General features: G+C 41.5%; 6 protein-coding genes and 4 long non-coding RNA genes across 16 annotated transcripts in view; 8 read left to right on the plus strand and 2 right to left on the minus strand.

Annotated features, from left to right (window-relative positions):
- The window catches only part of LOC117560873 (polymeric immunoglobulin receptor-like), a 36,107-nt gene extending 12,946 nt beyond the window's left edge, over positions 1–23,161 (plus strand). Inside the window, exons 1-13 of one of the 6 annotated variants that reach the window (XM_034237974.1) lie at positions 14,120–14,168; positions 14,379–14,699; positions 19,439–19,735; positions 19,897–19,984; positions 20,074–20,171; positions 20,309–20,343; positions 20,627–20,680; positions 20,839–20,904; positions 21,083–21,157; positions 21,357–21,413; positions 21,574–21,639; positions 21,811–21,885; positions 22,409–23,161. In XM_034237974.1, the coding sequence (XP_034093865.1) occupies positions 14,123–14,168; positions 14,379–14,699; positions 19,439–19,735; positions 19,897–19,984; positions 20,074–20,171; positions 20,309–20,343; positions 20,627–20,680; positions 20,839–20,904; positions 21,083–21,157; positions 21,357–21,413; positions 21,574–21,639; positions 21,811–21,885; positions 22,409–22,453 (1,323 nt within the window). In that variant the 5' untranslated portion in view covers positions 14,120–14,122 and the 3' untranslated portion in view covers positions 22,454–23,161. Of the gene's footprint in view, positions 1–14,119; positions 14,169–14,378; positions 14,700–19,438; positions 19,736–19,896; positions 19,985–20,073; positions 20,172–20,308; positions 20,344–20,626; positions 20,681–20,838; positions 20,905–21,082; positions 21,158–21,356; positions 21,414–21,538; positions 21,640–21,810; positions 21,886–22,408 lie in introns of those variants that run through there. The other 5 variants (XR_004571248.1, XM_034237973.1, XM_034237975.1 and 2 more) reach the window with 5 other exon arrangements.
- On the plus strand, positions 4,465–5,631 carry LOC117560881. Its single transcript, XR_004571251.1, has 3 exons — positions 4,465–4,522; positions 4,821–4,895; positions 5,035–5,631. It is a non-coding gene; the product is annotated as an uncharacterized LOC117560881 (long non-coding RNA).
- LOC117560883 lies at positions 12,475–13,735 on the plus strand. Its single transcript, XR_004571253.1, has 3 exons — positions 12,475–12,579; positions 12,663–12,720; positions 13,141–13,735. It is a non-coding gene; the product is annotated as an uncharacterized LOC117560883 (long non-coding RNA).
- A 2,775-nt stretch (positions 23,162–25,936) lies between the features above and the next one.
- On the plus strand, positions 25,937–26,833 carry LOC117560885. The gene is made up of 3 exons (XR_004571255.1): positions 25,937–26,076; positions 26,331–26,372; positions 26,613–26,833. It is a non-coding gene; the product is annotated as an uncharacterized LOC117560885 (long non-coding RNA).
- Positions 26,834–33,991: 7,158 nt separating this feature from the next.
- On the plus strand, positions 33,992–59,110 carry LOC117560805. Its single transcript, XM_034237857.1, has 9 exons — positions 33,992–34,037; positions 34,236–34,559; positions 34,751–35,051; positions 35,145–35,242; positions 35,382–35,416; positions 35,982–36,047; positions 36,228–36,302; positions 58,573–58,816; positions 59,019–59,110. The coding sequence occupies exons 1-9, from the start codon at positions 33,992–33,994 to the stop codon at positions 59,108–59,110; spliced, it is 1,281 nt and encodes a 426-aa protein (XP_034093748.1).
- A 4,823-nt stretch (positions 59,111–63,933) lies between these two features.
- On the plus strand, positions 63,934–67,910 carry LOC117560875 (polymeric immunoglobulin receptor-like). 2 transcript variants are annotated; one of them, XM_034237980.1, is made up of 10 exons: positions 63,934–64,018; positions 64,220–64,570; positions 64,689–64,988; positions 65,154–65,283; positions 65,378–65,475; positions 65,614–65,648; positions 66,257–66,322; positions 66,497–66,571; positions 67,095–67,129; positions 67,291–67,910. In XM_034237980.1, exons 1-9 carry the CDS (start codon positions 63,940–63,942, stop codon positions 67,122–67,124), a joined length of 1,164 nt encoding a protein of 387 aa, XP_034093871.1. In that variant the 5' UTR covers positions 63,934–63,939; the 3' UTR covers positions 67,125–67,129; positions 67,291–67,910. The 2 variants fall into 2 exon arrangements, with proteins under 2 accessions (XP_034093871.1, XP_034093870.1); XM_034237979.1 differs by having other exon boundaries at positions 67,095–67,910.
- A 2,122-nt stretch (positions 67,911–70,032) lies between these two features.
- LOC117560882 lies at positions 70,033–70,693 on the plus strand. Its single transcript, XR_004571252.1, has 3 exons — positions 70,033–70,171; positions 70,294–70,335; positions 70,571–70,693. It is a non-coding gene; the product is annotated as an uncharacterized LOC117560882 (long non-coding RNA).
- A 7,544-nt stretch (positions 70,694–78,237) lies between these two features.
- On the plus strand, positions 78,238–88,749 carry vdac2 (voltage-dependent anion channel 2). Its single transcript, XM_034237988.1, has 9 exons — positions 78,238–78,411; positions 79,602–79,673; positions 80,933–80,982; positions 84,208–84,360; positions 84,480–84,532; positions 86,872–87,099; positions 87,277–87,427; positions 87,518–87,575; positions 87,802–88,749. The coding sequence occupies exons 2-9, from the start codon at positions 79,607–79,609 to the stop codon at positions 87,891–87,893; spliced, it is 852 nt and encodes a 283-aa protein (XP_034093879.1). The 5' UTR covers positions 78,238–78,411; positions 79,602–79,606; the 3' UTR covers positions 87,894–88,749.
- A 1,633-nt stretch (positions 88,750–90,382) lies between these two features.
- On the minus strand, positions 90,383–100,912 carry LOC117560732 (microtubule-associated protein futsch-like). The gene is made up of 3 exons (XM_034237685.1): positions 99,919–100,912; positions 99,704–99,828; positions 90,383–97,984 (listed from the first exon to the last, which is right to left on the minus strand). The coding sequence occupies exons 1-3, from the start codon at positions 100,828–100,830 to the stop codon at positions 90,757–90,759; spliced, it is 8,265 nt and encodes a 2,754-aa protein (XP_034093576.1). The 5' UTR covers positions 100,831–100,912; the 3' UTR covers positions 90,383–90,756.
- Positions 100,913–102,156: 1,244 nt separating this feature from the next.
- On the minus strand, positions 102,157–105,095 carry comtd1 (catechol-O-methyltransferase domain containing 1). Its single transcript, XM_034237956.1, has 7 exons — positions 104,835–105,095; positions 104,617–104,735; positions 103,851–103,956; positions 103,105–103,223; positions 102,706–102,760; positions 102,488–102,621; positions 102,157–102,377 (listed from the first exon to the last, which is right to left on the minus strand). The coding sequence occupies exons 1-7, from the start codon at positions 104,887–104,889 to the stop codon at positions 102,225–102,227; spliced, it is 741 nt and encodes a 246-aa protein (XP_034093847.1). The 5' UTR covers positions 104,890–105,095; the 3' UTR covers positions 102,157–102,224.
- Positions 105,096–144,179: the final 39,084 nt, after the last annotated feature.

The raw sequence follows: 144,179 nt of genomic DNA on the forward strand, positions 1-144,179 counted from the left end.
CTTTGTTTTGTAACTGACACCGAAGTGTACGGTGGCCTTCCGCCACGCCTGACTTCGCAGGCTATATATATATATATATATATATATATCTTTACTCTTTCTTTATTTCCTTTGTTTTGTAACTGATACCGGAGTGTACGGTGGCCCGAGTCCACGCGGACTGCAGGAAATACATTTTACACTGATGCGTTTGAGCAAGGCCTGGGAATGAAATACCTGTGTGCCGGAGATGAAGCCCATTACCTGTAGTTGCGGCGTGAGACGAGACATTATTCCCTGTGGGCGGGGCCCGCGGAATTAGGACAGGAATGCAGTTTTGAATATCGGGAACCTTAGTGAGACATGTATACTTGTGAATGTGTTTGAGCCACCACCAGTTATATGTATAACTACCATAGTTAGGGTCTGAGAGATCTTTGGGAAGCCCGTACGGCGCTGATGTCCGGACGAATGAAGGTTGTGAAGGCGGAGGAGGACCACCGTCCTAGTTGTTGTAGGGATGAGGTAGAGAGACCTTGATTAGCAGCAGAGGTGGCTGCACCTATCCTGAAGGAATGCCCGGGTATGATATGGGTGATAGGCTGGATTTAGTGAGAACTTGCTTGGGTAGAAATTGACGGGGCCATGACCCTGCGAACCACTCTCCCTGGAAGAAACCCCCCAAAACCCATGGATGGGCGGCATCCGTGAAGACCTCATTGAGTCAGAGGAACGCACGAGGCCATCGTAAATAAAGTAATTCCGTTCCAGTGGGCGAGCAGGAGGGACCAGAACCGAAGGTCTGAACGGCAGCCTTCGTCTAAGAAAACGCAGTCATGGAGGTTGTCGACCGCTGATGCTGCGTCCAGGAGGCGGGAGATGAACGAGCGCCCCTGGGGGATGACGTGCATGGCGAAGTTGAGGTGTCCGAGAAGGGAGAGCAACTGTTGTTTTGTGATAACTTGTTGCTCGCAGTATGACTTGGTGATGTCCTGGATGCGCTGCGATTTGTCGGAGGGGAGAGACGCCTTCATGTCTATGGAGTCGAGGATGATGCCTAAGAACTCTAAGCGTGTGACGGGACCTAACGTTTTCTCTTTGGAGAGAGGGACACCTCACTCCTGAAGCAGTGTTTAAGCTTGGCCAGTGAGATCCCTGAGCTGTCCTGTGGCGGGTTTATGGGGAGGAAGTCGTCCGGTAGGTGAAGGACGGAGGGGATTCTGACGATGTTCAGCAGGATCCAATGGAGCGCTTCCGAGAAGGAATTGAAGATGCAGGGGCTGCTTCTGCACCCGAAGGTCGTGCGAACGCGAAGATAGAGTTTGGACTCCCACTTAATACCGAACAAGTTCCACTGAGACGGATGAATGGGGATGATTTGAAGGCATCGGTAATGTCCGCTTTGGAGAGCCGAGCTCCGTGCCCTGTGAACTTGATCATCTTTATTGCATTATCCACTGAGGCATGGTGAAGGGAGAACTGATCTGGAGGGATGATGCTATTGACGCTGCAGAATGGGCCGGAGCAGGGAGCGGACAGATCGAAAATCAGCCTTTTATTTACGTGTGGCTATTCCGATGGGATTTGAACGGAACACTGAGAAGGGGGGAGGAGCTAAAAGGACCGATTATATATCCTTTGAGAAGTTCTTTGTCGATGAGCTGGGAAACTATGTTGGGTTCTTTAGCGGCTGTAAGTTTCTTGCTACGAAAGTCACTGTGGGAGATGGGAGGACTCCTACCCTGAAGCCTTGGGAGAGCCCTGACGGGAGATAGTCAACGAACACGGAATCTGTAGATAGCGCAGCTGCTAGCTGAGGGATGTTAATGGGAGTGGAGGGGTGATATTCCAGAATGTTTTTTTTTTTTTTTTTTTGATTTGTTTCTGGCGCAGAGCCACTGTGACGGCCCGTCCACACGGTGGCGTGCGTTACAGATTCCGACGCTTCTGCCCATTCACTTTGAATGGGGTGACGTCACTTTTAGTAGAACTGTATTTTGGGAAGCAACGTGGAGCGTTTGCTGGCGTTGCTCGCTTCAAAAAGTTGAGCAATGTTCAACTTTTGGCGCCTCGGCAGAAGCGTCAGCCAATGAAGTCCCGTTTATGCAAATCTGCCGGTACAAGCGCTAGCCAATCAGACCGCGTGTATGTTGGGAGAGACTACGCAGGTAATTCCTCATATTCCAAAAATGTGAGGGAAAATTCATTATAGCGGTAGTGAATCACCCGGTGCTGTATGATCAGTCTCTGTTCATCTACCGGGATACAAACCAGAGGAGCGAGGCATGGAGGGAGGAGGCAGAGACAGTGGGTGAAACTGGTAGGTTTTCGCCTGTTGGGGATTTTTTTTTCCTTTCCAGTTTACTTAGTTTTAACATTGCTATTGCTTTGTGTGTCGGGGGCAAGAGATTCATGTGATTGGTTGTTGCTGCTGTGCGGACCGTAGCGTAGGCAGAAATTTACTTTAGGGTGGGCCTGTAAAAATATAGGGTGGGCCAGATTTTCTTCTGCGCATCGGAAACTAACCACGATCCCGCCGGTACCGGTGGCAGATTACTTTTAGAATACTTCCTTTCCTCTTCTTTTTCTTCTTTCCTCCTCTTCTTTTTATCTTTTCCTCTTCTTTCTATCTTTTCCTTTCTTCTTTCTCTTTAGAATACTTTCTTTTCCATAACAGATGGGTATGTTTTGGTGAACGGGAGACACGTATTTTACTGTTTTAATGGCTTATGAAGAGCACGAACACGACATTTTAGTGTCATTCTTGACAGCTCTCTCATCTGCACCGTACATAAAAAGAAAAACTCACCCAGACTGCATTCTTTGTACTGTCTTAAAACCTTTCCTTGGAAAAGTGTATGCATTGTAAGGTGTCCTTGGGTGCTTTGAAAGGCGCCCCTAAATAGAATACATTATCGTTATTTATTATCTGAAACGATGTAATCACTTTTAAAACTTTTCCCAGTTACTTGCCCCATGCATTCGGCAGCAGCAGGCCATTCAGTTAGATTTGATCCCGTTATGAATGTCATAATTTCGACAATACATAAATGCTACATAAACGTTATCTTCCACGTTTTATCTAAACATCTCCGTTTCTACCTTCCAATATGTTTTGAAAGAGAACTCTCTCTCTCTCATCTGCGTGCGGGGCGGGGCCTCACGGACACGCTACATCTCTCGCTCGCAGATACGCTGCATCGCTGTGCACACGGTTCTGCCGGTAATGAATATTACATTGTGAGGAAACTTTCCACCAATAATTCCAATAAGTATTCACTTCAGGTTTACGAAAGTAACTGCACTCAGTTTACTCGTTTTTTCAAATGTAACGCCAGCTGAATATACTGATTTTTTATTTTTTTTCCCTTCCGATTACGTAACACCGTTACATGTATTCCGTTACAACCCAGCCCTGTGTAAGGGTCGAGTGCAAACGTTTTCGTTAAAACTAGTACCTGAGTGCAACGGAAGTTGAAGCTCCTGTGGCGGAGTCTTCCAGAGCCTGGAGGCGAGCATCGATAGCTATCATGGAGCTAGCCAGGGATTGCAGGGAGCCGGCCGCGCTACTCTCCATAGGGGTGTGTGACGCTCCCGGACTGGCGAGCCTGAGAAGGGGTGGATTTTTTTGGAGGGGGACGGGATCCTGGAGGGCTCGACTTCCTGCCCTTTTTTTACCTCCGCGGCTGCGTCCTCGTCCTGCTCTCTGGGAAGCTGGCTGGAGCTGCTGCCCCGGACTGGGGAGCTACGCTGGAGACCTGGTCCGAGAGCTATCGCCGCTGAGAGAGAGTGAGGCCTGGGGCTGTGGGAAAGCCCTGCTGCAGGAGCCGGGCGATGAGGAAGTCTGCCTCTGTTGATAAGCCGCTGTGGGGAGCCGAACCGGGATCGGAGACTTCCAGAGAAGGTTCGTGTTCCGAATTGTCCGAGTTGGACATCTTGAGCTAGTTGTTTCTTACGGTTTTTTCTCACGAGAAGCAGTATTGTATTGCAACTACCATTGCGTGTGATCATCTGCAATGACAACTGACAGGGAGGAAGAGCAGGTATTTAAGGCATTTAGCATGTGCAGCGATTGGCTGCTGAGGCGTGACGCCCTCATATTTAATGAGGGGGGAAGGGAGCCATAGAGTGACGTGTGAGTGACTCGAGTTAGGTCTTCCTTATTGAACTTGCGCTAAAGCTTTCATTAGTCAATTGTGGTTAAAATGCAATGTAAAGTCTTCAGAGAACATACTTTACCTTTGCACAAATTCAGTGGGCGGACCTTTTACAATTGCAGATACACAATTAATATGTTTATGAGATTAAATACAGAATATTATAACCATTTTAAAAGATCTAACTCAACAGTATCCTAATTAGGGTAATCATTCTTATCATGACTTTTATTTTTACTTTAATGTACCGAGATTTTAGTTAATTTGGTTGAAATTGCATTTCTGAACATTTCATGTGAAGTCTTTTTTCCCCCTCTCCTTTAACACAGGCCGAAGAGGAAATAACATACAGTACTGTTACGCACAAGAGAAACACTTCAAGCCAGGTAATCCATCACTGCAGAATATTAAGATGTTACATTTTCATATAATGTACTATCACTTTCTTTAACTGTACTGCATATTCTACAGGGCATACAGGTATTTGATATTCATAATCATGTTGAGCATCTCTATGATCCAACCAGTGCGTCAAGTAAAATACTAAAAGGCTCATTGATACACTTGGTACATCTATCTTACTTTACCATTCCCAACTAAAAACAAATAAAATAATTTGTGATTAATCAAAAACGTAAGTTGCACACTCCTATCTTTTATAACTGTGTCACCTTCCTCACACAGAGTTCACCTGCGGAGAGTGCGGTGGACGTGGTATATAGTTCTGTGATCCCCATGAAGCAGCAACATGTACCAATGGTAACTATTAAGAACATTTCACACTGACTGTCACTGTTTTTATTAATTTATTTAATTGTTAGTCTCACTGGATTTATGGCACTTTTCTAATTTAGAAAAACATCCTTTTCTGTTTTTCTTTCATTCTTTTTTTCAACAGGTTGAAGCGAATGATGAGAACGTCACATACAGCACATTGGCTTAGCTCCAGCACAGCTTAGCATATTCAACCACTGCTTGTCTATTTATCTTGTAAACTAGTCTGGTTATTGGTATTATTTGGAGATAACATTACTAAGAAGCATTTCCCTGTGTTTGACGAAACTGTTGTCAACATGTTAACAGTATTATTTGTTAGGCCTAATGCACACGTAAGTCGTCTTGACTCAAAGTGCATTTACAAACATTTGTAATTATATTTCATAACATGTAATCTCCTGTCCTTGTTTCAAATTTCAATGTGTAAATGTTTCTAACTGTACTATATTAATAATATTCATTATTATATTGTCATAATATTCAATATCATATTGTCTTGAAACACCAACCACTGCTTATGTGCTGCCATCAGACATCCTGATGGTATAAAACCACTGGAAATGTTAAAATAGCACAATACTGCTACCTAAAGTGTCAAATCAGTTCATATCTTGTAATGTTCAAAGCTTCCCTTTTATAGAGTTGCTTTTCAGTTTACAAGTCAGTTTGTATTGTAAGGTAAAATGAATAATGGCTGAATTAAATTGAGCTGCTTCAGTTTCAGAGTCCTGGTATTGTTCATGCTACCTCACTGTAACACAGGCATGGCCTTTTGGATACATGAAAATAACCTTTACTAATGTTACAATCTGCACTTTTCAAGTCAAAATACACGGACACTTTACAATGGGAGATAGAATAACTAAGTAATAATAATCATAATAATCACACAGACAACAGGTTGAAAAACAGGTTGCTGGGTACTGCATTTTAGCTGGGGCCGAAAATGGCTGCTTTGAAAAAAGACAGTTTCCAATTCATCCATTTTAATTCTCACAAACCGTTTCCAGGCTTTAGTTTGCAAGACATGTTGTGTCAGAGGAAATGGGTTTTACTCATCTTCTAATTGAAGAATATCTTCATCAATGGACACCATGTAGAGCATAATAATGCTTTACAGACACCTTATGTGAGGAACTCACTTAAAAAGAAGAACGATTGTAACAAAGTTGCATATAAAATAGAAGGAAAATATAAATGCTTGTCGCTGCCTTGGGTCCTCTGTGTGTTGTCTGAATACTCACCGACATGGCTGTTCACCTCAGACTTCTTCTCATCCTCGCTGGACTCACCGGTCAGTAACTGATCATTTTAAAAATGGTTGAGCCAATTCACATGTCAGTAGATGACACAAAAAGGCAGGCGTTTGTTGGGTTACAATGTTTTATTTCATACAAATACAATTTAGTATGTCAAAACTGAATGTGAATGCGTATATATCAGTTAAAAGGCTGTATGTATTCTTGTTGCAGGAATTCACACCATTACTCAATCAGTGAAGTGTCAGTGAAAGCCAGAGATTCCATCACTATCCCATGTCTCTATGACCTGCAACATAGAAATCAAGTTAAATATTGATGTAAAGGAGGACCTTGGTTGTCTTGCTGTACTAAAGTCCGGACTGATTCACAACGTAGCTCAAGAAAGTTTTCAATCTCTGATGATAAAATCCTAAAATGTTTTACTGCGACCATAAATGATCTGAAAAATAAGGATATTGATTATTACTGGTGTGTTGTGGAGATTGATGGAGATTGATGGAGATTGATGGAGGGGCAGATGTTGGGGACACATTTCACCTGTCAGTCACAGGTAAGAGACCTTAAAGCATCTTTCAGCACATTTTAAATCCTTAATCCTGATATTTTACAATGAGATGGATAAAAGAGATTGCTTTTCTTTATTGTTAATCTCAACGCTTAAGTCCTTCGATCTTTATCCTCCTGAACAATCAGGATATTGAACGTGTGCATGAGCTCTCAAAGTCAATTATGGTAGAAAATCCCTAAGAAGGGTCGTAATTCAGCAACAACAATGTTTTATTAAAAGTAGTGAGATACAATCATAATACCTTGTTCTCTACCAGATGTAACTTCTGTAGATGCAACACATGTCAATCTACAAATCTATTGTATATAAAGTAATTAGGCTACCTATCAATCTATATTGAATGTGGCTGGTATTTGTGCGTTAAAGGAGATTTACAGATGCCGGTGCATGTCACAGTTACTGACAGACCCACTAGTAAGTATACAATGTATGCCAAGTACAGCCATTTGCAAATGTCGAACCCTAACCCTATCCTTAGAAGGATACGTATACTGCATATTACTTTACGAATCATTGTTCTGTCATGAATTATAGCCACACTTCCAACAACAAGACTTCCAACCACTCTCAATCACAGCCACCCAGACAAAGCTATTACCACAGTCAAGAATGAACAGTACGGGTCAGTCTTTGCATTTACATGCAGTATTCAAAAAGCAATGGCCATTTTATGGTCAAATTAAACTCATTGTAAGCACTCTTTGCCTTTTTAAATACATTATTTATATCTGAGACCAATATGTTGAAACTAAAACAGGGTATAATACTGTATTTCAAATAATTGGTGTTGTGTGCGCTTACATGTATTCCGTAGGGCTTCATTTGACATAGAGAGCCTCATCGTCAGTCTGATTGTGGCATTGCTTATCTGGTTCATGTTGAAAAAACACAGTAAGTCAAAGTCTGAAGAACATCCTATTCTTGACAAATACTTTTCTATTTTTAAAATATATTTCCTTTGAGTATCGATTGAAGTGCACTGTTCATTTGTCATCATTCTGTTTCACTTTTAGAATGGAATAAAGCAGAATCATCATATGCAACACCAGTAAGATATACATATCCTTCTCAATGAATGCATGGTATTTGTATCTTATGTATTTATTTCAAATGGCTCCTGTGGGTATTGTCTTATATAATAATGTAATGTAAAGCGCTAAATAAATACCATGAATTATTATGTATTAGGCTATAAAGATTTACAGCGTAGAGATAAAAGTGCATTAACGGTCATTTTTGCTTCAGTGATTTCAATATAATTGTAAAAGTAAACCAGTTCGTAACATTTTTAAAAGAAAATACTGTTCTCATTCATAACACTCCGTTCGATGTCTCACTATGGGATGCGCCTCATCGCGGAGCAAACAGAAGCATCAATCTCATTACGCCAATCCTGATTGGCTGGTGATCTTGACGTCAGCGTCAGGGAATTCAACCCCTATAAGTAGCTTGCGCCACGACGCATGCGTCATTCAAACACCTCTTCTCGCTTCAGAGCACATCTCTATAGTAGCCGGACAAGCTTAACGGTCCACAGACTGAACCCAAATATAACCATTTCGGTCGACGGGCGCTCGCCGGCTACTCCTTCTGCTTCGCAAGAAGACGGTAATACTAACACCAGTTAGTATTAAAATCGACCTCGCCGTTTCTTTCCCCGGAAAGTAAGGTAAGGTTTTGATTTTTCTCAAGCTAGCTACGCACCTGTTGCTAGCTAGCTTCCCCTTACTACCGACACCACGGTAGCGAGGACGCTTGTCAGGCCGGGACCCGGTGGCGGCAAGAGACGCGGGAACGGAGCCCCACGCCTCACCAGGCGGGAGCTCCCGGCGAGACCTCACCATGGTCTCGCCCGCAGAGGCTCGGCCTGCTCCGCATACCGCCGATGGAACTGCTGGTGGCAGCCCACCTCCTACCGAGGATGGGCCCGTTACCAAGCAGGAACCCCACGCTGCCAGCGAAGGTGGACCGTTTCCAGTCGACCATGACTGAACGGTCCTACAGAGCCGCAGCGTTGTCCGCCAGGGCTCTGAACGTTTCCTCACTGCTAACCGCATACCAAGCGGAGCTCTGTGAGGATATGTTGAGTAATCCTGGACAGGCCGTTCTGGATGAGTTGGCCGCGGTCACAGACATTTGTCTCCGTGTCCAACGCTGCGCCGTCCAGGCCACGGGCAAAACAATGGGGATCATGGTGGTGCAGGAAAGAGCTAGATGGCTCAACCTCACCAACCTCCCAGACCGGGAAAAGGAGGATGTGCTTGACATGCCCATCGTTCCCGAGGGGATTTTCGGCTCCGCTCTTGCCTCCATGCAGAGGAGATGCGAGTCGAAAAAGAAGGAGGACGAGGCCCTCCACCTCTGCCTCCCTCGAAGGGCCCAGCTGCTGCCTTCGTAGCGGCAGCCCTTCGTCCAAGCTGCTCCGAACCCTGCTCGGTTCAAAATACCGAAAACGCAGAGGTCGCAGTCCGCCCCGAGTTCCCAGCCCAGGCAGGGGACGAGGGCGAGCTGGCCTAGAAAATCTCCGGTTCCGGCTGCAGCCCAGGCGCAGCCAACCCAGAATTTCGGCCAGCAGTCGAGGAAGAAGAAGCGAGCGGCGTGACAGCCCCTCCTTCTCCCCTCTGTGACAGAGCTGGAAGTCTACGGTTCCCCAGCTCTAAATGTGTTCCCGCCGCCTCGAGAGATGCCTCAACACCATCCTCAAGTCCGCGTAAACACATGTCACACACTTATTGATTTTTCTGTCATAAAACATTTTCCGCTGACGCATCCAGGCTTCAAGCCAAGGGCGCAGCTCCAATTTTTTTTAAAGAAAAACAATAAACAGTCCGTCAACTGTTCCCCTTCTGAGAGCAGCTACGGCCTCTCTCAAAGGGCGGACAATTGACGGGTCTGTGAAGGCACCACCGTCACGCGCATGCGCATTGCCGGCTGGGGCTGTAAAGGCACCGCCGTCACGCACATGCGCAGTGCTGGCTGGGGTCGTGAAGGCACCGCCGTCACGCACATGCGCAGTGCCGGCTGGAGCTGTAAAGGCACCGCCGTCACGCACATGCGCAGTGCCGGCTGGGGCTGTAAAGGCACCACCGTCACGCACATGTGCAGTGCCGGCTGGAGCCGATATAAGTTCAGAATGCTCACTCACACATCTCTGCTGCGGCTCGTGCGACAAGACGACTGGTTTACATCAGTCGACCTGAAATATGCGTATTTTCACATCCCAGTATATTACCCACACAGGAAATATCTGAGATTCGCATTTCAGGGGATCTGTTATGAATACAGAGTACTCCCCTTCGGTCTGTCTCTCAGTCCAAGGGTGTTTGTACGATGTACGGAAGCCGCGATAGCCCCGTTAAGACAACAGGGTATTCGCCTGGCGACCTACCTGGACGACTGGCTGCTTCTCGCACAGTCGGAGCAGGAGGCTGTTACGCAGACAAATGTCCTCGTAAAGCACCTGCTCAACCTGGGTTTCATAATAAACACAGAGAAGAGCATGTTGTGCCCCGCGCAGAATATACTCTTCCTGGGTTTACGCCTGAACTCAGTGCCCTTTTCAGCTCGCTTGTCAGCGGAAAGAGTGAAAGCTTTCAGAGCTTGTCTCGCTCTTTTCCAGCTGCGCAAACATGTTCTCTTCAGATCATGCCTGCGATTGCTGGGGCTCATGGCGTCAGCCATCCTGGTCGTACGACTGGGACGCTTACACATGAGGGAGTTTCAGTGCTGGGCGGAAAACTAAAACTAAACCCCGCGCCATGGCGCGCGGAGAGTTATGGTTACTGTGAAACGCGTAATGGCACTGCGCCACTGGCTGCACCCGACTTTTCTAGTACGAGGTGTGCCTATGGGTGCTGTCCTTTCACGGAAAGTGGTCACCACGGACGCATGTCTGACAGGTTTTGGAGGTATTTATGAAGGTCGCCCGGTGAGGGGTCTCTGGAGCAGAGACCTCCAGCGGGCGCACATAAATTACCTGGAGCTTTTAGCGGTGTTTCTCACCCTAAAACGCTTTCTGCCTTTCCTCAGGGGACATCACGTCCTCGTGAGGACAGACAATACGACCACAATATCGTATATTAACCGCCAAGGGGGTTTGCGTTGTCTCCAGTTACACACACTGGCGCGCAAACTGATCCTATGGAGCGGTAGACCATAGGAGCGGAACCTCGGGGCAGATCTACTGTCCAGAGGTATACCACTTTATGCAGACTGGACTCTACATCCAAGGATTGTGAGCCAGCTGTGGGTGCGTTACGGCAGAGCCGCGGTGGATCTGTTCGCATCGAAAGACAACGCTCAGTGTCAGCTGTTCTTTTCGATGCGCGATCTAAATGCACCGTTAGGCGTGGATGCACTCGCGCACGATTGGCCCCCGGGCCTTCTGTACGCGTTCCCACCCCTGGCTCTGATACCCCCAACTCTGGCCAGAGTGAGAGAGCAATGCCACACACTTATCCTGATAGCTCCGCACTGGCCAGCTATGTACTGGCTAGCGGAGATATATCAGCTGCTGTGCGGGCAGCCATGGCAGCTCCCACTACGCAGGGACATACTGTCCCAAGCGGGGGGGGCGATCTTTCACCCACACCCAGAGCGCTTGGCTCTATGGGCCTGGCGCGTGAGTGGTACAATCTGAATACAGTGTGACATGAAGCTGACCCTGGCAGCTGCCAAGCGAGCCAGTGGCACTCATGCACTATCTGTACAGTCTTCATGCACTCAGTTCGCCCCAGGGCAAACAGAGTGTGGTTGAAGCCTGACCCTGCCTTTATCTTAAGGCGGTTGGTTCAGGTACCACATTTGACATTGAGGCATCCTCCCCGCCACTGTATTCCTCCGGGGAACAGCGGCCGGATTTGCCGTGTCCAGCCCGTGCTTTACGCACGTACAGGGACAGATCAAGGGTGCTTCGTCATAATGACCAACCCCTTGTGTCCTGGGCTAACCCTTATAAGGGCAAGCCTGTTACTAAGCAACGGCTCTCCCACTGGTTTGTGGAAGCAATTGCTTTGGGGCTCATACGAGTCAGAGTTCGCAGGCACCCTCGGGTCCGCGAGCTCTTTCGACTCAGGGTCTGGCTGCATCCTGGGCTCTGTCCAGGATGTCTCCCATCCAAGACATTGGTGCAGCGGCGAGCTGGTCCTCGCCGCTCACTTTTGTCCGCCTCTTAACAGGCTGGACGTTCTGCTCCCAGTGTGACTCAAGCAGTGCTGGGCACCTGGTTGAGTCAGAGCTCTACCTGTTTAGTTCTGGTTGGTTTGGTGATTTTCGAGATAAGCTCGTCTGACAATACGGGAGCTACAATTTCCCATAGTGAGACATCGAACGGAGTGTTATGAATGAGAACTATAGGTTACTTACGTAACCCCAGTTCTCAGAGTAACAAGAAGTGAGATGTCTCACCAGACGGCCCTCCTTGCTATGGTGAAGCGAGAAGAGGTGCTTATTTTGAATGACGCATGCGTCGTGGCGCAAGCTACTTATAGGGGGTGAATTCCCTGACGCTGACGTCAAGATCACCAGCCAATCAGGATTGGCGTAATGAGATTGATGCTTCTGTTTGCTCCGCGATGAGGCGCATCCCATAGTGAGACATCTCACTTCATGTTACTCTGAGAACTGGGGTTACGTAAGTAACCTATAGTTACTTTTGAGTGCACTGCAACTGCATGTTGTAGCAGATTCTAATTTAATAAACTGGAGATATGTTTTATTTTATGCTTTTTGAAACTGTATAGAGCAGGATTTGAGAACGTCCTTTTCTCCTCCAACACAGGCTGAGGAGGAAATCATCTACTGCAATGTTAGGCCCAAGAGAAAGTCTTCAAGCCAGGTAATATCTCACACAATGCAGTACATTTCCAGAAGAGTCTTTGAGAGTATAGGTTTTGAAAGACACTTCCTTCTTCAAAACAGGCTGAAGAGGACGTAACATATTTGTAATGTTGGAATCGTGACGAAAACATCAAGCCAGGTAACACCAACACTAAACATTATGCCATTACAATAATTTCATTTTAATAGTGTAAAAAGAGGGTGCCATGTCGTTTTGTTGTGATTTGTTTGGCCCTTAAACCATGACAAGTGCAGATTAAAAAAAGAATAGTTGATGGAAAGTGTTTTATTTATTGTTTAATAGCTGTCCCCTATCCAGAGGTCATATGCTAGTGATGTGGACGTGACGTACAGCTCCGTGATTCCCATAAAGCAACAGAATGTAAACACTTTCTTCCCTTTTTATATATATAAAAAAACGTTTCTCACTTCTCTTTTAGTCATTTCCATCCATTTTGTTCGAACATTTCAAAATGGTTATTTGTCAAATTTTAACACTTTCAACTTGTCTGGTTGACTGTTCTGAATTTCTAATCGTAATGTTGCTTCTGTTCTCCAGGTTGAAGCAGAAGATAATGATGTTACGTACAGCACGTTGGCTCAGCACTAACAGAAAATGAAAATGTTTGTCCGTCTGTTCATCTTTTTATCTCTCTGCGAGCAGACAGCTATTCTTACTAGACGAGAGTGTTACACGTCATCGTCTGCTTTTATCATTTGGTTGTGCAGAAACTTCTTCTCCTTTGCATCACTAGTTGTCTCACCTTTCTTTAACCCTCCCTTTCATACACAAACATTGACAACTATGCAGATATTTTACTATATTTGTATTCATGCGTTAATCTCAGAACATTTAGTTATATTTAGCTTTTCGAGAAACCACCTGTTAGAATCTAACTCAATACAGCTAAATGAATCGTCTCTTATGTCACATGTCATTTCTACGGAGGAATCTGCGGTTTTCTAGCCTTGTGGTTGCTCAAAAGGGTTCATTTTTTACTCAGTCAGACATCCACTTTCTTGCACCACAAGGCTATAAAACCACAGATATGTAAAGTATAAAAAGGTTGAATATGTAAGTGCTCTGGTGAGCTTGCTGTTTTGTATACTTATAACTCTAAAAGGACCAAGGTGCATATCATTTCTTAGGATTTTTCAACAGCTTTTACCAATTAGTTTTTTACATACTGTGTGTTTCTGTCCTTCACTTTGGATAGAAGGAAACAATAAGCATACTTATTTGTTCATGATATTTCTGATACTCAACTCAGTTACGTTAAACAAATGCAAATCGTATTAATCATTTGATGTTGTTACTAACATGCTTTAAGTAAATCCAACTGGAGTGCTGATTTGTTGTATTCATGACGCTACACTGAGGCTATTATTGCTTTAGATATTGTTTAACTGCATATATATAACAATTAACCAATCACAGCCAACGTCTTCACTGTAGGAGGTACCCAGATTTGAACGTTTTCATATTTAGAAAATAAGGAAGTAGACCATCATCATTTTTCTTTTTTAGCTCACACACGGACATGGCTGTTCACCTCAGCTTCCTTCTCATTTTGACTGGACTTACAGGTCAGTGACAGAAAGCATTTTAAATGTGTGAAAATGGCATCATATCCTTTTAACGGTCAGAAGATGATGATTAAGAAAAATGTCAATTAAACTAACATTCTCCACTTTTGTCTTTCATTTATAATTACGACAAACGTGACCTAATATTTAAAACTGCTATTATCTAAAATATGCAGAGAAAACATTTAAAATCATTTGCTCTTGTTGCAGGAAGTCACGGCATAACTACCGTCAGTAAAGTGTCAGTGAGAGCTGGAGGTTCGATCACCATTCCATGTCTCTACGAGTCACAATACATAAACCATGTGAAATACTTGTGTAAAGGATCTACTTGGAACTTCTGCTCTGACGCGATTAAAACAAACCAACACAATACAGGGAAGTTTTCCATCTCTGATGACAAACAACGAAAAATCTTCACTGTGACTATAAATGACCTGACTGATAAGGACACTGAATATTACTGGTGTGCTGTGGAGATTAAAGATGGAGCAGATCTCAAAGAGTATTTCCACCTGTCAGTCACTGGAGGTAAGAGCCCAATTACGCCTTTTCAAATCTTTTGTGAAATATCAACACTTTAATATTACAATGACCTCATTTTCTCAAATAACGTATCCACCAGATGTAAATATATGCCAAACATATTTGAAACATCAGCAGCATGTACTAACCACGCTGCTCACAAGTTTCAATGAATGATGTTCTCCATCAAGGTTCACCCAGTCTCTACGTGGCTCAGCAAGAGATGACAGGATTTAAAGGAGATAACATAAACATCAAGTATCACTGTCAAAACTCTGGAGAAAGGAAGTGGTGCAGGCTCGGCGGCTCCTGTGTGACACGGTCTGGATCAATAGATGGAGCAAGAGTCGAGATCAGTGCACTCAGCCCTGGTGTTCTCACTGACTCTGAGCGGACTGAGGACAGAGAGCAGCGGCTGGTATTGGTGCGTTAAAGGAGATTTACAGATGCCAGTGCACATAACTGTTACTGAGAAACCTAGAACTAGTAAGTACTAAAAGTAATTATAAAATTGTAAATATTAAGTAAATTAATGTTAGAATGTTTAATTCAATCTAGATTAAATATTAGCATTTATTATTGTGTTTTTGCTCCAGTAGTTATATCCACATATAATTATATTTACAGTTGCAGCAACAAGCCAAATAACCACCTTGACACCCACCTCCAAACCTGTGAATCACACCTCTAGTACTGCAGAACAAAGACTTTCCACTGTTGAGGTTGAGCAGCAAAGGTGAGAAGCCTATACATTTTCATGCAACGACATTTTTGGACTGTTGGCAAACTGTCATTTGCATTGTGTTTTCTTTGATTTATTTATATCTGCTGCAGTGTTTCAGTAAACTTGATAGTCTTTATCATCCCGTTGGGCTCGCTGATCTTCATTGTAACGGTTGCCTCGTTCATCTGCTTAATGTTCAAAAGACACAGTAAGTATATGCCGAAATTACAATTGTTTGTAAAACATCAATATATTAACGATCATGCAGACTATTTGTGTGTTATTGTCATTAAAAATTGTTTATAATTGATTCACTTTTAGAGCAGACCACAGGAGATTCACCGGCCACAATAATGGTGAGATATGATCATTCATTTCCCAATACATTGTTTTACAAGGAGATGTGTTATCATAGCCATTTTTCTAATATTAACTGCAGTAATTCCAAATAATATGAAACTTTACTTTACTTTCAATTTGCAGCTGCAGGAGTTCAATATATACATTAAAGAGTGTTTTTCTTAACAAGACAATAGGTCAGAAACACAGAAATAGGTTAAATAAATAAACCAATTAAAGCTTTTGGTTCATATTCACCGTTCATGTTCTGTTCTCTGCTCCTTCATGGTAAAGAGGAAGTAACATACAGTACTGTTAAGCAAAGGAGAAAGACTTCAGGCCAGGTAAGACACTGTGTGGAAATTACTGCCGATAAATATTTTTATTTTTATTTCAAAACAAGACCATCCACAGAATTAACACAGTATATGTGTTTTTATTATACAATTAGGTTGTATTACACTCTTATGGTGATTCCATTGATCCTCTGTTTGCCCTAAAAAGGGAGAATAGTTGTGAAATGTTTCCTGATTTCTAAAAAAATGTGTTCATGTTGATGGTTTGCAGCTTCATCGCGCTGAAGAGGAAGTAACATACAGCGATGTTAAACAAAGAGAACCTACAGACAAGGTGACCCTTGACCCCAAAAGGCCCAACTTGTGTTCCATCATAACTTGTATTCCATCGTCATTTAACTATAAAAAGTTAAATGTTTCAAGTGATCTCATCATGGCAGCCTCTTCTTCCTTCCACAGTGGACGGATGCTAATAGAGATGTGGATGAGATGTACTCTGATGTGATGTACTCATCTGGTTACTATAGACTAGAGCATCAAACTGGACAAAAGGTACATTTTAAGGGATTCAAACCCAGACCTTAACTTTTTCTAACATACTTACCGCTTTTTCCCCACATTTCACCGTGAAAGCTAATAGCCCTCAATCTCAGAGCCTCAGTCTCTGTGATAGTGCTATTTGGCAACTTTTTAGCATGTTAGCAGGTAAACATTCCTGATAATAATTTGTAATTTAGCTTTCTCATTGTGCACATTGTTAGGATTTAGCTCAGAGCTCCATGTAAAACCTGACAGAGCTGTTAGTAATGCATAAGTTGATCGTAGCTTCGATGTTTCCTCCCTCATGCTATTTTCTTCTTCACTTGTGCAACAGATTCAAGCGGAAGAACATGATGTAATATACAGCAGGTTGGCTTAGCACCAGAAAAACCTGCGAATGTTACCCCTACCCTACATCTATACCCATCACTGGAGTCTTTTTTTAGACAATTTGCAACTTGCTGTCATTTGTTTTTTCTTTCTTTTTGAAGGTATTCTTCTCCACACTGCTGCAAAACATTTCAAACAAGTACTGACACGGGCGTAGTTTCCCATAAGCATCTTAAAGTCAACAAGCTAACAAAACCCATCTTATGAACCTTCTTAAGCTCAATATGGGGTTTCCCAAATGCATTGACAAAAGTTTAAAAATCTTAAAAATGACCAAAAGTCAGAAGTTGAAGGAAGAACCAAAACATTTTATATCTAAATATATACTTTTATCGTGATGTTTGTTGTCTGATTTTTTTATGTAAAATGAATAATTCTATGTAAATTGCAAAAAAGTAATAACAACTGTTCAAACACAATAAATCACTAATGGATCGGCCTGTTTCTGTTGTCAGAAACAGGCCATACTGTAAGGTGCGTGCTTTACACACACTTAAAAAAAAAAGTTTGCATTTATTTCCAATGCATTGTTTTAAGAAATGAACATGTTTCAGTCCTTAATCCTAAAGTGCTGGTCTTCTGTTAAAAATATGTGTATCCACCGGACCTTACCCTAAATTATACAGTAAAGTATATCGTAACTCAGCACAAATCAAATTGTATTGTAGCTAAGGACCGACAAAACATTTAAATCTGTTAATCTCGTTATCTCTCTGTTAGCAGACAGCTTTTTTTGGTCGTGCTGTAACTTCTTTCTTCTCCTTTTTCATCTGCAGTCATCTCGTCTTTTTTTTAACCCTGTGCTGCATACATAAACAACAACATTGATAACTTTTATGTTTTTCAACTGTATTACTTACATGTTATTCTCACTTTAATTAATTAGTTCTTAATTCCATCTTTAAGATGATCAGAAACTCATATTTAACCTTAATTAGTTTGATATGCTAACACTTGTTATACTTTAAAATGTCATATATAAATATATGACATGTTCTGGAAGGACAATAAATGATGACAGTTGACTTTACTGTACAGTACAATCACTTTTATTTAGCTTTTCGAGGAACACAATTGTATAATGTAACTGAAAACAGCCAAATGTATCGGTCTCATCTGTGGTTACTCAAACAGGGTTTGTGTTACTCCATCAGACATCCTCTTTGTTAAACCATAAGGCTATACAACCACAGATATGTAAAGAATAAACAGGGTGATTGTGTGAAGTTGTTTAAGGGAACTGGTTAGCTTGGTGTCACACATATATAACTTGAAAAGGACTTGTACTTTATCTGTTTTTCAGGCTTACTGCCCATAAAAAGTACCCATAATAAATATTGTTTGTCTCTGTATCTTTGGAAATTCCTATTATCTATGTCTGATTTCAATTGTTAAAATGACAGGTACATGATATTTCCGACTCACATGGGTTAAACAAATGTTTTTAATGTTTTTAATCATTTCATGTTATTACTGTCATGCTTTAAATAAATTAACACAATTCAGTCCATAAACCTGAAGTGCTGTTTTTTTCTTTTGAAATGTTGTGTTCATGTTTTCTACATCGAAGCTATTATGTAAGAGAATAGGGTACTCTCCAACTGCACTAATAATTATATATATATATATATATATATATTTACACAATTAACCAATGAAACGCAACTTCCTTATAGGAGGGACCCATATTTGAAGTTGTGCATTTTATATTTAGGAAAAAGGAAGTAGAGCATCAGTTCGTACATGTTGTTTGGTCCGCTCACACTCTGACATGGCTGTTCATCTCGGCTTCCTTCTCATTTTGATCGGACTCACAGGTCAGTGACAGAATAATTGTATCATTGTGAATATTTGTATTGTATGCTTCACATGGTAATGTCAGAAGGTAACATGGATAATTATTATTGAATATGGCTTTTAAAATGTGGGGTTTGCTCTTGTTGCAGGAATTCAAAGCATAACTACAGTCAGTAAAGTGTCAGTGAGATCTGGAGGTTCGATCACTATCCCATGTCTGTATGAGTCAGAGTACACACACCATGTGAAATACTTGTGTAAAGGATATAGTTGGTCCTCTTGCTCATATGAGGTTAAAACAAACAAACCAAGCAGTTCAGGAAAGTTTTCGATCTCTGATGACAAAAAAACAAAGAGTCTTCACTGTGACTATAAATGATCTGACTGGAGAGGATACTGGTTATTACTGGTGTGTTGTGGAGATTGATAATGGAGCAGATGCGGGAACACGTTTCCACCTTTCAGTCACAGGAGGTAAGAGCCCAATTAAGCTTTTTCAAATATTTTGTGACATATCAACACTTTAATATTACAGTTACCTATTTTTTTCAAATAACGTATCCACCAGATGTAAATATATGCCAAACATATTTGAAACATCAGCAGCATGTACTAACCACGCTGCTCACGAGTTTCAATGAACGATGTTCTCCATCAAGGTTCACCCAGTCTCTACGTGGCTCAGCAAGAGATTACAGGATTTAAAGGAGATAACATAAACATCAAGTGTCACTATCGAAACTCTAGAGAAAGGAAGTGGTGCAGGCTCGGCGGCTCCTGTGTGACACGGTCTGGATCAATAGATGGAGCAAGAGTCGAGATCAGTGCAAGCAACTCTGGTGTTCTCACTGTGACTCTGAGCGGACTGAGGACAGAGAGCAGTGGCTGGTATTGGTGCGGTAAAGGAGACTTACAGATGCCAGTGCACATAACTGTTACTGAGAAACCTACAACTAGTAAGTGTTATAAGTCATTCTAAATAAAAAAATATAACATTTTTAATATTTGTTAGGTAAACACATTTCTTATTTATTTAATAAAAATGAAATCTTAGCAATTATGAATGTCATGATACTCTAATAGCTATATCCACATGTCATTACATTCACCTTTGCAGCAAAAAGTCCTTCCACCCCTGAGCCTGTGAAGCAAACCACTAGTTCTGCAGACCAAACACTTTCCACTGTTGATGGCGAACAGCAAAGGTGAGAGACCTTCTCATAATCATGCACATTTTGACTGTTTATACAAGTCTGTCATTTGCATTGTGTGTTTTTATTTATTCCTGCCGCAGTTTTTCAGGGAACTTAAAGAGCTTTATCATCCCTTTGAGTTTGCTGATCTTCATTGTTATGGTGGCCATGTTTATTTGGTTTATGTTCAAAAAGCACAGTAAGTCTATGCCGAATTATGCTCAATCCAAATAATATCATTTATTATTGTGCGTTAATCATAAATATATTTAGTATTAATGCAGATAACTGTGCATTATTGCCACTAACAATACTTTTTGATTGCTTGACTTTTAGGACAGACCAAAGAAGAATCCCCAGCCACAATAATTGTAAGACATAATCATTAATTTACAAGAAAGGAAATTAATTAATTTCACACTGCAGTAATTCCAGATAGAATATGACTTTACTGTACTGTCCCTTTGAAGCTACAATGAATCACTGTTTAAAGCACATTCATACTTATTACATATGATGTATATTGTTATAATTACTAATACCCTTAATCTTATTCTTATTCATACTATTTTTTCTTTGCAAAAGGACAATTGAACATTAGGCTTTTGGTTCATATTTGCCGTTCAAATGCTGTCCTTTGCTCTTTTAACACAGTCTAATGCGGAAGTAACATACAGTACTGTCAAGAAAAAGAGAAAGACAGGTCAGGTAAGACACTGTGTAAAAACGATTGGCACAGAACATTACAAATTTGAATAAAAAATCTATTTAGAATTAGGTTTTGGGTAAACTCTTATGGTGATTCAAATGATCAGCTGTTTACCCTAAAAGGAAGAATTGTTCATGTTCATGTTGATGGTTTGCAGCTTGGTCTCGCTGAAGAGGAAGTAACATACAGCGATGTTAAACACATGAGAAGAGCTTCAGAAAAGGTAACCCTTAACCAATAAAAACACAACTTACATTTCACAACAGGATTACAGAATTAGAAAGATAAGTTCTCTCAGGCAGCATTTATTATTTCATCATAAACATTTGTTTTTATGAAGCAAATCAAAAGTTAAATTGTTAAATTGATCTGATTGTGTCCATCTCTTCGTTGTTCCACAGTGGTCAGAAGCTAATAGAGATGTGGACGTGATGTACTCCTCTGTGGTCGCTGAAGAACGTCAAACTAAACAAAGGGTACATTTTCATTTGAATGTTGTATTCTATGGTAATAGTTAAGCTTTTTTACCCCACATTTTGAAGGCAAAATAGAAGCATGTCTATATATGGGTGGCCATTGTTGTTTGTTCTGTTGGATGGATCATTAAACAATTGAACACTAGGCTTTTGGTTCATATTTGCCATTCAAATTCTGTCCTTTGCTCTTTTAACACAGTCTAATGCGGATGTAACATACAGTACTGTCAATAAAAAGAGAAAGACTTCAGGTCAGGTAAGACACTGTGTAAAAACGATTGGCACAGAACATTATACATTTGAATACAAAAAACTATTTAGAGGTAGGTTTTGGTTAAACTCTTATGGTGATTGAAATGATCATCTGTTTGCCCTAAAAAGGAAGAATTGTTCATGTTCATGTTGATGGTTTGCAGCTTGGTCTCGCTGAAGAGGAAGTAACATACAGCGATGTTAAACACATGAGAAGAGCTTCAGAAAAGGTAACCCTTAAGCAATAAAACCACAACTTTTATTTCACAACAGGATTACAGAATTAGATAAGTTCTCTCAGGCAGCATTTATTATTTCATCATAAAATATTGTTTTTATGAAGCAAAATCAAAAGTTAAATTGATTGATCTGATTGTGTCCGTCTCTTCGTTCTTCCACAGTGGTCAGAAGCTAATAGAGATGTGGACGTGATGTACTCCTCTGTGGTCGCTGTAGAACGTCAAACTAAACAAAGGGTACATTTTCATTTAAATGTTGTATTCTATGGTAATAGTGAAGCTGTTACCCCACATTTTGAAGGCAAAATAGAAGCGTGTCTATATATTGATACCGATTTCTGTCTGTTCTGTTGGATGGATCATTAAACTATTTGGTACAGATGGTCCTGGTGTCCAAATAATGTATCCTTATGAATTTGGTGATCCCTTACATTTTCATATAGCGCCATAATCAGGTCAGAAATGTAGTTTGTTGATAATGACCAAATACTATGAAAGCTAATTTCCCCCATCCTCGGTTATCCTTTTGGATTTGTGTTAGCAAATGTTGGCATTGATACTGGCTAAACTAAGATTATGAACATGGTAAACAGTCCTGCTAAACATTAGTACTTCAGCCTTTGTTGACATTGTTAGGACAATGTTACGTTAGCATTTAGCTCAAAGCATTGTGTCCAGCCTGTTAGAGCTGTTAGGCAAAAGTACGTTTTTTCTTTGATCTTTCCTCCCTAATGTCGTTTTTTCTTCACTTATGCAACAGATTCAAGCGGAAGAAGATGATGTAACATACAGCAGTTTGGCTTAGCACCAGAGAAACCTGTGAATGTTACCCCTACTCTACATCTATGCTCATCGATGGAGGCTTTTTTAGATGACAGTCTTGCAACTTGCCGACATCTGATCTTTGGTTTTGCAGAAACCGCTTTCTTTTTTTCTTATTTCTCCCCTTCCCCTTTCTTCATATCCTTAAGCTCAAGACATTTTATGCATTGACAAAAGCTTTCTACTCTCTTACAAAAGGACTAAACTCCTGAACATTCAGGAGGAACCAAACAAATCTTACAGGTTGTTTAATTATGTTTGTTCATTTACATATTGTATTATGTGTGTTTTGTTGTTTGATGTTTGATGGAACATGAATTATAATGTTTAAAGTACAAAATAAGTCAACTAAAATAAACATTAAAATGCAATAAATCACGAGTTGATATTTCAGTTTCTGCCATCCTCCTTGTCTTCTTCTTCTTATATATTTAACTGTTCGAAACATCAACTTTCTGATGGCTCATAAAGTAATATTATCTCTCCATTTTTTATGCACTGTGCGTGTTTGACACATACTTCAAATGGTTGTCGTGGTTTAATGTTTTAAATAAATGAACAAGGTTTAGTCCATATGCCTGAAGTGCTATTCTTTTGTTTAGAAATATGGAACTTGTCCCAAAGTCTACAGTAAATGATATTGTAAAATTGCACTGTAGAGGCATTGTTAGTGAACTCTAATTTCTCTGATCCGGCCTTACAAATAAAGTATTCATAAAATGTTTTGCTTGTACTATATTAATATTAATAAAGATGACCATGCATTAAATCTCATCAGATCTGATCTATTACACATCGTTTTTATTTAAAAAGACGTTTGGTTTGAATCTTCCTCTGACTGAAGAGGACGCCAAACACAGCAATGTTAGGCATGTGGGGAAAACTAAGCAAATAACAAACTATGTTATAGATAATATAAAAAGACACATAAGTATTCTAGCTTTTATTATTTCACCGTACCCATTTGTAACTGAATAAAAAAAATCGGTTCAATTCATCTGTTTGATGTGTGTATATGTCAGATGCTAAGAGTGATGTGTGCTCTGTTGTAGCAAAACAAACTGCATAAAGAGTATATATCACAAACAAAACATAGATAGATTCAACTTATTGTCATTACACAGTACAGGTACCATGTAACGAAACGGTTTCTCTGCATTTGACCCATCCTAGTGTTAGGAGCAGTGGGCTGCCATTAAGTACGGCGCCCGGGGAGCAGTGTGGGGAACGGTGCCTTGCTCAGGGACACCTCGGTAGCACTTGGTCTTTCCGGGACTTGAACTGGTGACCTTCCAGTTGCCAAGCCAAGTCCCTATGGACTTCGCCACCACTGCCCATAGTTTACTACTGTAATTGGGTCTGTCTTACAGATGGAGGAGGAGAAGTAGAGTTATTACATGTAGCAAAAAAGGAAATAAAGAATCAGTCTGCCAGTGTTTGGGTTCAAGTGGTTTTCTGCCCATTTGCCAACATGACTGTTCAACTGAGCTTTCTTCTCCTCTTCGCTGGACTAACAGGTTGGTCACAAGACTCAGGTTTTATTTGTATTTGTATGCAGTATCCAACATGTCAGCTAAGTAAGTTATACCCTCCAGTTAAGCTATTATGGCCTTATGTGGAAAACAACATTATGAACTTCTACAATATGCAGGTCAACTGAAGGAGTATCTGAACAATCTGAAAAAGCACTATCATGTTTTTTACGTGTTCATCTCGGCTTCCTTCTCATTTTGAGCGGACTCACAGGTCAATGACAGAAAACGTTTTATATTTGTGAATATGTTATTGTATGCTTCACATGGTAATGTCAGAAGGTAATATGGATAATTATTATTGAATATGACTTTAACATTTTTGTATTTGCTCTTGTTGCAGGAATTCACAGCATAACTACAGTCAGTAAAGTGTCAGTGAGAGCTTGAGGTTCGATCACTATCCCTTGTCTCTATGAGTCAAAGTACACAAACCATGTGAAATACTTGGGATATAGTTGGTCCTCTTGCTCATATGAGGTGAAAACAAATAAACCAAGCAGTTCAGGAAAGTTTTCGATCTCTGATGATAAAAGACAAAGAGTCTTCACTGTGACTATAAATGATCTGACTGGAGAGGACACTGGTTATTACTGGTGTGTTGTGGAGATTGATGATGGAGCAGATCTCAAAGTGTCAAGTTTTTCTGGGTTTTGGCCTGTTTTCAGTCTTATGCCCAAACTTGAGAGGCTGGAGGGCAACAGAGGACGCTTGGACAACTCGAATTCTTTCTTTTTGTCTTTATTTTCTGCTCAGCTGTTATTTATATGACACTTTTCGTCAGAATCTCATCAGCTTTGCATCAGGTTGAAAACCTTCAAACACAGAGGACAAACAAATGTTAGCACACATGCAAACAAAATCACAAACATTTTGTATGCCTCATTGCCTTATTTCTAATAATAATAATAATAATAATAATAATTCAGTCACTTTCCATTTTCAGGGTATTATAATTAAATTGATAAATTGTGAGTTATATTATTATTTTTCTTTCAATATTGACTTTCGTCTCGACACAAAGAGTATTTCCACGTGTCAGTCACTGGAGGTAAGAGCCCAATTAAGCCTTTTCAAATATTTTGTGACATATAAACACTTTAATATTACAGTTACCTATTTTTTTCAAATAACGTATCCACCAGATGTAAATATATGTCAAACATATTTGAAACATCAGCAGCATGTACTAACCACGCTGCTCACGAGTTTCAATGAACGATGTTCTCCATCAAGGTTCACCCAGTCTCTACGTGGCTCAGCAAGAGATGACAGGATTTAAAGGAGATAACATAAACATCAAGTGTCACTATCGAAACTCTAGAGAAAGGAAGTGGTGCAGGCTCGGCGGCTCCTGTGTAACACAGTCTGGATCAATAGATGGAGCAAGAGTCGAGATCAGTGCACGTAGCCCTGGTGTTCTCACTGTGACTCTGAGCGGACTCAGGACAGAGAGCAGTGGCTGGTATTGGTGCGGTAAAGGAGACTTACAGATGCCAGTGCACATAACTGTTACTGAGAAACCTACAACTAGTAAGTGTTATAAGTCATTCTTAATTAAAAATATAACATTTGTTGGGTAAAGTAATTTGCAATTTATTTATTTAATAACATTTAAATCTTATCAATTATTAATGTAATTTTACTCTAATAGCTATATCCACATGTCATTACATTCACTTTTACAGCAACAAGTCCTGCTACCCCTGAGCCTGTGAAGCATACCTCTAGTTCTGCAGACCAACCACTTTCCACTGTCGAGGGTAAACAGCAAAGGTGAGAGACTTTCTCATTATCATGCAAATTTGGACAGTTTATACAAATGTGTCATTTTCATTGTGTGTTTTTATTTATTTATTCCTGCTGCAGTGTTTCAGGGAACTTAAAGATCTTCATCATCCGTTAGAGTTTGCTAATCATTTTTGCGATGGTGAACTTGTTAATCTGGTTTATAAACAAACGACAAGGTAAATATATCGTGAACTCTTCCTTCTGAAATACAGGTGTGTAACTAACAGGTGCTTTTATGTCTCTTTTAGAGCAGACAATAGTAGAATCATCAGCCACAACAACGGTAAAATATTTGATTTATTTTCCTAATATAACTTTTCACAGCAAAGACATTACATTTAGAGGTAGAGAGGACATCATTGTAATTGATTTATTTTATTCTTTATATTTATTGTTGTTAAGAAGGTACAGTAAAACAATTTGAACTAACATAAGTATGTCCTTACAAACCTATAATAAAGTACTTTAACACTTGCCTTGTTAATTAAATCTAACAATAGCTCATCTGTAAATGACATTCTTTTTTCTCCAACACAGGCTGAAGGGGAAGTAAGATATGTGAGAACATCTTCAGACGAGGTAACCCTTAACCATTAAAACCATAACTTGTACAGCACTAAATAAGTGCACTAAAATGCTCAGAGGTTAATGTATTATCATTTTAATTATAAAATATACACAAGTAATTCAACAAACCATTTTAAATTAATTATCTTTCAATATAATCTACTTTTAAATGTTCAGCTGCTAGTATTGAATAAATAGGCTTATGTTTGATATTTCTTCAGGTATTAAATGTTGTATTCTGTTCTGCAACAGGTTGAAGCAGAAGATGAGGATGTAACAAACAGCAACATGCCTTAGTTTCAGAGAAACCTGTGAATGTGTTACCACTACCCTACATCTGTATCACTGGAGTTTTGTTTTGTAATGATGTTGTTGCAATTTGCTATCATCTGCTCTTTGGTTTTGCAGAAACCTCATACTTCTTTTTTTGAGGGTTTGCACCTTCTGCTTTTAGTTATCTCCTCCTCTACATAGCTGCAACATATTTTTAAAAAGTACTGTCTTGGGCCTAGTTTCCCACGATCACCTTAAATTCAAGAGTCAGGTTTGTTTTTCTAAAATCCATCTAACAAACCTCTCTTGAGCATGTAACCTTCAAGAAATGAGGTTTCAGAACCCAACAACATTACCATTTAATTTGTCATTGTTGTCTTTACCATAATGTTTTTTTATGTGATGTTTGGTGTAAAATTAATGATATTAAATAGCAAAAATAAACATACTCCAACAATAATTAAACAATTGATCTGCCAGTTGACTTCCTCCTCTTCTCCCTCTTCTAGACTAATAATTTCTTCTGAATGAAATGTCACTTTCATGAGGGTAATGCAGTTTTCTAAATCTTTCCATTTTGTATTAATTGTGCGGGTTTGACAGAAGCTTGAAGTTCCATATAGAAAAAAAGACATACAGGAATAGGTAACTTGCACATTCAAAAGATTATAAGAACGACCACTGCTCTGTTTTGTGTTGAACATGCTTGAGGGTGATTTTTTTAATTTTACCTTTATTTAACCAGGATAGGTCTCATTGAGATTAAAAATATCTTTTTCAAGAGAGTCCTGGCCCAAGAATGGTAACAGCACAGTTTCAGACAGTTTTACAGTTACAGACAATTAAAAAACAAAACACACAATCACAACACAGTCATACACCAAGTTTAGCCAAAGCATTTACAGACACAGCGGCCTCCTTCAAGGTCAGTTAAAGTTGCTTTGAGTGTTTCTAATGAGACCAGCTCTCTGAGTTTCAGCTCAGTTTGAAGCAGGTTCCAAGCTTGAGGGGCAGCGTAACTGAACGCCCTTTTCCCCAGTTCAGTACGGACCTTTGGTACAGTGAAATAGAAAAAGTTCTCGGAGCGAAGCCGATAGGATCCTGTGCATTTTCTATTTATGTACATCCTTAGATAAGGGGGAAGAGCACCAAGAATAGCCTTATATATAAGGATGTGCCAATGTTTCAGTCTACGCGTGGTCAGGGAAGACCATCCAACACGAGTGTATAGATTGCAGTGGTGCGTCAAGGATCTGAGGTTTGTGATGAATCTCAGTGCACCGTGGTAGACGGTGTCCAGCGAGTGAAGGCACTGAGAAGATGCATTCATATAAACCACATCTCCATAATCCAGCACAGACAGAAAGGTTGCAGACACTAGTCTCTATTTGGCCTCATAGGAAAAACAAGACTTGTTTCTAAAGAAAAAAGCTAATTGTATTCTTAATTTTTTCAAGAGCTCCACAATGTGTGGTTTAAAAGAAAGTGAATTGTCAATTATAATTCCAAGATACTTATACTGCAACACAGATTAAATCTCCGTCCCCTGCAAGGTGGTGATAGGAGGAAGGTTCAAGACCTTGGGTTTTGCTTTCGAGAACATCATTTCAAACCGGAGAGACGTGATGTAAGAATTACATATTTATTGTTTACACGTCATATGAATGAAATGATTGCCATGATAATACAACAGGAGAATGTAATGGTGTTTGGCGATTAGGCCCCGGTTTGCAGGATAATCATTCAGGAGGGAAAGCACCGCTCCGATGAAATCCCCAAAACCAGTGAAGTATGAATACTGAGATGAACTGAGTTGCTTACCTTGTGGGGTGACTGGTGATCTGGGAAGGAGAGATAATAGATTAACACGTATATGAGCGACACTGTGCCGGAATCACTGCCGGAGCTTACTGGTCATGCTGAGACTCTGACTGCCGAAATCAGTGCCGGTCTTACCTGAAAACGACCTGCGGGTCGCATGCCTGGCCAGCAGGGCTTGACTACGCCGAGGAGCGAGCGGTTTCGTTTTGTAACGGTGGCCCAACGTCCACGACACCGAAGTGTACGGTAGCCTTCCGCTACGACACCGAAGTGTACGGTGGCCTTCCGCCACGCCTGACTTCGCAGGCTATATATATATATCTTTTTCTTTCTCTTTCCTTTGTTTTGTAACTGACACCGAAGTGTACGGTGGCCTTCCGCCACGCCTGACTTCGCAGGCTATATATATATATATATATATCTTTTTCTTTCTCTTTCCTTTGTTTTGTAACTGACACCGAAGTGTACGGTGGCCTTCCGCCACGCCTGACTTCGCAGGCTATATATATATATATATATATATATATATATATCTATCTTTTTCTTTACTCCTTCTTTATTTCCTTTGTTTTGTAACTGACACCGGAGTGTACGGTGGCCCGAGTCCACGCGGACTGCAGGAAATACATTTTACACTGATACGTTTGAGCAAGGCCTGGGAATGAAATACCTGTGTGCCGGAGATGAAGCCTGTTACATGTGGTTGCAGCGTGAGACGAGACATTATTCCCTGTGGGCGGGGCCCGCGGAATTAGGACAGGAATGCAGTTTTGAATATCAGGAACCTTAGTGAGACATGTATACTTGTGAATGTGTTTGAGCCACCACCAGTTATATGTATAACTACCATAGTTAGGGTCTGAGAGATCTTTGGGAAGCCCGTACGGCGCTGATGTCCGGACGAATGAAGGTTGTGAAGGCGGAGGAGGACCACCGTCCTAGTTGTTGTAGGGATGAGGTAGAGAGACCTTGATTAGCAGCAGAGGTGGCTGCACCTATCCTGAAGGAATGCCCCGGGTATGATATGGGTGATAGGCTGGATTTAGTGAGAACTTGCTTGAGGTAGAAATTGACGGGGCCATGACCCTGCGAACCACTCTCCCTGGAAGAAACCCCCCAAAACCCATGGATGGGCGGCATCCGTGAAGACCTCATTGAGTCAGAGGAACGCACGAGGCCATCGTAAAATAAAGTAATTCCGTTCCAGTGGGCGAGCAGGAGGGACCAGAACCGAAGGTCTGAGCGGCAGCCTTCGTCTAAGAAAACGCAGTCATGGAGGTTGTCGACCGCTGATGCTGCGTCCAGGAGGCGGGAGATGAACGAGCGCCCCTGGGGGATGATGTGCATGGCGAAGTTGAGGTGTACGAGAAGGGAGAGCGACTGTTGTTTTGTGATAACTTGTTGCTCGCGGTATGACTTGGTGATGTCCTGGATGCGCTGCGATTTGTCTGAGGGGAGAGACGCCTTCATGTCTATGGAGTCGAGGATGATGCCTAAGAACTCTAAGCGTGTGACGGGACCTAACGTTTTCTCTTTGGAGAGAGGGACACCTCACTCCTGAAGCAGTGTTTAAGCTTGGCCAGTGAGATCCCTGAGCTGTCCTGTGCGGGTTTATGGGGAGGAAGTCGTCCGGTAGGTGAAGGACGGAGGGGATTCTGACGATGTTCAGCAGGATCCAATAGAGCGCTTCCGAGAAGGAATTGAAGATGCAGGGGCTGCTTCTGCACCCGAAGGTCAGGCGAACGCGAAGATAGAGTTTGGACTCCCACTTAATACCGAACAAGTTCCACTGAGACGGATGAATGGGGATGATTTGAAGGCATCGGTAATGTCCGCTTTGGAGAGCCGAGCTCCGTGCCCAGTGAACTTGATCATCTTTATTGCATTATCCACTGAGGCATGGTGAAGGGAGAACTGATCTGGAGGGATGATGCTATTGACGCTGCAGAATGGGCCGGAGCAGGGAGCGGACAGATCGAAAATCAGCCTTTTATTTACGTGTGGCTATTCCGATGGGATTTGAACGGAACACTGAGAAGGGGGAGGAGCTAAAAGGACCGATTATATGTCCTTTGAGAAGTTCTTTGTCGATGAGCTGGGAAACTATGTTGGGTTCTTTAGCGGCTGACTGTAAGTTTCTTGCTACGAAAGTCACTGTGGGAGATGGGAGGACCCCTACCCTGAAGCCTTGGGAGAGCCCTGACGGGAGATAGTCAACAAACACGGAATCTGTAGATAGCGCAGCTGCTAGCTGAGGGATGTTAATGGGAGTGGAGGGGTGATATTCCAGAATGTTTTATTTTATTTTTTAGTTATTTATTTATTTGTTGATGTTTCTGGCGCAGAGCCACTGTGACGGCCCGTCCACACGGTGGCGTGCGTTACAGCTTCCAAACGCTTCTGCCCATTCACTTTGAATGGGGTGACGTCACTTTTAGTAGAACTGTATTTTGGGAAGCGACGTGGAGCGTTTGCTGGCGTTGCTCGCTTCAAAAAGTTGAGCAATGTTCAACTTTTGGCGCCTCGGCAGAAGCGTCAGCCAATGAAATCCCGTTTATGCAAATCTGCCGGTACAAGCGCTAGCCAATCAGACCGCGTGTATGTTGGGAGAGACTACGCAGGTAATTCCTCATATTCCAAAAATGTGAGGGAAAACTCATTATGGCGGTAATGAATCACCCGGTGCTGTATGATCAGTCTCTGTTCATCTACCGGGATACAAACCAGAGGAGCGAGGCATGGAGGGAGGAGGCAGAGACAGTGGGTGAAACTGGTAGGTTTTAGCCTGTTGGGGATTTTTTTTTTTTTTCCAGTTTACTTAGTTTTAACATTGCTATTGCTTTGTGTGTCGGGGGCAAGAGATTCATGTGATTGGTTGTTGCTGCTGTGCGGACCAGTAGCGTAGGCAGAAATTTACTTTAGGGTGGGCCTGTAAAAATATAGGGTGGGCCAGATTTTTCTTCTGCGCATCGGAAACTAACCACGATCCCGCCGGTACCGGTGGCAGATTACTTTTAGAATACTTCCTTTCCTCTTCTTTTTCTTCCTCCCTCCTCTTCTTTTATCTTTTCTTTTCTCCTCTTCTTTCTCTTTAGAATACTTTCTTTTCCATAACAGATGGGTATGTTTTGGTGAACGGGAGACACGTATTTTACTGTTTTAATGGCTTATGAAGAGCACGAACACAACATTTTAGTGTCATTCTTGACAGCTCTCTCATCTGCACCGCACATAAAAAGAAAAACTCACCCAGACTGCATTCTTTGTACTGTCTTAAAACCTTTCCTTGGAAAAGTTTATGCATTGTAAGGTGTTCTTGGGTGCTTTGAAAGGCACCCCTAAATAGAATACATTATCATTATTATTTATTATCTGAAACGATGTAATCACTTTTAAAACTTTTCCCAGTTACTTGCCCCATGCATTCGGCAGCAGCAGGCCATTCAGTTAGATTTGATCCCGTTATGAATGTCATCATTTCGACAATAAATAAATGCTACATAAACGTTATCTTCCACGTTTTATCTAAACATCTCCGTTTCTACCTTCCAATATGTTTTGAAAGAGAACTCTCTCTCTCTCTCTCTCTCTCTCTCTCTCTCATCTGCGTGCGGGGCGGGGCCTCACGGACACGCTGCATCTCTCGCTCGCAGATACGCTGCAGCGCTGTGCACACGGTTCTGCCGGTAATGAATATTACATTGTGAGGAAACTTTCCACCAATAATTCCAATAAGTATTCACTTCAGGTTTACGAAAGTAACTGCACTCAGTTTACTCGTTTTTCAAATGTAACGCCAGCTGAATATACTGATTTTTATTTTTTTTTCTTTCTTTTTCTTCCGATTACGTAACACCGTTACATGTATTCCGTTACAACCCAACCCTGTGTAAGGGTCGAGTGCAAACGTTTTCGTTAAAACTAGTACCTGAGTGCAACGGAAGTTGAAGCTCCTGTGGCGGAGTCTTCCAGAGCCTGGAGGCGAGCATCGATAGCTATCATGGAGCTAGCCAGGGATTGCAGGGAGCCGGCCGCGCTACTCTCCATAGGGGTGTGTGACGCTCCCGGACTGGCGAGCCTGAGAAGGGGTGGATTTTTTGGAGGGGGACGGGATCCTGGAGGGCTCGACTTCCTGCCCTTTTTTACCTCCGCGGCTGCGTCCTCGTCCTGCTCTTTGGGAAGCTGGCTGGAGCTGCTGCCCCGGACTGGGGAGCTACGCTGGAGACCTGGTCCGAGAGCTATCGCCGCTGAGAGAGAGTGAGGCCTGGGGCTGTGGGAAAGCCCTGCTGCAGGAGCCGGGCGATGAGGAAGTCTTCCTCTGTTGATAAGCCGCTGTGGGGAGCCGAACCGGGATCGGAGACTTCCAGAGAAGGTTCGTGTTCCGAATTGTCCGAGTTGGACATCTTGAGCTAGTTGTTTCTTACGGTTTTTCTCACGAGAAGCAGTATTGTATTGCAACTACCATTGCGTGTGATCATCTGCAATGACAACTGACAGGGAGGAAGAGCAGGCATTTAAGGCATTTAGCATGTGCAGCGATTGGCTGCTGAGGGGTGACGCCCTCGTATTTAATGAGGGGGGAAGGGAGCCATAGAGTGACGTGTGAGTGACTCGAGTTAGGTCTTCCTTATTGAACTTGCGCTAAAGCTTTCATTATGATGATGTGATGTCTGCTTTAAGCAGCAGGTACATCTAGGAAAGTTGACATTCTTAAGTTTGCATGTGTCTACACTTTGGTTACTGAAACACAGGTTTTTAAATGAAAGAATAATGTGTTTTATGTAGACATGTACATAACAACCTATATGTGAAGCTTTATTATTTCTAATTGAATATACAATGGCTTAAAGTTTGCAATTACTTGTAGTGTAATGTTTTCATTATTAAACATGTTTTAGTCAGTGATGGTCTTTTGTTTAAAACATGTTTAACCTCTGGACCTTCCCCCATAGTCTACAGTACATTTTACTGTAAAGCGCACTAGCTGCATAGATATTAATAAACCTTCATGGTAATTCCTCTGATCGTCTACGCCTTACAAGGGAAGTATTTATAGGAAGTGGTTCATGCTTTTCTATATTAGCAAAGAAGGCTATGGTATCTAATCAGATCTGGTTTACTGCATCTATTTTATAAAAAATATATAGCAATGTTAAGTTAAGCACGTGAAAAAACTACAGAGGGGGGAGCTATAAACCAACGATCTATGTAAAGTACACAAAAAGACACGTACACTTCAAGAGCATTTATTTACCATATGCATTTGTAATTTAATTAAGAAAAACTGTTAAATTGAGCTGTGGTAAAACAACAAACTCTATATAGGGTATATACAGTAATTGGGACATGGGACTTAGAGGAGGAGGAGGAGGAGGAGGAGGAGGAGGAGGAGGAGGAGGAGGAGGAGGAGGAGGAGGAGGAGGAGGAGGAGGAGGAGGAGGAGGAGGAGATATTAAGAGTTGCAAAAAAGGAACGAAAGACTCAGTCTGTCAGTGATAGGGTTCATGTGGTTTAGCTTGACTCACTCACTCCCCGATATGACGGTTCAACTGAGCTTTCTTCTCATCTTCACTGGACTTACAGGTCAGGCACAAGAATCAAGGCTTAAAAACATATTTTTTGTGTATAATAGAATGAATTTCTAATATTTTGAATGCTTAATGACGTAATTGTTTAAACATGAGCTAATATGAACATCAACATTATGTAGGCCATCTAAAGGAAGAGTATTGATCATTTTTTATTTAACTTTTTATAATGTTGGGTTTGCTTTTATTGCAGGAATTCACAGCATAACTACAGTCAGTAAAGTGTCAGTGAGAGCTGAAGGTTCGATCACCATCCCGTGTCTCTATGAATCACAATACATAAACAATGTGAAATACTTGTGTAAAGGATATCTTTGGAACTTCTGTTCTGATAAAGTTAACACAAACAAACCAAGCAGTTCAGGAAAGTTTTCGATCTCTGATGACAAAAAACAAAGAGTCTTCACTGTGACTATAAATGACCTGACTGAAGAGGACACTGGTTATTACTGGTGTGGTGTGGAGATTAATGGAGGATATGATTCGGGAACAGATTTCCACCTGTCAGTCACAGGAGGTAAGAGTCTATTTATTAACTTTTCAAATATTTTGTAACATTTCAAAACTTCGATTTTACAATAACTTCATCGTTCTTATTTTTAAATAATGCTTTTACGAGATGTAATTTTATTAAATATATATTTAAACCAGGAGCATGTACCAAATAGGCTGCTTACAAGTTCCCATTGAATTATGTTTTCCTTTAAGGCACACCATATCTGTATGTGGATGAACAGAAGAGGACAGGATTCAGAGGAGAAGAAATAACCATCAATTATCACTATCATAACGTTGGAGATATAAAGTGGTGCAGGCTGGGCAGCTCCTGTGTGACATGGCCGAATGGATCGTTAGATAACTCAACAGTCACCATCAAAATCATTGATTACCAAGTTCTCACTGTGACTATGAGCGGACTGAGGACAGAGAGCAGTGTCTGGTATTGGTGTGTTAAAGGAGACTTACAGATGCCGGTGCACATAACTGTTACTGAGAAACAGCAGCAAAGGTGAGAGACTTTGTCGTTATCATGCAAATGTTGAAGTTTATACAAGTCTGTCATTCACATTGTATGTTTTTTATTTATGTATTCCTGCCGCAGTGTTTCAGGGAACTTAAAGAACTTCATCATCCCTTTGAGTTTGCTGATCTTCATTGTTATGGTGGCCATATTTATTTGGTTCATTTTCAAAAAGCACAGTAAGTCTATGCCGAATTATGCTCAATCCAAATAATAGCATTTTAATTATTGTGCGTTAATCATAAATATATTTACTATTAATGCAGATAACTGTGCATTATTGTCACTAAAAATACTTTTTTATTGCTTCACTTTTAGGACAGACCAAAGAAGAATCCCCAGCCACAATAATTGTAAGATATGATCATTCATTTCCAAATACATTTATTTACAAGAAAGGAAATTAATTAATTGTAAGAATTATAAAATTCAATATTTTACAAGAAAGGAAATTAGTATTAACTTAATTTCACACTACAGCAATTCTAAATCAAATAATACTTTACTGTACTGTCCCTTTGAAGCTACAATGAATCACTGTAGACAGCACATTAATACTTATTACACATGATGTATATTGTCATAATTACTAATACCCTTACCCTTATTCATACTATTTTCTTCTTTGTAAAAGGACAGTTAAACATTAGGCTTTTGGTTCATATCTGTCGTTCAAATTATGTCATATTTTAACACAGTCTAATGCGGAAGTAACATACAGTGCTGTCAAGAAAAAGAGAGACAGGTCAGGTAAGACAATGTGTGAAAACGATTGGCACAGAACATAACAAATTCGAATAAAAAAACAATTTAGTATTAGGTTTTGGGTAAACTCTTATGGTGATTTAAATGTTGATGCTGATTTAAATCAGCTGTTTACCCTAAAAAGGAAGAATTGTTCATGTTGATGGTTTGCAGCTTGGTCTCGCTGAAGAGGAAGTAACGTACAGCGATGTTAAACACATGAGAAGAGCTTCAGAAAAGGTAACCCTTAACCAATAAAAACACAACTTTTATTTCACAACAGGATTACAGAATTAGAAAGATAAGTTCTCTCAGGCAGCATTTATTATTTCATCATAAACCATTTGTTTTTTTGAAGCAAAATCTAAAGTGAAATTGTAAAATAGATCTGATTGTGTCCGTCTCTTCTTTCTTCCACAGTGGTCAGAAGCTAATAGAGATGTGGACGTGATGTACTCCTCTGTGGTCGCTGTAGAACGTCAAACTAAACAAAGGGTACATTTTCATTTAAATGTTGTTTTCTATGGTAATAGTTAAGCTTTTTCCCCACATTTCAATGTCAAAATAACAGTGTGTCTATGGGTGGCCATTGTTGTCTGTTCTGTTGGATGGATCATTAAACAATTTGGTACAGATGGTCTTGGTGTCCAAATAATGTATCCTTATGAATTTGGTGATCCCTTACATTTTCATATAGCGCCATAATCAGGTCAGAAATGTAGTTTGTTGACAATGACCAAATACTATGAAAGCATAACTAGGAAAGGGTGGGTCTCGGGGGTCTGGAGGACGGGTCTCGGGCAGACGGCCCAGGAGCAAGGCAGAGTCCATGGTGGGGAATCGGGCGGACGTCCCGGGGGCAAGGCAGAGACCATGGAGGGGCGAAGGCCACAGCAGGCGAACTCAGGGGGCCGAGCATGAGGGCGAAGGCAGCGGCAGGAAGAGTCAGGGGGCCGGGCCCGAGGGCAAAGACCACGGCACTCAGGGGGCCGGGCTCGAGGGCGAAGACCGCGGCTCTCAGGGGGCCGGGCTCGAGGGCGAAGACCAGACAGCTCCGGAGGCCGGGCAGATCCCGGTGTCGGCCGAACAGGAACCGGAGCCAGTGGGACAGGCTTCGGCAGGATCCCCCACGGAAGAAGACCAGGAGTTGGCAGGACCTCCGGCGAGACAGGTGATGGCGGGGCCTCCCACGGAACAGGACAAGGGGTAGGCAGGACCCCCGGCAGAAGAGTTGTCGGCGGGACCCCCAGAGGGACAGGACATAGGATTGGCAGGACCCCCGGCAGAAGAGTAGTCGGCGGGACCTCCAACGGGACTGGACGTAGGGTTGGCAGGACCCCCGGCAGAAGAGCAGTCGGCGGGATCTCCGACGGCACAGGACATAGGGTTGGCAGGACCCCCGGCAGAAGAGTAGTCGGCGGGACCCCCAACAGGACAGGACACAGGGTTGGCAGGACCCCTGGCAGGCAGAGATGTTCACAAGTCTTTTTTTGCAAGTCCAAGTCAAGTCTCAAGTCTTTGGTCACGAGTCCAAGTCAAGTCTCAAGTCTTTGTGGGGTGAGACTTGATCAAGTCTCAAGTCTTTGGTCACGAGTCCAAGTCAAGTCTCAAGTCTCTAAAAAATAAAAGTCTCATCTGGTTGTAATAAGCCTTCTATTGTCTGCTGCTATCCAGTCTGTTAAGAATACTGCACAGCTATATCTAAGAAATTCAAAGCATTTACTGTATTATTATCACTCCTATATCTATTAGCATACAGTATCAGTACTGATTAGTTGTTTGTTATATGATCACTTTAAACAGGCTATTGCAATGCAATATGAGGAAAAACATCACAGTTTAGCTAAATGCAAACAACTTATAAGCAAAACACTTCAGAATCAGAAATCAGTATCACAAATACTTTATTAATCCCCCGCAGGGAAACTGTGTTAAAAGTACTTAAAAGTAAACATTTGTTCTTTGCAACTAAAAAAGTATTGCTGCAATATTATCTGAAATATACTGAACTGGTGATATTAAAACATGACCTGTTCCAAAAGAGATATCTACCATTAACACCATTTACCAGCCAAATGCTGGTAAATCATGCAAGTGGCTGGTACTGTATGTTGCACACACCAGCCAAAAATAACAATGGCAATCTATTGAGTGGCTGGTAACATTTCAACATTCACTAGGCTAGCCATTTGGCCAGTGGACAAAAATGTTAAAATGTGACCTCTGCAACCGTATTGTTTAATTACACTGGGTCTCTAATTACATCTTTTAAGTCTACTATAAATAAACATATTCCTCTATCCTCTCACTCAAACCCAGTGTAATGGTAACCTGATAAACCTGTAACATTAACGTTACGTGGTCAACAATAAACCTGTAACCTGCCTATAAACCGACAGATGTATTTATGTATGTAACTATGTATTTTTCTACGTTTAACGTTAGCCAGTAGATGGTGGCAGCGGAACGTAATGATTAACGTTACCGACCTTTTTTATGTCATGTCAAGAGTTGGATGTCAACGCCACTCAACGCAAACAAGTGTGACAAGCAAACATTCACTCATCTTTTCAAATATTCAGTTACAAAGCTAGTAGCAAGCTAAGTTAACATTACATAGCTGATGCTGAGCTAAACATGTTTGCTAACCGTCCATATGCGTTAATGTGACTGACCTCTCCGGGTGAGTTTTCAAGTGCCTGATGAAATGTGACGTTGTTGCACCAGCATCCTTGATTTTAATATTGCAGACTTTGCAGTGTGCGCTCCTTTTGTTGGTGCCGCCGGCGTTTTGTTCGAAGTTTTTATAGTTGAACCTAATTACAAGCGGTACAGCTGCAGGTGTGCCGCCGGTCGCCATGGTGTTACCATGATGTTAATGTTAATGTTAAAGGTGGGGTAGGTAACTTTGAGAAACCGGCTCGAGATACACTTGTTGTTATATTCCATGGAATGCTCTTAACATCCCGATAGCCGGCCCGGCTAAAGTAACTGGATGGCCTACCTGCCTGTCAGCCTTCCATCGGGGCACAAACTTATCTCGTGCCCTCATTGGTCATGTGCGCGTTCGTGTGTGTTGGAGGAGGGGCTCTGTGAGGAAGTGGCAGATTTTCTCCGGTTGTGTATTTTCAAATTCTAGCGATCTCGAGCCGGTTTCTCAAACTTACCTACCCCACCTTTAATACGCCAAAAATAGAAAACACAATGATTGTTCACGAGTCCAAGTCGAGTCCGAAGTCTTTTGAGCAGGAGTCCAAGTCAAGTCTGAAGTCTCTGTGTGTGCGACTTAAGTGCGACTCGAGTCCGAGTCACAGACTCGAGTCCCCATCTCTGCTGGCAGGAGAGTAGTCGGCGGGACCTCCAACCGCACAGGACATAGGGTTGGCAGGACCCCCGACAGAAGAGTAGTCGGCGGGACCTCCAACGGCGCAGGACATGGAGTTGGCAGAACCCCCGGCAGGAGAGCAGTCGGCGGGATCCCCAACGGGACAGGACATGGAGTTGGCAGAACCCCCGGCAGGAGAGCAGTCGGCGGGATCCCCAACGGGACAGGATATGGAGTTGGCAGGACCCCCAGCGGAACCTCCAACGGCACTTGGGAGAGGGAACTCGAGAGGAGACTTGAGAGTTGACTTGAGAGGTAACTCGAGAGGGGACTCGATAGGGAACTCGATAGGAGACTCGAGAGAGGGCTCGAGAGGGAACTCGAGAGAGAACTCGAGAGGAGACTCGAGAGGGAACTCTCGAGAGGGCTCAAGAGGGAACTCGAGAGGTGACTTGAGAGAGAACTCGAGAGGTGACTGGAGAGGTGACTGGAGAGGTGACTCGAGAGGTGACTTGAGATGGGACTCCAGAAGAGACTCGAAAGGGGACCTGAGAAGGAACTTGAGAGGGGACTCGAGAGGGGACTCGAGAGGAGACTAGAGAGGAAACTTGAGAGGGGACTCGGGTAGGAACTTGAGAGGAGACTTGAAAGGGGACTTGAGAGAGGACTCAAGAAGAGACTCGAGATGAGACTTGAGAGGGGACTTGAGAGGGAACTCGAGAGAGGACTTGAGAGGGGACTTGAGAGGGGACTTGTGTCGGTCGGTACACCGACAGGACACGGGGAGCTGGCGTCGGCTCGAGAGCCGACAGGACACGGGGAGCTGGCGTCAGCTGGAGAGCCGACAGGACACGGGGAGCTGGCGTCGGCTGGAGAGCCAACAAGAGACAAGGTGCTGGAGTCGGCCGGTATGCCGACAGGACTCGGGGAGCTGGCGTTGGCCGGTACGCCGACAGGACTCGGGGAGCTGGCGTCGGCTGGAGAGCCAACAGGAGACGAGGTGCTGGAGTCGGCCGGTACGCCGACAGGACTCGGGGAGCTGGCGTCGGCCGGTAAGCCAGTCCTGGAGCCGAAACTGGAGTCCGGACCATGGCTACTGGGGCCGGTACTGAAGCCGGAACCATGGCTGCTGGGGCCGGTACTGAAGCCGGGACCATGGTTGCTGGGGCCAGGACTGGGGCTGGAACCATGGCTGTGTGGGACGGTTCTGTAGCCGGAACCATGGCTACTGGGCACGGAACCGGAACACGGAACCATGGCTGTGTGGGATGGTATTGGAGCACGGAACCATGGCTGTGGGGGCCGGCACTGGAGCATGGAACCATGGCTGCTGGGGCCGGAACCAGGGCCGGAACAATGGCCGCTGGGGCCAGAACTGGGGCCGGACCCGCTGGAGTACGGGCTGGAATCCTGGCCTTGCATCTTCCAGAGACCTTTTGGAAGCTCCGTGGACCTCCAAACGCCAGACGGGTTCCTGAGAAAAGGTCTGAGGCTGGAGCTGGAGCCGCTGGAACCGGAACAGAGGCCTGGACCATGGCTGTGTGGGCCAGGTAATCGAGCAAGGAATCATAGCTCTGCGGACCGGTACTGGTGCATGGATCCAGGGATGTGGAAACCGGAACTGAAGCCGGGATCATGGCTGTTGGAGCACGGGCTGGAATCCTGGCCCTGCGTCTCCTAGAGGCTTTTTGGAGACTCCGTGGACCTCCAACAGGACCGTAGTCGGATCCGAGGAAAGGGTTAGAAGCTTCGGACCAATCCTCAGGACAACTTGTGAAAAGTTGTAACCACTCAGGCAACGAACTCTTCAACCAAGTCATTTCGGCCACCTCCATTCGTGCCTTCTTGAGGCAACCCGGTATCACGGCAAGACGTGAACATGTGACGATTTACCATGCTGGGAGACGTGAAGATGTCACGATTTCGTCCCCTTCAAACGTGACAGCTACACGGTATTGTTAACCCATGTTAACCAGTGGAGAAATAACCGGAAATACCAAGCAAATGCTACCCCGACGTAATGATTTATTTTTTAATAGTCACACTCGATTACGGCGATTTTCTTGTTGCCCCAGCTGGTCGACACCTCTTTTAGCAGAAACAAAGGCTACATTAATGTATTAAATCAATGTTAATCCGTGCGTGTGGATGTGGAATTAACGGACGTGACGTTGTGCGATTGAGTTGCCAAGCAACAGCTTCGGTTCATGTTAATTTACAAACGATTCAACTACAACCGTAGTTATATTTAAAAACATGTTAGAAGGCCTCACAAAATACTTTAATGCACATTAAAATGTAAATGTGAAGGAATGTGTGTATAACAAAATACATCGGTCATTAAACGAAACCGGAAACAGACGAAGGCAAGATCCTCAGCTCGATGATTGGATGGTTATCCGCAATGCATGCTGGGATTTGGTGTTTATGTGATGTGAAATCTGAAAACATTTTTTAAAAATACAATAATACTTTATTCCGAGTGTGCTTGCTTTTCTCTTTGAAAGTCATCACATAACGGCATTGTAATACACGGTTCGGCTGCATTAAATATTACATACAGGGTCGGCGTCATGGGGGGTCATTCGCGGGCCATGCCCCCCCAAATGAGTCACTGTGCCCCCCCAACGCAGGGTTGGCAAGCCTTGCCACTTTGCGGTTTTTTTCTTTTTTTAATCATTTCAGTGAAAACGTTTCTACTAAAGGTTTTTTTTGTGAAATACATCAGAAATAAAGAATACAAATATAAAACACAGCCTGAGCTGTGCTCACTGCTGCTCTCTGATTGGTGTGTTGCTTGACCAATGACCCCCGACCTTTTGTTTGTTATCATTACGTGGCTGTGTGTTTAGATGAAAGCCCAGTGGCGATCTGTTCATCTGTTATACTGATTATACAGTAAAGCCATCGAAAATAATATGATATACAGTACAGTACAAGTACATGGGTCTCTGTGTTTCATTCAAGCTCGGCTCTGTGTGGCACGAGCACATTTTGTGAGTGCGCGAGTGGTAACGTGGAATGTTGTTAGCATCTGGTTAGCTAGCTATGCTAACGGATATAAAGGGCTGTTTCTACACCAAGGTGGAGGAGAGTCCTCTCCTGTCAGACTGAGAGGATCTTATAACGTCAGCTCAGTGAGGTAAGGACTCTCTCAGTGTTTAGATAGTTCACTTTAGTGTAAGTTATCTCAGTGGGTCTCAAACGGTTTGGTCACCATTTATGTAAGTATTTTCGAGGAATACCTTTATATGATCATTATAGTTGTTAAAGAGAGAATAAATGAAAAACGGGTATGAAATACTATAGGACAGTAACACAAGAATACAGTTTAAAAGGGGAATGATTAGTAAAATATCCATAAAGAAAAAGTAAATCTGTGTACAGTTCTGTTTCATATGGATGCTGAGAGATGTAGGCTATCCATAGATCTCTTCATTTTTCTCTCAAAGTGCACCAGATTGATGCATTTAACTTCAATATTTTAAAAATAATCTTCCCGGGGGAGCATGCCCCCAGACCCTCCGAGAGGAGGTTAGGTCCACTCCCACCTAAAACATGTTCACATGGATAGGATACTAAATACATTTGCACACTTTTTATATGGTGGCCTATGTCCATATCAAATCAAATCAAGTTTGATTTATATAGCACATTTTTCAACGATTTTTGGTCGAGCCAAAGTGCTGTACATATAATAAAAAATAACCTACAGTAAAGACACTTTACAACAAATACAACAGCACAGTTTGTGCAGAATATCAGTATGAGAAAACGACACCCTCTGTCCTTATATGTTTCTGTTTTGGTGGTTGTGCCACAACCGTGCATGTATGCACAAGTCATAGGTGCGCTATACAATAGCACTACACCCTGCAATGTGTGTGAAAGACAATAGACTTTTCAGCATGTTTTTTTAAATTGAAGTTGCGTTGGTGTTTGTGTGTTGGTTGTTGACGGCAGTGTGTGCCCCCCCTTGGTAAATGATTGCCCCCCCATTTGATTTGTTCTAGAGCCGACCCTGATTACATATCTGCCGTAATTCTCTATTTATAGAGCCCTGCTGAGAAGACTTCTAGACAAACAGGAGAACTGCCGCCAAAACTGAAGATGTGACGTGGATCATAAATATATAAGCAATTATACAACATCTTACATTTCTTTTCACACAATGCGTCTCCTTGCAGTATCAACACTAATTCGGCTGACTTTTATATTTGATCCAATTGGTAGATAGGCTGTATTTACACCATAACGGTGCAGAGCTGATAGAAAGGCACATCTGGTGGTTAAAGCACGTTATTGAATTTTATTATTTTATTATTAGATATTAATAGGATCCCTATAAAGTATATTCATTACTCATTATTCTCTACTAATAGTTCATTAAAGACTGTATATAATGACTAGTTTGCACATCCCTTTCAAGATTTCAAGATTTTCTAAGCTAAAGTTTATTGACATATCATATACACAACTACTGTGTAGTTATGCAATGAATGAAAAACTTGGGTCGCAGGTTCCTCAACAGTGCATTACAAGACATCTATCAATATGTGTGTATACTCCACCATTAAACTGTCATTCTGCACATTTCTTATACTATCTACATACATCTTATAAGAGTATAATACATATGTATAATATCAGTTTAATAATAAACAAATAATAAACAAATAAGTGCTTAAACATAGTTAACATTGCAGGAAAGCAATATATTAGACGTTAAGTACTTTGTCAGGCTTAATATTTATCTGTAGATACAAATGTCACTGTGTGTGCTGTGTGCTCTGCATGTGTGTGACCATTAAAGAATCAGAATCAGAATACCTTTATTAGATAACAACCTGTCCTTCACTGCAAACATCGCTGCTACAACCCGTTGCTGCAGATACACGCTTTACAACATCAGGAAGATACGTCCCCAGCTGACACAGAAAGCGACTCAGGTTCTGGTCCAGGCTCTCGTCATCTCCCGCCTAGACTACTGCAACTCCCTCCTGGCTGGTCTACCTGCATGTGCCATCCGACCTCTGCAGCTCATCCAGAATGCAGCGGCTCGTCTGGTCTTCAACCTTCCTAAATGTTCCCACACTACTCCGCTCCTCCGCTCCCTCCACTGGCTTCCGGTAACTGCTAGAATCCACTTCAAGACACTGGTACTTGCTTACCATGCTGCGAATGGATCTGGCCCTTCGTACATCCAGGACATGGTTAAACCGTACACCCCAGCGCGTGCACTACGCTCTGCATCAGCCAAACGACTCGCTGCGCCCTCGCTGCGAGGGGGACCCAAGTTCCCATCGGCGAAAACACGTGGGTTTGCTGTCCTGGCTCCAGGATGGTGGAATGAGCTCCCCATTGACATCAGGGCGGCAGATAGCTTGCACATCTTCCGGTGCAAACTGAAAACTCATCTCTTTCGACTCCACTTCGAGCGATAGAACTATTAACGAAGCACTTTTATACTAATAAAGGACTGGCTTATCTAAAGCCAGTTGAGTAGCACTTGAAATGTTTTTGCTCTATGAAGCCTGATGTACTTATATGATTCTGTTTTCTTCAAGTTGTATTTTGTTGGTCGAACGCACTTATTGTAAGTCGCTTTGGATAAAAGCGTTAGCTAAATGCAATGTAATGTAATTAGTTCCACAGAGGGGAAATGTGCAGCGTTACAGCAGGAAAGAGCCACAGACAGCTTAGTGTTGCATATCTTACATGCGTAAAAAAAGTACTAAGTTATAATATAATAAACAATATGCTAAAAAAAAGATAAAAAGTTACATAATTTTCAAAAATACAGATCAAAAACAAAACGGCATATATATTGATTTAGTGGCCAGGTATAAATTACACAGTTATTAATGGCATATATATATTGCACATATAGCACATATTGCACAAAGTTGGTTTGTATTTAGCAGCAAGGGGTGTTATAGTCTGTGTTGTGGTGTGTGTAGGAGGGTCTACTAGGGGCAGTGCTGGTTGTAAAGTCTGACCGCTGCAGGAAGGAAGGACCTGCGGTTTCAAGAGGGTTTCATCCCTCCATATTCTTCTTATTCAAAAGAAGACCTTAACCTAAAGTACTCTTTAATGTTTAAATTAAGCCTTATTAGTTTGTCTGTTTTGCACATCCTCTTATTAATATCTAATAATAAAATAATACAATTCAATAACGTGCTTTGACCACCAGGTGTCCCTTTCTATCAGCTGTGCACGGTTATGGTTTAAATACAGCCTATCTACCAATTGGATCAAATATAAAAGTCAGCCGAAATAGTGTTAATACTGCAAGGAGACGTATTGCTTCACTTTTAGGACAGACCAAAGAAGAATCCCCAGCCACAATAATTGTAAGATATGATCATTATTTTCCAAATACATTTATTTACAAGAAATGAAATTAATTAATTTCACACTGCAGTAATTCGAGATAGAATAAGACTTTACTGTACTGTCCATTTGAAGCTACAATAAATAACTGTACACAGCACATTAATACTTATTACATATGATGTTTATTGTCATAATTACTATTACTCTTATTCATACTATTTCTTTCTTTAAAAAGGACAATTGAACATTAGGCTTTTGGTTCATATTTGTCGTTCAAATTCTGTCCTTTGCTCTTTTAACACAGTCTAATGTGGATGTAACATACAGTACTGTCAAGAAAAAGAGAGATAAGGTCAGGTAAGACACTGTGTAAAAATGATTGGCACCGAACATTACAAATTTGAATAAATAAACTATTTAGAGTTAGGTTTTGGGTAAACTCTTATGGTGATTCAAATGATCAGCTGTTTACCCTAAAATGGAAGAATTGTTCATGTTCATGTTGATGGTTTGCAGCTTGGTCTCGCTGAAGAGGAAGTAACATACAGCGATGTTAAACACATGAGAAGAGCTTCAGAAAAGGTCATCCTTAAGCCAGGGGCGCCCAACCAGTCGATCGCGATCGACCGGTCGATCGCGGGGAGATTCCCAGTCGATCGCGAGATGTGTCTAAAAATAGAACAACAATATTCGGTTTTATCGTTAATGTCCTATAACATAATCTTCCTGTGCCAGAAAAATGCACTTGAACGCATCAAAGTTTTTTGATTGGCCGGCGTGACCCCATGTGTCGGGGCGTGGCTGGTGGGCAGTGCACTAGTTCTCATTCATAACACTCCGTTCGATGTCTCACTATGGGATGCGCCTCATCGCGGAGCAAACAGAAGCATCAATCTCATTACGCCAATCCTGATTGGCTGGAGATCTTGACGTCAGCGTCAGGGAAATCACCCCCTATAAGTAGCTTGCGCCACAACGCATGCGCCATTCAAACACCTCTTCTCGCTTCAGAGCACATCTCTATAGTAGCCGGACAAGCTTAACGGTCCACAGACTGAACCCAAATATAACCATTTCGGTCGACGGGCGCTCGCCGGCTACTCCTTCTGCTTCGCAAGAAGACGGTAATACTAATGCCAGTTAGTATTAAAATCGACCTCGCCGTTCTTTCCCCGGAAAGTAAGGTAAGGTTTTGATTTTTCTCAAGCTAGCTACGCACCCGTTGCTAGCTAACTTCCCCTTACTACCGACACCACGGTAGCGAGGACGCTTTTCTTTTTCTCTCTCACGGGAAGAAAAGGATTAGAAGTATATTGACACACCAGTCAATATTATTTGAGAACAAGGGACCCACACCGTCCCCTTTTTCTCCAGATTAAGGACGGGTTGGTAACACTTTTTCTCTCAACGACGTACCTGTTACGAGCGGGTCCTCTCCACGCCACGAGGCGAACAAGATGGACGCCTCTCCCCCTCACACCAGAGGAGTCAGGGACTCGAAGGCTCGGTCATGCGGCTGCGGGTTGAAGATAGCAGGCACAGACTCACACCAGGTCTGCCCGTCCTGCCTCGGGCTGAAACACGCCCAGGAGGCTATCGACAACCCCGGCTCGTGCGGGCATTGTGCCCTTTTCACCCGAAAAAGCCTCCACCAACGGCTAGCACACCAAGCTAGCTTGTTGGAACAGGACTCCCTCATGTCCACTGATTCGCCGTTTGGCAATCAAGACACGGGGGCGTCTGCTGCAGAGACTGAGCCCCTCACTATGTCGGTCTGGGGCTCACTAACAGCGGCAGCTGCGGAACCGGGATCCCACGCCGTGTCAGGCCGGGACCCGGTGGCGGCAAGAGACGCGGGAACGGAGCCCCACGCCTCACCAGGCGGGAGCTCCCGGCGAGACCTCACCATGGTCTCACCCGCGGGGAATGTCCTGGAATTAGACTACATGGGGGACAAAGAGGACGCCTCTGAGTCCCTCCTGTCTGATTCGGATGAGCAAGAAGAATATATCTTCATGTCATCGGCTCAAACGGCAAAGCCGGGAGCGATGGCTGCTCTCCCGGGCGATAGCACACCAGCTTCGCCCTGTCTGAGCAGGGACCTGCAGGCCGCGTGTGAGCGCGCTGCGTCCAGGCTAGACATCCCGTGGCCCGAAGGGGCCAAGGAGACCGCCAGGTCCCGTTACGAGGGGAAACATTCTCCCCAAGCAACAAGGACAAGGAGGCAACTCCTCCCGGTCTTCCCGGAGATGTTGGATGAGGTGTCGGTCTCGTGGAGGGACCGACCCTTTACCAACAAGGCCCCAATCCAGGGTGCCTCCTCCCTAGACTGCGACGGTATGGAGAGGCTCGGCCTGCTCCGCATACCGCCGATGGAACTGCTGGTGGCAACCCACCTCCTACCGAGGATGGGGCCATCACCAGGCAGGAACCCAACGCTGCCCGCGAAGGTGGATCGTTTCCAGTCAACCATGACGGAACGGTCCTACAGAGCAGCAGCGTTGTCCGCCAGGGCTCTGAACGTTTCCTCACTGCTAACCGCATACTAAGCGGAGCTCTGTGAGGATATGTCGAGTAATCCTGGACCGGCCGTTCTGGACGAGTTGGCCGCGGTCACAGACATTTGTCTCCGTGTCCAACGCTGCGCCGTCCAGGCCACGGGCAAAACAATGGGGATCATGGTGGTGCAGGAAAGAGCTAGATGGCTCAACCTCACCAATCTCCCAGACCGGGAAAAAGAGGATGTGCTTGACATGCCCATCGTTCCCGAGGAGATTTTCGGCTCCGCTCTTGCCTCCATGCAAAGCAGATGCGAGTCGAAAAAGAAGGAGGACGAGGCCCTCCACCTCTGCCTCCCTCGAAGGGCCCAGCCGCTGCCTTCGCAGCGGCAGCCCTTCGTCCAAGCTGCGAACCCTGCTCGGTTAAAAATACCGAAAGCGCAGAGGTCGCAGTCCGCCCAGAGTCCCCAGCCCAGGCAGGGGACGAGGGCGAGCTGGCCTAGAAAATCTCCGGTTCCGGCTGCAGCCCAGGCGCAGCCAACCCAGAATTTCGGCCAGCAGTCGAGGAAGAAGAAGCGAGCGGCGCGACAGCCCCTCCTTCTCCCCTCTGTGACAGAGCTGGAAGTCTACGGTTCCCCAGCTCTAAATGTGTTCCCGCCGCCTCGAGAGATGCCTCAACACCATCCTCAAGTCCGCATAAACACATGTCACACACTTATTGATTTTTCTGTCACAAATCATTTTCCGCTGACGCATCCAGGCTTCGAGCCAAGGGCGCAGCTCTAAAAAATGAAAAGAAAAACAATAAACAGCCCGTCAACTGTTCCCCTTCTGAGAGCAGCTACGGCATCTCTCAAAAGGCGGATTACAGGCGGGTCTGTGAAGGCACCACCGTCACGCGCATGCGCAGTGCCGGCTGGGGTTTTTAAAAGCACCACCGCCACGCGCATGCGCAGTGCCGGCTGGGGTTGTGAAGGCACCACCGTCATGCGCATGCGCAGTGTCGGTGGGGATTGTCGAAAGGGGGCACCACTGTGTTCAGACACTAGAGGGCCCCATAACACAACAAATAGAGACTCAGAGGGGAAGAGATGTGACATCTCCACTGGCTCTAAGGAGCATGCAGTGGAAGATGCTCACATCATCTGCTTGGGTTTTCAAGACAGTAACACGGGGCTACAGACTCCAATTCGCTGTCACCCCCCCTCGCTTCTCGGGCATTCTGCATTCGCAGGCCCGAGGAGAGTCATCCCATATTCTGGAGAAAGAGATTCTCTCTCTCCTAGAAAAGAGGGCTATATCTATTGTACCCGCCGAGCAGAGTCAGGGCGGCTTATATTCCAAGTACTTCCTCGTTCCCAAACGGGGAGGGAACGGAATTCGGCCAATACTTGATTTGAGGGCTCTGAACAAATATCTAAGAAGATATAAGTTCAGAATGCTCACTCACACATCTCTGCTGCGGCTCGTGCGACAAGACGACTGGTTCACATCAGTCGACCTGAAAGATGCGTATTTTCACATCCCAGTATATTACCCACACAGGAAATATCTGAGATTCGCATTTCAGGGGATCTGTTATGAATACAGAGTACTCCCCTTCGGTCTGTCTCTCAGTCCAAGGGTGTTTGTACGATGTACGGAAGCCGCGATAGCCCCGTTAAGACAACAGGGTATTCGCCTGGCGACCTACCTGGACGACTGGCTGCTTCTCGCACAGTCGGAGCAGGAGGCTGTTACGCAGACGAATGTCCTCGTAAAGCACCTGCTCAACCTGGGTTTCATAATAAACACAGAGAAGAGCATGTTGTGCCCCGCGCAGACTATACTCTTCCTGGGTTTACACCTGAACTCGGTGCCCTTTTCAGCTCGCTTGTCAGCGGAAAGAGTGAAAGCTTTCAGAGCTTGTCTCGCTCTTTTCCAGCTGCGCAAACATGTTCTCTTCAGATCATGCCTGCGATTGCTGGGGCTCATGGCGTCAGCCATCCTGGTCGTACGACTGGGACGCTTACACATGAGGGAGTTTCAGCGCTGGGTGGCCGCCCTAAAACTAAACGGTTACTGTGAAATGCGTAATGGCACTGCGCCACTGGCTGCACCCGACTTTTCTAGTACGAGGTGTGCCTATGGGTGCTGTCCTTTCACGGAAAGTGGTCACCACGGACGCATGTCTGACAGGTTGGGGAGGTATTTATGAAGGTCGCCCGGTGAGGGGTCTCTGGAGCAGAGACCTCCAGCGGGCACATATAAATTACCTGGAGCTTTTAGCGGTGTTTCTCACCCTAAAACGCTTTCTGCCTTTCCTCAGGGGACATCACGTCCTCGTGAGGACAGACAATACGACCACAATATCGTATATTAACCGCCAAGGGGGTTTGCGTTCTCACCAGTTACACACACTGGCGCGCAAACTTATCCTATGGAGCGGTAGGCGTCTCCTCTCTCTGAGAGCGACGCACGTACCGGGAGTGAGGAACCTCGGGGCAGATCTACTGTCCAGAGGTATACCACTTTATGCAGACTGGACTCTACATCCAAGGATTGTGAGCCAGCTGTGGGTGCGTTACGGCAGAGCCGCGGTGGATCTGTTCGCATCGAAAGACAACGCTCAGTGTCAGCTGTTCTTTTCGATGCGCGATCTAAATGCACCGTTAGGCGTGGATGCACTCGCGCACAATTGGCCCCCGGGCCTTCTGTACGCGTTCCCACCCCTGGCTCTGATACCCCCAACTCTGGCCAGAGTGAGAGAGCAACGCCACACACTTATCCTGATAGCTCCGCACTGGCCAGCTATGTACTGGCTAGCGGAGATATGTCAGCTGCTGTGCGGGCAGCCATGGCAGCTCCCACTACGCAGGGACATACTGTCCCAAGCGGGGGGGGCGATCTTTCACCCACACCCAGAGCGCTTGGCTCTATGGGCCTGGCCCGTGAGTGGTACAATCTAAATACAGTGTGACATGACGCTGACCCTGGCAGCTGCCAAGCGAGCCAGTGGCACTCATGCACTATCTGTACAGTTTTCATGCACTCAGTTTGCCCCAGGGCAAACAGAGTGTGGTTGAAGCCTGACCCTGCCTTTATCTTAAGGCGGTCGGTTCGGGGTACCACATTTGACATTAAGGCATCCTCCCCGCCACTGTATTCCTCCGGGGAACAGCGGCCGGATTTGCCGTGTCCAGCCCGTGCTTCACGCACGTACAGGGACAGATCAAGGGTGCTTTGTCATAATGACCAACCCCTTGTGTCCTGGGCTAACCCTTATAAGGGCAAGCCTGTTACTAAGCAACGGCTCTCCCACTGGTGTGTGGAAGCAATTGCTTTGGGGCTCATACGAGTCAGAGTTCGCAGGCACCCTCGGGTCCGCGAGCTCTTTCGACTCAGAGTCTGGCTGCATTCTGGACTCTGTCCAGGATGTCTCCCATCAAAGACACTTTTGTCTGCCTCCTAACAGGCTGGACGTTCTGCTCCCAGTGTGACTCAAGCAGTGCTGGGCACCTGGTTGAGTCAGAGCTCTACCTGTTAAGTTCTGGTTGGTTTGGTGATTTTCGAGATAAGCTCGTCTGGCAATACGGGAGCTACAATTTCCCATAGTGAGACATCGAACGGAGTGTTATGAATGAGAACTATAGGTTACTTGCGTAACCCCAGTTCTCAGAGTAACATGAAGTGAGATGTCTCACCAGACGGCCCTCCTTGCTATGGTGAAGCGAGAAGAGGTGCTTATTTTGAATGGCGCATGCGTTGTGGCGCAAGCTACTTATAGGGGGTGATTTCCCTGACGCTGACGTCAAGATCTCCAGCCAATCAGGATTGGCGTAATGAGATTGATGCTTCTGTTTGCTCCGCGATGAGGCGCATCCCATAGTGAGACATCTCACTTCATGTTACTCTGAGAACTGGGGTTACGCAAGTAACCTATAGTTCGCTGATGTTGTCCGTGTCAACTAGTGATGGGAATTCCGGCTCTTCTTGGTGAGCTGGATCATTTGGCTCGGCTCACCAAGAAGAGCCGGCTCTTTCGGCTCCCAAACGGCTCTTCAGTTTACCACATATTATACCTTTTAATTAAATCAAATGTAGCCCTGTTTTGACTAATGATTTATATGTGTACACACATATATCACTTAAATTATTCAATACATCCTTTATACTGAAGTATTCAAAAGTAAAAATGACATGTTTAATATAAATGATTTGCTGTCGCCAAATGTTTTCATTGCATTTACAGACCCGTGTAACTCTCTGATACCACCCAATGAATGCACTGACTTGCTTGTCGAACCACGCTACACAAAACAGATAGCAACACCTATAAAAACTATTTTAAAAAAGGGGCTACTGTATGAACATTTTTAAATTATATTTAAAGAAAAGGCCCTGACAAAACAGCAGGGCTCTATTTCAGTAACTATTAGCTATAGAAAAAAGACAGCAACAGCCGACATCAAATCTTTGCTGAGCCTAAGGATACTCATAAATAAATAACATAGTGAAAATAAATATATTGCAATGCTCAAAACAGCAGCATCCAACCGTCTCTAATCCTTGGATATTACATGTCACCTGCATGCATGCACGGAGCAGCTGTAGCGCGGAGATCATCATCATCATTCTGTCTTGTATTACTTAAAGTGGACCTATCATGCTATATTTGAACAATATATTGTAGGGCCATATCTATATAAAGTATATGTTTCTGTGAGCTGCAGCTGACCACGCCCCCCTGCAGGAGAGGGCAGCATGCTCTGAGATCAGCTGCTGGGCTGTCAGAAGAAGGGGAGAAAAAGAGATCTCCCTCCTCCGTGTTTTATTCTTATTGAAGTAAGAAGAGCAGAAACCCTCCTTTTTACGCAGCGGTCCAGACATAGACATCAAACGGCGACACATATTCAGTTGCCAGTTACTTTGGCATTAGGGCAGGGATATCTAGATACTTTCCAAAGTTTGACATAATGAATTGTGCTACTTTTAAAGCAAGCAACGATGTTTTCAAATCTGTAATCAAAAAGCTCCTCAAAAACACTCGATGCAGTTCCTGCCGTTGCTACGTTAGTTCAAACAGTAACAACGGACTATATTTCTTAGCGGATGCATGTCAATTTAAATACATACAACTCAATAAATCAATAAAATCATTTTCTAAATCCATAAAAGCATTTCAATTAATATTGGGAGTCATGTCGTTAATTTGTTGAGAATGTGGCCATGTAATAAGCGGGATAATTTGCACATTGCATAATGTGTCTTCATGGCGATCTAGATCCCTCCGCAAAAAAAAAAAAACCGGCTCCTTCGCGGGCGCGAGCCGGCTCCCGTCGTTCACTTACAAGAGCCGGCTCTTTGAGCCGGCTCGTTCGCGACCGACACATCACTAGTGTCAACAGGAGTGAAAGTCCGCACACACACAAGACCGCAATTATGGCAGAAGCAAAAAAGCCCAAAATATATAATTTTCACTCCGAGTTGGAGGATGATTATTTTTGTATCTATTCCAATTCAAAGTCCATCTGTCTCATCTGCAATGCGAGCATGGCTTTATCGAAGAAGGGTAATTTAGGAGCGGCATTTCAAAACTGCACAAACGCTGCGAGACGGAATTCCCTCCTAAATCTGCCCTACGCTCCAAAAGGGGAGGGGCCTGAAAGGACAGCTAAATGCACAGCAGTCCATTTCCACCAGGCCCAACAACAAGAGCAAGGCTGCTACCATAGCATCTTATCGTGTCAGTCACGTTCTTGAGAAACACATGAAGTCTTTCAAAGACGGCGAAGTTGTGAAAGAAGCTTTCCTGGAGGCTGCCGATGCGCTTTTGGGGGACAGTAAAAAATAACAGAAGCATTTCAACAGGTTTTTGACATAATAAAAACTCAAGTTGGATACCGTTATTAATCAGCTGTAAGTTTTAGTTTGTTTGAACTTATTCATTATAATTATTGTACAAAATGGTATAAGAATGCAAACATTAAGATCTGTTCTGTTTAAATTGATTATAGTCTATTATCAATTCAGGTTAAGAAACTAGTGTTGCTTGCATCCTATTTTTAAAGGCATTTATTTGTATAATCTACTAAAATGCAACAAAAAAAGGGTTTGATTCTATACATTTTGTCTTTTTTATTGCACTTTGGCAGCAGATTCCTGTGTAGCTTCAGATCTGAGTTGTCTTATTAGTAAGCGTAATTTATACTTTTGTAGCAACACTATTTTTATATAATGGCAAAGAAAGGGTTCAGAGTCTTTTCTTTTGTCCTGTGTCATATGTGGCAGCACTGTTCAATGTTTCTTGAAAACATTACCCACTGTAGTATGTGACATGTGAATAAACTTCAACTCTGTATCAACAGCACTGTTGTATAACTTCAGTTAACTACTTGTATGTGTGTAGATTAGAAATAGGTAAGATAAAGGATCTGCAGTATTTTATGAAGTATTAATCGTACAAAGGTCAGTTTTATACAAGTAGAAGTGTGTATTTACCTGGTAGTAGGCTGTCAGTAATGGCTACGCCTCTCTATTTGGACTGGTAGATCTCGGCAGACTGGCAACTTTAAAAGTAGCTCTCGGTTCAAAAAAGGTTGGGCACCCCTGCCTTAGAGTCTTTCTTCAATTGAACAATAGCCTTGTCCAGATTGTCAAACCTTACGTTACAGGTTTCTTTAACGCTTTGTATTTCAGAAAGCAATTGATTAGCCCACTTGGGGACGTGTTCCTCTTCTCCAAACATATCCGCCATGAGGCCGCTGTCTTTCTTTGCTCTAGCTCTGGTCAAACTACTGCCGGGCATTTAGACGCAGATGTTTTTACACACTAATAGAACTGACTGCGCATTACACTTTGAGACTTTCAGTTTTGGTTAAATCATAGTTAAGTCTGATTACCGCCTGCACCCGACTACTCCGCTCAGCTCGCCGGTGTCATCACGTGATCCCCCGAAATTAAAAAAAATAAAATCTTACCAATACTTTACCTCTGTCTCCCGGGTCGTGCAATTGGGTCCTATATCCTGAGTGTCTGAGTTCATAACAAATATCTCATCTGTAAATGACGTTCTTTTTTTCTCCAACACAGGCTGAAGGGGAAGTAAGATATGTGAGAACATCTTCAGGCGAGGTAACCCTTAACCAGTAAAACCATTACTTGTACAGCACTAAATAAGTGCACGAAAGAGCATATAGGTTAGTGTATTTTAACTTTCAAAATAATCAACTTTCAAATGTTCCGCTGCTAGTATTGAATAAATAGGGTTTCTCTTTGATATTTCTTCAGTTATTTCATTTTGTATTTTGTTCTGCAACAGGTTGAAGCAGAAGATGAGGATGTAACAAACAGCAACATGGCTAGTTCCAGGAAACTTGAGAATATGACCCCTACCCTTGATTCACTGGAACTTATTTTGTAATGATGTTGTTGCAACTTGTTATCATCTGCTCTTTGGTTTTGCAGAAACCTCTTACTTCTTTTTTGGAGGGTTTGCACCTTCTGCTTTTAGTTATCTCCTATACACAGCTGCAACATATATATATTTTTTAAAGTACTGACTTGGGCCAAGTTTCCCACGATCACCTTACATCCAAGAGTCAGGTTTTTTTGGTATCCATCCAGCAAAACCTACTTATTTATTAACAAATGTATCCTGAATTTCCCCACGGAGATTAATAAAGGTCCATCTTATCTTATATTATCTGAAAAGCTTTCTACACTCTTCAAAAAAATGTTGTTTCAGAACCAAACAAAACATTATCATTTTATTTTTCATTGCTGTCTTTTATCATGTTTGTTATGTTATGTTTGGTATAAAATGTATGATATTAAGTTACAAAGAAATAAACATACACACACAATAATCAAACAATTGATCTGCCGGTTTCTGTTGTCTTCCTCGTCTTCTCCCTCTTTTTGTCTAATCATCTCTTCTGACTGAAATGTCACTTCCATAATGTCAGTTTTGCAGTTTCTAAATAATCTTTCCATTTTTTATTAATGGTGCGGGTTTAACACAAGCCTGAAGTTCAATATAGAAAAAAAGACATTCACCAATAGGTGACTTGTACATTCAAAAGATTATAGGAACTGCCACTGCTCTGTTTCTTGTTCAAAATGCTTAAGGTTGATGTCCTCTTTAAGCAGCAGGTTAATCAATGAAAGTTTACATTCTTAAGTTTGCATGTGTCTACACTTTGTTTACTGAAACACAGGTTTTTTAAATGGGAAAAAAAGTATGTGTTTTATGTAGACATGTACATAACACCTTATAGTTGAAGCTTTACTATTTATATTTGTAATTGAATATACAATGGCTTAAAGATTGCACTTACTTGTACTGTAATGTTTTAATTAGTAAACATGTTTTAGTCGCTGATGGTCTCTTGTTTAAAACATTTGTAAACTCTGGACCTTCCCCCAAAGTCTACAGTAAATTATACTAAGTGCACTATGCATAGATGTTAGTAAACCTTCATGGTAATTCCTCTGATCGTGTACACCTAACAAAGGTAGTATTTATAAGAAGTGCTTGGTTACATTACAGTATAGCCTGTATCAAAATCCTAATGAGGGTGTGTGTGACTGTGAGTAAGTGTATGTGCGGGCATGCGTGTGCGTCAGTGTAAATGATTGTGTGTGTGTGTGTGTGTGTGTGTGTGTGCGCGTGCGGTGGGGGCGTAGGCCAACACACAGTCTTTTGGTAATGTCACATCCCAAATAAATCAGGTCTCTTTTCTTTTAGAACTTTCTCAGCTTCCTTGGGTTCTTTGAATATGAAAGTCTCCTCGTTGATGGTTACGATGAGTCTGGCAGGTGTTGTGAGTTTTCATAGTATGTTTAATACTTAAAACGAAAGTTAGTTATAATCAAATATAATCAATTATATTCTTGTATAACTCACAATGAAAAATACTTCATATTTTAGGTTTTTCTATAGTTACAGTATAAACAAAACAAAGTGGTTTGTTTAGGTTGAGTGTGTAAGGTCTATGATTTATGGGTGTCTCTGAAGAGAGTAGGCTGTTTTCTCCCTCTCCTCTGGCAGCAGTTCACAGGGAGGGGGGCTCCAAGCTTAAGGAGAAACACATTATGCCCCGGCCACACGAGGACGAAAACGGCCGTTTGCGTTACTGTTTAGTGTCATATAGACCATTCGGCCACACGAGGACGACCGCATACGGCACTAAACGACTGAGGAAACGATAACGGGTCCCAAGGTGGATAGAACGGCATACGCAACGCTCTGGGGGGTCAAACAGCTCCGTGTGTGCGCCCTATACGATCATTTTCTGATAATGATTGCGCAATAGCCCCGCCTCTCCCCACCTCTGCTGCTCACCTCCGCGTACCCCGCGCCATTGCTGATGTGTTTCGCCACCAACAACAACAACAATGGCGGATCGCAGAGTTGCTATCGTGCTCCGGACGCTACTGACCATGCTACAGTTCTTTGTGCAACATCTACAGCAGACTTACACATCCGGGGGGGATCTTACTCGCTGCTTTTGTGGATATGTACTGCAGCTTCAGCGATCATTTTCTGATAATGATTGCGCAATAGCCCCGCCTCTCCCCACCTCTGCTGCTCACCCCCGCGTCAAAGTAAACTGCACACTGAATTCAGGTTATTTATCTTTCTCTCGATATGGACATAAACGCGAGTGAAGTCTAATCTGACAGGACGGAGACACCTCTCAAACTACCTAAACTAGTTATAAATATGTTTATTTTTACTGTCGGCCGGGTCACTCATTACTGGATCAGCTGCTGCATGAAACAGACACTGGCGCTGTCCGAAGAGAGGGAGGCTCTGTGTATTTATATTATTATATTATATAGAGTCATTATTCATTTGTTTTAAAGCTCAATAAATAACAAAGAAGACCTTTGACCGGCACTTTTATAATTTTGTCGGAAGATTTAAACTTTAATACACGTTGACTGGCGAAAAACTCTGCCCGGTTCCCTCGGCCCCCACCGCGGAGAATAAACAGAAGGGCAACCATGACAACCATGCTTCTTCGCTGCTTTTGTGGAGGAAGTTACAGCGCCACGTACAGGCTCCTGCATATGTACTGCAGCTTCTCCAGCGGTTGGAGCTAAACGGAGCGGTCTCGTGTGGGCAGTCAGAACACTCCCCGGTGAACACAGTCACAGACAAACGTCGAACCAACACTGAACACAGGAAGAGACAAGACTAAATACAGGGAGGGGTAATCACAAGACGAGAAACAGCCGGGCAGGGGAGGAGAAACACAAGGGCCACAGGTGAACACAATCAGACAACACACCAGGGAAACTAACGACAGGAGGAAAAACACAGGGAAAAGGACCAGACAATATACCTGGGGTTACGTAATGTAACCCAGCTTCTATGAGTATAGGCGCAGCCCTCTAAGGCTATCGCTATTGGGTAATCCCCTCTGCACGTGTGCAGCACTGACAGACTTATTCCACGCCCACCTATGACGTGGGCCCCACCTCCAGGCTCACTTCCGTATAAATAGGAAGTAGGCCCTACAATCCACTCCAACAGCTTTTCTTCAGCTATTCGCGGAACCAGTGGGGCCCGAACCTTAGAGGGCTGCCATCTTTTTCCCCTCCGGCTCGTCGCCTGCAGATCCTGTCTCTGCGGCGGAGGAGCGGAGACCTGGGACGGAGCCCCTGCAGCTGCCGAAGGGCGATTCTGACGCCGTTGCTGTTCGCGCCGCTGTCCGCGCTGCCCCCGTTGAGACTGTTGCGGGGGCTGCGGGTGCTGTCGTTGCTGCCGCTGCTGTCGCTGAGGCCGTTTGTCCCTAAGCCAGCTAGCGTGACGCCTTATGTCATCTGCCTGCTCTGCCGCAGATTTCATAGTCTCCACCATGGTGTGGAACTGTGGTCCAAATAGTCCGTCCGGACTGATTGGAGCCTCCAGCAGATCCTTTCCTGCACCCTCCAGTATATTCCCCTGCTGTAGCCAGAGATACCGGTGGACCTGTGTCGCCCATGCCGCAATCCGCGCCTGTGAGACTGCGACTGCTGCGCACAGTGTAAGTGCAGTACTGGCCGCCTTCCCTATCTCCTCAGCCTCCACTGAAGACATCATTTTTGACCGCTCGGAAATTTCCACCATGAAGTTTGACAGCAACGCTATATTGTTCGCCGCCGCTGACGCCTGAAACGCACACTGGTGCATTCTGTCCGTCTGTCGGGCGACAAACCGATCTTTGGTGGCAACCAGCATGGGTTGCCGTCCGGTAACTGCGCTGGCCTGCCTAGCCCCAAAGAACGCCGTGACGGTTCGGCTCTAGAGGAGGCACGGTCGGGAAACCTACATCCGTGAATCCCACCACTCTCGTGAGGGGCACGTATGTCCCTATCGGAGCCCTCATTGCTCCAGGGTCCTCCGCCGCCCCCTCCTGGTACTTCCTTATGGCCGGGAAGCGTGGCCAGACCGGGTCACTCCTTACCCTGTGTACCCGGGAGGACACCCCGGACATGTCATCCGGAGGCGAGCTCTCCTGAGCTAGGGGAACGGGGAGATTTCTCCAGGCGGCCGCCTTGGATATAATCTCCGGAAGTTCCAGGAGAATCCCGCCAATCGACGGCAACGCCGCGGTGGCGGAGATAGGGATCACGGGATCATACACCGGACCTACACCGGGTTCCCTACCTGTCTCCTCCGTCCGGAGGGGAGAGATAATGGGGGACTCCTCACCCGGTGATCCCTGAATGGAGGGGACGTAGTCGTCCGACTCGTGCCCGCCATTCGGATCCAGGAAATTCATTTCATTTCAAACCTTTATTTATACAGATTAATCCCATTGAGATCATTGATCTATTTTTCAAGGGAGACCTGCTCAAGTAGTTCCACATGAAATCAAGGGCTTTGTCCCCGGAGTACTGGCAGCTGCAGCAGCGAGAGCGTCCGCTCTCTGCTGTCTGAGGGCCAGCGGAAGACGGGCACAATGCGAGCATGATACCCCGGGAGTGAGAGCAGCGTTCGCATGCTCTATTCCCAGGCAGGACTCACACTGTGAGTGCCTGTCAAAGCTCATAATGTAGCCCGACCCGCATACGAGGCAATCCCCAGAGGTGTGGACTCGAGTCACATGACTTGGACTCGAGTCAGACTCGAGTCACACATTTTATGACTTGAGACTCGACTTGACAACATCACAAAAGACTTGCGACTCGACTTGGACTTGAACACCAATGACTCGGGACTTGACTTGGACTTGAGCCTTCTGACTTGAGGTGACTTGCTACTTTAATTCAGAGGTCTCCAACACGCCGATCGCGAGCTGCCGCTAGAAGAGCAGACTCCCGTCGGGGAAAGCAGAATCTTCAGCCGCTCCTACTCTTGCTGAGAATCCTTGCAGGCAGGGGCGGGTCTTTATTTAGCGTTCCACCATGCGGCCAATCATATGCGAGGACACACTAGGATCATACCATTATGTGAAAGAAGGGTGGGGGGCACAGCATGTGTAGTGGTACAGGCCAGCTGCACAGAGCGACGGGGAGACGGATTTAAATGCAAGCGCGTCGGAAAAAGTCAAGAAATGAGCGAAAACCGAAAAAATAAGCAGCATCTGGCTGCTTTTCAATTATATTGGAGAAAGCAAAGCTGAGTGCAGGATTTGTAAAATGAAAATAACCTTCAGAGCAGGGTTTTTAAGGCCTTAAAAAGGTCTTAAATATGATTCAGAAGGTCTTAAAAATTATCGGATTTGAAAGATACTTCTATGTTGCGATAGCGTCTAAATGTGTTTTGGGGGAAATGTCCGGGCTGCAAAGTAACCAGTACGGTAATAGCCTTTCAGTTCCCCCCAACAATTTGTATTGAATTAAATCAACATGGAACCAGTAATCACTAACTTTGTTTTCCCCGGCCCCTTATTGGAGAACACCCAGCTAGTAACCTAGCAACCAAGCTTCAGCTCATGTAGCCTATCTTCGAATCTACTTACAAATAAATATGGGGAAGTGTCAGTTCAACCGTATTTTGTTGGAAAACATCTAATTTAGTGCTTGGTTGAAACCAGTGGAGGGAACGTGTTTGAAGCCCGCTGCACCTTTTGCAAAATAAATTAGCGTTTGTTTTGCTAATGTAGCGTTAGCTAGTGGAGTGTTAGCGAGTGCAGCAGCTCCCGCAACAACACCGGGGGACCTCCGGGCGAAGTTTGGGTCTACGTCAACCCTAAAAGCGGAGGTGCTGTAGACGCTAAATACCGTAGCTAAACACCAATCATACAACAGCAACGATGAAATAGTGTAGCTAAGGCAGCAGAGCTCTGAATATAGCTCACTCTCTCTCAGAGACACACACACACACACACACACACACACACACACACACACACACACACACACACACACACACACACACACACACACACACACACACACACACACACACTAGGGCTGCTCGATTATGGCAATAATCAAGATTATGTTGGTCAATAATTAATATCACGATTATTAAATATGATTATTCATTGACTTTGAAAACATCCATTTATTGAACTTTAAAACAAATAATAATTTGAACAGTATATTTTTAACTGTTGATTACCCTGAACGTATAATTCAACTGAAAAACTAATACAAAAATTAATTAAATAAATGATGCATTACTAAAAAATTAATTAGATCAAATATGTTGTGGTGCACTGTCACAACCTAGCAAAGCAAAAATAATCGTTTTTTCCGATTATGTTGTTTTCGTAATTGTGGCAGGCCAAAATCGTAATTGCGATTAAAATATGATTAATTGCACAGCCCTAACACACACACACACACACACACACACTCAAGCACACACAGACCCACACACATACACACTTTTTGTCTAACACGCTAACACAGTTCTGTACTGTTACGCTGTTGTGTTCAGTCATTGTTCTTATGTTGAACATGAATACATTTACTTTGTAAGTGATTATGGGACGTATTTCTTCTTTATATACATTTTCCTTCATACTTTATTGCCGTGAAATAGGTCTTAAATTCTATTCAAAGTGGTCTTAAAAAGGTGTTAAAAAGTCTTAAATTTGAGTTGGCGAAACCTGCAGGAACCCTGTACAATAAAAAGTCCTGCATTCAAAATGTTACAAGTAAAAGTACAAAAGTATTAGCATCAAAATATACTTAAAGTACCACCTGCAGAGGGATCTAGATTCAGGTGTTCTTTTCCCCATAGAGACCGCCTCGCTGCACATTATCCCTTGCATAAAGATAGATTGTGGGTCCATTATAACATGTACACAGTGGAAATAAACATTCTGGTTACCTCAACATCAGGGATCTTATACATTAAACTCCTTCTGAATCAAACCGTCACGGTAGCCTTACCTTACTGATCCCTCTTAAATTAGAAAAACACACGTTACTTACTAGAAAATGGATTATTAAATTATTAATGTGACTAATAAAGAGCAATTTGATTATTAAGTATTATTCTGTTGATCGATGTCATTACATTTGGTGAAAAACACATAATGACTTGTTTATGACTCGTTTTGTCAAAGTTTAGGACTTGACTTGACTTGAACTTGCCCATCCTGACTTGAGACTTGACTTGGACTTGCAAAACAATGACTTGAGACTTGACTCGGACTTGAGCGCAAAGACTTGAGACTTGACTCGGACTTGCAAAACAATGACTTGGTCCCACCTCTGTCAATCCCTAACGCAACCTTGACTTTCCTGCCCAGTCTCCATCTTACCAGAAAAACAAAGCTTTTTAGGAGGAATGTTTGCTTTTCAGTAAGTAGCTCTTAAAATAACTTGTTTTGCCTGTCAATGCTTCTGCAACGGAGTGCTGAAGAAAAGTAGGAGTGGATTGTAGGGCCTACTTCCTATTTATACGGAAGTGAGCCTGGAGGTGGGGCCCACATCATAGGTGGGCGTGGAATAAGTCTGTCAGTGCTGCACACGTGCAGAGGGGATTACCCAATAGCGATAGCCTTAGAGGGCGAAGCCTTATACGATATAGAACAAGAGGAAAACATGACAGGGAGAACAGCAAAACACCCAAAACAAGACATACAAAACGTGACATAACACAATAATCGTAATAGAACCCGACCCTCAAGGGACGGATTCCAGACGTCCCTAAAACACCAAAACAGTCCAATAAACGTCCAAAAAAAAAAAAAAAAAAGTACGTGTTTTATGTAGACATGTACATAACACCTTATAGTTGAAGCTTTACTATTTCTATTTGTAATTGAATATACAATGGCTTAAAGATTGCACTTACTTGTACTGTAATGTTTTAATTAGTAAACATGTTTTAGTCGCTGATGGTCTCTTGTTTAAAACATTTGTAACCTCTGGACCTTCCCCCAAAGTCTACAGTCAATTATACTAAGTGCAGTATGCATAGATATTAGTAAACCTTCATGGTAATTCCTCTGATCGTGTGTGCCTAACAAAGGTAGTATTTATAAGAAGTGCTTCATGCTTTTCTATATTCCCAAAAATGTCCACATGGAATCTAATCAGATCTGGTTTACTACACATCTATTTTATAAACAATAAAAAAACATTTGGCTTGAATCGTTATCAGACTGAAGAGAAAGTAAAATATATAAACGTTAAGCATGTGAGAAAACTGCAGATGAAGTAACCCTAAATAAAAAAACAATATATTGTATTAAAATATACAAGTACATAAAAAACACACACTTATATTACAAGTGTTATATACCATATATATTTGTAATTAAATTAAGCAAAACTGTTCAATTGAGCTGTGGTAAAACAGCAAACTCTAGTTTATACACAGTACATACATTATAAAACAATTGTGACTGTCTTACAGGAGGAGGAGGAGGAGGAGGAGGAGGAGGAGGAGGAGGAGGAGGAGGAGGAGGAGGAGGAGGAGGAGGAGGAGGAGGAGGAGGAGGAGGAGGAGGAGGAGGAGGAGGAGGAGGAGGAGGAGGAAAGATATTAAGAGTTGCAAAAAAGGAACTAAAGACTCAGTCTGTCAGTGATAGGGTTCATGTGGTTTAGCTTGACTCACTCACTCCCCGACATGACGGTTCAACTGAGCTTTCTTCTCATCTTCACTGGACTTACAGGTCAGGCACAAGAATCAAGACTTAAAAACATATTTTATGTGTATGCAATAGAGTGCATTTCTAATATTTTAAAGGCTTTATTGACGAAATTCTTTAAACATGAGTTAATTTGAGCATCTACATTATGTAGGCCATCTAAAGGAAGAGCAATGATCTTTTTTTATTTATCTTTTTATAATGCTGTATTTTCTTTTGTTGCAGGAATTCACAGCATAACTATAGTCAGTAAAGTGTCAGTGAGAGCTGGAGGTTCGATCACCATCCCTTGTCTCTATGAGTCACAGTATATAAACCATGTGAAATACTTATGTCAAGGATATTATTGGGCCTTGTGTTCTTATGCAGTTAACACAAACAATCCAAGCAGTTCAGGAAAGTTTTCGATTTCTGATGACAAAGAACAAGGAGTCTTCACTGTGACTATAAATTATCTGACTGAAGAGGAAACTGGTGATTACTGGTGTGCTGTGGAGAATAGTAATGGATACATTTCCAGAACATATTTCCACCTGTCAGTAACAAATAGTAAGAGCCACCTGTCAGCCGAAAGAGGTAAGAGCCAAATTATGTATTTTCCAGATGTAATTATATTAAACATTTATTCAAACATCGGGAGCATGTACCGACTATGCTGCTTACAAGTTTCCATTGAATTATGTTTTCCATTAAGGCCCACCACATCTTTATGTGGATGAACAGATGATGACAGGATTCAGAGGAGAAGAAATAACCATCAATTATCACTATCATAACGCTGGAGATATAAAGTGGTGCAGGCTGGGCAGTTCCTGTGTGACATGGCTGAATGGATCGTTAGATAACTCAAGAGTCACCATCAATGCGATTGATTCCCAGGTTCTCACTGTGACTCTGAGCGGACTGAGGACAGAGAGCAGCGGCTGGTATTTGTGCGTTAAAGGAGACTTACAGATGCCGGTGCACATAACTGTTACTGAGAAACCTACAACTAGTAAGTGTTATAAGTCATTCTTAATTTCAAAATATAACATTTTCAATATTTGTTGGGTAAGGTAATTTTTTATTTATTTAGTTAATCAAATTGAAATCTTAGCAAATATTAATGTCATTTTACTCTAATAGCTATATTCACATGTCATTACATTCACTTTTGCAGCAACACGTCATAGCACCCCTGAGCCTGTGAAGCAAACCACTGAGCCTGTGAAGCACACCACTGAGCCTGTGAAGCACACCACTAGTTCTGCAGACCAAGCACTTTCCACTGTTGATGGCGAACAGCAAAGGCGAGAGACTTTCTCGTTATCATGCACATTTTGACTGTTTATACAAGTCTGTCATTTACATTGTATTTTTTATTTTTATTTATTCCTGCTGCAGTTTTTCAGGGAACTTAAAGAGCTTTATCATCCCTTTGAGTTTGCTGATCTTCATTGTTATGGTGGCCATGTTTATTTGGTTTATGTTCAAAAAGCACAGTAAGTCTATGCCGAATTATGCTCAATCCAAATAATAGCATTTTAATTATTGTGCGTTAATCATAAATATATTTAGTATTAATGCAGATAACTGTGCATTATTGTCACTAAAAATACTTTTTATTGCTTCACTATTAGGACAGACCAAAGAAGAATCCCCAGCCACAATAATTGTAAGATATGATCATTAATTTCCAAATACATTTATTTACAAGAAAGGAAATTAATTAATGTCACACTGCAGCAATTCCAGATAAAATAAGACTTTACTGTACTGTCCCTTTGAAGCTACAATGAATCACTGTAGACAGCACATTAATACTTATTACCCTACTCTTAATCTTATTATTAATCTTATTCATACTATTTCTTTCTTTGTAAAAGGTACATTTTCATTTAAATGTTGTATTCTATGGTAATAGTGAAGCTTTTTCTACACATTTTGAAGTCAAAATAGAAGCGTGTCTATATATGGGTGGCCATTGTTGTCTGTTCTGTTGGATGGATCATTACACATTTGAACATTAGGCTTTTGGTTCTTATTTGTCGTTCAAATTCTGTCCTTTGCTCTTTTAACACAGTCTAATGCGGATGTAACATACAGTACTGTCAAGAAAAAGAGAAAGACTTCAGGTCAAAAATGATTGGCACAGAACATTACAAATTTAAATAATAAAACTATTTAGAGGTAGGTTTTGGGTAAACTCTTATGGTGATTCAAATGATCAGCTGTTTACCCTAAAAAGGAAGAATTGTTCATGTTCATGTTGATGGTTTGCAGCTTGGTCTCGCTGAAGAGGAAGTAACATACAGCGATGTTAAACACATGAGAAGAGCTTCAGAAAAGGTAACCCTTAAGCAATAAAACCACAACTTTTATTTCACAACAGGATTACAGAATTAGAAAGTTCTCTCAGGCAGCATTTATTATTTCATCATAAACATTTGTTTTTATGAAGCAAAATCAAAAGTTAAATTGTAAAATTGATCTGATCGAGTCCGTCTCTTCGTTCTTCCACAGTGGTCAGAAGCTAATAGAGATGTGGACGTGATGTACTACTCTGTGGTCGCTGTAGAACGTCAAACTAAACAAAGGGTACATTTTCATTTAAATGTTGTATTCTATGGTAATAGTGAAGCTGTTACTCCACATTTTGAAGGCAAAATAGAAGCGTGTCTATATATTGATACCGATTTCTGTCTGTTCTGTTGGATGGATCATTAAACTATTTGGTACAGATGGTCCTGGTGTCCAAATAATGTATCCTTACAAATGTGGTGATCCCTTACATTTTCATATAGCGCCATAATCAGGTCAGAAATGTAGTTTGTTGATAATGACCAAATACTATGAAAGATAATTTCCACCATCCTCAGTTATCCTTTTGGATTTGTGTTAGCAAATGTTGGCATTGATACTGGCTAAACTAAGATTATGAACATGGTAAACAGTCCTGCTAAATATTAGCACTTCAGCCTTTGTTGACATTGTTAGGACAATGTTACGTTAGCATTTAGCTCAAAGCATTGTGTCCAGCCTGTTAGAGCTGTTAGGCAAAAGTACGTTTTTTCTTTGATCTTTCCTCCCTAATGTAATTTTTTCTTCACTTTTGCAACAGATTAAAGCGGAAGAAGATGATGTAACATAAAGCAGGTTGGCTTAGCACAAGAGAAACCTGTGAATGTTCCCCCTACCCTACATCTATGCTCATCGCTGGAGGCTTTTTTGAGATGACAGTCTTGCAACTTGCCGACATCTGATCTTTGGCTTTGCAGAAACCGCTTTCTTTTTTTTCCCCCCCTTCATATCTGTAGCGGCGATCGCTCATCAAAAAAGGCCACTCATGGAGGTTAGCAGTCAGAGTTCCCAACGCGTGTTGTGGTGAAGGATGAGGTCCACCATGACGTAATTTGTAATGCTTTTATTTATTTGTCCACGGTTAAAATTTTCTTTTAAGTCTCACGTATCCAAAATATTGTTTAAAACATAACGATCACGCACACGCTCAGACACAAACAATCACGGTCAACACGGTTGAAAAACGTGTGGCTTCCTCTCTAACCTCTCATCCCAGCTGATCACCTGTGCCCACATATATAGGTTAATTACCTCCCGTGCAGGTGCGCAGATTGGATGATGACGCGTTCACACACACATAGACAAACCCCGTGCACAACCCAAAGCACATTTTCTCCAACAATCTACTTAAGCTCAAGAGATTTTATGCATTGACAAAAGCTTTCTACAATCTTACAAAATGACCAAGATCCTGAACATTCAGGAGGAACCAAACAAATCTTACAGGTTGTTTAATTATGTTTGTTCATTTACGTCTTGTATTATGTGTTTTTTTTGTTTAATGTTTGATGGAACATGAATTATAATGTTTAAAGTACAAAATAAGTCAACTAAAATAAACATGATAATGCAATAAATCACGAGTTGATATTTCAGTTTCTGCCATCCTCCTTGTCTTCTTCTTCTTATATATTTAACCCTTCTGTTTGAAACAGCAACTTTCTGATGGCATTTTGGTAGTGTTAATATTATGTCTCCACTTTTTATGCATTGTGCGTGTTTGAAACATACTTAAAATGTTTGTCGTGGTTTCATGTTTTAAATAAAAGAACACGTTTCAGTCCATATGCCTGAAGTGCTATTCTTTTGTTTAGAAATATGGACCTTGTCCCAAAGTCTACAGTAAATTATATTGTAAAGGTGCACTTTAGAGGCATTGTTATCTAGTGAACTCTAATTGTAATTCCTCTGATCCGGCCTTACAAATAAAGTATTCTTAAAATGTTTTGCTTGTACTTTATTAATAATAAAGATGACCATGCATTAAATCTCATCAGATCTGGTCATGACACATCGTTTTTATTTAAAAAGACGTTTGGTTTGAATCTTCCTCTGACTGAAGAGGACGCCAAACACAGCAATGTTAGGCATGTGGGGAAAACTAAGCAAATAACTAACTATGTAATAGATAATATAAAAATACACATAAGTATTCTAGCTTTTATTATTTCACCGTACCCATTTGTAACTGAATAAAAAAAATCGGTTCAATTAATCTGTTTGATGTCTTTAGGATGTCAGATGCTAAGAGTGATGTGTGCTCTGTGGTAGCGAAACAAACTGCAGTGAGTATATATCACAAACAAAACATACATCATTTACTACTGTAATTGGGTCTGTCTTACAGATGGAGGAGGAGAAGTAGAGTTATTACGTGTAGAAAAAAAGGAAATAAAGAATTGGTCTGCCAGTGTTTAGGTTCAAGTGGTCTTCTTGACTGCCCATTTGCTTCTAGTCTCTATATGGGTCAGCAAGAGATTACAGGATTTATAGGAGATAAAGTGTCACTATCAAAACTCTGGAGAAAGGAAGTGGTGCAGGCTTGGCGGCTCCTGTGTGACACGGTCTGGATCAATAGATGGAACAAGAGTCGACATCAATGCACACAACACTGGTGTTTTCACTGTGACTCTGAGAGGACTGAGGACTGAGAGCAGTGGCTGGTATTTGTGGGTTAAAGGAAATGTACAGATGCCAGTGGACATAACTGTTACTGAGAAACATACAACTAGTACGTGTTATAAGTACATTGAATTTTCAAATGCATCAATCTTTGTGTTGATTTGAGTGAGAATATTAGCATTCTATTTTGTCATGTTACAGGGGTAATAGCTCAGGGTGGGCACACAAGGTCAGTAACCTTTTCATTACATACAGTGGGTGTTTCTCAATGTCGAGGATGCTTGCTTGGTAGCACATGTCTTCCGAGTCACTTGCTTCAGAAGCAAGGCAAGAATCATAACAGGTGTGCAGGTGTGCGTCATATGCAAGGCCCTGCCTTAAATGGAGCACGATTTCCGCCAAAGATTTGGAAATTGGTCCGTGCGCAAAGCATTGTGGGGGTTTTAAGACCGCGGAGTCTACACACGTGCAGTCTAGAAATGTCTCGTTACGAAGTACGCCGGCCTCGGTAGAATTCCAAGTATGCTGGACATTGGAACAGTCCTTCAGCGGCACTCGATGACATAGTATGCTTGAAATAGTGGCTCTGGAGCAGCCTTCCTCGACATTGAGAAACACCTTGTGTTTGGATAAAAGTTGCCATTTTGTGATAAAAAAACAATTGTGGGGAAATCTCTATATGTTTTACTGGCATTAGACAATGTACTGTACAATGAGTTAGAAAAACTGTATAGGATTTAGTAAAACAGTAGGCCTATAGTGCAATACACAGACCAGGATGATGAGTACATTTTATGTTGTTTAAAAAAATCCTGTCATTCTTTAACAATCATTTTGGTGCTTATAATTTCCTGCTGCAGTCCTTATGAACATTTGAAGACTTTTGTTATCCGCGTGGCTGTGGTAATCTTCGTTGTTATGGTGACCGTGTTCATCTGGTTTATATACAAAAGACAACGTAAGTATTCAGTAACATTTTCTTTTCAAACAGTTTGTATTAGCAATTTCAGTTTTTTGGGCAATAATTATTTTGAAATAAGGACACATTTACATTGCTGTTGTCAAAAAAATCAGGAGTCAGTGACAGTTGTTTTTATTCTCTCCCTTTTAGAGCAGATAAAAGTAGAATCATCAGCCACAACGGTAACATATGTGGATTCATTTCCCAATGTGACTGTTCCCTGATAGGCCTTCTGGTTTGGAAGTAAAGAGAAGGTAATGTTACATTATTTTTGTTTACTATGGTTTCATACTGTACATTTCTGTTGTTAAGAAGATACAGTAAAAACGATTTGTTAATTTAATCTGTAAATGATGTTCTTTTTTCTCAAACACAGGCTGAAGGGGAAGTAAGATATGTGAGAACTTCTTCAGGCAAGGTAACCCTTAACCATTAAAACCATAACTTGTACAACACTAAATAACTGCACGAAAAGGCACATAGGTTAATGTATTATCATTTTGATTATACAATATACACCAGTAATTCAACAAACAATTTGAAATGAGTTGATTTTCAAAATAATCAACTTTCATCAGGTGCTAGTATTGAATAAGTAGGTTTATGTTTGATATTTTTTCAGCTATTACATGTTGTATTCTGTTCTGCAACAGGTTGAAGCAGAAGATGAGGATGTAACAAACAGCAACATGCCTTAGTTCCAGAAAACCTGTGAATGTTTTCCCACAACCCTACATCTGTATCACTGGAGTTTTGTTTTGTAATGATGTTGTTGCAACTTGCTATCATCTGCTCTTTGGTTTTGCAGAAACCTCTTACTTCTTTTTTTTATGGTTTGCACCTTCTGCTTTTAGTTATCTCCTCTACACAGCTGCAACATATATATATTTTTTAAAGTACTGACTTGGGCCTAGTTTCCCACGATCACCTTCAATTCAAGATTTCACAGGTTTGTTTTTAAATAATCCATCCAACAAACCTTACTTATGCATTCACAAAAGCTTTCTACACTCTTCAAAAAATGATAATTCAGAACCAAAAAAGCATTTATTTTACCATAATGTTTGTTATGTGATGTTTGGTGTAAAATTAATGATATTAAATAACAAAACATTAAAGATGCAACCAAAATAATTAAACAATTGATCTGCAGTTGTCTTCCTCCTCTTCTTATTCTTATTGTCTAATCATCTGCTCCGACTGAAATGTCACTTCCATAATGGTAGTGTTTCTAAATTGTCTTTTCAATTTGTATTCATGGCATGGGTTTGACATATTCTTTGAGGTTCAATATACTGTAGAAAAAAAGACATTCACCAATAGGTGACTTGTACATTCAAAAGATTATAAGAACTGCTCTGTTTCTTGTTCAAAAGGTTGATGTCCTCTTTAAGCAGCAGGTTAATCAATGGAAGTTTACATTCTTAAGTTTGCATGTGTCTACACTTTGTTTACTGAAACACAGGTTTTTAAATGGGAAACGTGTTTTTATATACATGTACATAACTCCTTATATTTGAAGCTTTACTATTTGTATTTTTAATTGAAAATGGCTTAAAGTTTGCAATTACTTGTACTGTAATGTTTTAATTAGTAAACATGTTTTAGTTACTGATGGTCTCTTGTTTAAAACCTTTTTGACCTCTGGACCTTCCCCCAAAGTCTACACTGTAAATTATACTTTAAAAGTGCAGTATGCATAGATAAACCTTCATTGTAATTCCTCTGATCATGTACACCTAACAAAGATAGTATTTATAAGAAGTGCTTCATGCTTTTCTATATTCCCAAAGATGTCCACATGGAATCTAATCAGATCTGGTTTACTACACATCTATTTTATAAACAATTAAAAAACATTTGGCTTGAATCGTTATCAGACTGAAGAGAAATATAAACGTATGCAGATATAAACGTTAAGCATGTGAGAAAACTGCAGACAAGGTAACCCTAAATAAAAAAACAATGTATTGTATTATAATATATATATTATATATATAAAGTACATACAAAACACATACACTTAAATAGCAAGTGTTATATACCATATACATTTGTAATTAAATTAAACAAAACTGTTAAATTGAGCTGTAGTAAAACAGCAAACTCTAGTTTATATACAGAATATAAATTATTTAACAATTGTGACAGTCTTACAGGAGGAGGAGGAGGAGGAGGAGGAGGAGGAGGAGGAGGAGGAGGAGGAGGAGGAGGAGGAGGAGGAGGGGGAGGAGGAGGAGAGGAGGAGGAGGAGGGAGGAGGAGGAGAGGAGAGGAGGAAGGAAAGATATAAGAGTTGCAAAAAAGGAACTAAAGACTCAGTCTGTCAGTGATAGGGTTCATGTGGTTTAGCTTGACTCACTCACTCCCCGACATGACGGTTCAACTGAGCTTTCTTCTCATCTTCACTGGACTTACAGGTCAGGCACAAGAATCAAGACTTAAAAACATCTTTTATGTGTATGCTAGAGTGAATTTCTAATATTTTGAAGGCTTTATTGACGTAATTTATTTAAACATGAGTTGATATGAACATCAACATTATGTAGGCCATCTAAAGGAAGAGTATTGATCATTTTTTATTTATCTTTTTATAATGCTGTATTACTTTTGTTGCAGGAATTCACAGCATAACTACAGTCAGTAAAGTGTCAGTGAGAGCTGGAGGTTCGATCACCATCCCGTGTCTCTATGAGTCACAGTACATAAACAATGTGAAATACTTGTGTAAAGGATCTACTTGGGCCTTCTGTTCTGATAAAGTTAAAACAAACAAACCAAGCAGTTCAGGAAAGTGTCCGATCTCTGATGACAAAAAACAAAAAGTCTTCACTGTGACTATAAATGATCTGACTGAAGAGGACACTGGTGATTACTGGTGTGCTATGGACATTAATGGAGGATATGATTCGAGAACAGGTTTCCACCTGTCAGTCACAGGAGATAAGAGCCAAATGATGTATTTGCCAGATGTAACTATATTAAACATTTATTTAAACATCAGGAGCATGTACCAACTATGCTGCTTACAAGTTTCCATTGAATTATGTTTTCCATTAAGGCCCACCACATCTTTATGTGGATGAACAGATGATGACAGGATTCAGAGGAGGAGAAATAACCATCAATTATCACTATCATAACTTTGGAGACATACTGTGGTGCAGACTGGGCAGCTCCTGTGTGACATGGCCGACTGGATGGTTAGATAACTCAAGAGTGACCATGAATTTGAAGGATCCTGATGTTCTCACTGTGACTCTGAGCGGACTGAGGACAGAGAGCAGCGGCTGGTATTTGTGTGTTATAGGAGTCTCAGAGATGCCAGTGCACATAACTGTTACTGAGAAACCTACAACTAGTAAGTGTTATAAGCCTTTCTAAATTAAAAATATACTATTCTAAATATTTGTTAGGTAAAGCAATTAATTTTGTTTTTTGGTTTATTTATTTAATAAAAATGAAATGTTATACTTTTGTATTGTCCTTTTACTCTAGTAGCTACATGTATATCCACATGTCATTACATCCACTTTTGCAGCAAAAAGTCCTGCCACCCCTGAGCCTGTGAAGAACACCCCTGAGCCTGTGAAGAACACCCCTGAGCCTGTGAAGAACACCCCTGAGCCTGTGAAGCACACCACTAGTTCTGCAGACCAAGCACTTTCCACTGTTGAGGTTGAACAGCAAAGGTGAGAGACCTTCACATTTTTATCCAACGTTGTTGTTGGACTGTTCAAACAAGTCTGTCATTTGCATTGTGTGTTTTTATTTATTAATTCCTGCCGCAGTGTTTCAGGGAACTTAAAGATCTTCATCATCCGTTGGAGTTTGCTGATCATCTTTGTAATGGTGAACTTGTTCATCTGGTTTATGTACAAACGACAAGGTAAATATATCGTGATCTCTTCCTTGAACCATTTATGTATTTTTATGAAATACAGGTGTGTAACTAACAGGTGCTTTTATGTCTCTTTTAGAGCCGACAATAGTTCAATCAGGAGAGACGTGATGTATGGAATACATATTTATTATCGGTCACATTATATAAATGAAACATAATGATGACAGTTCATAACAAGTGAATGAAATGGTGTTTTGGCGATTAGGCCCAGGTTTTGTAGGATATCAATCGGGAAGGGAAGAACCGTTTCCGATGAACCCCCCTGGGTCTAGACACTGGTGGTGGTGATAAGTGGTTAGGTCCGGTTGGAAGGGAGAAGGTTAAGCTTTGTCCTGAGTTGGAAGCAGGAGGCGAAGGGGTGGAGGAGGGTTGCGCGTTGACACCTGGAAGACAGCCGATAGGAAAGGGGAGAGCATATATAGAGGGATTAACAGGTGCGATGATTAGGCTTGTAAATGGAGGGGAGTGATAGGTTAGCTGAGGAGTGGCGCTCCCTCTCATTTAGATGCAGGGAGCGAGTATTGCTATGACATGCAATACGGAGTGATAGGTCTTCCTGTCTGAACTTGCGCTAAGCTTCATTCTTTCACACACACATACGGGTTTTGGGCCGAGGGCGACACCGTACTTCCGGTATCAACCATTTCACACGAGGTGCATACAGAATATCATAGTCTATTCCTTAATCAATATAGTCAACTCTAAAATACCACATATATGCATTGGCATGATAATATTATTGTGACAAGTGGGGTATTCACCTGGTGTTTCCAGAAGATAGACGTAGATGCTGCCAAAATCGACCGAAGGCCACTTTTGAGGGTCGTAATTCCATACATTGTACATCCAACAACCCACACAGCTCTAGTTTACGCTGGTAACGACCTAGAGCACACCCCTCAAGTCCAGAGATGTAATCCGAAGACATGCAGCGATTTCTTCGGTCGTTAATTCAGAAAAAAAACCTAGTGCGCCCTGCCTGGCTACATTAGCTAGCTGTTTATATTAGCATCGGCAGGATTTTTGCACCTCCAGAAAAATGGCGTCTTTATAAAAAAATATATGGCGCGCGTTGCATTGTGGGTAGCTGTGACGTTACTGTGTGTGAAAGAATTAGAATCATCAGCCTCAACAACGGTAAAATATTTGATTTATTTTCCTAATATAACTTTTCACAGCGAAGACATTACATTTAGAGGTCGAGAGGACATCATTGTAATTGATTTATTTTATACTTTATATGTATCGTTGTTAAGAAGGTACAGTTACTGCAATCAGAACTCAAACAAGTATTTCTTCCCAAACTAATAATATACTATTTCAAATGTGCCAATGTTAATGTACCTAATACAATTAGGTACATTAACAAGTTTTTTTCTCCAACACAGGCTGAAGGGGGAAGCAAGATACATGAGAGAAACTTCAGGCGAGGTAAAACTCAAAAGTGTCAAACAAATGTTACACAAAATAAGTGCACTAAAAAGCATATTATTTTAATTATACAATATACACCAGTAAATCAATAACATTTTTGAAATTAATCAACTTTCATATCTTTCTCCAACTTTTGTCCCAGAGATCTCCTGCAGAGAGTGATGTGGAAGAATTATACAGTTCACTGGTTCAACAGCCAACGGGTAAATACAAAAACACCGGAAACCAGTACGACACCTCATACATACTTATATCTGTATTTACTGCAGGCCATTTTGTAAGTGTAAATGTTCCTCATTTTTATTTTACTCTTGTTGTTCAAATGGTTGAAAATATGTTTTCCCAGCTGCAAGTTGTGTTTATGTTTCTTTTTCTTCTGTTTCCCATGCATTTAGTCACTGTTGGAAGGCTGCAAACCAAAGAGCCACTGAGTGTTTGACAAGGAAATGTCTTTATGCTTGTGTATGTTGGGTCTACTACTCATACTTTTCTTTGATAAACTCCCAATGTGTATTATCCTGATCCTATTTTCATGATGTTTATAAACATTGATTTAAAACTAGCTTTGTGTCTTATTTTATATTGTTTAATATATGTACCCTTTTCATTTAAAAAAAAAAAGTAATGCACATTTATATTGCATGTTTGGGGAATAACTTGTGTTGTTAACTGAATAAAGATATATTTGCATCAAGGAGTAAACCATAATTTTATCTCACCAGCAAGCTGCTAACATTCAGAACTGAGAAAGCAATATGTAACTTATCCAAGCAATTATAGTCATGGAAGGGAAGGTGATGTTGTTAAATCTTATTTTCTTAATTATTGTTAAGAAAAATACAAAATGTTGGTCATTTGCGCAATTGTAGCTACTGTCACTTGTCAGTGTGCTTGGATAAATGCTCTTTTCATTGGAAAGTGAGTGCACTGAATTTACAACTAAGGCTTCTTTACACAACATATACCAATGGCAGTATTGGGGAAGCTACTTTGAAACTGAAGCTATCTACTGTTAAAGTCCAATGCTAAATAAATGCATTCATTATTTAATGTAATAAAGTTTAAACCAAACAAAACAAATTAATCAATGCATATAGGTGTTTTTAAAGCAGTAGTCCTACATATATACGGCTAAAGCAGCATCCCTCTCCTCTGTCATCATCCTGTTGTACCTGTCTGCTGCATTCGACACGGTGAACCATCAGATCCTCCTTCATACTCTCCAAGAACTTGGAGTTTCAGGCTCTGTACTTTCCCTCCTCACCTCATACCTCAAAGACCGTACCTACAGGGTAACTTGGAGAGGGTCAGAGTCCGACCCTTGTCAATTAACTACAGGGGTCCCTCAGGGCTCTGTTCTTGGTCCCCTCCTCTTCTCCCTGTACACAAACTCGCTCGGATCAGTCATTAGCCCACATGGTTTTTCATACCACTGCTACGCTGACGACACCCAATTAATTCTCTCCTTTCCCCGCTCAGAGACCCAGGTCGTCGCACGCATCTCTGCTTGTCTAGCTGACATATCTCAGTGGATGTCTGCTCATCACCTCAATCTCAACCTTGACAAGACTGAACTGCTTTTCCTTCCAGGAAAATATTGTCCCACTCTTGACCTGACAATCAACATCGGCACCTCTGTTGTTTCCCCGACTCAGACTGCAAGGAATCTGGGTGTGATCCTAGATAACAACCTGTCCTTCACTGCAAACATCACTGCTACAACCCGTTGCTGCAGATACACGCTTTACAACATCAGGAGGATACGTCCCCAGCTGACCCAGAAAGCCACGCAGGTTCTGGTCCAGGCTCTCGTCACCTCACGCCTAGACTACTGCAACTCCCTCCTGGCTGGTCTACCTGCATGTGCCATCCGACCTCTGCAGCTCATCCAGAATGCAGCGGCTCGCCTGGTCTTCAACCTTCCTAAATTTTCCCACACCACTCCGCTCCTCCGCTCCCTCCACTGGCTTCCGGTAACTGCTAGAATCCACTTCAAGACACTGGTACTTGCATACCATGCTGCGAATGGATCTGGCCCTTCCTACATCCAGGACATGGTTAAACTGTACACCCCAGCGCGTGCACTACGCTCTGCATCAGCCAAACGACTCGAGGGGGACCCAAGTTCCCATCAGCAAAAACACATCGCTATCCTGGCTCCAAAATGGTGGAATGAGCTCCCCATTGAAATCAGGAGAGCAGAAAGCCTGCACATCTTCCGGCGCAGACTGAAAACTCATCTCTTTCGACTCCACCTCGAGCGATATAATTACTAACAAAGAACTGCTAACAGAGCACTTATATACTAATAAAGGACTGGGTTATCTATAGCCAGTTGAGTAGCACTTGAAAATGTTTAGCTCTATGAAACCTGATGTACTTATATGATTCTGTTTTCTTCAAGGTTGTGTCTTCCTGGTCGAATGTACTTATTGTAAGTCGCTTTGGATAAAAGCGTCAGTTAAATGCAATGTAATGTAATATATATGTGCATATTTTTATAGTCTATGCTTTAGGGTCATGGTCGTGGAAATTTGCTTTCATAGTTATTTAAACAACAGTCACGTTTTCCATTTTATCTGAAGACTTTGTTTCCCTTTTTTAAAGCAACTATATGCCAAAGCACACATAAACAACATTATAGTCAGGGGGGTAAACAATCAGAGAAAATAAAACAGGTAAAACTATCGTACCAGGATAATAGTGATGCAACCATGCTGTGTGATGTTAAAGCATTATTTCATTTCTTTGGACAAATATTTGTATTGGCATTTCATTTTTTTAGCAAAATACATTACTCAAATGTAAAAACCCCCAAAGAAGAAGAAAAAATAAATAAAAACACAACAAGGTTCAAATAAAAAATAAAATATGAAACGTTTATTACTAGCATACACAAATATGCATATGCAGATGTTGACTGAATAATAATTCAAAATAGTAAACTCAAAACAACACGTGAAATGATTTTTACTCAGGCACATTGAGCGGTTGTCCCGGGTCCTGCGCCGGGATGTGATAGGTCTGGATTTCGTTGGATCCACTGTCAGTCTCCTTCAGCTCGCCCTTCTACCGGTGACGCCTGCCTCGGTCGTGCCTAGTGAGCAACATCTACTAAAAAGTCACTTACGTTTACCACTAGACCCATCCTTACTAGGTAAGACAGCTATTTATTCAGTTTCACACTGTTATTTAACTCCTTAACAAGCGAGAAGTGTTGTTTACGCGTACTTTACGCACACCGGTACTATGCAGGCTAACGAAGATAGCTAAGCTAGCAGCGCTCGGCATGCTGCGTCTGACACATGTCTACTTAAAGTAGAAGAGTTATGCTTGGTTTTACACGTCTCGTGCTACTGATTAAGAGGCTGCTGCCGTGCAAAGCTAATTTCAAGACAATATTCACAACGTACTGTTTTAACTTCAGTAAGAATGTGTTAGCCTCCATACGGCCTAGTTAGCAGTAGTGAGGTAGCTAGCTGATAATGCCAGTGAACTGGTTAATTAACTCATCCCGATAATTGGCACGGGCATGTGCCTCGCCACGCCCTGCTGTGCTTTCCATTACACGTGAAGGAGCTGTTTAATAAGAGCCAGGCCTGAAAGTAGCCTCTCCAGTGCGGCAAAATGGCTCCTCTCTGGCTGGGTAACCTTGTCCATCGGCTGTCAAAACTATTGCACTGCTGTGACCAGAATGCTGTCACTGCCTGACGTGTTGAATTAAAAGTGAAAGCAACTTTTTGAAAGTGCAAATATCTGTATATATCTACAATGTGAGGGTGTAATTGCGGATATTTATATAATAGTTCGATAAAAGGGAAATGGCATCAAAGGTATTGTACAGTATGTGACTACAGGAACAGTACATTTAGCTCAGTCCGCTACAATTAGTCATGAATTGGATTTTGGTGAGATAGTCGTTATAAATGCTCACTAATGCGAAGTCTAGCTCTCAACTCAGCAGTTGTTCTTACACCACGGCAAGAACATGTACTGAAGCATTACAATCCTCATGAGACCTTTTTTTGTTGTTGTTGCATTACCAACATATTCTCCTCCTTTAATGTTACCTGCTGGTATTTTTGACTACATCTTAAGGGTTATAGGTGTATTGCCTAAAGACAAAGAACATATTTGCATTTAATCATCAATGCAACACGCCTGAGTGGTACATTTTACAGTCAGCAATTCCTGCTTTTAAGTCCAAGTATTGGTTTGTTTGCCTAATGGCTTTCTACTTAAGTTTCACTTATTGTGTGTGCTGCTCTTGGATTGGCATTATGCATATGTCACACTCCCTAATCACAAAAATAATTTGAACAATTTGTGTTTTGCACTTTTCCACAGATACAATGGCTGTGCCTCCTTGCTATTGTGACCTGGGCAAGTCTGCCAAGGACATCTTCAACAAAGGCTATGGTATGGTTTGACCAAGTTGTACTGTGATTTTAAAACGTGAACTTCCAAGTGTACTTAATATTGCAAACAACCTTTGAAATGATTTAAACTAGGGCCGGGACTTTAACGCGTTAATTAAGATTAATTAATTACACAAAAATTAACGCGTTTTAATCGCACTTTAATCGCACTTATTTTTGCACCGCGGAACGTTTCTCACTGGATGAGTTTCAGGCGTACCGATTATACTGGAGCACCAACTAACGTTCATGACTTCAGACAACAACAAACCACAGTGAACAACAGTGGGAAATGTTGTTTTAAAAAAACGGACGGATGGAAGCGTCGATAAGAGCACGGTTGTGTGCAAATTATGCAAAAAGGAATTCGCATATCACCGCAGCACATCAAGCCTCAAGTATCACCTCAATGCAAAACATATAGCAGCTAGCGTGGAAGCTAGCGTGGACGTTAGCCTCTTTATCGCGTTCACACCAAAAAGAGCCGGTACTAAAATTAGTTCATGAGAACCTTTTTACCCCCACGAAAGTCCCTGCTAGAGAGCAGAGAGCTGCTAGAGAGCAGGGACTTTCGTACGGCTCTCTTGTGAGAAAAGAGCTATATTTCTGATTGGCTGGGCGGATTGCAAACCACGCCCCGTAAAACTACAAAAAGTTTTGTGAAGCCGCCATTTTATTATCCTCGCATTAGCATTATTAGCATTAGCATTATCCCAGCGCAGAAACGCGGAGAGACTAACTTATGGCAACACAAAATAAAACATGGGAGCGGTGGAGATGAGGAGGTGTCGGCGTTCTGGCGATTTACTTGGAAGGCTTCAGTAGAAGCTGCTGGGACTCCCAGCAGCTTCTACTGAAGCCAGTCCCCAAATCCGGGGACTTCCGGCCGGGGACTTTGGGGCGGCAGTATACGCCGTGAAGTGGTTTGCGGCCTGCCAGTAAACCCAAAGCAGAAGAAGAAGAAGAAGAAATGACGTCAGCGGCTTCATTTGCCTAATCCACCCCCAGGTTCAAAGAGTTCTCATGAACTAAGTTCTCATGAACCTTTGTGGGAAAAGTACTGCGGTGTGAATGCACCTAATGGTATACTAAAATCCATGTGAAAAAAATTGCTTCTCACTGTTCTCAGGTCAAATATTTATGGGATTAAAAATGCGATTAATTTCGATTAATTAATTACAAAGCCTCTAATTAATTAGATTAATTTTTTTAATCGAGTCCCGGCCCTAATTTAAAAAAATGTTTTATTTTTTTCCACAGGATTTGGCTTGGTGAAGCTTGATGTCAAGACAAAATCTGCCAGTGGAGTGGTAAGTTCATTTATGTATGGGTTGAGAATAGAAAACTACAACTTACTTCAACAACTCAAATGATGTTACAGTACATTCAAGTCTAATGGGATGAGGCAATATGAAAGTTAAATAGTCATTTTTTGGACCTTCCTGGATCCGTTGTTAAACATGAAAGATGAACAATGACATCCAACTTCAGTACATTTGCCCATCTTCATGTGTTACATATCTCTGTATATGGCACTTAAAAAAAGAGTCCATTAAATATTTTTTCCTAGTAGTGGAACTATTATTTTCAAAATGTCCCAGAATGGAAGATATTTAACAAATTTGGCATTGGTTTATAAATGAGAAGTAGCCGAGAATAAAAGTGTCTCAAATGTAATGAGAGAGAGCACTGAATGAGTTTTATTTCAATCCCAGTTATTCCATACAGTGTCTTTAAAGCAGGGGTCTCCAACCTTTCTCCACCTGAGAGCTACTTTGAAAAAATGAAAGTGGCCAAGAGCTACTTGCATCGCATCGCTTACATTTATTCACATAGCACTCATCAGTTGAATTAAGCTATACTTTTGTACACGTGTGAAATTGCAATACCTAAAGCTTATCTAACATCTTAATCTTTCTCACATATTAATATGGACAACATAGTAAGTACATCACTGGAGATTCACATAAATGTCCAAGAGAAAAATACAATGTTTTCACTTCTTATTGTGGCCCACATAGTAAATACATCGCCTTAATCACCACCTTGCAAGCATCTTATGGCACATGTGTAAAATAAGTGCATTCACTCTTTTTTACAGTTAGTGAGATGAATGGCACTGCATGGAGTCCACCATAGAGGTGTATGCTGGAGTGTACCCACTTAGGTTCACTCTAATAGTCAATTAAATGTTCATCAGTCAGTCTTGTTCTGTACTTAAATGTCATGACATTCATGTCAGAAAAAGCTGCTTCACAAAGGTATGTAGAACAGAACCAAATGAAGCAGACGTGTTCAGTGCTGCTTGGTGAATGTTCTTATAGTTTTCTGGGTCTACAAGGCTTCAGAAATGTTGTGAGTTTGGCTGAGACTTCAGCTGAACATTATTTTGGAGATTTATAACCTCCATCTCCACAGGATTGACACTGAACAGTGCAGCCATCTTATTCATCTTCTTCTTCGTCTTGACATTAAATTATAAACCATAATTAATCAATTGTATAGGTCTAGCCTCCCTATTTTTCCATCCTCAAAAACAAAAAACTAATACTTCTGCAGTCTAGCTGCAGCTTCTAGCAACAGTCTTCTGTTAAAGAAAGGACACTGAATGTCCTGAATGAGGCATCACACGCATGACACGCATGACTTAAGTCTGAACACAGCAGACAACAGGAGTATTTACAACAGCATTATAAAAACAAAAATAGTGCATGTGGGTGCACACTTACATTCTCTGTCTTACTGTTACATGAATCCCATGAATGTATGAGATTAAGTTAGCTTCATCATCTCAATCAGTGATTAAGTGAATAATAAAGTTTCTATCAGGTCACTATCAGCCTGTCACTCTTATTAGGTAGGGGTGCACCGAATGGGAAATTCTTGGCCGAAACCGATACCGAAAATAGGAAACAGTTGGCCGAAAACCGAATGCCGAAAGGCCGAAAATGATTAATAGAAATATATATATATTATATATATAATGTATACATTTTTTTACCAATGTTGTTCAGCTACCTGATTATGGAAATAGACATGATTATGGCAAAACGTAACTTAAATAATAATCACTATTATGGGTCCATAAAACATTTATTCAGCACTTTTGAATGCATACAGTACATTTATATATGTCATGTATTATTGCTAAAAAACATTATATCGCAGTCTTAGTGTCGCCAACTCGTTTCTAATATGCAAAGACAACAAATGAGTCTATGATGTATTTTCGATCAGACGAGATCTCTCTCCCCCGTCTGTGTGCGAGGGGGCGGGGCAGTTTACACACACGCAGCTGCTACATGCAGCGGAGCACACTGCGGAGATGGCGGAGAGAACGCGCTCCGAGGTGTGGTTAAACTTGACCCGTCTCGATGTGGAGAATACTTGTTACCATAAGTGCAATAAGAGTTTAGCATGTAAGCACGAGCAATTTGTCTAAACATTTAGCAAAAGTGCACCGCATGCAGACGGAGGAATGTACCGGGTTCGACCGTCTTTCTAGCAGCTCAGTAGCTCCATCACGAGTAACGTTTCCACGTCAGGTGTTATGTATGCTAGCAGCAACACACGGAGTTAACTCCATGATACAAACATGGGTTAATGATTAGAGGTAACTGAGTTATTTAGTTTGTTAAAATTTCAGCTATTCTGTTTACAGTCTGTCATCAGATTATTTAATACGATTTGTTAAAGGCTCAGGGCAATCTCGATGACAAAGGTCAATGTTCCCCCCCCCCCTGTGAGCCAGCCGCGAGCATGGTCGCCGCGTCTTTATTACGTCATCACAACAACACGTTAGGTTACCAACGTAAGCCTGTTCTGACATTCGGTGATATTTTTTCGGTGCTAAAACCCTTTCGGCCGAAAGGGCCTTTTTAACCATTTTCGGCCGATAATTCTCGGTGGCCGAATATTCGGTGCATCCCTACTTATTAGTAGTTATTTTTCAGGAGGGGGCGGGGTTTGGAGGAACGGAGAGGAGACGGTGATTGCGGAAGCTTTCCTCCTACCTTCACAAACTTTACACACGTATTTATCAACTGAAAATAGCAAGAGGACATTCATACTCTGCAATCCAAGACTTGATTGAATCCACCAAAAACCTGACATTACGATAACGAGTGTTTTTCAAAAACACAAATCCCTCCCTGTGTGTCTCTGAGCCGCAGTGACGCGGACTGATTCAGAGCGGGTCATTCTGCTGTTGGTTCTGGACTGGTGCTGCTGGATAAAGCAGACTGCTCCATGTGTGGTGTCGCTGTGCCGCTGTCACATCTGCTCCTTGATCTCTGCGTCACGGACCAATTTTATATTTGTGTGACAGAAACAATTCTAAAATAAAAACACTTTATTGTCCGGCCGCGGCCGAAAAATCAAAAAGCACCGTTACCACGCTATAATCGATAATCGAGCGGCGAGCTACCGAAAAGCTGCACGCGAGCTACCGGTAGCTCGCAATCGGCGTGTTGGAGGAGACCCCTGCTTTAAAGCATTCCTTCTGATTGTCATGTCTCTAAAATTGTCCCTTGTAGGAATTCAAAACAGCCGGTAACTCCAACACCGATACCAGCAAAGTTGCGGGCAGTCTGGAAACCAAATACAAGAGGGCAGAATATGGCCTGACCTTCACCGAGAAGTGGAACACTGACAACACCTTGGGAACAGAAATCACTGTTGAAGACCAGGTGAGCAATACAAACAAACATTTTTTACACTGTTTAACAAGGTGCAAACATCAATATTCATCCAGTGAGCATAAAGAGTCTACATTAATTGTATCTTAACATCAAATGGTTTGTTACAGATTGCCAAGGGACTGAAGTTGACTTTTGACACAACCTTCTCACCAAACACTGGGTAAGATTATGGTTATGATCGATTCATTGGAAATTCAGTTTCATGTGAATATTACTTAAACTAATCCTGCTACCTCTCCACATGAGTCATTATAGCAACATGATCAGTGCTGTACAGGCTTCTGAAAAGTGAAGCTGCCGTGTGACCCCTGTCCCATAATGGAACATTCTATTGTAACACAAAATGAGCTGTTGAGTTTTGCGAAACTGCTTGGGTTATGTCTTGCAGTCTGCTGTTCTCTAGGAGGTATAGAAATGGTTTTACTAGTGTGCCCAGCTGCTCTGGCAATCCTTGTGGGTTTGCTTACTATGAGGTGTAAATCACACGAAGAAAGTGGCACATAGCCCAGAGGAAGCGTGTCGTCTTTCAGACTGGAGGGTGGGAAGGTGACGGGTGGAGATATGTGCAGGGCTCTCGACTAACTTTTTTCACCATCCTCCCGGAACCGTCCCGAAATACAATCTAAGCCGTCCCGATATTAATGTGGACCGTCCCGAATTTAAAATGTTAGTTTTTCTACATTATCATTAGTTAAAATCATTCAAAGTGACCTTTAACATAAATAAAACATAATCCAAATCATTAGATGATAATTCATCAACCTTTTTATTTGAGTAAATCATTCAATCACATAAACAAAGATCAAATATATTTAAACAAACGAGAAAATTACTCTAATATTGAATCCAATCAAGTCCCATTCAATTAACAACAAATCCAACACTGTGTCCTGAAGACAGAACCCAGAGTAACCACTAACCAGGATGACAGTCTGTAACACAGTCAGGAGACCTTTACAAACTGCCCCGCCCCCTCGCACACAGACGGGAGAGAGAGATCTCATCTGGATTGGAAAGCTCGAAAATACATCATAGACGCATGTTGTACTCTTATTGCATATTAGAAACGAAGTTGGCGAAACTAAAACTGCGATATAATGTGTATGTAGCAATAATACATATGACATATATTTTTTAAATGTCTCCAGTACCGATAAAAAGTCCGATAACGTCGGCGCTTAACGTTACCACTGTCTTTATTTCCGACCCAGGGCCCGTTTAATACCGGGGCTCGGTACCCATCCCTACATGGGGAGAGGCGCATCGTATTGCTAAGGACTAAATACGATGGAAGGTTCTCTTCTCAGCCTTATTACCCATAAGGGGTGAAGAGGAGTAAGTAAATAAAGAGGCCGGCGCTCCAGGGTCTGGTTCTGCTGTGCGTTTTTGTGACTGTAAAACATTTCAGAATTCCTCCACGGGATGTCATTGTACATCACTCAACCCGCGAAATACACACACTCAGTACATAGCTAGACCAGCAAATTTGCGGGCCAGGAATTTGCGGGCACAGCTGTAGCTACGTGTGTGTGTGTATTTTGGGGGTTGCTAAATGTTTTGTTTATGTTGACAAGGAGGTTTAATAACTGTGTGCTACACAAAACGTTCAGTCGGTTTCATTTTCATCGCCGTTTGTAGTAGAGTTAACAGGGTATTTTTATTTTAACTCTCGTCCCAAAATTATTTGTTATCCTCCCCGACACTATTCTTTTCGGCCCCGGGACGACGGGACGTCCTTAAGCTCGAGCCCTGGATATGTGGCTACAGCATGTTCGAGGATACAGTGTCATGCTCAGATTGGGAGGTAAACAGCAGAACTTTGACTTTTGACTCGGCAATGACTCCAAAGTTTTACTTCAAAGCCAAGCTGGTGCAACAGTTGAAGTGGCAGTCTACTGATAATGTCCTTGTCCCGTTTGCTACTTGAGCTGACAGCTGGCAGAGGCCATATGTTAAGAATTATCTCTGGGATCATAAATCTATGGCAGTGGTTTTCAAAGTCAGTTTCACAACACCCTGTGATGCTTTAAGGACAGGCAACAGTTACGTATGTGACCTCTTCAACGTATCAAAAAAAGAGGACATCAAAATTGTCTGTCACCACCTTGGAAAAAGGTTTGGCTCTTGAACGTTTGGATATATTCGGCATGTTTTAGCATTTCGAAACGGTCTGGAAAAAACAATACAACCCAATTTACAAGATAAATAAAGCGGCAGTTTCTGCTTGGCTTCAGAACATGCATGTTGTCTCACACTGACTGCAAGCTGGGGGTGTACTTTGTATCGTAGTTTGGTTAATGCAAGTGCTTTCTTTTGGGTAATGATCAAACATAATGGAAAAAGATGTGTATATATATATATATATATATATATATATTTCTTTATAAATTCCTTTTTCTACCTTTTTTTTACATGTGCAAAAAGCTTCTTACAAATGCTTTGATTAAGCCCAATCTGATTTCAGCTAATGTTAACGAAAGCTTTGTTTCTCATCAACAGCAAGAAGAGTGGCAAAGTTAAGACCGCCTACAAGCGTGAGTTCGTCAACATGGGCTGCGATGTTGACTTCGACTTCGCTGGCCCCACCATCCACGGAGCTGCTGTCGTCGGCTACGAGGGGTGGCTCGCTGGTTACCAGATGAGCTTTGACACCGCCAAATCCAAGATGACCCGGAACAACTTCGCCATTGGCTACAAGACCGGTGACTTCCAGCTGCACACCAATGTGTGAGTAGATTACTTTTACATTAGGTTTGGGTTTTTGTAAAAAAAAAAAAATCTGGACTACTGCCTTTTCAGGTAATGTAGTCATAGAATATAGAGACGACAAAAAGTGGATGAATGTTTTACTACAAGATAAAAGCAAAACCTCTTTAAATTAGAAATTCCTGATTTTATTTACAGTAACGATGGTGCTGAGTTTGGAGGCTCCATCTACCAGAAGGTGAGCGACAAGCTGGAGACGGGGGTCAACCTGGCCTGGACCGCTGGCAGCAACAGCACACGCTTCGGTATCGCTGCCAAATACCAGCTGGATAAGGATGCCTCCATCAGCGTAAGTATTGCAGTACAGGCTGTCGGCTTTGTGTGGACAAAATAAAATGTAGACTTATTCTTACCAATTGATTTTTTTTTTTCTCCATAGGCTAAAGTGAACAACAATAGCCTTGTTGGTGTTGGGTACACCCAGACTCTTAGACCAGGTAAGAGGTTTCCTACCAGTCAATGGATAGCTGGAGTGCTACATTTTAATACCTGTGTTTGTAGTACACAGCACTTCAGTTATGAGCAAATGCATGCTTTAAATAACTTGACATTGAGTCATTATAGCAACACTCAACAGCCTCAGGCTCAAAGTCTTTCAACACACGTTCGACAAATTTAGTTTGTTCATGAAATGGCTAATGTTGGTTCCTTTTGCCTGTGCAGGTGTGAAACTCACCCTGTCTGGTCTGGTCGATGGCAAGAACATCAACGCAGGGGGCCACAAGCTGGGTCTGGGCCTGGAACTGGAAGCCTAAGCTTTCAACATACTGCAAGGGACTAGGGAATATCAGAAGAATCTGGCCTTACAGTGTATGTCCAACTCAAACCAGCAGGGGATAACTTGGAGAGATTGGTTCAAATGCTACAACAACAAACTCTAACTTGTTGAGTATCAACTCAAGTTGGTGCTTCTGTCATTGGTATATTTGACCTTTGTTTCTTTTTACTTTGTAGTTGCATCTATTCTGGAGACAGTGGGTGACATATTATTTATAAATCATTTCATTGTTTCTGTCAAGCACTGCCATAATAATGAAATCCAATACAATCCTTTCGCCTGTCACCAACTCTGCGTTGCTTTATTGTGGTAATCCCCAGACGGTCAACATCAGTTGATGGTTTTATGTGGTGAGCGTTGTCATACCTTCTCTCTGATTTTACAATCGTGACCATCTGATATTCCTTTGTCATCCCAACAGTTTTAATTGACAAACCTTGTTAAATACACTAGTCTTTTTTTCTGATATTATTTAAAATACTGCTGCACCCATCCTGTTAATGCACACAAGGAAAAACTAAAGCTTTGTAATGACTTGTTTTGTGTCGGCTATAATGGTTGTGATGTTCTGTTAGACCTGTAAGTTTGAGAGAAACATGTACATGTGGCCGACAGAGCAGAATTAGTTTATGTTCATTCTGTACCAACAGACAACTGGGGGGCTGCATAATTCATGTTCACAGTAATGCCAAACCTATCATTGTCCTCGAGAGGTAACTCCAAGTGGCTCTCTTGGAAAGTGCTTCCCTGTGCTGGGCAGTGACAGAGCCCGCAGGAAGTCTTGGAGGTCCTTCTGTGTATGTAATCATTTTCAATAAAGTCTTGAACTCCACAAATGCATTTCTGGTCTTGATATTGAAGTTCTACTAACGATAACTTATTTACGTTTAAAGGTCACCTATTATGCAAAATCCACTTGTTCGTGTCTTTTATACATAAACATGTGTCCCCTCCTCTGTCAAGAGATTCTGAAAGTTTCAGGAAAAAAGATTCTCTCTTTTTGTCCTGATCCATTTCTATAAAAACCTGCCTGAAAATGAGCAGATCAGATTTTGGCCACTTTGTCATTACGATGTTTTGGCTTGTGTAACCATTAGCCACCAACCAAGGTAACCCCCCCCCCCCCCCCCCACCTTATCACCTGAATCCTCCTAGAGCACCATTGTGTGTTTCTTAACCAAATATCTCACAGAGGGGAGTGGCTCCTTATTTTCATCTAAAGTAAAAGACAGAATCAGCACTTTTGAAACGGGTGTGTAGAGTTCAACCTTTTTATAAGGAATTGACCAAAAGGAAATTAAAGCTATAAAATAAATACTGCAACATGCAGTCTAACTGGGACATTTTCTTAAAATGAAGTCACAGATTAAATGATTCTTCATGGTAAGGAGATGTACGCCTTCTGATGAGTTAAACAAAGATGGAAAATAATCCCGTTTTCTAAATGTCCTCTTTAATGACCAAAGTCATGGTTATGTGCTCAATACTTTTCATATGCCTCACATCTATCGCTATAGCTACTTGTCTTGCCCTCTAATGCAGGGGTGTCCAAACTTTTTTCACCGAGGACCACATACAGAAAAATATTCGAAGGGCCGGGCCGCTCACTAGAGGAGAGGTATACTGCCTCATAAGTTAAATGATAAGTTAGCAAAGTCAATCAAAAGTAGATAAATTATGCTTGATACTTGAATCTGCTTTAAGAAAAATAAACAGCCTACATCCCAGCTCTCCAGACAGTTTCATTTAATTGGTTAACAGCTCATCCCTTACAACAGGAGCCCCAGATTGATTAGCATAAGAGGAAATAGGAAGGGTGTATTTCAAGTTTGTTATGTATATAAGTTATTGGGCTTTTTTCAAATGTAATTGACTGAATTTATTGTAAATTGGGCTTATTAACACATGATCACTACTGTGTAATATATGTTGACAGATATATTTAATAAGTACAATACAAGAAAAGCTCGAGTTTCATTTGTGGGCCGTATTTCATTATACTTTTTTTATTTGCTGAGGGCCGATTCAAAATGTCCTGCGGGTTGTAGTTTGGACACCCCTGCTCTAATGGCAGTAATGTTCTTGTATGCCAACACTAGTCTATGGAATATGGAGCAATGCAAGGTGACAGTAAATGGGGTAGTTAAGCAGCCCACTGTATACTTGGTAGCACTATGTTTGTGGATTGGCAGTGCATTTAAAATTATGATTGTTGCTATTAATGAAATGGTCTGATATTGATCTAGCAGCCTTTAGCAGTTGGTGTAGAGACCTGATGGATGGAGGTTTTAGTGCTGAATAGCAAACTGCTGTAAAGAGGGAATCAAAGCATCAAATATAGCTGAGCAAATGGAAACCACATGTCAGTAAAGCAAACACATCGTAGCAGAAACAAGGTCTGTACCCGATTACATTTGGTGAGTTGGTCAACAAAATTCAGCACAGTATCCAGAGTGTTTTTGTTGATATTGTATTTATTTGTCAGCACATACCAAAGCAAGTAAAGATAGATGCTAGTAAAAATGTAACTTTGCATATTTTACATTCATGATAACATTGAGTGGTGAGTCAAACAATATGAATGCATCACATTTCAAGTTCGAAGGCAAAGCTGTAGAGAAAAATCATGCTCTCCTTTTCATTGTGAAGAGAATTGCCGCTTCCTTCCTTGTGCTTTGCTCAGCTTATGCCTCTCATTTGCTTCTGCATTAGTTAAGCTTTCTCTACTTTTAGCTTCACTGTCCCTGATATTTGCCTGCCAGCTGCTGTCACATTCAATTTCAGGTGGAAATCTCGTCACTTCCAAAGCCTTAGCAGATATTTCCTGTTTTATAGAGCTCTTATTTCTCTGACTTACTACTCTCCACCTTCTCAGTTATACCTTGAGGATCCTTTATGTTCTCTGAATCTTCAGGCAGTGTCTGATCCTGGCTTCCTTCCGGTACTCCCTGATCCATCTTTTTGATTTCTGTATTGACGGCTGTCTTTTCTCCTGGCAATACAGTTTGGACTTCATTGGTTCCCCGCCCACTGTTCAGCTTCTGGTCCTCCACTTGAGGAAGACTTTTCACATCAGATTCAGGAGAAGACTCTTTATTTTCATCTTTAATGCTACCATGTTTATCATCTTCAATGACTCTTGCTACTTTGTCCTCACCTTTGCAGGCTTCCGATATACTGATTTCCTTTGCCTCACTCTTTGGTGTACTCAAAGATACTTGAGCCTTTTGGGAAAGCTCCTTCTCTTCAGACAGGGTGCTCGTTGCCTCTGCTGTTAGATCTAAGGTTTTCTCTGCTGTTTCTGAAGCAGGTACCTTAACTTGCTCTTCAACACTGCTTAGCTCTTGAGTTTTGTCTGATTCTTGAGACACCTGAGTCAAGGACTCGTCAACAGCCTTCTCTGCTTGAGCTGAGATAAAACTATCTTTCTCAGCATCTCCTTTTTTACTATCAGGGACATCTGGCTTTAACTCATCTGACTTTGGAGAGATATCTTTCTCAACCATTGCACCTGCAGCTTCTATATTTTCTTTGGTCTCTTCAGCTACTTTTTGTTGTTGGTCATTTTCCTTCTCATCAAGGCTCTCACTTAATAAGACTTTGCTTTCCTTTGCGTCAATCTTCGGTGTAGTCAAAGACACTTGAGCCTTTTCTGGAATCTGTTTCTCTACGGACAGAGTGCTTTTTGCCTCTCCTGGTAAATCTATGGGTTTCTCGGTTGTTTCTGAAGCAGGTATCTTATCTTGCTCTTCAACACTGGTTAGCTCTTGAGTTTTGTCTGATTCTTTAGACACCTGAGTCGAGGTCTTGTCAACAGGCTTCTCTGCTTGAGCTGGGATAAAACTATCTTTCTCAGCATCATCTTTTTTACTATCAGGGACTTTTGGCTTTAAATCATCTGACTTTGGAGAGATAACGTTCTCAACCACTGCACCTGCAGCTTCTTTCTCCTCTTTTGTCGTTTCAGCTACTTTTAGTTGTTGCTGGTTATCCTTCTCATCAAGGCTCTCACTTGATAAGACCTTGCTTTCCTTTGCCTCAATCTTCGGTGTAGTCAAAGATACTTGAGTCTTTTCTGAAAGCTCTTTCTCAATGGACACAGTGCTCTTTGTGTCTTCTGGTAAACCTGCAGTTTTCTTGTCTGTTTCTGAAGCAGGTATCTTATCTTGCTCTTCAACGCTGCTTAGCTCTTGAGTTTTGTCTGATTCTTGAGAAACCTGAGCTGAGGTCTCGTCAACAGGCTTCTCTGCTTGAGCTGGGATAAAACTATCTTTCTCAGCATCTTCTTTTTTACTATCAGGGACTTTTGGCTTTAACTCATCTGACTTTGGAGAGATAACGTTCTCAACCATTGCACCTGCAGCTTCTTTCTCCTCTTTTGTCTTTTCAGCTACTTTTAGTTGTTGCTGGTTATCCTTCTCATCAAGGCTTTCACTTGATAAGACTTTGCTTTCCTTTGCCTCACTCTTTGGTGTAGTCAAAGATACTTGAGTCTTTTGTGAAAGCTCTTTCTCTTTGAAAATAGTGCTTTTTGTTTCTTGTGTTACATCTGTAGTTTTCACTGCCATTTCTAGAGCAGGTACCTTATCTTGCTCTTCAACACTGCTTAGCTCTTGAGTTTTGTCTGATTCTCTAGACATCTGAGCTGAGGTCTCGTCAACAGGCTTCTCTGCTTGAGCTGGGATAAAACTATCTTTCTCAGCATCTCCTTTTTTACTATCAGATTTTTTCAGAAGTTCATCCTCCACAGGGACCTCTGGCTTTAAATCATCTGACTTTGGAGAGATATCTTTCTCAACTGTTAAAATTGTACCTGGAGCATCTTTAGATGTTATCTTTTCAGCTACTTTTTGTTGTTGCTGGTTGTCCTTCTCATCAAGGCTCTCACTTAATAAGACTTTGCTTTCCTTCGCCTCACTCTTAGGTGTCGTCAAAGATACTTGAACCTTTTCTGAAAGCTCTGAAAGAGTGATTTGTGTGTCTTCTGTTAGATCTGCAGTTTTCTCTGCCGTTTCTGAAGCAGTTACCTTAACTTGCTCTTCAACACTGCTTAGCTCTTGAGCTTTGTCTGATTCTTGAGACACCTGAGCCGAGGACTCGTCAACAGGCTTCTCTGCTTGAGCTGGGATAAAACTATCTTTCTCAGCATCTTCTTTTTTACTATCAGGGACTTTTGGCTTTAACTCATCTGACTTTGGAGAGATATCTTTCTCAACCACTGCACCTGCAGCTTCTTTCTCCTCTTTTGTCGTTTCAGCTACTTTTAGTTGTTGCTGGTTGTCCTTCTCATCAAGGCTCTCACTTGATAAGACCTTGCTTTCCTTTGCCTCAATCTTCGGTGTACTCAAAGATACTGTAACCTTTTCTGAAAGCTCTTTCTCAATGGACACAGTGCTCTTTGTGTCTTCTGGTAAACCTGCAGTTTTCTTTTCTGTTTCTGAAGCAGGTATCTTATCTTGCTCTTCAACGCTGCTTAGCTCCTGAGTTTTGTCTGATTCTTGAGACATCTGAGCTGAGGTCTCGTCAACAGGCTTCTCTGCTTGAGCTGGGATAAAACTATCTTTCTCAGCATCTCCTTTTTTACTATCAGATTTTTTCAGAAGTTCATCCTCCACAGGGACCTCTGGCTTTAAATCATCTGACTTTGGAGAGATATCTTTCTCAACCACTGCACCTGGAGCTTCTTTAGATGTTGTCGTTTCAGCTACTCTTTCTTGTTGCTGGTTATCCTTCTCATCAAGGCCCTCACTTGATAGGACGTTGCTTTCCTTAGCCTCACTCTTTGGTGTAGTCAAAGATACTTGAGTCTTTTCTGAAAGCTCTGAAAGAGTGATTTTTGTGTCTTCTGTTTGATCTGCAGTTTTCTCGGCTGTTTCTGAAGCAGGTACCTTAACTTGCTCTTCAACACTGCTTAGCTCTTGAGTTTTGTCTGATTCTTGAGACACCTGAGCCGAGGACTCGTCAACAGCCTTCTCTGCTTGAGCTTGGATAAAACTATCTTTCTCAGCATCATCTTTTTTACTATCAGGGACTTTTGGCTTTAACTCATCTGACTTTGGAGAGATAACGTTCTCAACCATTGCACCTGCAGCTTCTTTCTCCTCTTTTGTCTTTTCAGCTACTTTGTGTTGTTGCTGGTTCTCCTTCTCATCAAGGCTTTCACTTGATAAGACTTTGCTTTCCTTTGCCTCACTCTTTGGTGTACTCAAAGATACTTGAGTCTTTTCTGAAAGCTCTTTCTCTTTGAAAATAGTGCTTTTTGTCTCTTGTGTTAAATCTGTAGTTTTCACTGCCATTTCTAGAGCAGGTACCTTAACTTGCTCTTCAACACTGCTTAGCTCTTGAGTTTTGTCTGATTCTTGAGACACCTGAGTCGAGGTCTCGTCAACAGGCTTCTCTGCTTGAGGTAGGATAAAACTATCTTTCTCAGCATCTCCTTTTTTACTACTTTTTTTCAGAAGTTCATCCTCCACAGGGACCGCTGGCTTTAAATCATCTGACTTTGGAGAGATATCTTTCTCAACCACTGCACCTGGAGCTTCTTTAGATGTTGTCGTTTCAGCTACTCTTTGTTGTTGCTGGTTATCCTTCTCATAAAGGCCCTCACTTAATAGGACGTTGCTTTCCTTCGCCTCACTCTTAGGTGTAGTCAAAGATACTTGAGTCTTTTGTGAAAGCTCTGAAAGAGTGATTTTTGTGTCTTCTGTTAGATCTGCAGTTTTCTCGGCTGTTTCTAGAGCAGGTATCTTATCTTGCTCTTCAACGCTGCTCAGCTCTTGAGTTTTGTCTGATTCTTGAGACACCTGAGTCGAGGATTTGTCAACAGGCTTCTCTGCTTGAGCTGGGATAAAACTATCTTTCTCAGCATCTCCTTTTTTACTATCAGATTTTTTCTGAAGTTCATCCTCCACAGGGACCTCTGGCTTTAAATCATCTGACTTTGGAGAGATAACGTTCTCAATCATTGCACCTGCAGCTTCTTTCTCCTCTTTTGTCGTTTCAGCTACTTTTAGTTGTTGCTGGTTATCCTTCTCATCAAGGCTCTCACTTGATAAGACCTTGCTTTCCTTTGCCTCAATCTTCGGTGTAGTCAAAGATACTGTAACCTTTTCTGAAAGCTCTTTCTCAATGGACACAGTGCTCTTTGGGTCTTCTGGTAAACCTGCAGTTTTCTTGTCTGTTTCTGAAGCAGGTACCTTAACTTGCTCTTCAACGCTGCTTAGCTCTTGAGTTTTGTCTGATTCTTGAGACACCTGAGCTGAGGTCTCGTCAACAGGCTTCTCTGCTTGAGCTGGGATAAAACTATCTTTCTCAACTGTTAAAATTGTACCTGGAGCCTCTTTAGATGTTATCTTTTCAGCTACTTTTTGTTGTTGCTGGTTGTCCTTCTCATCAAGGCTCTCACTTAATAAGACTTTTCTTTCCTTCGCCTCACTCTTGGGTGTCGTCAAAGATACTTGAACCTTTTCTGAAAGCTCTGAAAGAGTGATTTGTGTGTCTTCTGTTTGATCTGCAGTTTTCTCTGCCGTTTCTGAAGCAGTTACCTTAACTTGCTCTTCAACACTGCTTAGCTCTTGAGTTTTGTCTGATTCTCTAGACACCTGAGTCGAGGACTTGTCAACAGGCTTCTCTGCTTGAGCTGGGATAAAACTATCTTTCTCAGCATCTCCTTTTTTACTATCAGATCTTTTCAGAAGTTCATCCTCCACAGGGACCTCTGGCTTTAAATCATCTGACTTTGGAGAGATATCTTTCTCAATCATTGCACCTGCAGCTTCTTTCTCCTCTTTTGTCTTTTCAGCTACTTTTAGTTGTTGCTGGTTATCCTTCTCATCAAGGCTCTCACTTGATAAGACTTTGCTTTCCTTTGCCTCAATCTTCGGTGTACTCAAAGATACTTGAGTCTTTTCTGAAAGCTCTCTCTCTACAGACAGAGTGCTCTTTGTGTCTTCTGTTAAATCTACAGTTTTCTTGTCTGTTTCTGAAGCAGGTACTTTATCTTGCTCTTCAACGCTGCTTAGCTCTTGAGTTTTGTCTGATTCTTGAGACACCTGAGCCGAGGTCTCGTAAACAGGCTTCTCTGCTTCCGCTGGGATAATATCTTTCTCAGCATCTCCTTTTTTACTATCAGATTTTTTAAGAAGTTCATCCTCCGCAGGGACCTCTGGCTTTAAATCATCTGACTTTGGAGAGATATCTTTCTCAACCACTGTACCTGTAGCTTCTTTCTCCTCTTTTGTCTTTTCTGCTACTTTTTGTTGTTTCTCATTTTGCTTCTCATCAAGGCTCTCACTTAATAGGACGTTGCTTTCCTTCGCCTCACTCTTAGGTGTAGTCAAAGATACTTGAACCTTTTGTGAAAGCTCTGAAAGAGTGATTTTTGTGTCTTCTGTTAGATCTGCAGTTTTCTTGTCTGTTTCTAGAGCAGGTACCTTAACTTGCTCTTCAACACTGCTTAGCTCTTGAGTTTTGTCTGATTCTTGAGACACCTGAGCCGAGGACTTGTCAACAGGCTTCTCTGCTTTAGCTGAGATAAAACTATCTTTCTCAGCATCTTCTTTTTTACTATCAGGGACCTCTGGCTTTAACTCATCTGACTTTGGAGAGATAACGTTCTCAACCATTGCACCTGGAGCTTCTTTCTCCTCTTTTGTCTTTTCAGCTACTTTTTGTTGTTGCTGGTTGTCCTTCTCATCAAGGCTTTCACTTGATAAGACTTTGCTTTCCTTTGCCTCACTCTTTGGTGTACTCAAAGATACTTGAGTCTTTTCTGAAATCTCTTTCTCTATGAAAATAGTGCTTTTTGTCTCTTGTGTTAAATCTGTAGTTTTCACTGCCATTTCTAGAGCAGGTACCTTATCTTGCTCTTCAACGCTGCTTAGCTCTTGAGTTTTGTCTGATTCTTGAGACACCTGAGTCGAGGTCTCGTCAACAGGCTTCTCTGCTTCCGCTGGGATAAAACTATCTTTCTCAACATCTCCTTTTTTACTACTTTTTTTCAGAAGTTCATCCTCCACAGGGACCGCTGGCTTTAAATCATCTGACTTTGGAGAGATATCTTTCTCAACCACTGCACCTGGAGCTTCTTTAGATGTTGTCGTTTCAGCTACTCTTTGTTGTTGCTGGTTATCCTTCTCATAAAGGCCCTCACTTAATAGGACGTTGCTTTCCTTTGCCTCACTCTTAGGTGTAGTCAAAGATACTTGAGTCTTTTGTGAAAGCTCTGAAAGAGTGATTTTTGTGTCTTCTGTTAGATCTGCAGTTTCTAGCGCAGGTACCTTAACTTGGGCTTCAACACTGCTTAGCTCTTGAGTTTTGTCTGATTCTCTAGACACCTGAGCCGAGGACTCGTCAACAGGCTTCTCTGCTTGAGCTGGGATAATATCTTTCTCAGCATCTCCTTTTTTACTATCAGATTTTTTAAGAAGTTCATCCTCCGCAGGGACCTCTGGCTTTAAATCATCTGACTTTTGAGATATATCTTTCTCAACCACTGCACCTCCAACTTCTTTCTCTCCTTTTGTCTCTTCAGCTACTTTTTGCTGTTGCTCGTTATCTTTCTCATCAAGGCTTTCACTTAATACGACTGTGTTAGGAGTAATTGTATCTATATCCTCTTCATCGTCAGCTGCTTCAGTCTCTTCTTTACTTTTTTGACCATTGTCACTATCATCCACCTCCACAGGACTGCCAGCATCACATCCATTCACTAAATCCCCAGCCGGTGCTACTTGATTCTGCTCACTGTCAGACATCTGCTTTCTTTCCACGTTTCCACTGTCTTTATTATCCATCTCTTCCTCACTGCTCCCTCTATCTCTTTTGGTACCCTCCTGCTCATCTGTCTCCTCTGAACCCGTCTCCTCATATTCGGACATCTCTATTTCCCTGGTGGTCTCCGTTATGATCTCCTCCACGAACTTGTAGTGGGGCTCGGCACGTCTGTGTGGGCCTCCCGGTCTCAGACAGGGCAGCGTGTAAACGGGGGACTGGTGGTAGATGTAGGGCAGGGAGACGTGGGTGTCGGACATCGCAGTCAGACGAGCCTCCTCACCGCAGAGAAGTTTCCTGCAAGGTATAGGACACAGATTTAAATCTGCTGTGACAAATGTACACTTCTGATACAACATTTATTTTAACTCATAAGAACCCGGACCCATTTCTACTTTTGGGGAAATTAAGGGGAACATAATTTAGACTAAATAGACCACCTATAACACATTTCTGACAAGAAACCTCCCCTAGTGTGAAATATCTGAAATGTGACATGTCACATTGGGCTGTAATGGTAAAGTAACTCTTATTTATAACTTAATTAATGAGGATGATTTTTTGATTTAAATTAGTTTGAACATACTTTGTTTGAATTGAAGAATAAAGAATATATTAACTAAATATAATTTAATCAGCTAAATTAACTGAGCAGATCATAATCATATTTCTAATTGTGCATATATGTCACTCCGGGTTTACTGTGAATGTTAAGGGTTAAAGTCCCGATGTGACACCAGTGTCACAGCGATGTTTGTCTCATATCAATTTGATCAAGAAATGTTTCCACAACAGGTTAAATGTAATAAAGGACATGTTATGTACTGTAAGCATTTTAATTCTTAAATGGCTTTAATTGTACCTTTAGCAACAACAACAAAAGCTTTTGAAATGTAGTTGTGTCAAATGTGTTAGTCTGGCACATGGACATCTTGGATATGTTGTTATGGGAACACAAAATCACATGACCTTCTGGACCATGACCCACCAGACTGTTCAGGGTGTGTCAGTTAGGGACTTCATGAGATAAAAAATAAAGGCTAAAGCTGTATAAGGAACATGTCAATGTCATGAGAAAGATTTAAGCAACTGCAAAAACATACCACTAAATGGTCTTTAGAGGAGGTGAGTAATTAGTAACTTTTAACAATTAATACAAACTGAAAACGTATTGGTTGCTTATCAAAATGTTGATGATAACATATGGGGTTACATAATAACGTATCGTTTAAAAGCTTTTATGTATAAAATATAACATTATTGATGTTCTCTTCCGATCTTAATGATTAAGTTATATTGAGGAACTTTTCATAGTGTCAGTTTTCAGGGTTGAGCTCTGTTGTGAGATTAACACAACCTGTTTATGTTTATGTTTAAATACTTTTGTAAGCTTTATTAACCAGCTTTAGATATGTTAGTAACCAATTAATGAGTTACAGTACTTGACAGTATAAATAACTACATTTTGCAAACATTATTGGTTAATGTTTTGTTTGGTCTTAAATGAACTGACTCGTGCTCCGTGCTAAAGTCTTAGCCATCTTTCATCAACAGGTCTTGTTCAGGTCTTTTACCTTACATGTGGATTTAAACATAGATCACAACTATGTGACGACACCGGGTGTGTATCTATCTTATCAACACGTCCCCTTTCTTTGAGGTAATATAAACAAATAGTGCAACATCAATTCGGAGCTCGAGTCAGTTCATTAATAGACCAACAAACAAAACAGTTAATAACAAATACATGTACATAATGATATGTCTTAGTGGTTTAGATTGTAGCCTTTAGTCATGTATTTTATATTTTTAATAGGCAATGCAAGGCATCTATTAGTTTATAATCGACCATATTCACATAATAAAACATTGAGATTGTTTGCATTTAACTATACCTTGTTTAAGCTTTGTTCTTAAACTCATAATTCTTAATCCCTAATGAAGCTATAGCCTTTGAAATAACGAGAGCTGTCACTCTCTAACAGTTAACCCCATTTGGAAATTAGCAAACCTTACCTGTAAGTCATTATCTCCACATCCAAAGCCATCTTCACATTCAACAGGTCCTGGTACTCCCGCAGGTAACCAGACATGTCAAATTTGCAATTTATGAGCTCATTTTCAAGTTCTTTGATTGTGTTCTGAAACAGGAGAGAAAGAAAGAGTGTTACTGGACCCTATTTAGACAATTTTCATTATTAAACTATAAGCTTTTACAAAGTGAGTCTCACCTGGTAATGCATCATTTCTTCCTGGTGGCGATCCTCCACGTCACGGAGTTGCTTCTGCAGCGCCTCCCTGGTGCCATAAGTGCAGTCCAGCTCGATGTCCTTGGTCTGCAGGCGCTTCCTGTACTCCTGGATCTCTTGCTGGGTCGCTTTTAACGCCTCTCTCTGGCTCTCAGCTGCCTCTGTTAGCCTTGCAAACTGAGATTGGAAATTGTCTCCCTGCTGCTGGACGTCAGACACGGTATGACCTTCCAGTTGTGCCCTGATGTCCCGGAGTGCCGCAGTAATTCCGGAGTTTCCAAATGCATGCGCCTTGACAGTCACCTGTGCATCCTGGATTTGGTCCATTATCTCTGACACCTCGGCTTCATGGTTTCCCTTAAGGAACTGGATTTCATCCACGAGAGCCTGCGCTTTCTTGTCCATATGTAGTTTAGCCTGATACGCGTCATTAATGTCCTTCTTGAGGACCACGATATCGCTCTCTGCATCCGATCTGCTCCTCGCTTCCTGGTCATGTTGTCTCCTTAAATTGGACAGGTCTTCCTCAAAATTGTCGTGCTCGACTTCAATCTGATGCTTCTGATGAGTGATTTCCTGAAGCAGCTGCCTCAGTTTCCTGAGCTCTGGTCCATACTCTTCCTCCAGACAAGACGCGGGTTTCGCTTTCCCTCTTATCTCACCGATTTCTCTCTCTAGCAGTGTATTCTGGTACTGCAGGTGGTGCACCTTCTCTATGAATCCTGCGAGACGATCGTTTAAGCCATGCATCAATTCCTTCTCATTAAACTTCCCAGGGTTAGTCAAATCCATGCCGGTGGAGACGGCCCTGCTATCTAAGCCCGAACGTGTCGGCTTGCACTGTGAATACTCATCTTGAGCTTTCCTGTGCGGAAAGAGGAGTCTGTTCTCCATGCTGAGACTCAGGCTGTGGTGGTGTTTCTCCGCTGCAGAGGACGGGTTTTTATACCGACTCCATCTGCTCGGTGTGCAGAACAGAGCTGTCTGGAGTGCTGAATAGGTGAAGCATCAGCTGATGTTTAATGAGAGCTTACACCGCGATTTGTCGCAGAAAGCAGTGACGTGAAAGGACTGACCAACCCCAACAAAATAAAGCTCATGTACATTATTATTATTAATGCTAATAACTGTTGTTATTTGTATTGTTATTATTATTATTATTATTATTTTTATTATCATTATTAGAGAGCGTTTGCATTGTTAAGATCTTTCATTTATATAACTCTACAGTGTTCCACGACCAACCTGCTTTACTGCTTTTAGATGACGTCATTTAAAACACCACATACTTTTCCTTCACTTCTTACTGACTTCAGATCAAGGCTCACACCTCTTATAATATAATAAAGTGTTTAATAAATATTTACATATATCCTGATGAAAAGCCAGAAATCAAGTCATGTGGTTGCATTTGGTGGTTAAGTTTTCGTTCCTCCAAAACTTTTCTTCAGTGTGTCTTTTTATTATTATTTATTTTCAGTATAGGCTACATGTAGTCAGGTACTTTGTCACAATTGTTGTTACGCAGTGTTTGCATTTCATGCACAATAGGCTTTATATTGGAGGGAAATATTCTACATCAATATAATTTAACTCAACCACACATACTTAAATAAGTCATACGTTTTGCTAAGAGCACTGCTAGACCGTATATTTCCACTGTTTAAACAGTATATACATATGAATGAATATACTATATACCCCAGCAGTATATTCTAAGATGCTCAAACTGCTCATGACTTTTATAAAAAAAGGGTTAGGGTTTACAATTCTTTAAAAGCCTAAACTTGTATTTTCAGTATGTCTTATTACTATTTTGATGTTAACATTTGTGCTGTATAAAGGCTGACATGTTCATCACACTTTACAGTACTTAAATGTAGCTCTATAAAACATTTTACTGTACTCCATGCACTTCTATAGCCTGTATTTCTTTAAGTGTACAGTGTATTCTAGCTACAGACAGAGTTGATCACATCAGCCTGAAAACAAAACAAAATGTTTCATGTCCTTAACAAAGACATCCTCTATTTAAAATAAGTATATGTTTTTTGTTACGATGCTGAGCTGAAGCACTCTGTATTGTCACTTAATGAAACTGTATTTATAGCTCTTTCATGATTGCTGTCTTTGTAAAACAGTGAACACAGAGAGGGAGTTGTATAATATGTAATCTGCTGGATGATTGCTGTTGCAGACAAAAACATAGAGAAGGCAATGTACTATCATTTGTTTTATTTACCAGTAAATCTTAAGCAGGCCAAACATGGAACTTTTCAACTCATACTTTAGCGTTTAATGACAATGGACAGCCCGTCGCCCACAGGGAGCATACTCAGATCAATCCTCTGGTCCTTGTGAAGCTTTTTATTGAGAGCATCCAGAGCCTGGGAGGTGAGGTCACTGGGAGCAGGATTCACAACCTTTCCACTCCACAGCACCTTCAAAGACAAACACAACACTGCTGATTCATTCTGGTCCCAGTCTTAACATGCTGCACACCTTTAAATCCCACAGCAAGCTGGATCCTGCTTATGAAAAGTGTACTTACATTGTCAATGGCAATGATGCCCCCTGTTCGTATGAGCTCTAACGACTTCTCGTAGTATCTGTCATAGTTTAATTTATCAGCATCGATGAACACAAAGTCATATGTTCCAGCTTCCCCGGCTGCAATCAGTTCATCTGATGAAACAGAGATATACATTTAAAATGTCCTAAGTCCATTTTCTTTGATTAAAAAAACATAACTGAGATACAAGAACATACCTAGTGTCTTCATTGCTATTTCATGGCGTACATCTATCTTATTTTCAATCCCAGCCTAGAGAAAAGGTTACATTATATGAGAGTTGTGCAGAATCTTTAATTGTTTTTGAAAGAGAATGTTAGGCAAGGCTAAACAGGAATTGATTTTCCTGTTTGGGTGACACAGTTTCCTGAGCAGACACCTTTTTTATTCTCCAGCTGGCAACATTTTGTGAAGACAAACTGACAGAAGGTAGATGTGCAGTCTGCTGTCTGCTGCACAATCTTGCTCTGACAGAAGCATCAATCAGTCTCACTAAAGTTGCAAATTCAAATGAGACACAAGCACCAGGCTGTACTGTGTCTTTTTTTATCTTGTGTTGAAGACTTGACGTAATATTCACAAATAAATGTTCTCACCTCTTTAAAAAACGGTTTGGCGATGTCCACATAGGTTTCTTGTATTTCACAAGCTACTACATTTCCACTATGTGGCATGGCCAAAGCCATGCTCAGAGCATTGTACCCAGTGTACATCCCTGCAACAGAAATGTGAAGTTAACTCCTGAATAATATCCCTTAAAAATGATTCAAATATCAGAGGCAAATACAAATGTGTTTATATGAAAGCAACTGCATGCCCATATAAAGCATGCAATCCGAACTTACTGTAGAAAATTGAATACAGTTACATTCACAGCAGTAAATCAATATCTATATAAATCTTGAGAATCCAGAGTAGGCAAATTCAGGATGTGCCATTTACAATGTGTGCTCACAACACTTTTTTTTTAGACACTTATTAAAGTTGTTTGAATTCAACTGGTCATTTTAGGGCCTGTAAATCCAATTAAAGTTGTTCATCTTAATTTCAATAGCAACATCTTACTTACTTAATCATCAATTGAGCCTAAATAGAATTGATCAAATCTCTGTGCTTTCAGCTCATGTTTTGTCATACAATCACAAAGATAGCTTTCAGAATAAGATATTTTGCCATAAACTCTGAAGCAATAATATACTGATAAATACTGTTGACTTTATAGTACAGACGTAACATATATTTATTTTTCAACAGTAAGAATTTATGATAAATTTGATTTCACAATCAGATGTTCAGTTCCAATAAATATGACCCTTATTGCTGCCATATTTGATTATCTCACCTATTTCAATGGCTTTAGTTGCATTTATCAGTCTTATAAGATTTGCCATAAATTGAGCTTGTTCACTGGCAACCATCATGATGCTCCATGGGTCCTCAAGGGTTCTCTGAAATGAAAATATCAAACTATGTAATACACAGTTTATTATTATATGATCTGGCTAAATGGATACACATCTCCTGGTACTACTCGGTCGATGTTTGGGGGTTTTATGACACTGTGCTGCCCTCTGGTGATCTTATAAGTGTACTACTTGGAGACAGAAATTATATACAGTACTCTGGTATCTTTAAATGTATTTAAATAGAAAGTAAAGAAAATAAATATGACACTTAATGCACAATGAACATATGCAATTCTAAGCAGGTGTGTCTTCATTTTCTTTTTAAAGGTCTAGTTTCAAAGTTTGATTAAAGTTTACAAGTAAAAACTTAAAAGTTAAATCATTTTTAGTTTTTAGCCCAGAGCTCTTCGAGACGACCAACCGACCATCGTCTGAGCTAAATAACCTGCTGATGGCTTCAGCATGTTGATACATGTTGGCAGGCTCCTGCTCATGCTAAACTAAAGTGATCAAAAATAATTCTGAACTGAACCTCATGGGAATCAAATGTAGATCTTTAGGTTGACCTGGTCAGGGGCATAGCAGCATCAGAGTGAAACACTAGACAAGCAGGGGTATCTTGCTTAGACAATAAGTGAATTACTATGCTTTCTTCATCTCAACAGGTGACACCAGATTATGAGGGTTTGTTGTTTCTCTTACCAGTCTGAGTTTGGTGAGGACTGGATGCTCTCTCAGTGAGTTGTTGACAATATACTGCAGCACAGGATCATCCTTCCCTCCGCTGTGACTCTTCCCGATGAAGGCAGACTTTCCCACACCTGACCGAGGAGAACCAGAACAGAAGCGACTGTTACCACGACGCAAGAAATGTCTCTCCTCTGCCAGATTATAAACAAAACCACCATCTCATACTGTACCTGTTAGTACAACAGCAAGTCCAAGGAAGAACATTGTTTTGATATCTATAGCCATTATGTTCTCGGCTCAGGCTTTGATGAAGAAATGTTGACCAGCTTTACTTTAAATCCACTGAAAGTCTCTGTCAGTCCTATTTATACAGTACATCCTGTGTTTGCTTTGCCTAATCTGTTGGGAGGAAGCCTACATTTATGGATTTTCCGGATATATTTCAAAAGTGGGGATGTTTTAGAAGAAAAACAACAGTTGTTTAAATCAAAAGGTTAAATTAGATGATTAAATAACTTACACAGTAAAGTCTCATGAGAAACACTAGCACCAACACTGACCAAATTGTATTTAAATGAATCTCAAAATATTGCAGTGGTTATTTTGCAATTCAAACAAGCGCACTTTGGACTATTTTATCTGTGTTTGATGTTCTCACAGTCTTCCTGAATGTCCACTATTGCTCAACACTGTATTTCACTACAACTCATTGAATAATAACTTTTGTGTATTTCACCAGACAACACTTTCCCAACTTTGTAAAGGTCATTTGCAAGTTGACCACAAAACATGGAAGACACTCTAATAAAATTAGTTTCAAATAGTTTTCAGCTCTGGAAAGCCAGACTCTTTCTTTGTTCATAAACGTTTCATACAATATTCAATGAGAGGACCACAGTTCTGACTGCTTATTTTACAAATGAGATGTGTTTGGTGTAGAGAGAACTAATGTGTGTTTGAAGGTTTAATGTAAAATACTGCCCCCTTGTGGTAAAAGGGTTTATATCAATACATAGCTTTATATTACACTGAAACAGCCGAAAAGTTGACTTTAATTAAATGTATTACGTTTTTTGAAAGCAATAATATTAAGTTCAACCTAATATATTTAACTTTAAACTTAATATTATTGCTTTCACCTAACCTAATACAGTTATGTGAAATCTGTTTACACAATACATTTAATAAAAGTCAACGTTTCAGTTATTTCATTGCATATTTAATTTAGCTGACACTTTTATCCAAAAGGACTTACAATAAGTGCCATACAGAACACACACTTGCGTAAAATGCAGATATATTTCCTTTAGGGAAGCAACTAAAATGCCTGCATGAGGTCGATCTGCCTCTTATTTTTTAATGGTTAATGTATCATATTTATGTTCGGAAAATAAATACTTACATTTAAAGTAATTAAGGCAATCAAATGCTTTAATTGTTTTGAGTTTAGATAACTCTCTTAGGTTTACAGTGTGTGTAACTGACATCAGTGAGTTAGCTGACTAGTGCTTCCTGTTAGATAATCATAGGACCATTTATGGAAACAGCTTCTGTTTGATATATAATCTGGACACACAGAGAAAGAGGTCAACGTGCACTATACTATGCATATGCAAGTTGTATATATGTCCTTAACTTTGAAAGAAGTACAAATACTATTGTAAAGTCAGAGTCTAGCAACTTGTCAATGGGGGTATATGGGTATGTAATTGAATGAAATAAACCTATTCATACCTATTATTTTAGATTTGTAACCATGTTTTCACTTGCACAAAACATTTATGTCGTGATTTATTTAACATTTGAAATATTCTTTCTCATCTGTAAAATGTAATGAGCCCAATGTTTTGCAGAGCACTAGTAGAGTGTTTTTATGAGCCACACTTCAGATCGCGTAGTCTTTCAACATCAAAACGGAAACGGGGAAGACGGTAGCCAGGAATGTTCAAAAAGGGATTTTGGGGATGTGAGTGGGATGCGAGGTCTCTCCAAGGACACAGAGCTTCCTCTGTCTATTCCCTAACTAAGAATGCACAGATGCAAACAATAACACGCCGCCGACATGAACGCATCAATTAAATGAGTCATGACATGCACACTGTCTCTAAAGATTTTTTTTTAGATGTGACGAGGAAGAGGAAGGAGATCTCTCAGAATGCGTACACAGTTCTGATAAGGTCCTCTTGCGAAAATGAGATGCCGTGTTTTTCCAGCATCCCTCTCTCTCCAGCTGCTTTAGGCCTCTGCTTATGTGACGCTAATTGTTTCTGCTACTTGTGCCAAGTACCTACTCTTCCCCAGCACATTCTACAGACAGGCCCTGGTCCCTCAGCTGCTTTTTGTGTCTGTTTAAGGAATGAAAAAATGTGTGCTGCCATCTGCAGCGAGCACACCACTGTTCCTCCTCCCGGCCGTGACTGTCAGAGTGCCACAACGATACACATGCACACACTCTCTCAGAGGTAGAAAAAAACTATGTGGTAGAGGAACAAGAAAACATAACTGACACATACAACTGCTAATATGAAACAAAATAATTCAAGAGGTTCCTGTTTTGATCCATTTAGCACATGGGAGGAAAGACATTGTACAATGTGAAAAAAAAGGCTTTTAAATTATGCAAAAAAATATATAGATATGTGAGTGATTTAAAACCGATATACCCTTTAAAGCGTATGTGCCTTGTCTTTGATTTTAAAGCGTTGTTGAGAAACACCTGAAATAAGTTCACAACATGTATGAAAGCTTTAGGCCTCTCGGCACTCGTGAGGTTATCCAAGCTGCATTGCTTTGGATTTTAGTACCTTCATGTGAACAGCAAGTGGCAGTGTTGTTTAGCTAATCCACAGTCTCCTCCATGCACACACAGGCTGAGGCACAAAGAGAGCCGGGCCTTCACTCCCCTGTCTGGGAAGTAATATCACTTTCCTCTTGTTGAATTGACCTGTGACACCATCACAGAGTACACAGAGCGACACATATTGACATGCTTGTAATGCCACATGGCTGTTACATCCTCCATGTGTTTATCAGGGGGAGACTGCTTGTGATGCACTCTAATAACAGCAGTCAGTTTGGCACCGTCTCAGCAGGCAGATAAGAACGCATGAATATTAAGTGATGCTAATCACAATGGAGAGACCAACGTCAAAACGACTGACAGACATTTTCTCGGCATTCAATTGACATCCTCAGACTCGTCTTCCGTCTGACAGCAGCGTCTCCCAACATGACAAGTCTGTTTAAAGCTTCCGGAGGAGGCTCGCTCACGTGCACACGCACCAGTACACACCATTACAGATGCATTGACACTGATTTTACTCAAACTGGGCCACTGTGCAAGACCCCAACGAGTGTTTCTCGACATACACATACGAGCACACAAAGCGCATTGGTTTATGTAGGCCACTTGGAGAGTTGCAAAATGTAGATAAGCATATAGCAAAAATATTCCCCATAACTGCTTTTTTAATTCATGGAAATCTGGATTTATGGATTTATCGCTGCTGTATTAAACTACAGCGTATTTTGGAGCGTGAATGTTGAGGATAAGCCATTCAATTCATCATCCTCTCTTTGTGTATTCAAGCCGTACAGAACAAAACAGAGGATCTGCTTCAGAAAATGAATGGCAGGTGCGGTTGTTTGACTTTCAAATCACCTAGGCATCTATTCTATTAACCCGGCATGTAAATAAATACATAATTCAATTTCCATGGAGTCACACAATAAGTTGACAGTCCTCAAAAAGATCAAACAGGCTGCTCCGGGGCACGTGAGACTCGGTGAAAAAATCTTGGCTATATGAAAGGTGTTGACACCTTGAGCACGCCACAAGAAGAGACAAATGTCATATCCTCAGAAACAATTACTAGGTGAACCTTTGCTTTTAAAGCCAGCAGGTCTCCCAGCTATATCATAGTGTACACAGTGGAGCTGCTCCCACAACACAACACAGGGCTTGTCAGTCACTTTCAGAATAAATATGCTCTGTTTCTGTAGCAGTATTGAATAATTATATTTTATATTTTAACTGCCCCATTCCCCTTTAACAATGAACTTCCTCCATTGTTTTGTACGCAGAAAGTCACATTTGTATTTGCTCATCATACTCTCTGTTCCTGTCCAGAGTCACTTCATACTACCTTCCTATTAGTCTCACTCTCATCTGACTGCCGTGTCCCATTGTGACCGCACTTGAGGCGCTAATGATAATGTTATGACCCAGACCAATTTGCCATGGCAATAAGACTCGCTTAATTGAGTTGATTATAAGCCCTATGTCTGCGATGACCCCTCCGGACTCAGAAATAGGGAACAGAGAGATAAAGAGAGAGGGAGCATGTGGCTGCAGGGGAGGAGGCTTTCTCCAGGCATTCCATCACTGTGCAGGAGACACATGGGATATGACTGTTTGGAGACATGAGCACACGCATATGTGTGTGTGACAATTCTTCATGTGTGGGGTGTTGGGAGATGGCGTGTTGGGAGAGCAGGCCTTCAGGGAGGTGTAAAGGAGGAGAGGGGTGGGACAGTGGGGCTTCGGGGGAGGTTGGGCTTGGGATTCGAAATCACAACACAGCCTCTGTAATAGACCCGGACACAGACCACATCTGAAGTTAATCCAATCAGGGAGAAGCATGGCGCTCCCATCCGCTCAAGACACACAAACATAAGGTCAAGAGCAGCTTGTATTAGCGCGATGATGTCAGGGAGAAGTGGGGTGGTTAATTGACTTTCAGCGTGTTTAAAAGGCTAAGAGAGATACAGAGATGAAGGAAACCAGAGGGAAGGCAGCAGGTCCGAGCCAAGCAGATGTAAAGTGAAGGCCAAATGAGTCCGTTTTTTATGGTTAATATTTCAGAGTCATTTCACCATTTGGTTGTGGCAATTATTTGAGAGCAGATGTTCATTATTTTTCTTGTATGTTCATTTATACAAACCCATGTATACTTTCCACCACTTATGACTAAGGCTGCATATTGAACCTAAATGATCTGATACAGTTTTGTATCTAGCAATGGGTGTTGAAAAATATATCTAGATCTCAAAAGTTTTGGTCAAAAATGGTTATCCTTACATTATTAAGTATTTTTTGAAGCTGTTTTTTTGTGTAAATGTTGGACAATTATGTCCTTTTCATTAAATGAAAATAGGTTTGTATTCCTAAAGGAATTAAATAATTTATATTTCACCAACAAAATTCAGGTATCATTGAAACTAACATATTAAAACCATTAATTTAAAAAAGCCTTAACAATATTGTGCATTACTTCTGAGTTTTTTAATCTGTGATTAGGGTGTAAAGAGGTAAACTAAATAGAGGTTACCATGCAACATCTCAAAAGATAGAAATACATATTAGAAAAGAGAACCAAAATACAACTCTTTGTGAAACGGAATCTTTGTTTCTTCCTAATCCTTAGAGTTCGTTTTTATTTTGTGTGTGTTTTTATAGTGTGTGCTTGTGATCAGAACTTCAGATTAAGATAATTTACAGTATATGGGGACAGGAAACAGTTTTGTATTGACTTACTGTATTTTCTTTATACGAGTAAACATTTACATAATAATTCAGCATCTCTATAACAGCTGCAAATATCCATCATGTTGTTTTTGGTGTGGGTGTTTGGTTTATTCAGTTCTGCATAGTCCTCATACATACCACATGAAGTATTGCTTTAGCACTGAAACTGAAAGCACACACTGTAAACAGAGTTACCCAAGTAAATGTGGAAATGAATATAACAATAGGGGACAACCATGTCGGATTTTACTGAGAATTGTGCTGTTGCATTTACAGTAAAACAGGACACCCTAATAACAGAGCACAGGGCCGTAATATCCGGGGATGGAAAGCAAATGTGCTTTTGAGAGCCAAGTATACTGGTCTCTTTCATAGGCGACTTGGTTCCACCCATGATCGAATGCAACATTCTAAAAGGACTATTTACTCTTTTCATTTCCTCTTGTGTATCACAGACGAAAGAGCGTGTGGCTCGCTGTATGAAAACAGGGCCTGGCCTAATGTTGCATGAAGACCATGGTGAATTCATATTGATGGGAAAGCAGCCTCTGAAGCCCAGCAGCCATGATTCTTTCATAAGCCATGCACCGGGAACAAGAAGTCAGTCAGCTGACAGGTGCTAACGCCGCCAATTGTGCCTTGGATAAGAGATGGGACATGGAGAAAAAAGGAAAGAGGGACTTAAAGAAAAGGCAACTACCGGCAAACAAAAAGCACCTCTGTGTGTGTACGTGCTGCGTTGTGTGTGCTCCCTGCACCCTGTTCCCTTCTATAGCTGGAGAGGATTTTACGGAGGAGACTGTGTAAACACCAGAATGCATGTCAAATATGATGAGTCTTGATAGCTGTAAAACATACCCAAGGACTGCTCCTCACTTATTATCTACAACCAGAGCCCTGGAGCTATGTATGCATCCTTCTGCCTTCCCTCCACGCATGTCGCGCCACAAGTCCCTCTCTGGAAAGCATTGATTATTTTGGGAAGAGCGAGGAAGAAAGAGAGGTGTGATTTCTTTGTGTTTCTTCAAGAAAAGAGGAAAGAGAAAATATATATATATTGTGTGTGCATGGTGCAGGCACAATAAAAATATGAGCACATTGGGGAGGAAATAAATATAATGGATTTGCTGGCTGGTGTGTATGTGTGTGTGTGTGTGTTTGTTTGTTTAGGCTCTGCAGATTTTTGGCTGCTGCAATTGGTGCATTGTTGTTGTTCACGTGCATGTCATTTTCTGCTGAACTGTACATCTACAATAGGATTATCTGTATGTAATTGTGCGCCCCTGTTAGGGTGTATGAGGAAGAAGCAGAGCGAATGTGTGCTGGAGAGAGCGACCAGCGCTTCAGGCAGTGCGAGGCTCCAGGGAAGCACTTGAGATTGCAGGCAGAGAGACTGATAAGGCAGCTAGCCATTCATCAGGCCAAATGAAGGCAGTAAAGTTGACTGCAGGAACCCAGGCATCGCCCCGGGATGGCAGGCGGCCTCTCAGTGGAGACCTGTGACTAACACGTGTGAGCAGACATGCATGCATGTACATACACACACAAATAGCTGGAAAGAAAGCAGGATGAATGCACTGGAAGGTGGTATTCAAAATGTGGGCTCAGGAGAGGAGGGGGATGGAAGTATAATAGACCTCCAGGAGCAGAGGTCCCATCTCCTCAGAGCTACACCCAGCGACAGAGGCTCCTGTCTGGGGTACATGTGGCCCTCTCCACTCAGAAAACATCCATCAGACAGATATTACTGTAATCCAGAGGTGATACATTAGCCCGGGTGCCAGGGGGACAGTGTGTAGGTGATGGATACCCCGAGAGCTCCCTACTGTCAGAAAGAGAGCTGCTGCAGTGCAACACTTTATGTCACTGTTTGAATTTATTCCACAGTATGCTCTTTTGTATTTTATTCTTAATCACACTACCCAGAGGATGGAGACATATTTCCAACCAAGAAAGTTGCACACTTATGAAAGCAATACATTACTTAAGCACTTAGGCCAGCCAAAGAGGAGAGATGAAGCTACTTTAGAGTGTTTCTGGTGTGTTTATAAGACTATATTAGTGTCTCACTGGTGCTGTGATAGAGCTTGTATCATCAATTTGCACAAAGACTCTATCTATGCTTACATAAATCCCACCTCGGGGTTATTATGAATCAGATTTATTTGCTCCGCTTATGTTTATTATTGTGTTTTATGGTTTATATTCTGTGTTAAACGGCATCAATAGGACTGCAGAGCATGTGTGTCTCATCCTTCGAGGGATGAAAATGGTTTATGGAGCTGTGAGTGCCAATAAACAGGCAGCCATAGCCTTTCGGATCTACATCCTTAATGTTTTATGCATGATGAACTCAATAGTTTAGCACAGGTTCAAGGCCAAATGGTAAGCGCTGACAGGACTTTCCGAAGGCAGATACACACTGCAGGCACAGCACGGATTGAGCTGTGTGCTTGAGAGTGGATCCTGACATATTTTGTTGATCCGTCTGTCTGTGTACCTGCCAAAGAGACAGAGTGAAGCAACCCACGAGGGAGCTCACAGGAGAGGCCACCGACTCCTCCTCTGCTTTCTTTGTCCAGCTGGGATCTGGTCGTCTGGACACAGTCATCCTGATGTTGTCTTGGACCATAAAGAGGTGTGGTGTGGGAACTGTAGGCCTTGTAAGTGATCTGTCTCGAACCAGATGAAAAGCAGACAGTCCACCAAGGACAGCAGGATAGATTTATGTTATCTGCAAAGAAGCGTAGAGTCACACGCTCTCTTTAAAATAGTATCTTGCAGGCAATAATAAGAAAACAAAGGCAACCAGTGTGCGACTTTCTTTCTTTCTTTACTGGAAATGCACAACTGTGGTGCTTTTCTATTGAAATGTTTCCCCTGCAATGTGTACTGAAAAATCATGTTGTCACTATACTGTACGTTGAACTGCTACAGTTCAAATACATGTTCATATTTCTTAGACATTTGGATTAAACTTTTGTGGATGAAATATTAATTAATATGGGAGCATCATATAATAATGAGTTACCTACAATTATAACTGCAGACATGATTACTTATATCAAATGATTATAAAGAAACACACTCATATGGCATCAATATATTTACCAAAGCTAAAAAAAAGAATAGGCACAAATAATCTGATTTGATCTGTAAAGCATTCTTAAAATGTTTTTTCTATATAGCCATTAACTACAATTAAACTTAAATGTAAATAATATGTGGCATATGTTACTAATAAAGTCAACAAAACAAAATGAAGCAAAACTTAAAATGTGAGTTGCAATCTATTCCCAAACATTCACTTATAATAATATGCTCTGCAGTAACAGGGATGCCATCACTTCAAGATGTGTATTGCTTCAAGGCCAGGTGAGAACGATCGGCTCCATCATGATTCACAGACCCAGATTTCACAAAGTTTATGCCAGGTGTAAATGAGAGTGTGTGGATTTCCTTGTGTTTCTACCCTAGCGCCTGTCTTTGCTGTGAGTGAGTCTTTGATAGCTGTTACACTGCGAGACAGACAGGCCTGTGCCGAGACGATGGCATCAAAAAGCCAACGATTGACAGCTACTGACAGCCATCTTCCTCCTAAACACACTTCAGGTCCCCTGCGCTCCCTCTCTCTCCCCCCTCTCTCTCTGTCTTTTCTCTCTCTGTCGGGGGAAATTGAGGAGACTCAAAGATAAAGAGAGGGATGTCGTAAACTGGCACCTGTCATCATGTTTTGTTTTGGTCAGGGCACAGAGAACATTCGTAAAGTTTTTAAAAGACACTTTCAAGGATTTTGTACTTTCACAGCTACGATTTGATTCTCCTGGTGGCAATCCCTCACACTGGTTTATGGGCATACGCCTAAGCATAAAGTGATGGTTTAACACAAATTTATGTTCGCTGAGCTCAAAGGCGGACCATTTCTCATGCTTGCAATCAAACTAATACATTTCTGACATTAATTTGGCTAAATATGATACAGCAAAGAATTTACTGAAGATATTTATCCCTCTTAGTTTTGCTTTCCAAGACATGCCACCTGAATGGGAAATGTCAAGGAGACTGAGATGCCTGACATGAAACACAAAGAGAGTTAGATCCTTGGCAGGCAGATATGCACGTGCGTGCACACAACACTCACGACAAACACTGCATTCGTGCGAGCATGCGTACAACAACGCACATTCAAATGCACACACATTTGCATGCTGCTTTCATGCAAACACACAGATAAACAATGTGCTCACCTGGATTTCTCAGGTTGTGGCTGTGTTTCATCAGCTCCTTCATTCAGAGCCAGTGTTTCTTCGCCATATTCCACCTGTGGAACCATTATCTCCTGACACACTTATCCTCCTCTAAATGATTTATCTTCATCTTCGGCAAGTCATCTAATCAAAGTTGAAAGCTTAATGCCATTCAGAGATCCCACTGCTTTCAACCGCATTCACTGTCATTATGAAAATGAATGGCGGCAGCTGAGAACTCAGATGTTCTTTCACATCCTGACGGGTTTCTCTTAATGTTTCCTATGATCTTTACCGTTGCTGCCTTTTGACTGAAGGCCTATGTCGGGGACTTGACTAATCACGTTACACATCTTACATATTACATTATATCTGCTATGTTTCCCCCTTTCTTTCACCTGCTCTGTCTCACCCTCACTGTACGTGTTGCTCATCGAGATCATTAGTCCATGTTGAAAAGAGCACAGACAGAAGGGAATATAAAGTTTCACTCAACTGAAGCCGCTGGTCTCTTCATGTACAGAACATTGGCTCCAATGAGTCTAATAAGACAGAAAAGTGTCATGTTCATCGTTGGACCGAGGAGGAGGAGGAGGTGGAGAAGGGCTTGAGGTAAATATCTTTCTACTCTGGAAACCTGGCATGGATGTTCACAAATGTGTCTGTGTTGTTACATGTCAGTGCTGCAAAAACAAAACGATCCACACTAGCTAAATGACAGACATTTGTTTCAAGAGTTATCCATAAATATAATGATATTATACAGAGGAAAGTCATCTCAATATAAACTCAGTGTGACACGTAATTAGTTTTCGAGGTCATCTTTTTTTTGTTCAGTAGAGGTGTTGACGTTCCTCGCCACAGCTCTGTGTGGCTGTCTCTGGGTTGTCACTGCCGTAGTAACTTCTGCACGGTGGACATTTATTTAGAGACTTTTTATTGAAAGAACCTATCACCGGCTGTATTTTTCCAGAGTTATCTTCCAGATGTGCTATCATGGGGACAGGGTGACATCTCCATCTCACCCCTAATCCGCAGCCGTCTGCTGGGTGTATTTGCTCAGGTTTTATATGTGTTTACAGAGAATGTAATTATCTCTTTTAGACATGCAGCTGTTAGAAAATGTGATTTTATGGATCACTGCCATTGCCAACAAATGTAAGCTCCCTGGGCTTAATATGTCAATTATTAAATCACAATTACATGTTCTTTTAAAGCCATTAGCTAAAGGGGTTTAACAATCATTTTGTGTTAGGCCACTAACTTTTTCTGTGCTTTTCACAAAGAAAAATCATTTAAATCTCAATGATGTGTCTGGAGTCTTACCCCCAATTTAGCTAACAAAGTGCAGAAATGATTCATTGCAGATGAAGACATACTTCATGATTAGATTATAGCTTGACACACTAGAATTTATTAATTAAGAGGGGACATATGCAGAGCCTCTAATGCCATTTTTCTCCACACTTCCTCTTTGCCCTCCAACTTCATTGGCACATTGCTCACTCATCTGTAGTCAGCTGCTGGCTCCAGTTACCAAGTTGTGGTAACACATTGTTACAACAAATTATGCACAGGCACGGACAGGCCAGCCTCTAAGTGATGGCCACAATATGCATTTGCCTTTAAAACTTAAAGGGGGGGATTAATTTATCGAGGGTGTCATGTGGCAGCAGTGAGTAATTATTCCCAACACCCCTGTGGACCACAGTGGTTAATGTATTCCAGGGCCCTAGGGGGAGCTGTCAGGAGGAAGACACCCTTATTGCAGCTCTGCTCACTGACCATGTGGGAGAGTGCAGGCTTCAAGCTTCTCCAAACCACAAATCATTCTCTGAGGGTATGTAATTGTAATAAACCTCTTTCCTGGTTTTCATTTCTCCAGCTATGCATCACAACTAAGGTGGAGGTTGATTACTTGTTTAAGTTTAAAGTTAAGATGTACATGCTAATCCTGCTTAAGAGGCATCAACAAACATTTCGTATTGTACACCCCAAAATGGCCGTAAACAAGTTTCAGCAGGCTAGTTTATTTTCAGGAAGGGAAGCTGTTATAGATTTGCTGTTGGTTTTGAAGTCTGAGACTTCAAACATTTGTCTCATCACTTGAGAAGACCATTGTTTTGTTCACTTCCTGTTTGCTGTTCAGTGTGATGTTCTGGCAAAAAGTCATTTTTGTCTGAGAAGTTGTTGACAATAACTTATGAAGCAGGATAATACAAAATCCACTTTGATGTCACCTCTGTTTGGGGACACATGGGTCAAACTCTGTTTAGAAATAGTTCTGCTTTCTTGTAACCCAGTTTAGAGCTCAATAAAGAGCTTCAGCAATGAGTTATTTTACCATGTTTATTTGATTGGCCTCCTTTAATTTATTATAATCCATGCTTTAGTATTGTACATATATTTTCTCCAGTTGAATGTTCTTATTATCAATATAGCGATGTTGCATATAGACACACATCCACATTCAGTTTGCTTGCAGTTTTAGTCCACCCTCATTGCAGACAGGCACATTTAGCAACTAGCAGTTAGATGCTAAGAGCCAGATATTTATCTCAGGAGTTATCAGAGAGCAAAGCAGAGCTAAAATTAGTGTGATTATTTGAGCTACATTCATCATGTAACCAGAAACATAATGCTGCTGTGTATCGCCTTGTAATCAGGCAACTGTTTGCATGCTGTATCAAATTTAAAGGTGATGATACTGTATGTCAGTGTTGTGTTGACAGCAACCTCTAAGCAGCCATAATAAGCAATCAATGCACTTGGAGACAACATATTGCTTAATATATCTTCTTTTGTTACACATGCCAGATTATTTTATCTCAAACAAGTGCTGCAGTGCATAAGAACGTTATAACAGGTCCAATTTAACTACATCAAATAATATTTTAAATGTTATCTTGCTGTAGCAAAAATAAATCACTCTGTACATGGTCTTACCCAAACATGTTCATGAAATTCCACAAAAATGTATTTTAACTGAAATAAACCTTTTCAATATTAGTAAACAAACGGGGTCACTGAGACACCACAGATAAATCAAGATCCATCATGAGCTATATATTCCTAGTGCTCGTTTCTCGTCTCACGCAGTAAAACCAAGGTTTGGTTCTGTAATTCGCTGAACGGTGAGTTGAGAAAGTTAAGCACAGTGTCTGGGGCATTTGTCTGAAAACACTGTGAAAATGCTTTCACAGGGTTCAAGCAAAGTGTAACTTTTTATTTTCAGCCTTCACACTACCCATGAGAGTAGCTTGAAGCCAAATAAGAGGTCTTGCTCTTTTTAAACCACACTGATAATAATAACCGTGTCTTTTGCATCCATAAAGAATCTCCCATTATCTATTGACTCAGTCTCACCCTGTGCCTCTGTGACTTACGTCTCCCTCTAATTCCCATTACCGGGAACACTGTACCCTTATCAAGGGAAACAATAAGCCACTTGTCAGCGCAGCATGAAAATATGAGGAAGCATCTGCCCGGTCCAGAGGAACTCATGACTCTGTGGTGTAAAAGCATTCCGCCTCCCCTCCTTCTGTCAGCCCTCCCTCGCCTCACCCCCCCCCTTTGTCAGTCCTCCCTGTGACCTCTAGGAAGGCGTGTTGGCAGCATTGGTGTGGAGGCAACTAAACAGCAAAGTGAATCTGATCGAAGGATAAGTCAGAAATTGAATTTTGCTCCCTTTACAGGGGCTGTGTTTGGGCCTATGTATGGGACCCATGATTGGGGAGTTAAGAGAGGGGTGGAGGGGGGGGAGACCAAGGCTTTTTCCGTCTTCCACCCCCAAATAGAAGCCTTGCTCCTGAGCCGTAAACCTGTCACAGAGATATTTCTCTGTCGATGATGGCATCCGACTTTTTTCTTTCCTCCAACCGCCCCTGTGCTGGGCTGTTATCTCCTTCCTCCCTGCTATGTCTCCCTGCTCTTTAAGACAAAGGGTAATAAAGCTATAAATTGTGTGGTCTGCGGAAGGTATGGACATTCTGTCTACGAGACGCTGTAAGAACTGCCATAAAGCACCCTCAAAGTCATAGCAGAAGATTTACAGTTATTTAACATCCTCCTCTTCCCCTAAATCACGGTGATAAGAGAATTAAGTGATGGCTATAGGTTCTTTGTCCTTAGTCTATTGATTTTTTCGCCCCTCAGAAGGATTCTGAACATTATAATTATTGAGCCCTGCAGTTTGATGTAGGTTTACAGAGTGGGGAAGGCGCCCTCAGTTCGATTCTAACACAGTTAAAACAAAAGGCACCCGTTTTTCAATTTGGTAATGGGCTTCCAATTATGCTTCATTTACCTTGTTTGGCCAGAAAATGGTTTATCCAAGGCCTCTGTGCTATAAACAGCTTCTTTGTTTGGTGACAAAACCTCAGTAACAGCTCTATTTATCTTTAATGCATGGCCCTGCCTCTGCCACCATTATTAAGCTGTGTGAATAGAAAGATTTGTTTGTAGCACCGTTTTTTCATTAAGAACATGTCTCCGGTTGTTTGTCATTTTCTCAATACAGTGATTTGTGCCATCATGAAAGCATCTCTGTTAGATAAAAATCCAGATTTACTGATATGAGTGACTGTTTATCCCCACATTACGAAAAGCTGTATCCTCTTTATTAGCTGTTGCCCTGAAGACAGAACATTATCCTATCCTTCTCCCTGTGTGTGTTTTTCAGATACTCTGTCACCAGAAACATGGCCTTCTCCTGCCAAGGTGTTGACTCAAGATCAGTGTCTGTTATCCTCTAAACTCATTTTTTCCGATGAACATGGCTTCTGAAACAGCAGGTTGTTAATATGAGGCTTCTATATTGATCTAGAGGAGGCGAATACGGCTGCTGAATTATTTCCCCTAGAGTAATAAATAGACAAAACCCTTGTACATGTGATGTCTCTATTTCAGAACAGGTGTGTGTCTATGTCTGTGCACAGTGTGAGCATGTACTGTATGTGCATATGTATATTTGAACATGTGTGGCATTTATGTCATTTCAGAACCATAGATCTCCCCTCTATAAACTGATGTTTTACATTTGACATCTACTTTATTTTGTCGATGTGATAATAAACTATCAAGGCTACCCATTCAAAAGTCATGTCAACAATGGCTTTGAAGGAAAATAAATTACCAAAGTTAATACAAGGTTATGTGTCCTGAGGGTGGGCAAACGTCTCTAAAAATGGTCATGTCTACCAACTGTACCTGCACGTACTCTTCCCTTGCACTTTTTGCACGTCACTGGAATATTAATAATAGCCATGGTTTTTGTTTACATTCCTAATGATAGTTTTGGGGTATTGGCTTTGGAGAGAAGGCCGAAAGGGTCAGGCTATTAGTGATGTCAACAACCTTCTCGCTTGAATAACTTTCTTTTGAAGATAGTGCTGCTAGCCACTTTTATTGGAAAGGACATTGAGCTGGGATTTCTGCTTGGATCATTTTTTTAAATATTGTTTTATAAAATGTTACCTGGACAGGCAACCTAATCTATTTCTGACCTTATTTAACCATCAAGTTCATTACGCCATTCATTTACATTCTGTTTATGTTAATTCCATAACCATAACTTGATTTATTCATCACTTTAATTCTCTTCAATAATCCCCCACTGCAAACTTTAAAATCAAGGCTGACTTGATGACTCACTATAATCTTTTAATTTCACCAGGTGGGTACCCAAATCAATGACTGTTACCTCTTTGACTAATCATACTGTGCTATCTCTGTTTTTAATCGCTTACCTCAGTCTTGTTTTCTTACTAAAATGATTGCCTGTGTGTTTTGTGGGTGTGTGTATGCAAAAGTATATACTTTTACATCAAATACTGTGTGTTTTCTTTTCTGACTTGTTCAGTATACAAAGACTCTCTTGTTTTTATGCACTTTAGAAATGTGAAGTTGAAGTTAAGAACAAGATGGTGTCATAGTCAGACCCTTAGTACACCCAAGAGGTTTAGTGCTGCAACAATGTCATGCTGCTTGGGCCTTTTCATTCTTACAGAGAACAATCTGTATGACTACAAGAGGTCACTTGTCATGAAAACATAAACACAGGCTTTTAGGTTTTTAAAGAAGTGAAGAATTCTGTAGTTTTTCTAGTGAGGACTGTCTCTTTCTGTTCTAAAGTACGCATAATAGACTCTCTCTCCCTCTCTTTATGTATTGTATATGCGAAAGGACACAGAAACATACACAGAATAGAACAGACACACCACACACACACACACACACACACACACACACACACACACACACACACACACACACACACACACACACACACACACACACACACACACACACACACACACACACACACACACACACACACACACACACACACACACACTCACACACCCCTCAGGCGCCACAGAGGGCCACAGCCCCACTTGCCACTGCCTGACAGTTGGCTTCTTAACAAAGGTGCAGGGGAAATAATTTAAAATGTTAGCTTTGATATCCTGCCAGCTTTGTAATTAATTAATTCTCACAGGGTGTGCAGGAATCATATTCACCAGGAGACGAGGGAGGATGAAAAAAAAAAGGTTGTTTTGCTTATGGGGACAACCTGACGCTCGGACTTCCCGCTCCCTCGTCCACCTTGCTGCAGCAGTGTTCTCAGAGACGAGAGTAAAGAAGTTAAGTGCTCCTGTAGATGAAATAATGACCATGTGATGATGTTTAGGCCTCATCAGCCAGAGTGCCTGAGGCCAGATCAGGCTGAGGAAGGAGGACAGGCTTTGCTCACACATCCCTCTCATTTGTTCTAACCTTTGCGGTGGCTGTGATGTGGGAAGACCATTGCTGTCAACATCATCAGTGTCACACAGCACCAGAAATAGCCTCTGTGTAGATCAGCACCATACTTTTGGAAGAGCATGTCATAATGAACACTTACACACATGGGCGTAATTTCCACTGGGGACAGGGGGACATGTCCCCCCCACTTTTCAAAATCCCGTTTGTGTCCCCCCCACTTTTCAGATGTGTTTATTTACATCGTCACGGAGGAGCGTCTGTGTGTGTGTGTGGCAGGAGCGCATTTTGTGTGAGAGACAGAGAGAGACAGAGAGAGTTACGGGGGTTGTTGTTAGCATCTGGTGCTAGCTCGGAGCTAACGGAGATATAAGCTGTTTCAAAAATAAGGAGAGGGAGATTCTCTCCTGTGGGACTCACTGAGAGGCTGAGATAACGTCAGCTCAGGGAGGTAAAGGACTCGCCGAGCGATTAGATTGTAAACTTTAGTCTAAGTTATGTCAGTGGGTCTCAAACGGTTTGGTCATCTATGTAAACAACAAATATTTCCATCTATTTAATATAGTTGTTCAAAATAAGTAAACAATAAACAACACAGTTTGAAAGGGGAGTGATTAGTCAAATATGCATAAATAAAAAGAAAGAATGCAGACTAGGTAAGATAAAGATAGGAGAGAGGAGTTTATCAAATATTTGTCATTGGTTGTGAGCATATTCTAATGATTTTTTGATTATTGAAATATATACAGTTCTGTTTCATATGTTGAGAGCTGTATCCATACATCTCTTCATTTGTGCACCAGATTGATGCCTTTAGCTTCAATTTAAAGAAAACAATCTTACCGGGGGTGCACCTCACATCCCTATGTGAGGTCATCACAAATAAAAACAGGTTCATGGATAGATAAGTTTGTGCACTCATTATATACACTACACATTTTCTTGGATTAGTTAACACCATAGTCCCTTATATATATTTGTAGAAAGGCAGGAAATGGAATTAAATCGAGAACAATGTTTCATTGCGAAGGACCCCCTGTTTTGTGTCCTCCCCACTTCTCAAACCCAAGTTACACCTTTGCTTATACAGATACAGGTTATGATGCAAAATCAAAAGTCAGAGGTTGCAAATCCTCCCCAAAATCAAGCCTGATGTAACATATGTTGGGGAAATATTTTCCAAGGCCCATAACTTTGACCCAGTTTATGCAACCCAGTCTCACAAAAAAACGTGTAATAACTACGTTGGTCCACAACGTAGGACGTAGTATTTCTACAAAAACGCTTCTGAAATTGTAAGATCCCTACGTTTTTTTTCACCATTCATTCCAATGGTAGGCGTCTATGTCACGTGATCTTCACATTTCTCCCTGCAGAAAAAAAAAACATGGCCGAACTTCGTTTTATTCTCGGTGTAAAATCCCTATTTTAAAGTTAGTTTGGCCATTAAAATGCGTTTTGATGTCATTTGATGCGAGAAATATGAGTTGTTATTTCAGATTATGTGTGCAGTGGATGCACATGATCTTTAGTTTGCTAGTTATTACGAAGATTACTTCAGGAAATTGTGTCTATACAACGTTTTCATTGTCACCAAGGTGGTTGCTATCGATATTATTTCTGTTATGTTGTGTAACTGTTTAATGGTGTTATCTTTATTGCTACCCCCTTCCCCGTCAACGTATAGTGTTAGTCCACAGCGCAAACGTATTAGTTTAACAAAATCCGCATCTAAAATTGTGGCATATGTTGCACTCAAGGACTCAGGCGGACATCACTTGTCTTTTTTCACTCGTGGCAACTTTTTTAAGAATCATCCAAACAAAAGCTCCGTCACAGTTTTCTCAACCACCGAGGAAGAAACGCTCTTCCTCACCTTCACGCCCTCAGGCGGAGCCTTGTGGCGAAAACAGGCAACTACATACACCAACTAAACCTGCTTCAACAATAAACATAACATGTTGTGAACTATATCGTCACACATAGATACGTTATTTTCCCCTGTGCAATTCTCCATTTACTCAACAATAACACATAATTATCCTTGTCTTTATTTACTTGTTTGATTAATAAACACAAGTTGGAGTCCGTCAGGACCGAGGGTCGGAGCAGCTCATTTGCTTTACAGAATATTACACCCGGAAGTAAGTATTCTCTCCGCTTCGCTTGACAAACCCCGTGATAGTCTTCAAGCTCTGTGATTGGAGAGTGTGCCGAGCGTCGAACAGCACTTGAAATGGGATGGAACCACGGCAGACTGTCCAAAACTGGATTTGAACGGGTCCACCCCGTCCCCCCCCTCCCCCACCCCGTCCCCAAAACTACTACACATGCTGGCTATTGTGTTTCGCAACCATGTTCGCAACATGTTCTATAGATGAGAGTAACACCTACATCACAAAAATTACGGCCCCGCCCACTTTTTGGGGAAAACAACGCTGTCATTTGAATGGCGGTCAATACAAATTCTGAAGTGTTTGCCAATCCGATCAAATTTTTTGGAAAACCGTGGATTTTTGGATCTTCAAAGAGCCCGATTACGATGGCCAGTCAGGCAAACAATTACATTCGATCATTGGTAATCGACAATCGGTCTTGATATATGGTTAAATTAAAATCAGTAGGCGAGGCTGTAATTTCTCCAGCTGTTACTCTCATGAGCGAGGCGGAACATAATAGTTTTAACATGCCAAAAAGCTGCTGGGTCGTTTATTGCACCTCAAACATTAAAAATAATCAAGAGTTCAGTGTTTCTGTACTTCCTCTAAGAAGAAAGGACAGTAAAGGAAGAGCTCTGTGGCTTCAGGCTCGATCGCCATTCAAATGACAGCGTTGTTTCCCCCAAAAGTGGGCGGGGCCGTAAAGTGACGTAGATGTTACTCTCATCTATGAAAATCGATAGCCTACTGCTATATTTAACCATATATCGAGCCCGATCGTCGATTTCTAATGGCTTAATGCAATTGTTTGCCCGTCTGGCCATTGGAATCGGGCTCTTTGAAGATCCAAAAATCTCCGGTTTTCTTAAATTTCTGATCGGATTGGCAAAAACTTCAGAATTTGTATTGACCGCCATTCAACTGACAGCGTTGTTTTCCCCCAAAAGTGGGCGGAGCCGTTATTTTTGCCCGGAAGTGACGCATTTGTTACTCTCATCTATGGCACGTCTCTACTGGGAGTTGTAGTTTTAAAAGACGTTTTCGTATTTCCCATAATAAGAAGTGGCCAGTATTAAACTGTGTACATCCCTGGAGGTTTAGGGGATAGAAAACACTCAAATGTAAAACATATAATTAATAAATGGGTGAAAATTGCTTGTGCCCATAATGGGTAGCATTACCCACATGCCAGCTAAGGTCAGAAGAGCTTTATTTAACAGCTGGTCTTATGTTTGTGAACCCTCCTGTTGTTAATTGATAAGCCTGAAACATGCACTTGTCAAGGTTCAGAGGCACATTTTGCAAATATGGCAGTAGCCATCGATCATCTAAAGATAAGATATACTTTATTGATCCCAAGTTCGAAACATTTGCGTTACATCAGCATGTGTAACAGTTGTAAATATGCAGTGGTGTTTATTTGTAAATCATTTAGTATAATCACACACATTCTGTGTTTTATATTTAATAATTCTGTGTTCTTTATTTATTGATTGTTCAATACCTGACAAGGCCGGAGATGAAAAACTTTGGTCGCAGGTTCCTCAACAGTGCATTACAAGACATCTATCAATATGTGTGTACCTCCACCATTAAATTGTCGTATTCTGCACATTTCTTATACTATCTACATACATCTTATATAAGAGTATAATACACATGTATAATATCAGTTAAAATAAGTGCTTCAACATAGTTAACATTGCTGGAGGTATACACAAAGTTTTTCATTCATTGCATAACTACACCGTTTGTGTATAATATGTCAATAAACCTTAGAAAATCTTGAAATCTTGAAAGGGATGTGCACAATAGTTATTATATACAGTCTTTAATTAACTATTAGTAGAGAATAACGAGTAATGAATATACTTTATAGGGATCCTATTAATATCTAATAATAAAAATAATGAAATTCAATAACATGCTTTAACCACTAGGTGTCCCTTTATATCAGCTGTGCACCTTTATGGTGTAAATACAGCCTATCTACCAATTGGATCAAATATAAAAGTCCGCCGAATTAGTGTTGATACTGAAAGGAGACGTATTGTGTGAAAATAAATGTAAGATGTTGTTTAATGGCTGATATATTTATGATCCATGTCACGTTTTCAGTGTTGGCGGCAGTTCCTCATGTTTGTCTAGAAGTCTTCTCATCAGGGCTCTATAAATAGAGAACTACGGCAGATATGTAATATTTAATGCAGCCGAACCGTGTATTACAATGCCGTTATGTGATGACTTTCAAAGAGAAAAGCAAGCATAGTCGGAATAAAGTGTTTTCGGTCTGTTTCCGGTATTTGTTTATGACGATGTGATGTGAGATGTGAGACTGGAATTGCACAGGGGAAAATAACGTATCTATGCCACAATTTTAGATGCGGATTTTGTTAAACTAATACGTTTGCAACAACTCCACAGTGGCAAAGCCCCGGGGGTGGATGAGATCCGCCCGGAAATGCTGAAGGCTCTGGGTGTTGAGGGACTGTCATGGTTGACACGTCTCATCAACGTTGCGTGGAAGTCGGAAACAGTACCGAAGGAGTGGCAGACCGGGGTGGTGGTTCCCCTTTTTAAAAAGGGGGATCAGAGGGTGTGTGCCAATTACAGAGGCATCACACTACTCAGCCTCCCCGGGAAAGTTTACTCTAAGGTACTCGAAAGGAGGGTCAGGCCGATTGTCGAACCTCAGATTGAGGAGGAACAATGCGGATTCCGTCCTGGTCGTGGAACGACGGATCAGCTTTTTACTCTCGCAAGGATCCTGGAGGGGGCCTGGGAGTACGCTTATCCGGTCTACATGTGTTTTGTAGACTTGGAGAAGGCGTATGACCGAGTTCCCAGGGAGTTACTGTGGGAGGTGCTGCGGGAGTATGGGGTGAGGGGTCTCTACTCAGGGCCATCCAATCTCTGTACTCCCAAAGCGAGAGCTGTGTCCGGGTCCTCGGCAGTAAGTCGGACCCATTTCCGGTGAGGGTTGGCCTCCGCCAGGGCTGCGCTTTGTCACCAATCCTGTTTGTAATATACATGGATCGGATTTCGAGGCGTAGTCATGGGGGAGGGGGTCTGCAGTTCGGTGGACTAAGGATTGCACCACTGCTTTTTGCAGATGATGTGGTTCTAATGGCTTCATCGGTCTGCGACCTTCAGCACTCACTGGATCGGTTCGCAACCGAGTGTGAAGCGGCTGGGATGAGGATCAGCACCTCCAAATCTGAGGCCATGGTTCTCAGCAGGAAACCGATGGACTGTCCACTCCAAGTAGGGAATGAGTCCTTACCCCAAGTGAAGGAGTTCAAGTATCTCGGGGTCTTGTTCTCGAGTGAGGGAACAATGGAGCGTGAGATGGGCCGGAGAATCGGAGCAGCGGGAGCGGTACTGCAGTCGCTTTACCGCACCGTTGTGACGAAAAGGGAGCTGAGCCAGAAGGCAAAGCTCTCTGTCTTCCGGGCCATTTTCGTTCCTACCCTCACCTATGGTCATGAAGGATGGGTCATGACCGAAAGAACGAGATCGCGGATACAAGCGGCCGAGATGGGTTTTCTCCGCAGGGTGGCTGGTGTCTCCCTTAGGGATAAGGTGAGAAGTTCGGTCATCAGGGAGGGACTCGGAGTTGAGCCGCTCCTCCTTCGCGTCGAAAGGAGCCAGTTGAGGTGGTTCGGGCACCTAGTTAGGATGCCACCTGGGCGCCTCCCTAGGGAGGTGTTCCAGGCACGTCCAGCTGGGAAGAGACCAAGGGGTAGACCTAGGACCAGGTGGAGGGATTATATCTCTTCGCTGGCCTGGGAGCGCCTTGGGATCCCCCAGTCAGAGCTGGTTGATGTCGCCAGGGAAAAGAAAGTTTGGGGCTCTCTGCTGGAACTGCTACCCCCGCGACCCGACCACGGATAAGCGGGAGAAGATGGATGGATGGATGGAATACGTTTGCGCTGTGGACCAACACTATACATTGACGGGGAAGGGGGTAGCAATAAAGATTACACCATTAAACTGTTACACAACATAACAGAAATAATATCGATAGCAGCGTCCCTAGCAACCACCTTGGTAACAATGAAAACGTTGTATCGACACAATTTCCTGAAGTAATCTTCGTAATAACTAGCAAACTAAAGATCATGTGCATCAATTGCACACATAATGTGAAATAACAACTCATATTTCTCGCATCAAATGACATCAAAACGCATTTTAATGGCCAAACTAACTTTAAAATAGGCATTTTACACCGAGAATAAAACGAAGTTCGGCCATGTTTTTTTTTTCTGCAGGGAGAAATGTGAAGATCACGTGACATAGACGCCAGCCATTGGAGTGAATGGTGAAAAAAAACGTAGGGATCTTACAATTTCAGAGGCGTTTTTGTAGAAATACTACGTCCTACGTTGTGGACCAACGTAGTTATTACACGTTTTTTTTGTGAGACTGGGTTGGTTTATCAGTTCAAACTGTCCTGACTGAGCATACGCACCTCGTAACCTTGGCTGCTGTGCTCTCAGTGTTCTGTCTCCCTGTTCCTGCCTGTTGGCGTCAGCTGATAGAGGTGTTATGATTCTATCTTGTTATGCAGCATGTTGATGATGCTCTCTGAACTAGCTAAATACATGGGTCTGGGGTAGAGTTCTTCAGAATTGACGTGGCAACTCTCCCGTGCAGTCAGATCGTGGCTACTGTGACTTGTGATGTGAATCCTCCGGCCGAACCTCCTAAATAAACCATCAGTGTTTGACATCAAAGCTCCTGCTCTTCCTGTGTCTCCTTCATGAGTCGGTGACTCCCACTGCATTGCTACACAGAAGTTTCCCTTAAAACATAGATACTATATCTCATCATGACACTGAAATCAGTAAAATGTACCACTTAGTAAGACTATCAATACATTGTTTCAACAACAGAAAAAACATTGTGTGCGATTGATAGTGAGTGATTATGCAAATAGCACTTTGACAGTAAGAAGTAGTATTCTGTTATTTAGCATACTTTGTTAGTGGTTTGCCTTAGGTGTTTTTTTTTGTTGAAATCGTTATCACATTGTTGCATTGAATCTGAGTTGAAGTACCTCTGAAGCAAGATGCTCAGAAGGCAGCCTGAAGGTGATTCTTCAGTGTCATCTTTTTACTCCACCAAGAACATCAAACGTTTAAATCAATGAGCCTTCATCAACAATCTCATTTTCTACGCCTCTATATTGCTTAGCTGCTGCACTGCCAGTCAAGTAGAAAAACCACAGCAGTGTTGTTTGTAAATTACTGCCGTTGCAAAGTTAAAAGCATCCGAAAACCACTTTGGTAAATTATTGTCGATAAATTGTAATGAATCATACAGATCTGCGAGAAGTTTGATTTATAATTTGGGACTGACAGCGTGAAGATATATTACCCAGAGAGCTGCTGGGAGGATTTGGTTGGCACCATAGGAGCATTCATCATTCTATACTGAAGCCATTTTTAATGTGCAGCGCTATTACATCTTGTACTGTTCTACCTATAATAGGACCGTATACTGCCTCCGGACTGTCAGCCTTCATTCATCTAGTTTCTATAACAGAATTATATTTTCACATACATGGTGTGCCCGGTTTTTCTGTGGTGAAATCTACACTCTCATTGTTTCTCATCAACTAAAGATATGCAGTATTTTATAAATGCCTATATCACTTTAACATCGGGATCCCTCACTTACTTTTCCCAATGAGCAGTGAATGAAATTGGCTGACAGGAAGTAGTGATGGAACCAGTAGCCAATGGGTTTTGAGATTGCCTGAGAACATGACAAAGGGCATTAACTATGATTTTTTATATATATATATATATATATTTTATTGAGCATTACAATTACAAAATATACAATTACAGAATAAGAAAGGTACAGAAACATAATGCTCACTTTCAGTTTTCTATTTTAAACATCCCACCCCCCATCCCCACCCAGCCTCGACCTCAGGTAGAAGCTAAATTAAGCACAAAAAAATAATTCTAAATTAATAATAATAAGGGAAAACTGTAAGCAAAAATATTCTTACAATAAGAATAATATGAACCAAAATGAAACGGGCTCCATATTTTATTAAAGTTCTTTAAAGAACCTTTAAGAGGGAACCTCAGTTTTTTTCAACATCACATTGTTTAGAACCTCCTTGATCAACTATGATTTTGTAGTTGCACACCAAACACGTTGGAAACAACTAAATGTTTTCAGCAGTAAAACAAATGTCATATGCCTGCTTACAACTTTATCATAGCACATCATCATTTAATATAAAATCTTTAAAAAATGCACTATTCTCTATTAAATATATGAAGTGGAACAAAACGTATCCTTGTTCCCTTTCTAATGTAGGAGTGGCTGTAAAAGTTGCACAAACATGTACATTATATTTAAGTTACATACTTATAAATAATTACTCAGAATTGTACTTAATCAAAGTACTCCAGTAAATAGACTGGTAGATTATGTAAGGGAAACTTCTGTACCACTGATAAACACGTAAAAGGACACATTTAAATAACATGAATACTGTAGTTAGTACTGGTGGCAGGAGATGCTACCATGCTAGCATGACAGTAAAAAACACTTGACACACTTTATTTTCAATGGTTGATTACAGTTGAACCATCATGGCTAAGGGCATGTGTCTCTAAAAAAACTACACACTGCTACACCCTAGCCTCTGGGTCAATAAATTGCATTTATCGGATGGTTAAAAACTAGAGCTTTCATGTCCTGTGGCTGTGCAGACTAGGGACAGTGGTGTGGTGACGTGTTTACATCCCTCTGAGATCTAAAGAGCCTTTACTTAAACCATATGCATGCCTTCATAATGGTTAGTGATATTTGTGTGAACGCACCCAACAATTAACGAGGTAGGAATAGGGCTGGCGTTAACCTCTGGGTGCTCCTTGGATGTTAACACCCCTCTCCCTGAACCTCCACTCTCTCTCTGCCTGCCCTTCTCCCTCACTCTCTCCATCCTCCCATCCCCCTCCTCCATCTCCATCCCTCTCCTTCCCTGTGCTTGGGGTCCAGTGGAAGTGATTTATCTTAGCGTGAAAATACTTGTGATGACGCTGAGGCAGGAGGCCCTGGGCCCTTGGCATTGAATGCTTCGATGGCGTTTGCATGAAGTTCATGGCCCCGGAGCCACGATAAATGTCAAGTGCAACAAACGTCCTGTAAATAAGATAGAGCACTGCCAAAGCTGTAGTCTGGTTATTGACTACCAGAGCAGAAGGTGGTCTCTATGCGTGTGTTTGTGTGTTTGTGTGTGTAAATATATAAACCTAACCTTATCCTCTCTCAGAATAAAAAGCAACAAATCTTGGATTTCATAGACGCAGGCTATACTCTCAGAGCGGTTACGGGCCTTCCTCTGCAGGGCTTTTATTCGACAGCTATGTAAGAGTGAGGAAATGTTGAAGGTGAAGACTAAAATGAATGTCACACAAATACTGTGTTCTGCACATTTTTAACACAGAATATACCTTTGCTTATACATCCACAGAATGGTATTTTATTTTGTATCCCAAATGACAAAATAACTTTTGAAAGATGTTTTCTCTTTCTTTGTCTTTCCCAAGATTTCTAACTCTTTGTTTTCTAAATGTATACCTTTTCACTAGGTATCTGAAAACAGAAGTCTTTTAATTAATCATTTTTAAATCAAACATATCTAATTGTAGGCCATGCTCAATGCTGCCACCCATAGCATCCCAGCTGGATTCATGTAGCATTAAGGGGATTTTCCTCTTAAATCACCCAGACATGCATTCAAATTACAGTCATTTAAATATGATTTAAGAAGATTCTGAAATGTGATGTTAAACAATAACATGCTATTTCCAGCGAGAACATAGTGTACATACAGTAAGATCTGCCTCTATATAGTTTAGCACGCACATACTCCTGCCATGTGCTCATGCCTTTTACACCAGCATTTGTCGCCAACAGACACATGTTGGCCTTGGCAAAATAACACACACCATGGCTGTTCTTTTATTAAGCCACACTCTCAGATAATGCCTGTCCACACGTCCCCAGCATATGTGTGTCTGTGGTTCACCTTCATTTATGAAACTACGAATGGAAAAACATATTTAGATTGTTCTTCAAAAGAATAGACCCAACAAAGATTGAGGATGTATTTCCCCCTTTCTTCACAGAGATGACAATGTGCCTTAATTTAATTCTGAGATGTCATTTGAGGACTCGGTGAAGTCATCCCGGGACTCAAGCGCATACTTCAAAGTATCATTTTATTTGATCATCCTCTCACACTTCAGGAATTTCCCTGTTGGTTGAAAATGAAGAACGGAGCGGAAACAGAGCTTTATGCTATTAGAGTTATCTGGGGAAGTACAGTCCTGCATATATCACTTTGGCCGGTGTCATTCCCAGTTGATAAACTGCATTTCCTGTCAGTGGAGGACACTGAAGGTTACAGCTGAGATTAAAAAGAACAAAACAACCTCCCAACTCAAATGGTGACACATTCTACTGCTGCAGCGCTCCAAATAATTCTGATCATTTAGACGAGCACATGTGTAAAAAAAATCTTGATGAATCCTCCAGTGGTGCCTAAATACTGTGCCATGACAGCTTTTAACATATTTGAGACTTTCCACATGAGTGAGAGCATCCACGCATGGGGACATGTGCTCACGCACTTACATCTGACATAAAACATGCAGCAATATGCAAACATTTGTCTACTTGCACTCAGCTGATTAAACAGGCGCATAAATTATTATACCCTGTCGTTTTTTTTATATACATGTAAAGGCACTGGGTTGTTCTTCCTTCTATTGAAGTGACTCACAAACATCAGCAGCAGCACTTACAGTTGGTTCGGCCCAGAGAGCATGGCCTGCTATATATCCAACCCTCAGCAGTGACCATAAGCTGCGTTTGTTCACCAGCTCCAGACACACTGAGGCAATTTATGAGCCTCTGGCTGCAGGCTGATTAGAGCAGTGCTTGTAAAATGTATTTTGGCATGTATGCAAGGTTTTACTGGAGCTGCCTCTGTCACACATCATCCATACATCAGCAGTGAAAGAGAGAGCTGAAACAAGAGCAGGAGAGGGAGAGCATTGTTTAATCCTCAAAAGCCTCCATTTTGAAAAAGGTTTCCATCAAACTGTCAACACCTCATCATTTTTAGGGACTAGATGAAGTTTGATAATTAACTTCTTACTTCATCAAGGATTTCTCTCAGTTTTAAATAATATCTTAAAAAATATGTACGGAACAGAAGACTGACTATTCACATCTCTTCCTTTTCCTCAAACAAACGGCTCTTGGTTTTCTTTTCACCATACAACAGCATGTGCAGCCATGCCCTGGCCTTTATCCAATACATGTCTGAGCTTCTCAGGAAGTATCCCTGAGCTTTGCTGTCATCCAACTTTCAGCATGATTTGTGACAGCAACGTCTGACCAGAACAATTGCATTAACAAGCGCCGGAAGGCCCTGCCTGTCAGGCTCCGCTGATATCATGTGAGATCTTTATTAAATTACAATTACGAGACGACAAATCCTCTCATTGTTCCACCTTATGGACTGCGCTTGGACACGTGCCACTGTCACATGAACACAGGGTGAGTCATTTATCAGGAACGGGACTTTACCCTTCTGGCATCGTGTTCTTCATAGCAACAAACCTGCTGAGGGATATATGAAGTGAGAATCTGCTAGGTCAAAGACAATTAGATTTGTAGGAGAAGAACATTAAATTCCACAGTTAAAAACCATATTTCTGTGACACCATTGTCTTGTAGGCTTCATATGTTCACCAAGAGTTTCACTTTCGGTCCCCTAAATATTTGTACAGATAAATATGATTCATAACTCAATTTGCAACCACAACCGGTTACTGTAAATCAAGAGAAAATGTGTTATAGCGGCAAATGTTTGGGAACATCATTTGCTAAAGTTGTGTTGTGATATTGTTTTTTTGCTTTGTTAGATTTGGGCGTGTGGAAAGATGGGTGTGTCACTGACATTTCAAATCGTCATTAGCCACTGATGCAACAAACCTATGAGGAAAACATGACGCACTAACAAAGGACAAACGGGAAAAACCTAATATCAAATTTCAGTTAATCGCTAAGTGGAAGATAAGCCATGTTTTCAAATTAACAGCGGTAGCATAATGACTTGCAGTGTAGCAGAAGTGTTAATATCTTTGTTACAAACTTTATTTTGTAGACTAAATATGCTAGTTGGCTAACTAGCACCAAAAAGGCTATCTTAAAATGCATTTAAGCTTGTCAGAATGTAATATCAAGTCTAACACTGCATACAATTATGAATAAGAAGTACGTGAAAGTGTTCCTCACAAACGCTCTGTATGTAACTCTCATACAATTCTAAGCTAAATATTGAAGCTTTCATCAGCAATATTGTCAAGCAAGTTCCCTAGGAGGGAAATAAACAATCTGACCAAACCACCTTGGTGCATTAACGTTATTTATGCCCCTAGTGTAAATATAAATGGAGGTGAATAGGAAATGAAGCCCTCTCTAGGGGGTCGTTCAAGTCATGCTGGCAAGCAGTAATGCTCGGATGCAGAAAACAATACAGTCTGCATATGATAATGCTTCCGGTGGATAAAATATGCCATACACTTGACATTTGTGTGGGCTGAGGCAATCACGTATGCGGAGAAGCAGAAAGCGCTCCGGAAGAATCAATAAAGTGCATAGGATTTGGGATTTATGATGACGTCGTATTGATCAATTAGGAGCTGACGGTTTGAGGTGCCAATGGGTATTACATCTAAACCAGAGCTTAGACAGAATGAAGGTATAACAGAAGATAAACTTCTGCATTTCACCCTGACAATTACTGTCGCAGCTTTTTAGAGGTTGATAAGTGGAGACAAAGACAAAGTGAGTGTGAGGCAGAGCTGTTTGCTGACGGAGAACAATGTTTAGTTTTCCTATAGTTACTTTAGTCAAATGAGTTTAAATCTTTATCTTAATTTGGAACAAAACAAATCTATTTGCGTTAATATCTCCAACATCAAACATGCATTTCAAATATAATAGGTCTATTTTCCATATACCTTGATTTCTGTTCTGCAATGCTTTGTAGATTTTTCGTTGGATAGTTTTTACTCATCTTCCAAAATATACCTACAAATGTCTGAGAGAGGGCCAGAATGAGATAGACAGAGATAAAACGCCTCCTCCTGTGACTTCTCAGGGGGAATGGAGTCATTTAGTAGATTTCTCTCCATGCGCCTATCACTCAAACAGAGCTGCTTTCACCACACAGCTGATAATCATACATATTCTATGCGCCCGAGCACCATAAATCTCTGTCCCTGTTTCATTCCTCCTTCATTCATCAATCACGCAGGGAGCAGGATGAAACACCGCCCGCCTGAAAATATATCATATTAGTACCTGGGATGTTTACCAAGATAATGTGAGACAACAGCAGAGGGTGAAATATAGCAGCACTGCATTCCTTAAATTAAAACCACTCCTCCTCCCCTTCAGACCACCCTCTGCTGGGAGCCTGTGTCTCATGTGTACAAGTAGCTCTGAGGACTCCTGTCTTTACCCTTCTGTCACCTTGACTCATACGTAACTTTGAGAGGAGATACTTCATCAGAACACAGAAACAATTATTGTAGAGTAGGGTTCAGCACGGGGGCACAATATGCATATTATGCGTTTGTGGAATATAATATGCTACTTTTACTGGCTGATACGAAATCAGACAAAATCTAGAAAAGTATTGTTAGCAACACAGTGGTAGATGTTTTAAGTAAAAACCCTTGAAATAATTCCATTGATCAAGTTCTCTCCTAAACTCTTTGTCTATTGGAGTTAGCCTCAAGTGGCCATTGGAAGAATTGGGGTTTTGCTACTAGTCCAAATGGCAGATTTGTGGCTTTGCTTAATTTTTATTTATTTATTTTATGTATTCATTTATTTAACACATTAATCAACATTTCTGTAAATGTGCCCGAGTTAGCCAAGAGGCTATTTTTCATATGTAGACCCTGGACAGATTCAACCTAAAGACAAATTTCATTTTAAACAAGTAAATACAATCAAATAAAAACATGCAATATACATTGCTGGAATACTTATGATGGGGATGATGACAAGTTTTATTAGAGGGACACGGTTTGCAGAGTGGTTTAGACAGGCCGGGGAGTGTTACAATTCGTAGCGTACCTCCCTATCTCTCATCAATTTCCAACTAAGGCTCCAGTGGGGACCTTGTTCCCTGAGTGTGCCTCTCCACCTATGTTTCTTACTCTCTTACTTGCTACCCTTTGCCCTTAACCTATTCTAAGGGAGTGCTTGTTCTTCCGTCTGTCTGTCTGTGTCTGTGTATTCTCTTGTTCCGATGAACCCAGCCAAATTTGTTCTTGTTTTGTGTCTATATCTACGCCGGGATCCGGAGTCGAGGCTGATCTTCTTGCTGTGGTCCTGGATCCTCTATCCTGAGTTCTGGATTAAGTTGTGGACTTCGGGTCGTGGCTGAACCTGTCTCTGCTGTCCTGCCTGGGTCTCGTCTTGCTGCCTCCCTGTAGGCTCCCACAGGATTGTAGCTGACATCTTCGTAGATTCATCTTCTTATTACAGACACATGCATTTCCTAACATTTGGACTACATATGCTGTAAAATGTATTATCTCTTCGATTTACACACGGCATCTATTGCACGTCTGTCCGTCCTGGGAGAGGGATCCCTCCTCTGTTGCTCTCCCTGAGGTTTCTCCCATTTTTCCCTTTAAACTGTGGGTTTTCTCTGTAAGTTTTTCCTTGTACGATGTGAGGGTCTAAGGATAGAGGGTGTCGTTTTTTCTCATACTGATATTCTGAACAATCTGTGCTGTTGTATTAGCTGTAAAGTGTCTTTACTGTAGGCTATTTTTATTATATGTACAGCACTTTGGCTCGACCAAAAATCGTTTATAAATGTGTTATATAAATAAAACTTGATTTGATTTGATCCACTTATGGAACATTTTCTGGGAGACATTTTAGTGTTACACTCAGTTGTACACACATATATTTAACAAAGAAAATATAGGTTTGTTAAACTGAATAGACTGTTAGGACAGACTGTATGTATTCATTATCCCATTAGTAATTTCTCTGTATATATGTGTTGTCGTGGGTGAAACCACGATAGCAGTAGTTTTCCCTTTCACTGCAGTAGACAAATTACTCTATGAAACTCACATTACGCTGCATCTTCTCTCACATTAACAACACTTAAACTATAGAATGTCCATTGGCAGATGCTGATGGCATGTATCATTCTGAAAATCATTAGCAGCAATTACTTCAGGCCAATATCTCTAATTCATTATTCACTAATAGTGAAAAATAAAAACCCTAATGTATCAGGACAGTGTACATTCCCCCTGAAATGTGTCAAGAATCTCTGAATGATTTCTGTATTCAAATGTATATAATACACAGTCCATCATTTCATTGTTCCTTTGGATTTTATAGAATAGTGGATTCTCAAGATATTGGATTTTGTCCTTTGTGTGCACTAAAGCTTACCCCCAGGACAGTAAGCTAGATGCTGTGTTGTGTAGTACTCTGCTCCTGCTAGAGGTTATTTCCCTCTCTAGTATTTCCCCTTTTAGATTAGAAATGTAATTTGGGGAGATGAATGCATTCTATTCCAGTTTGCTGTGATCAGGAGTACTGCTGTGCTGAAAACAGCATTGCCTCCCGATTATTGAATTTTTATGGCCAGGTAATTAATTGCAGATTCCCTGTTTTGTTCTATTTCTTCCTCTTTGACATTTTAATTTCAACAAAAAGCCACGGTCTCCACACGGCCTTCTCCGGAGATCCTAATGGCCTATAAAACATGATGAGTTATAGATATGGCAGAGAGTTCACTCCGCCAATGATTGTTTGAAACCTTGCTGATCACACAGAATTTAGTCCCCATCTTGCTTCCTCCCTCCTGCCATCTCATCCCTGCCTCTCCTTTCCAACCGCCTGAATTCATTTATTGTCAATTAAACTGCAGCTACAGTGTCCCATCTGAAGAATAGGAATCTATCAATGTGTCATCGACCAGGAATTCATTATTGGATGCGGCCTGGTAACTTTTCAAAAGCCGTGTTCGGGCCATTATTCCTTAAAGACGATTGTCATTACTTGACCAGGCAGGCGAGTGTCCTTGGCTTGCATGCAAGCACTGCATTTAAGGGCAGGGGGGAATCAATCGTAGCGGAGGCTGACAGACGCCATATCTCAAACCAGACAGGTTTGAATGCTTATATCAAATCAGAATCCTTTGCTGGCACAGGGAACATTAGTTACCCTGATGTCAGGAGCACATGTAGGCCACAGCCAGGAAGAAGGGGAAGGCGGTTTGTTATTTTATTCAGGTCTGCTAAAAATGTCTTGAGATATTGATGAGCTGCTATAAAACATCAGTCTCTTATTTACATTATAAAAGCATATTCAATGCATTGGCTTTTGGAATTAGGTTGTTGTTTTATTTAGTAAATAGCAAAGGTCTGGTTTTCATTTTTTACATTTGGCTAGCACTGGCTTGCAAATTGAAAAAATTAATTAATAAAATGCCAATTAAGCAAGATTATGCTGATACTATGTCATTGGCACTGAACAGACTTTATTAGCATTTACAATAGGCTCCCAAGATACAAAAGAAAGGTTGATATGAATAAGACTAGTTCTTGGCTGAAACGCTAACCTTTCTTGTGTTCCTCTACTCTAATATATGTCCACGAGATATCTATCCCGGATTGTTTATTCATCATCCCTCCTTTGCTTCTTTGTGCTGTCCTCGTCATGGTGCTTTTTTCTGCTGTGTAAGCATAAGTCTGCACAACATATCACTCCTGAAGCATACCCCCTCCTAACCTTCAAGAGTTCTCCCCGCACAATCTCCACGGCTCTGTAATGGCTGATGCAGTTACCATATTTCAGCCCTAATTGGGTCGACGCTTCAGAGCCAATTTGGGAGGGTAGTCTGGAAGTGAGTTCCTCTGCGACGTTGTTAGGCATCGAGTCTTCTCAGTTGCCAGGTGTGGATTGTAATTGCCACTGAACGAAAAGAGCACCTCAGAAGTAAGGGGCCGTTGTGGTTTCCTTGGGGTATGTGGGTGCTTTATCCACAACGGTGTTTTCCCCAGTTTCAGCACAATAAGTCAATGCAGACAAGATGAGATTGGGTGACTTGTCTTGTTTACATCTTTTAGGTTTGTTTTCGGAGGAATACTGTTGCCTTGGGAGAAGCAGCGTTTGTTCTATCCTAGTTGCGCACTCATCAAAATGACATATTACTTACCCTGCACCTACTGTATTCTATTTTCTGCCCTCATGCTATTTTCTTCTTTGTTGCAAATGTGCTATCTCCTCCATGAAGCATTGCTCAGAGACGAAGATGCGTCTCACTGTCTGACCTTAGCTGCCGCTCCTCAGAGCCAGGATCTATGGAAGCCATTTTCTCTCTAGCCAGTCATGAAGAAGCAAGAGATGTAAATGTCAGTCCGTGTCTCCTTAACACTCAATAAAGGGCTGGGATTGGGCCCTCCGCTCCGCCAGTCGATTGGCCATCTAATGAGGAGAGGCCTTACCATAACTCTCCAAGATTCACTGCTGTTTGTCTTTCACCAGAGGCCCTAGCACAGTAATAATTCCAAGTGGATAAATGTTTTCCCGATAACAAGCTGAAATAACCTGTCGGGTTGAAGTTGATGTAAAAAAGAAGAATCACACAATTAGTGATCAGTGGGGATTTATTCTGGTAGCAGGAGACAGAGAGCAGAAGGAGCTTAGTCCTTTTCTCTGTCTGGCAAATATCAAGGCTATCTCACTCAGGTGTGCTTCTTCTTCTGAATTTTCCTCGACCTGGGTGTCATTAGTCACAGGCTTATACCTTTGTAGAAGCCTTCTGTTTTTACCTCTAAATGCCCCCTTACACTAGCATTTAGCTAGTTAATGTAATTGAAGTCACTCTGAGGGGAAGATGTTATGGATGCTGCTCTTGCAATGAGACAATGCTCCCTAATCTCCGTTTATCTATAGGCTACTTCGCAACTTGAAAAAGATGGATGGTGCCAACATTCATTTCGATTTAAAAAAAAGATAATAATAAAGAAGGGTTTAAATTAAAGACATCAGTTACTTCAAATCATGTTAATGGCACAATCCATAACCACTTCTAACTACATTGCTTATTCAAAAGCAGACAAAACTATCTTTAATAGCAGCTGTGTTGGAATTTAGATTTCTTTTTTTAATTGGCACTTTCTCTGCAATAACTTTCAAATGAAGGGCTTATTTAAGTATCCTAAAAAGACAGAGATTACATTGTGTCAGACCATTATGTCTTTCCACATTTTATAGCGTTACTACTGTAGGCACTCTAAAGTTGATTAATAGCAACCAATTTCGTCATAAAGAGGTAGGACTACTGTAGCTATTGTAATTAACCTTTAAGTGTGATGGACTTTACCGTATATTGCCCATTTCTATTACTGACCCACATATATCACACCAGAAACGCAACCGTTCCTTGCTTTTGAGGCCTCCCAGGAGCGTCAACATACACTATGTGTCTGATGACATCATATCCCCAAGGCAGTGTGAATTATCTTGTTTTCGCCAGATCTCTCAGATGTATTTTCTCTGCTGTTCTTGCAGAAATGTATCATTTAAACCATTAGCAGCACCTAGCTCTTTCATTAGAATGAACTATCATCCCCTCCCCAGAGGCCCCGCAAGCCACCGGACTGTGAGAATACATTTCACTGAGAAGGAATATTGAAGGCGGCAACATGCCTAGGTAAAGTATTACTTAATTTATACTGCTAATGTATAACATTGATTCTCTGTGGGGAAAATAAAGGACAACATATTTTCAGAGCCCACATCATTAAGGTTTAATAATTTAGACCCAGTTAGCGTGATAATAAATATACTGGAGGGACTTAAGTGAGGGTTTTGGTGATGAATGCAATTAGAAAACGATGCACTTACATAGAAGAGTAATATGAATGGGGTGTACGAATTAATTGGAGTTGGAGCAATGGTGTGGCCTGCGGTGTTTCACGGGAGGGATAAAAAACAGCCTATTTTTCAAAGAGCCCTATCCAGAATACTAACTATCCTCCGCACGCTGAGTTTCCTTATCGATATCTACATAACTAACAAATGGCTGGCTTAAAAAATGGGCTCCTGCGGCTTCTCAGGTTTTGCGCAATGAGATTAAAAGACGGTGACAATGTGCATTTGGAATTCTTGTGAAGTGTTTCGTTTTATTGCTTGGATTGCATGGCTCTTTCCTACACCTCACGTTCCGGTACATCGTTAGTCTGGGAACAATGCGAAAACAGTCACTGCTGCATATTCCGACCCTGAGATAGACTGCTCCATGCAGTATGGATCAGCAAGAACTGTGATGGCTCTACCAAACTCTTTATTATATTGTACCATTTAATGTTCCTGTGATGAAGGTGCCTAAAAAAGGTTAAGCAGTGATTAAAATCAAAATGTTAAAGGTTGATGATTTCTGATCGACAATATATTATATTAATTATTTTAATCTATAGAATTACTCAACATAGTCAAATCAGGTCACATCGACATAGTCAACATCTAATTTCCACCAGCTTTTTTTTAATACTGAAATGTGTAATGTGTAATGTGACATTTACCCATTTCCTTTGTCGTTACACAATGTGATAACAAATATCCAAAAACATTTGTGGTCACATGCAATTTTTTAAATAATACTGCACTATTTCTTTAGTTGTGATTAATCTTTTTGACTGAAGAATATCCTCCTATTATTTTGACTTTTTGCTATACATAATAACAAATCAGCCAGTCCATATTTACAGTATATTGCATCTGATTTTATAAAGTGCAAAAAGCTGCACTTGTGGCAATGAAATTAAGTGGTTACTCACCCACAAAACAAGCTCTTATATTGAGACCGAGTTATGATGAGTAGTATGCATATTGTAATGTTCCAGTCAAAGACTTTACTCATCTAAAAAAAGGTGAAGGTTTTTTGAATAGCTTTCCGAGAGCTAGATTTTACACCCGACCAAAAGATTAATAGTATGCCGCCCTTGAAAAATTAAATTCAAAGGTATCAAAAAGCTCCTAGGGATAAGAGCCAGAGAGTCTGATATCAAGCCCAGTTTACTCTTTATGATGTCATTTTCTTTTTATGGAGGAAGCAGGGGGTGAAAGCACAAGGCAGATCTGGAATGCAGGTTTGGGGGTAATCTCCCATTTACCACAGTGCATAAATCTGCTCCATTGATCTCAGGAATCATGCTTTATTGACAAGAGTGAGTCTCTCCTTTTGAAAAGTGATAACTGTGCAAGGCAGTCCCACTAAACATGTATTGATGTCATTCCTGCCTTGGTCTGGGCCCCTGCTCTGTAATAGCTCTTAGCGTCATGTAACACTCCTACGTGTGAGTGAATGCACAAATGTGTCTGAGACCCTGCTGAGTAAGTTTACGCTAGCCGTTAATCATTGTCCGGGCCAGCTGGCTGTAGGCACGGGGCAGGTGGGCCTGTCAGGTTGGCAGCCCCCATCATGCAGCACTGAAACCGGAGCCTTCAGGGACGACCATGCCCCCGGTGTCTCTCAAGGCCCACGTCAACTGGTGCTTACCGAGCGCTATTTTCACTGATACTCTAGATTACAGCCCAGTGTGTTGAATTTGCCCAAGAGCAGTAATTAAATCCCAATAAACAGACTCGTAACATTAAAAAGGAGATGTTTATACTTTGTCTCTGGTTTCGTAGCTAAGAAACACAAGTTAGATTTATTATCTAGCCCAGGGAAATGATTATATACTTTACCTACAATGTGAATATGGTTGTGACAGAGTGCATTTCCGGTATTTATCAATTATGACTCATATTTTTTTCTATTACTTGTCATGATAACCTTTGAATCCGCATTGTAGAGATTATGAAAACGCAGACTTGTACAGCAATGTTGATCAAGGAGCTTGAGCCTCCTACAGCTTTCCATCACATTTGATTTTAAAGAATTAATCTGAAACACTTGGAGGATTTACAGAACAACAACACATTAAACTCTTAGCTGTTTGTCGCGATCTGAAAAGAACAGCACATCCACTTCGTTCCTTGTAAACTTGCCAACTAAGTTTTCTGCATGTGAGTTATAGATTTGCTTTTAGTTTAACTTGCTTGGACAGAAATAAGTTGTAGTAAACTCGATACAATGGTTTATGATTGCAGCTTTCTGAATTGAATTAAAAAATACAAGGAGCATACTGCCGTGTTCATGGAATGCTACTTAACGCTGTGGCTTGCTCTACTGTCCAACTGTTATGCAATTTAACGCTGACTTTAAACCATCTACCCATCAAGATTCCTTCTCTAAAGGTCTTGTTCCCAAACCTGTCTGACATCTAACTAGCTCATTGATGGACAGAGGGTCAGGGGTGTTTAGCATTTTCCACTGTAAGTTAACACTGACGAGAGGAAGAGCGCTGAGCAGCCTGTTCTTCCATCCATCCTCCTGAAGTGGCTCTGACAGGCAAGCATCTGTGGCCCCAGGAGCTGACAAGTCCCCTGTGAGCCAAACACAAATGTTGGGACCTTGGACTAGCAGTGTGGCCCGTGATGAGGATGTTCTGTATAGGCTGTTTTTGAAAATTGTGCATGCAATTCTGTGTAAATTCACAACTAAAACTCTGTGTACGCACAGAAACAAAGATTTGCATAGGCATGATTTTCGTCAGATTTATAAATCTGCAAGAAACACCTGGTTCTCAATCATTGTGGAACTTGGCATAAGCGTCATGTTCGTGCACACACCTTTGGCCAATTATAGCACAAATGTCACTAATACTTGCAAACGATCATTGCTTGGATAATTTAGTTCTGTTTTGTTTCTTTGCACCACTGAACCTCACTAATTAACACTTTCACAGTTTTTTCAAGTATATAAACAAGAATGTTTTGAGAGTGGTATTGATTTTATCTAATTTCCAGAATATCACCTATTACTTTAAACCAACTCGGTGAGCACTTTTAGCATTCATGTGCTAACATTCCCATCACATTCGGCAGGCAGGCCTCTATCTTGTAAAGCACATGGAAACTCCCTCAGTGTGTTGTGTTGTGTTTTGTTGTGAGGGATCACATGATGAGTGATTAAACTCTGCAATGAATTAGCAGCTCCGGTGTGCTGGGAGCATGTTGGTACAGTTTATAAACGGCTTGAAAACAAACCAGCTTGGCCTTTCTTGAGTTTCACACGGCTATCAAACTGTCAGGTGCAGGAACAGGCGTATACCCTTTAGTGTCTCCTCATCCCTTGCTGTGCCAGTAAATTCTCTAAAGAGCAAAGACTTCTTTACTGCAATCTTTTAGCTTTACACCGACAGCTATCACAGCCCCCCCCCCCTCTTTCGCTCAACTTACATGCATATAACAGCTGCTCTTGTAAATCTTTTAGAGACATATTAATTAAACAGTCAGGGATAATGTGACACTTACTTTCAGTGTAATTTGGGTTGAGAACGTTCTAAAAGAGCCCTCAATTAAAATCAAGGTAACTCAAAGTGGTACATATTCCTCCGCACAAAGCTTGTTCCTTCTCCCTCATTTCAGCTTGAATTCTCTGCAACTCACAACCATGATAAGTCAACCCCTGTCTTGATATTATCCCCTGAGCCTAGTTACAGTGACATTTGTGATCCTGTGTAATGAGAGTTGAGGGTGCCACAAGAAATCACAGTCATAAAGCTATAGGTGCTGTAGATTATAGTGACATCATACGCACACGTACATTGCAAACATATTCACATCACTCACAGCTCTGTTTCCAGTCTCCTGTTTAGGGCTGCATTCCTG

Source organism: Gymnodraco acuticeps, unplaced genomic scaffold (assembly GCF_902827175.1).
Source record: "Gymnodraco acuticeps unplaced genomic scaffold, fGymAcu1.1, whole genome shotgun sequence".
In the NCBI taxonomy this organism is placed as follows: Eukaryota; Metazoa; Chordata; class Actinopteri; order Perciformes; family Bathydraconidae; genus Gymnodraco; species Gymnodraco acuticeps.

Bases quoted from the DNA above. Each gene is read 5' to 3' on its own strand.
- LOC117560805 (XM_034237857.1), top strand. From the start codon at position 33,992: ATGACGGTTCAACTGAGCTTTCTTCTCATCTTCACTGGACTTACAG. The intron at 35,052-35,144 runs GTGAGAGACTTT...TTCCTGCCGCAG, and splicing joins ACTGAGAAACAGCAGCAAAG to TGTTTCAGGGAACTTAAAGA. The intron at 35,417-35,981 runs GTAAGATATGAT...GATGGTTTGCAG, and splicing joins AATCCCCAGCCACAATAATT to CTTGGTCTCGCTGAAGAGGA.
- LOC117560875 (XM_034237979.1), top strand. From the start codon at position 63,940: ATGTGGTTTAGCTTGACTCACTCACTCCCCGACATGACGGTTCAACTG. The intron at 64,571-64,688 runs GTAAGAGCCAAA...TTTTCCATTAAG, and splicing joins CCACCTGTCAGCCGAAAGAG to GCCCACCACATCTTTATGTG. The intron at 64,989-65,153 runs GTAAGTGTTATA...TCACTTTTGCAG, and splicing joins TACTGAGAAACCTACAACTA to CAACACGTCATAGCACCCCT.
- vdac2 (XM_034237988.1), top strand. From the start codon at position 79,607: ATGGCTGTGCCTCCTTGCTATTGTGACCTGGGCAAGTCTGCCAAGGAC. The intron at 80,983-84,207 runs GTAAGTTCATTT...TGTCCCTTGTAG, and splicing joins CAAAATCTGCCAGTGGAGTG to GAATTCAAAACAGCCGGTAA. The intron at 84,361-84,479 runs GTGAGCAATACA...GGTTTGTTACAG, and splicing joins AAATCACTGTTGAAGACCAG to ATTGCCAAGGGACTGAAGTT.
- LOC117560732 (XM_034237685.1), bottom strand. From the start codon at position 100,830: ATGGAGAACAGACTCCTCTTTCCGCACAGGAAAGCTCAAGATGAGTAT. The intron at 99,829-99,918 runs GTGAGACTCACT...CTCCTGTTTCAG, and splicing joins AAGAAATGATGCATTACCAG to AACACAATCAAAGAACTTGA. The intron at 97,985-99,703 runs GTAAGGTTTGCT...TATACCTTGCAG, and splicing joins GTGGAGATAATGACTTACAG to GAAACTTCTCTGCGGTGAGG.
- comtd1 (XM_034237956.1), bottom strand. From the start codon at position 104,889: ATGGCTATAGATATCAAAACAATGTTCTTCCTTGGACTTGCTGTTGTA. The intron at 103,224-103,850 runs GTGAGATAATCA...TTTCTGTTGCAG, and splicing joins AACTAAAGCCATTGAAATAG to GGATGTACACTGGGTACAAT. The intron at 102,761-103,104 runs GTGAGAACATTT...CCTTTTCTCTAG, and splicing joins CCAAACCGTTTTTTAAAGAG to GCTGGGATTGAAAATAAGAT.